Here is a 144,179-nt window from a genome sequence, read left to right as displayed (position 1 = left end):
CAGCTGACAGACGGCAAGATTCCTTTCAAAATGAAGCCGCCTATGTAGTGCAGAATGCTGCACTCTCTTGTGGACAGTTCTTCAATGAACAGAATTTCTGAGTCATTTATCTCATCAGCTTCCACTTCTGCCCTTTCTTTCTTTGCCTGGGAGGGAAGGTCTACCAGATATTCGCGGTCATCGAGATCGTAGCTCGTCGCCCGTGGGGTAAATAAAAACTGTACCACGCTCACAAGCCTTAGAGCGCATTTCACGTCATACGCACTGGGCACAGGTTTTCTCAGTCGAACCACCGAAAAGAGGTTCTCGCGATAATCCCTAGAGAGGGCGCGCGCGCATCGAGGCACTCTAGGTAGGGTTATAGTTACTGTATATGCTACCAAAGGTAGCTCCCTGAGGAAGCATATACAGGAACTCTAGGTAGGGTTGGGTCGCAGCGCCCCACGCGGCTCGAGGAGCAACGAGCCGTCAAGAATCCACCCTATTGTTACCTCGCCGGGCGCGCAGGCCGTAAGGAAGAGCGCGCGCGTCACCCCTCTTGCCCGGCCATGGTCCAACAGAAAGAGGGTAGCCAGAGCGCTACCCGCCTAGACGACGGCCGAAAGGTTTTGCGTCGCGGCTTCGGCGGCGTTGCGCGGGTGCGCGGGCACGAAGAAAGCTTTTTTTTTTCTCCGTCGTGAGATGCACACGTCTTACACCCCGAAAAGCGCCCGCTGCCAAGGAACAGAGAGCGGATCACGGTTTTATTTCAGTTGGCAAAGTACGCGGTGTTCCAGCCAAACGAGTCTCTGACTGAGTTTTGTGTTTGCACATTAGAAGAAAAGCGCAACCAATCGGCCAAGCAGACCACTTATTATGAAGACCAATTTCACAAGTTCCGGGGAACCATTCCTATATTGACAAAAGTTCATTATCTACTTAGATATCTTCAATTTCGCTGACTCGCCAGAATAATTTGAGTGCATTGCGCATTTCTGTACCTTGCTATATTCGTATCCACTAGTACGCGCCGTACGCGCGATGTTTTCGCTCGCGAGATCACGTCGTTTTTTCCACGATAAGAGGCAAACAAACCAAAGCCAAGGAGTCGACAGACGACTTTCACCAGATCGCTCTTCAGAGCCCGCTGCCGGCCGCGCCGCTGTTTTTTTATTTTTTTTTCATGCGGGAGAGAAAAAAAGACACTGACGTAGTCTCGTGGGAGCAGTGAGTGCCTACCCAAACTGGTTTGCCGGTGTCCGCCGCCTAATTCGATTCGAACATAACTCCGTTGTGGCCGCGGTTTCCGTCGTCGCCGTGCCGTAGAGGAGGTCGACTGTGAGAATGAGGCCTAATAATCCCCATCGGGTGCTGTAGGTACTTGTAATAGATAAAATAAAAAAAGCGTTGATGTTCGCCTTTGAGGTGCTCGTTTTGGTGGTGCCCGGGAAACATGGCCTTAGTGGTGTCAGGGTCTCGGATTACTTAAATGTGCGGAAGTTTCACCAAAGTAAAACCAAACCTTTAACGGCCGCCGCTGTGGCTCAGTGGTTATGGTGCTCGGCTGCTGACCCAAAAGATGCGGGTTCGATCCCGGCCGCGGCGGCTAGAATTTCTTTGGAGGAGAAATTCTAGAGGCCCGTGTACTGTGCGATGCCAGTGCACGTTAAAGAACCCCAGGTGGTCGAAATTTACGGAGCCCTTGACTACGGCGTCTCTCATAGCCTTAGTTGCTTTGGGACGTTAAACCCCATAAACCAACGAACCAAACCTTTAACGTCGCAGTGTCAGACATGTTATTTTTATATATATCTGCTGTGAACGCTATGAAAGATCGCCGCCTTCTCTGCATCTCAGTAGAGGGAAAGTAGTTCGAGCACGTCATGTAAAAATTGTTAGTCCCAAATGATATCCGTTTCGTGGGGGAACGCCTGAATCTGGCTGCAACCAACTGAAACATTTAAATATACAAATTTTGTTGAGTCATGTTTGTTCTGGCACTCGGAACTGCTAAACACCTGTAGTCAAAATTTCCAAATCATGGGTCATCAGGTAGCAAGGAACGTCGGGCCACAACAAAGTTTTCAGTCATAGTCATTTTCGTTTACTTTAGCTGTCCTGTTGATTCAGTTAAGAGATACGCTGAACTGAAATTACGCAATGCATGTTGAGAACCGCTAAACATAAATTTGCACACTCATAGAGGTGTGACTTTATTCCTTTAACGAAGCCAGCGTGATGTGAATGGAAGAAAAAAAGAGCTCGCGGTTATAACTGCACAAGCAGAGAGCAAGGCCAGTGCATATCAGGGTTCTCGAAATCGACGGCCGCGTGATTAGCGACGAGTAGCCTTCTTCTAAAGCCGAGCGAAGAAGCCAAAGATAACACCGGTCTAAGATTATCGTCGAGGCTTGCTAGCCAGGGAAAATAGCACGCCGGCTCCGAACTGTCCGCCGCAGTCAGTGCAACACGTCACCAGCAGATGTGACATTTGCACTAGACTTTTGGCGCTCTTCGAGCGCTCAGTTTCGGTTTAGTGCGGAAAAAGCACGAGATTTTTCCGCGCTGTACGGCTAAAGTTTTTTTCGCTTTAAAAACTGATGCATCGTTGTCTCCTCCGTGGCCAAACTACGTTAATTACAAGGCAATTCAAATAATTCGCTAGCTAATTAGCACTATTTTTGCAATTACTAATGTCCGTCGCAGTGATGCAAAATGAAGGCATTTACATCTAGCGCCTTCTCTCGTGCGTTCACCGTCAAAAAGATCCTATCTCTCGCCTTAGTGTGGCGTTCCCGGTGATGAATTTCGCCAAGCGTCACCGCAACTCCAACATGTGCTGTGGTGTAGCTCGCCACTACGACTCAGGCTTTCCTTTCATCTTCCCTCAAAGCACAGGTCTGGTCTCGCAACGATAACTTTTCCCGCCTGCGCGCACTATATCAGTATTCCAACTTCACCTGCGCCACTCGGTTACTTCTTTCTTGGTCTGGTTTTCATTATTTCATTTGCTCTCGCTATTTGACACCGTTAGCCCTACGGAGAACTGTAGAACAGTTTGCATGCGGGAGTATTTTGAGTGAGCTAAAAGCAATGTGACATCAGTGCGCGTTAACGAACCCGAGGGGACCGGAAATATTCAGAGCTCTGCACTACAACGAATACTTCTTTCCCCTTTCTTTCCTTCCCACGCTTGATCATGCACCCTATACTTATCATTTTTAGCTACGCTCACCACACGCCACCATCATCCCGGTTCACGTACCCCGTACTTTGCTAGAACTGACACATTTAACTTTTCGTTTTTCCCGCGTACCATAAGCGAGTGGAAATCACCGACACGATGACTGTCACCGCACTGTCATTCTGCATGCTTTTTATTTGTTCTTTTTACTTGTTGTCTTGGATCTGTAATATCTACATATGTATTTATTCTCCTTGGATCTGTAACATGATCTGCAGTATAAAATAAATAAAACAAACAATGGAGTGAGGCAGTTACTGTCTGTATTACTGATAATTTCTGTCACTGTTTTCGCCCTTCATATCTGGTTTTCTAGTTACCATGCACCAACTGGCCTAACAAGCTACACTTCAATTTATATCAAACCTTGCCGTCTGTTTGGTCAGGGCCTGAATGATTGCTTCGAATAACGTTACCAGTCTCTTTTGGTGTCCCTCTTATGCAAGTTTTGGAGGATATGCCGAAGTCGAACTTCGAAACCGGCTTATGTTTTACACTTCAACATCGTGTCGCGCTCGCAGAACTCTGCAGTAGCACGATCTTCCAATGTGTTCGAGCGATAACGAGCTTATTGTAGTACCACATGATTTGAATCATTCTTGATCTTTTCGCGATTTCACCGCAGAAAAAAAAACTCAGCGGTCAGTTTTCATTGCCGGCGTCGATTATAACCACTCTCCCCTATGGCAGGCACGTATCCAGGAAGGGAGGGGAGAATGGGCCCGCCCCCACCCTCAAATCAGGTTCAACACCCCCCTCCCCCCCTGTTATTTTGGCAGCGCTCAGCCAGCTGTCAGCACTCCTTCACCGCTGGGTCCCTCCCGAAAAAATTCCTGACTCCATGCCTGGTTTATGGTTGACAGAATCTGGGCGTCTATTCACAAGTCGACTTCTGCCAACTTGTCTGGAGCACAACTGCATTCTCTAACACGCACAAAATATTTCATATGCAAAAACAATATCTACGCCACGTGTACAATGCTGGTTATAATGCAACCACTGCAGATTTTTTTCAGTACTCATGTTATTACAGCTCACAAGCTATACCGCTGCCGTTTCAGTGCTCGGTTTAAATTTGGAAAGAAAAAATTTTCATGGTCTAGATGCCTTGGCACATTTAGCAAGTAATGAGAAATGCTATGCTACTAAACGTGAACAAAACTGGAAGGTAGCTGTAGCACGCTTGAATTCTGGTATGGAGAGTTTGTGGTATTCTCTGCCATCACTTTTAAACTATTATCAGTCACTAAATTTCTATTTATTTAGTGGTCACACTGCTAAACGTAGACACATGTTTGCCGATTGGCTACACTCACTTCATTTATTCTGGTGTTTGTTTTGTCTGACTGAAGTCTTTTTCTTTTGTTCTGCGTTGATCAAGTTTCTTGATTTGTTTATCGCGTGTTAATTCTTTGGTGCTGTCTAGACGTTTTTTCCCCCCGTAGCCCTCCATCTATAGCACATGGTGGAAATAAAGATTTGATTAAGTTTGCGCTTATGCGGCAATTTTTACTGTTCTACTTCTCATACAAATGTTTTAGCTGAAGGAATCTTGCGATTCAAATATGAGTAGGAATTCAGCACGTTTGAATGAGCATCAGTAAAAGTAATCAGGTTAGCTGAATGCGCCTTCATTCGACAGCAGTGAGGAGATTGTAACGCCGGTCAGGTTACTAATTCCCAATGCATTGCCGTTTCTGTTCTTATCTCGTCTGGCAGTCGTCTTCAGCACATTTGGGAGCCGGTGTGCGGGCGCTGTTTCCGAACGCAGCCTCTAATCAGAATTCTCCGCCTCGGAAATGGACGTACTGGACCGCCCCACCGCCACTTAGGGTGCCGAACATTGATTCTTACAGTGGTGCTGACGATCGCGGCGAGATTGATTACTGCTCGGAATATAGAAGGGATTACTACGACTACGTGTTCGCAAAAGAGGTAAGCACCATGCCTTGCGCTTTCAAACAGGCGCTTCTTAACGCGGCGTTGTGAGCCCAAGAACCACGCACTGTAAAAAACACAGGGAGAAAAATTCTCCTGTGGTACCGCCTTACTGCGATTTGCAACTGCCTTATGTTAATGCTATCGGCATTAGTGCTCTGCACTCCAGTGTAGTCAACCCTTTCTTGTCTGAATGCCCTTGTTTCATGATGGTGGTGCACCGGAAAAAGATAGCTGATAGGTTATCTTAAAAGAATACTAAACTGAAATACTAAGGCCGGCTGGACTCATAGGGCAGGCTTACTTGATAACGAATGTCATTTTTACCGAAAATAACTCCTTTATGCAGGTTTCGTCAAACTTTTTTTTGTTGTTCTGGCAACACTATGATTTAGCCCCAGAGCACTTCGTGTTTGAAGATAAGCATAGAAAGCTTTTGGGCCCCCTGCAATGCCGCCTTATCAAACACTGCGCTGTCTTATCAAAACCAGCCTTACACACGTCATCTGCATCAGCACTGCGCGCCACGCGCCCTTTGCACCCGCGCAAGAACTTTTTTAGCTTTAAAACTTTGTTAAATCCCCTTTAACCCTGAACCCCTATAAAACTGGAACCAACTTAAGGATTACTTGTGCTCTCAAGTTCTGCCATTGTGAACTGAAAAATCGATGCTATCAGTTTGTGCTTGAATCCATTCTTTATCATGCCGCTTCACTCCAGGAGAAACGGCGCGTCCAACCTTTTTTCATGGCCCTGCAAGATGCGGTGAAACCCGGGTTACGTTCCCGATGTGTTGAAGAGCTTATAAAGCTCCACGGCGCGATGAACTTCATGCCCCAGACGCTCTTTCGGGCTGTTTCGATCATGGACCACTACATGCAGGTTAGTGAGGCTACTACCCTTACGCCACCGCGGTGGCTCAGCGGTTATGGTGCTCGGCTGCTGACACAAAAGACGCGGGTTCGATCCCGGCCGCGGCGGCTAGAATTTCTTTGGAGGAGAAATTCTAGAGGCCCGTGTACTGTGCGATGTCAGTGCACGTTAAAGAACCCCAGGTGGTCGAAATTTCCGGAGCCCTCCACTACGGCGTCTCTCAGAGCCTTAGTCGCTTTGGGACGTTAAACCCCATAAACCAAACCAAACCAAGCTACTACCCTTACACGTGAACCTTGTTGTCACAAAGCAGCGCCCAAAGCGAAACTGAACCTGTTATAAAATAGAACGCTGGGATCAACGTGAACGAGCTTTCAATTAAAATCATGCGACAATTGCGTTGACATGGGTAAATTTGCCGTCTTGTTTCGAGGTACTAATGAGCCATCCCTCACTAAATACGTGAGCAGTTCCTTTTATTAGAGAAGGTGATATATATGTAATGTAGAACTCGAGGCGGTTTCTTCGCGTGTTCTAGACGAGCGTGTTTGGCAGTTCAGTTGAACCTCTTTACAACGAAATGAACGTGCCCCGTGATTACTTCGTTATAACCGTAGCTTCCTTATAGCCCATGCATGTTGAGTTTACAAGGAGAATCATCATTCCTTCGTTATAGCCAATATTTCTTTATAAACCGTTTCGTTGTAACGAGGTTTGGTTGTGGTGGGTTTTTACTGTGGAAACAAGCTTCAGTTTCACTCGCATGTTTAATAATTCAAATGCTTGGAAAACATAACACTTTCAAAACGAAGAGAAGCTGTCGCCAATATATGAATTTTGCTTTTACTTCGTTGCGGCAGCTTGTTTGGCCTTTAGCTTTGCTGTGGTGAAGCGCTTACTGCGATAAAGCATGATCGACCAAATTTTTGTCTATCAATCACTGCTATCTCAAAATATGACTATTGGGACAAGCCCCAACTGCATATTTCAACACTTCTTGCTTTCCAGGCGCAAACTACCGAGTGAATTATTATAATTTATCACAACTATACTGCTTCCTTACCGCTTTGGCGTATGCCATATTACTTCTTCAATGCTGTAGGGAGCACAGCAACAGTCAGCGGACTGTCTTCACGATCCAAGCTGCAGCTTTTACCAGTGGCTCGTAATGGCAGCGTCGGCTCTGTGTTGCGGTTGCTGTGACAGCAATATTTCTCTTGCGGTTGATGCACTGCACTTTCCTATTGATTTCGAGATTGCCTGCGAAGTAGCTTGTTGTCCCAAATGCATACTTATATTATTTAGATGAAAATCGAACATTCTATTCAAGCGCAAACTCTCGCTTACATCTCAACCTTTATCCTTTCCAATCGCCGAGCTTTTGTGAGCATGTTGAGTTGGGTATCATGGCGCATAGACAACTGAGGCCATTATGCACCAAACGCAAGGTTAATCTCGTTAGCGCCCCAATTTTCTTGCCATAGAACTGTGTCTTGGAGCAAATGTCAGCGAGCGCATCAGCAAGTTTTTCAGGCACTGAAGGTTTAATGTCAAACTCTTACTTGGGCTGCGTTAGAGTTTTGCGTCGTTCATTAACTGTGACGGTAGACGACATTTGCGCCTGCAAGCTATGCAGGAAGGTACTACTATTGAGGGCTGTCTCGTGGGTGTTCTGGGTGCCCGCCCGTCCTGCATTTCCCTGTGCAGGAAACCGTCGTATTCAAGCACAAGATGGAGCCTCTGTGGAAAGCTTCGCTCTACGTGGCGGCCAAGTTTGAAGAATACCGTAAGCCTTCTGAATGGTGTCCTGACTACATCGGCAATATTAACGGCCTGCGAGGGATCAAGCCTGCGGAACTATTGGACATGGAGGAGGACATTCTCCGGACGCTGAACTGGTCCCTGTCGTGGCCCTTGTCCCTGAGCTTCCTGCGCAGAAACTGCAAGGCTGGTCAGGTTTGTCCATGGCAGGGCCAGTGGGGAATGATGCACATAATCCTTGTAAGCGTCGTCTTTCGTGAACACTGCGCTCAGTCCAGAGGGGAAGGAACTCAATAACGAAGAGCATGCCCAAAGAACTCGTTTCTAGATCCAAGACCAGGCAAGGTCACATCCTTCAATTCAGCTTTTAAGAGAACTTCGTTGGCTGCCGTGCACCTATTCGGAGTGAGCCGCGTCCAATAAAGTTCGCAACTCGCCGTAAAATTAAAATCTGAAGCAGTTTGTGTACTTCGCATATCACGCACAGCTCGGAAATGAACGATTATGCGCAGATACGCAGCTCTTAGTTACGTAATGAGCGTCGCAGACGCGCCGCAGCGTTTGAAGGAGGGTCACCGATCTCTTTCTTCGCTGTGAAGGAATCTGAACTACATGCGGCTCTCCGGTTTCAGCGAAGCGCTGCTGCCACGGATCACTATCCAAGCTTTGCATCTGGAATCGAGAGGAACCCAACCAGCGACCTCCTTCAGTCGTTGCGCCGGTTTCTCGACCGGTTCGAGGAACGCTAACGAGCGTATCTGAGCAACCTATGGCGCGTTATAGTCGCGTACAACTCAAGAACGAAGCGGCTTTTGCCCGTCGAAGGACCCATTTCGCTCCCTTCATTGTCACACTATAGCAGGATCACGAGAATCGGCCGACGCCATTGGCTGGAAGGGGGTCTTTTGACGGGGAAAAGCCGCTCCGTTGTTGAGCTGTATTAGACTATAGCACAAAGCACTGCGTGCGACGCCTCAGCCGCAACAAGTTGCTGCAATGACTGAAATAGCAGGTCGAACAGAGAAATCAATTGGGACCAGACGTCAGTGCTATTGGTTCTTGGATTTGTTTCCAAACATTACGCGCGGCAAAAAAAAATCAGTTATTGCATAGTTGTTCCGGCATTTAAAAAAAAAAAAGTGGGGGCGCCTGCTGGCATCAATATCGCTATCGGCATAATGTACGCCAAAAGAAAGGTGTGATCGAATTACGTGTCATAGAAAAGAAACTGTACTTTTTTGAAGCTAAAATAGGAGATGCAATCGGTATGCGAGTAAATGCGGTTTCCCGTGTTCACCAAAAGAGCAGAACTTTTTCCTTAAAAAATCGAACGTGGTCGACTGCCACGTCTGGGATGTTTTGGATGAAATAATCTTTTCTTACTTTTCTGTAAACTGTTGCTTGACACCAATCGCAAAAATATTCGTCCTTATTGACGAGAGTTAAGGCAGTTTGTTTCCATTTCACAAATGAGCTTTGGCAAAGACTGTGACGAACTGTGACCTTTTTTTTTTGATGGCACGCATTTAGAATTAGATGTTGGCTCCTTAGAGACAAGGCTAGAACAATGGTTACCACTTTAACTGCTACAGATCTTTGGAATAATAATTCCTTGGCTGCCATTTCTTTTCTTGTTGTGCACAGGCAAGCCCGGAGGAAGAGATCACGGCCATGTACTTACTGGAAGTTTGTCTCCTCGATTACTGCATGGCATGGGTTAAACCCTCTAAGCAGGCTGCCGCCGCTCTCTACTGCGCGTTCCGGCTTCTTGGAAGGCCATACAACTGGTATGAATCTGAGTTCCTTCACAAAGTTGGAATGCCTGACTCTGTTTATTTTCCATTTTAAAGACCAGAGAGAAAAAAGAGGCAGTCAGTGGTAAAGTGCCTAATAAAACACGTTCAGTCGCTAGTTGATGTAGCATTGTTTCTGGAAGCTGCCCGTGTGCTCGTCGGAAATAAGTAGCGCTCAATCACGCTTCCAGAAGCAATGCAAAGGTAGTATGCTTGCATATTTTGAGGTAAAAAAAGCCCAAGGTAATGTAACAAATGCTTGTTGCTGTTTTTCGTGGCTGCTGTACATCCTTTGTAATCGATATAACTAATAGCCTTGCATGTGCCAAACGCGGGCCTCCATCATTTAGAACAGCCACACAGATGCGATCGGCCCGCATTGCCACTTGCTTGCGCGTTTCACTCGATATTGGGGAGTTTTCGAAATACGGGGACCATATCGGTTAGAACGATAGGCTCCAGTGCACATGTATAAAAATAACTCGAGGGGTGTTATTGTTCCGTGCTTTTGGACTTGCGCCTTGCTTTTCCCCTACCCTCTTACCATATAGGATCCCCCTTATCTCTAATTCGTTGCCTCTAACTGCACTTCACATGGAATACTAAGACTGTGCATCGCCGTTATTGAGAATCCAATAGGACAAATCTCGACATTTTCTCTGTAAAGAAAAGACAAAGGAAGACATCGCTGTAACGACATGGCATGCCGTATTTGTGTCATGCCAAGTGTGTTAAGTGTGAGCGAGAGCATGGCAGCGGGCGGCAGAGAGACAGGTGGGTGATTGAGAAAAACTTCGCGGGAATGACCGCAGCTGATACGCAAAAAGGTTTGATTCCAGGGATCTGAGAGAGGCAGTTGTCCACTAGTGTGCATAGCAGGCCTGGTAATGAGGGTTGAGTATGAATAAACGTTATGCTGATGTTAGGGTGGAGTGACAATACTTGTGTTCGTAAAGAGATAGGCTTGTAAGCCTCGTTATCCGTTTCAAACTGAACCGCGGAAAACAGTGGAGTTCCTTTATAAAAATAAAGGTGAATGGTAGCAATTAACGCGCTAAACTTTTTACGAACAAAATAAAACAAAGGCACATTACGAACGTTGGCGCGTTGATGCAATCATCACCAACCAGCTTGGACCAATTCTCGAGCTTTCATTAAGGACCGGTACATATTTCGGTATGATACGAATTCGTTAAATTTCTGGGTCGAAATTCATCGCGCAAGATGTGAAACATTTGGTTTGTTCCGAATATTCCTCCGTGACCATAGGGCTAATATGAACCCAAGAGTATGTGGCATGCACCAGCAGCACAGTGCCCATTTCCCAAACAGCACAGGCAGTTGGCCCAATATTGGGAACATGTTGTCAAAGGCAGGTCCTGCAGAGTGCCAGAGTGAAGCCATCCATTTGCCATACTGGGCCGATTACCTGTGCAGCTTCGCGCGGCACGCGTCTCGAAGACTAGTTAGCCGTTCGGCCGGAAATATTCCCATTAATGCATTTTTCCCCGCTTCAGCACGCAGAGTTCGTTTCTCTAAGATTTTTATTGCGTAAGCAATACGGCGCCAGGTTTCGAGCCGTAGCGTAGCTCCGAGCGTTGGCCGAGGTCAAACAGAGCGGAGCGCCGTTGCCATAGAAACCGTTTCAGCCGCGCTCCACCGGGCGGCAGGACCGTCGCTGCGCCCTGCCGCGCGCCTAGTCGCGCGCTCTCGACGCATGTGTCGGAATGTGGAGAGAGGAGAGAGGAAGCGGGAGGGAAACAGGGAATAAATACGCGCGTTCGCCTCGGGTAAAACAGCTGCTGCTTGCTTATGCAACTTGTCCTGTTTAACCAGAGCTGAACCACAGCTAATTTTTAAGTGTTGTCGACATTTTTATTTTTTGCACGGTATTTGTATCGGCGAGATTGCGTTTTGTTATCAGTGTGGTCTCAGAGGGGTTTTAATCAGGGCATCAATGTGGTCTAATAAGAAACCCCAAATATGTTCGCATTCAGCGCCTTCAATTCAAATGAAGGCTCGTATTGACTCGGTGTCAATGCCCAGTTTGTGGCAGATAAGCAAAGAAGGTTGCTTATCTGCCACGGATACGAACACAACCAGCATTGCTAACCCAGATATGTATTCCCAGAAGTGCCTCTGTTGTATGTGACTAAAACTTATTTCTATCAGATGTTCCACACTAGAGTGGCGATCATTATCAGGGTAGGGCATCAGTATTCGGATATGCATTATCAATAAAGTAGTACATAAAACCTCCTGCCGAGGTCCAGATTTGAAATTTTCCGAAACGTCATTATTGGCACTCTCGCTGAAATTGCTTTTCAGAGCTCGTAAATTACTGTTTAGCAGCTGATGTCAGCACCGGGTACATTGTTTTATATTTGCAGCTGGAACCGCCAGATGGAATACCACAGTGGTTATTCACTAATGATCTTCCGGCCACTAATGATACGGATGGCCAAGCTCGCCCTTCAGGCAAGCGACGATTGCCCGGTTTGTATGGTTTTTAAGTTTCTTGAGCGCACAAACGTAACAATGCATTGTTCATTGGCAAGAGTACAAGTCCCCTTTCCATTTCAAGCCGCCGTGGTGGCTCAGTGGTTACGGCGCTCGGCTGCTGGCCCGAAAGACGCGGGTTCGATACCGGCCGCGGCGGCCGGATATCGATGGAGGCGAAATTCTAGAGGCCCATGTACTCTGCGATGTCAATGCACGTTAAAGAATCGCAGGTGGTCGAAATTTCCGGAACCCTTCACTACGGCGTCTCTCAGCCTGAGTCGCTTTGGGACGTTAAGCCCCATAAACCATAAATTTTAATAATCAGTCTATAATAATTATTTATCTTTTCTCTGTATATTAATTTGGCCTAATGTTAAAAACCGACGCCTCCATAGTGCGGCAGTACGAGGTCTGTTAGAAAAGTATCCGACTTTATTTTTTTTTTTGCGAACACCTGATGGATATGAAACAAGCGCGCTTGCATCAGCCGACCTTGAACCTTTTTTTCCCGCCTGCCGATAGCATTAGTCGCTGGGACGAAGCGTTTCAGTGCGGCAGTGCGCAGTGCTCTCGTCGGTTTTTTATTGCAAGGAAGATGGCGGAGCGTCAGAAGCTGCGCTACTGCATCAAATTTTGCCAGAAACTGGGCGACAGCCAAGTGGAAACCATACAGAATATTCAGACGGCTTTCGGTGACGATGCTATGAGCAGCACACAGATTAAGCAGTGGTACAGTTGGTTTAAAGACGGCCGCACATTGGTGGAGAGAGAGCCACGCTCCAGTCGGCCATCAACATGCCGAAATGACCAGGTCATTGCCGAAGTGAACACTGTGGTGACGCGGGACCGTCGTGTGACTATCCGAGAAATTGCGGAAGAGGTGGACATCAGCAATATTTTGCACATTCCATTATCACCAAAGATGTGGCCATGGAGAGAGTTGCGGCGAAATTCGTGCCGAAGCTGCTCAGGGTGGAGCAAAAGCAGCTTCGTGTTGAAGTCTCACAGGACATGCTGGATTCCACAAACAGTGACCCCGTCTTCATCAACACCATAATCACTGGTGACGAGTCTTGGGTGTACGGGTACGACCCGGAAACCAAATCCCAGTCGTCACAATGGAGGCATTCCACGTCACCAAGACCAAAGAAGGCCCGCCAAGTCCGCAGCAATGTCAAAGTGATGCTGACTGCTTTCTTTGACTCCCTCTGTGTGGCACACCACGAGTACGCGCCACACAGGGTCAAACAATGATAAGAGTACTGCAGGGATTACCTCCGTCGCCTACGTGGTGCTGTGCGGCGCAAGAGACCGGAGTTGAGGTCAACAGGAAATTGGCGCATCCATCACGACACTGCTCCTGCACATTCCTCGCACTTTATTCGGACTTTTCTAGCGGAAAACCAGACTCCTGTAGTTCAACGGACTCCTTACTCTCCTGATATGGCCTCCTGCGACTTCTGTCTGTTTCCCAAAATCAAGAGGCCATTGAAAGGAGCGGGATTCCAGATAAGAGAGGACATTATGGCTGCAACGACAGCTGTGCTAAACTCCATTCCGAAAGGGGCCTTTTCGGAATACTTCCAACAATGGCAGCACCGCGGGGAGAAGTGTGTGGAGTCAGAAGGAGACTACTTTGAAGGTGATTAGGTTTCCAACGCTCCGGTTATGCCAGTTTTTTCCTACGGCCAAAGGTCGGATACTTTTCTAACAGACCTCGTATATGCATGCTGCTAACTAGCAAGAACTGATGTCGATTCCATAAGGTAGGGGAAGGAGCAGCTCGTTACGATAAGACCATTCCCCGCAACTTGTTTTTTTGACACGAAAATGACTATCATGGTACTTCTTGGTGTGAAATTCGCGCAGCTATTTCGTGTTCGTCACTTGTTGCAGCTTATGGTAAACATGTGATATTTTCTCTTGCAGGTTCCGTACCTGAAGTACAGGTCGCTTAGCTTCAAGGGTGGAAGCGCCTTCTCGCGCACGAAGGCAGCGAAGCTTCTCCACCTGACGACCGCAATCTCCTGACGTGCAAGTTCTGCCTTCCTTCCATTCTCTGAAAACACTGGGGGTTGTCATAACGCCGCTATTAATCCCCTTTCACGGAGGCACTTGTCGTTCACCTGCGATTTCAAGTTGTACTTGCGGGCAACTTTGTGTGGTAATGCAGCGGAGGCTGGGCAGGAAGTGGAAGGAGACGGCCCCTTGTCTCCGTGTCGTGACGAGTCCCGTGTGGTGTTGGTGAACCCGAACAACCCACATCCCCTGGCGCGGGAAAAAATGGACATCTTCCCTTTCCTGCCTAACCTGCCTAGTATCTGCTCCATTTCAGCCGCGACGTCCTCAGAACCGGTCGACGCCATTGGCTGGAGGGCCTCCTTTGAAGGACATTCGCCGCTGCCTTCTTGACCTGTCCTTCTTAGCTAGTCCTGCGCCTTATCTATTTCGAGGCCGCCGTGGTGACTCAGTGGTTCCGGCGTTCGGCTACTGACCCGAAAGACGCGGGTCCGATCCCGGTCGCGGTGCTCGCATTTCTATGGAGGCGAAGTGCTAGAGGCCCGTGTTAGGCCTCGTTATATCCGAGATTCACTCGCGAAACTTCGTTATTATCAGAGGTAACACGCGAATTATCGGTATATCCGAAGTTTAAACCCGAAATTTTGTTATACTCGAGGTTAACGCACAAAAGTTCATTATATCCGGGGTGGAACTCTTAGGTTGGGTATATCCGAGGTTAAAACACTATAGTAGGATACAACTTAAAAAAAAAAAAACAGCAGTTGCTAACACTGGGCCGCGGTCCGCGGCGTTCTGTATTACTCCGCTGGCCAATCGCAACTGTAACCGAAATCATCTTTTTAATGTTTACTGTATAAAACAATTCCTGTAGCAAAATTCTACAGCTCATAATCTTATTCTTGTCACAAGCTTCTTGTTTAGATAACAAACGTTTCAGCAGCGGGCTACTTTTTCCTCGAGGAAGAATTCTGTGCGCGGAGGCTGAATGTGGGCGGAGCTTCACTGCAGACTTAAGTTGTATCTGACTATAAATTTCGTTATATCCAGGGTAGCATTGTAAAGGTTAGTTCACTTCCTGGGATATAACGAAGTTCGGGTACGTAATATGCGAACTTCGTTCGGAGCCTTTCCAATGGATACTGACAGACGGCGGTCGCCAATTCCGCTCACGCAGACCCTTCTAACGCTAACAAATTAAATATAAAATCGTTGGACTGCTACCATCTACCACACGAATTTCAGTGACAGCTCTGGCGGCACAGAGTGCCGAATGTTCACGACTAAATCATTTTGCCTTGATGTCGATTGACAGATACGTTTGAATCTTAGGATTTTCGATATTTCGTCACCTTTACAAAATTTTTTAGACAATCCATACACTGTCACTAGACTTCTAACTTCTATAGACACTCTATAGACAAATCCTAGAGAACAGTCTATAGGTAATACAAACGCAATAGAGATACAGTCTATAGGTATATAGATTTATCTATAGATACCCTTTTAGTAGACTTTTGTCCATAGGAAGTCTGTACACAGTGAATACACAAAGAAATATCTATAGCAAAGCAATAGTCTGTAAGTACTCTATAGACTGTCTATAGACCATTTTTTATAAGGGCTGCAGCATGTGCTCATACATCGTTCTAAGCGCGGGTTGATATTCTTTTTCACCCGCAGCCCGGCTGTAGGTTCGGCCCGCAGCTGACGTGGAGCATTACGAGCATGGCTCTTTCCTGGCTCCATTCTTGGCCAAGCATCCTTGGCTCCAACCTTGGCATTCATTCTCACTCTCTTCTTCCTGGCTTCGGAGGCGCCATGAGCTGGGTCTTCGTGGATTCTGCCCTGCCGCTCGCGATCTTGGACCCGCCGCTGAGCATGGGCGTCCACAAGGCCTGGTGTCACCGTTTCGTCTGGAGAAATCCCTCAATGGTTTCCACTCAGTGGCGAAGACAAAGACGATAATGCTCCCGTTGGCATGCGCCCATTCCTCTCCCCACGCGCACAATTTCTCGCGCTTTCCCCATCTCAGCGTCTATAGCCTGCACACATTCCATTGCCTACTAGACCTTGCAAGTGCTGCTATGACTGCTGAAAACTTTTCACTTTTACTTTTTACTTTTAATTCTTCATTTTCACTTTCACTTTTCAATTTTAACTTTCCATGTGCACTTTGTCACGTGCACTTTGTCACGTGCACTTTTCGATTTTAACTTTTTCATATGCACTTTGTCATGTGCACTTCTTGATTTTAACTTTTTCATATGCACTTTTTCGTATGCACTTTTTCATGCGCACTTTCATTTTTAATATGCATTTCAGCGACGAATTCAGCAGCACGTACCACTGAATACGAGGGCCTACATCGTTTCGACCCAGTACTAGAGCCAGGTGCACAGTTTGTAAAGAATGACTAGGCATCATTGCGGTAGATGGCAATGGCTGCTGCCCCGCATCGGGCGCTGCAATCGCAAGTGCCAATCGCCAATCGCGAAAGTAAGACGCCGCCGAGAAAGCGGTCATCGCTCCCCCTTCCACGCTTTCTTGGATATAAAAGACGTGAAAAAGTTGGTGCTGCCTCTACCTTTCTTTTTACACACGATTCGGGTTAGTGGCGCAATGCAAGACAACAAACTGGCAACGAACCCAAGAATACAGGGAACGCAAAACACAGTGGAACCAGCGAACAAGACACGTGAAATGGGGCTCTGCTGCTGTCGAGCCCCGTAAAAGGAGCCTCGCCGCTGGTAGCAACATCTTTGGACAAAGATCAAAATGGCAAGAAATAAAGCCAAGTGCTTGGGACGTGCAAGGCAGGTATCACTTCACACCAGTTCTCTCCCACTGGGTGCTCTTCTAGAGGCATTGCTAGTTTCTCGTGTAAGTCCTGGGGCGGATGAGAGATGCTTCATAAACAATTTGCCCAACGGTGCTGCAAGTTATGAAGCACATGAATGACAGGCATTTGACGCAGCTGAACTCAATACCTTATACAAGAGGCCACTTTTGCTTTTTCAGTGTCATTTTTCAACAATAAAGGCCACTTCGCACTTGGCGTGAACGCTGCCCAACTGAAAGTTTCCATAACGCGAGTCCGATAATTTCATATATTTCCATATGAATTATATGGAGTGGGGATGGAGCATGTGGAGTCCGTATGGACATTATAGAAAACGCGTATGGTATCTTATGGACTTCTTACGACGTCATGTATTCTTTATAGACGTTGTATAGATATTTTATAGAAAGCTTATGGACTCCATACAGAAATCGTATGGATGTCTATACACTATTCATATATATGGACTCCGTATTCCCATAATTCCATACGAGATACTCGTATGGAACGTTTCAGTAGGGTGGGGCCATTTATTTACATGACATCTTTGACACTGAATGGTACTGTGTCCCCTTCGTGCTGAAAACTTGCAGAGGGCGATGATGCGTTCGGCACAGGTGTTTGAATTGAAAACTGGTGTCATTTTTCTGTGGTTCATAATAAAGATATTCCATGCATAGTGTCTATGTGAGTATGCCTATAAAAATTCCGTCTGAGTGAAAGCTCATTATAATGCTGTGGTTGTGGCAAGCGAAGACTGCTGTAAGAACTGAAAATTCAAATATAATGTTAATGTGTAAGTCCACTCGAAGTGATGGCATAAGGCATGGGGAGCAGCTCCGGTGACGGTCTAAAGCCTGTGGCCACATTACAGCCAATAGCTATGTTGATCACCTTATCTGTGAGTGTGGTTAAGTTTTTTATTTAATATACGCTCCAGTGTAGAACGCCGCACAGCTGCCATATCTTGTGCTTCTTTCGTGCTTTTGGGCTTTTTCCGGCACAACTCGAACATTGCCAAACTTTCTGCTGTTGCATACTGAGCCTTAAGGAGGCGCAAACTAAAAAAGTGACAGCAGTGCAAGAAGCCGTATCAGAAGAACAATGTCGAATGCAGACGTATTGCTACAGTATGTCCCTATCATGGGGACACTGAAGCATCAGTGTCTTGTTACGAGAGCGTGCAAATCAACTTAAAGGAATTCACGACGACCTTCTCAGCTAGTTCACTGCAGAGCCTATGTGGCTTATTCAGTGCGTAGTAGGCTGAAGCAGCAAGTGCGGCTGAGAATGAACGTTAAACCTATGCTGTGCAGGAAAGAGTAGAGAAGGCATATAGGGAATAGTGCTTCTGACAGCTGACTGGTACATGCGTCTAGATTTGTATTCAACAGCACGAAAATCGGACATCCTGATTATCCAAAAAGTGCTTATTGCATACAAGACTTACACACTGGGCTCACAAAACAACTTTAATAAGGTGTAGGTTTCATTAAAGATAGATCGGTGCAAAATGATATCTCCTTCTATCATGTGCCGTGAAACACACGAAGAACTAATCCATGTGTCGGCTTTCTTGTGGATGGCCCTTGTCCAACCAACTCCATTTGACAGCTGTTTTGTGGTTGAGAGCCTGCAGTGCAGCTGCAAATTTAGTGGTTTATATTTATTGTTAACGAGGTGATCAGGCGACAACTTTTGAAAACTTGCTTTGACGACCTGTTCTCGACTTTTCCTTGGATACGCTTTAGCCACAGCGCCACCTATTTAGCAAAATTACTTTATCACGTAAAAGCAGTCGAAAGGGGTGTGTGCAATGACATGGGATTACGTTGAATGTAGCAGTCAAGATGAAGATCTTCAACCTCTAAAAGCTTCAAAAGTACTTTAGCTTTAAGTCTCAAAATTATCAAAATACTCCACTCCTTGTACATGAGTGCATTTGCATCCGCTATGCACCCTGGCCAGTCCCCCGCCGTGGGTATGTGCCATTAAGCCTGAGGACATCATCATCATCATTAGCTTCGCTATTCAGAGGCACATTCCACCTCTTAAGGTCGCGTAGCAATGGTTCACGTTTATATAAAAGACAGTTAATCATCGAGCCAGTAGGCAGGCCCGTGCAATTTCCTTTTCATCCTTCTCTCAGTCACAACAACAACAACAACAACAGTGCTCTATTTACTGAACTACATTTCCGTTTGATATACAGTGTTGCAGTGTACAAGAAGAAGGAACGAAGAAATAGAAGAGGTCGTCCTCCGCTTCAACATGGTGAGTGCTACCGCCTCTGACCGAGCAGGTTCCTTCGTGGTCTCTACTTAGCTATAGTTCACTCTGTAGCTCCTAACGTCATGTTACGTCTGCCTGCGCCCACCACAGACACCCTTTTTTTTTCGAAACAATGTTCTGCTTCGCCGACACTTATATGCTTCTGAAGCCTCCACATATACAGCCTCTCTTACTTCAGGGTATCTGTGCTGCATCGACATGGGCTGCAACTTGATCCAATTATATTCAGTTATTTTGATTCGTCATATCGCGCAATCGAACGAATCCAATCCAACCATGCAATGTTTTCTGATTACAAAAATCTCGGCAGTGTTCTGCGAATAGAAACAAAATATGGATGAAACTCCATTCACGTATATAGACTGCTGAGTCTCCCACACGCGCTCGAACAGGCCGCAGCTCGAGTATACGGGGTGTAGTGTTTGCAGCTGCCAGTGGTTTCGAGGGGATTAATATGCCTGACGCTGAGGTCATCATCATCATCATCAGCCTCACTACGCCCTCTGGAGAGCAAAGGCCTCTCCCGTGTCTCTCTAATTAACCCTCTCCTTCGCCAGTTGCGGCCACCGTATGCCCGCAAACTTCTTAGTCTCATCCGCGCACCCAACTTTCTGCCGCCCCTTGCTACGCTTGCCTTCTCTTGGAATTCACTCCGTTACCCTTAAGGACCAGTGGTTATCTTGCCTTCGCATTACATGCCCTGCCCAAGCCCACTTCTTCCTCTTGATTTCGACTAGGATGTCATCAACCTGCGTTTGTTCCCTCACCCACTCTGCCCGCTTCCGGTCTCTTATTTATTTATTTATTCATTTATTATACCCTCAGGGCCATTACGGCATTACAGAGGGGAGTGGTTACAAAAAATGAAATTTAACAAACAGGAGTTAATTAAACAGGCAAAGTACAAACATGACTACTACACATACATTGTTAGCTAAGGCTTTCAGGGAAAAAAAACAATAACACAGTATAAAATACATCCTAGTTAAATAATGTTAGCTATGACATTCTTGAATAAATGATGATCGGTGATGGTGACCGTCGAAGAAGGAAGGTGATTCCACTCATTCGATGTGCGTGGTAGGAATGACTGAAAAAAAGTTTTTGTTCTGCAGAAAGGGATGCCAACCTTATGAATGTGATCTAGTCTTGATACGTACTGAGGGGGTGAGATAAGTTCGGTACGAAACTGCGGGTGATAGAATAACTTGTGAAAAAGGGAAAGGCGAAAAATTTTGCAACGTGATGATAAGGATGGTAAGTTAAGGCTAGATTTCATGGCACTGGTGCTTGCTGTTCTGGTATAGTTAGAAAGAATGAAGCGAGTAGAGTTATTCTGAACCATTTCCAAAGCTTGTGTTAGGTTTGTTAGGCCGGGATCCCAAATCGACGCAGCGTATTCGAGTTTGGGCCGTATTAGAGTTTTGTAAAGGAGTAATTTTAAAGAGGATAGTGCTTTAGAAAAATTGCGTCGTAAGTAGCCAAGCATTCGATTAGCATTGGATATTATATGCGCGATGTGAACGGCCCATGTTAGATCAGAGGTGATGTGAAGGCCAAGATACTTGTAAGTAGTTACCGGATCTAAAGGTGCGTTATTAAGAGAATACACAGGAAGTTCATTAGCATTTCTTGACACACGCATAAATTTACACTTGTTAACATTTAATTCCATTAACCATAACTTACACCATGCAGAAACAGCGTTAAGGTCTGATTGTAGTCTGGTTACATCGTCATCACTAGTTATTTCGGTGACAATTACAGTCATCAGCAAAAAGGTGGATGTGGGAGGAGACGCAGGAAGGTAAGTCGTTAATATAAATGAGAAATAAAAGGGGCCCAAGCACAGAGCCTTGAGGTACACCCGAGTGAACTGGACAGTGCTCCGAGGTTACGTCATTAACTGAGACACTGTGAGCGGTTAGTCAGAAAAACCTCAAGCCAGTACAGAATTTTGGTATCAAGGTTTAGTTGATGCAATTTATAGATTAATAAACTATGACACACCTTATCAAATGCTTTGGAAAAATTTAAAATATTAAGTCAGCTGCTGAAGAGTGATCAAGTATTAGGTGCAGTTTATGCGTGAACGAGACTAGTTGGGTTTCACATGAGTATGTTTTGCGAAAGCCGTGCTGAAATTGTGAAAAAAATGAGTTCGCTTCTAAAAAGTCGGCAATCTGAGAAAAGAGGATATGTTCAAAAATTTTGCATGGTATACTGGTTAAGAAAATGGGCGGATAGTTAAGTGGGCAATGTTTCGTACCTGATTTGTGGAGTGGAATAACCTTCCCAACTTTCCATTTAGCAGGCAGTGAGCCTTTGTCAAGTGATTGCTGAAAAATCTTTGAAAGTATAACGGAACAATATGAGTTAGTGTTTTTCAGAAACTTCGGATTAGTTAGGTCACCGCCAGGAGCAGATGAAAGTTTCAGTGATGTGATTACTTTTTCTACGCCGACTGGTTCAATGGTTGAAGGGTACATTACAGCAAAGTCGTAAGAGTGTGTAGTTGGATGAGTGGCATGGGTGGGTTTCGAGAAGTTGCGTGTAAAAACCTCATTAAAGATGGATGCAGAATCGGTAGGTGAGATGGCGTTTTCAGCGTCATCAACAAGGGTTATTATGTCATCATTCTTTGGGTTAATGGTGCGCCAAAACTTTTTCGTGTCAGTAGATAACATAGATGGCAATGTGATTTTTAAAAAGTTATCTCTTGCAGCCCTAAGGGCTATGATGTAGTCGTTAGATGCACGCTTGTAAGCTGCCCATTTTGCAGTGTTAGCAGACGTTTTAGCTGATCTATATAAGTGTTTCTTTGTTAGATAAGCGCTTGATGTGAGTGTTGTACCAGGGAGCGTGACCGTCGGAGGAGACAGTGTACGTAGGGATAAAATTTTCTGTTAATTCAGTGGTTTTATCCATAAACATGTCCCAGTTCGCTTGCACCCTGCGGTCGTCGAAATCTGTGAGGAAGGTGTCAAGAAAAGTGCAGAGCTCTTTGTTAATGGAATCAAAATTTGCTTTCTTGTAGTCGCGAATGATCTTTGTTTTCTTTCTGATTTTTGGCCGTGAAATGTTGATGTTGAAATTAATCAGTGAATGGTCGCTCAGGGGAGGTAAATAACAAATGTTCGAAATAAATTCGGGCCGAGTAGTTAGCAGTAGGTCAAGAGTACTAGCAACGTGTGGTGAGGTTCTGGTAGGCTGTGTTATTACTACACTGAAAGTGAATAATGCACACAAGTCAAGAAAATCTTTTGCTAACGCGGAAAAAGGGCGTATGATAATGGGTTCGTTATTCCATGCAATGTTTGGAATATTGAAATCGCCAAGCAAAAACAGGGGCAAGAAAGGATGGCGTGTTATGACGATGTTGATGGCATCTTGTAATTCGTCAACAAAGGAGGCAGAGTGAGTAGGAGAACGATAACATGCGCCAATTATAATCTTTGGAAGTTTATTTCAATAATTGCCCATACTATCTCCAAGTTCGTAGTAATACTAATATGCTTAGAGGGTAAGTTTTCGTTAATAGCCAGAAGAACACCGCCCCCTTCTTTTTTCGTGCGGTCGCAGCGATAAACAGAGAAGTTATGAGCGGTTAAGAAAATTTCGTGGTCACGAACATGCGCATGCAGCCAAGTTTCAGTAAGTACAATGATATCTGGGTTACAGGTGTCTACTGCAGAAGTGAACGAGTCGTGTTTGTTTTTAATGCTTTGAATGTTAGTGAACAGGACTGATACAGGGGATAAACAACTACCACTGCCCCTCGCGCCTTGCTACGCACTGCCAGGGGATGAAAGGCCCTGTTGCGTATCAACATGTAGTGTTTGTGAGGCGCATTCTGTCACGCTGTCGCTTGCATGGTCGTACATGTAGAGTTTCTTGTTTACTGATAATTTGTTGTAGCGCAGATGAAAGAGGGGTGTTCCTGGCAAATTTTTACCAAAGGCTATCAGTTTACTTCGTACATGACGGGTGGCGGATGAGTAGTCATCAGATATTGCTATGTTTTTTTCTTTTAGTTCACTGCGTACGGAAAACACTTTTTCTTTTATTTTGTAGTGGCTGAATTTTGCAACGATGGGACGGCATTTGTTAGGCGAGTATGAACCGAGACGATGAGCGCGTTCAATTGCCATGTCGGGTAAATTGACGTGAAGGCTTGTTAACATGTTGACGACAAGGGCTTCAGATTCCTCCCATGATTCCCGAGAATCAGGGAAACCGTGAAAAATAACGTTATTTCTTCGTGATCTGTCCTCTAGGTCGGCAAACCGAAATTTCATAGAATCAAGCTCAGCGTTGCGGGCTTCCAAAAATTTTTGGAAATCCGTAACCTGCTCTTCAAAGTAATCAAATCACTTTGTTTTTTCTTCAAGGGCATCAAGTCTTTCTTGGATGAAGCCAATCTTAGATTCAATTTTTTTTTTGGCTAGCTTTGTTTGATTTAACATCGGCCACCAATTCTGTCTGACACTTAGAGGATTGGACAGATCGCAGCTTAATATCCTTGAGCAGTTTTAAGATAGCGGCCATCTGTTCCGAGGGTTCGTCAGGCAAAGTCAGTGTTTCTAGATTGGATTCAGAGCGTGTGTTAGGGCCAAGATTGGATTCGATGTCGCCGCAGCAAAGTAAGAGCACAGACATATGAAAGCACTCGCAAATAATTTCTGAAAGCACTTGTCGGCACGGGAGCAGCAATAAGCAGATATCATCGCTTCTCTTAGCGTACAAGGAAAAAGGCTTACACACCTGCGAAGTGCAGAAAGGTGGAATGTAGAACATGTTGGTGTTGCTACTCCAGTGCCCACTGAAGACGGTGTCGCACGGCCAGGAGTTTAAATAGGCGCTGGGAATTGACGTCATCGTGGGTGACGTATATGCGCCGTACGATGGGCGCATCTGTCCGGGTGAGTGCAGCGGGACGTAGATATCGGGACCGGCGTGGTGGTTGGGTGATGCCACACAATCTGAATGGCTTGGTGAGGGAACGGTAGCAAGCGCTGACCAAAGCATAAAAGGCGCCAGGAACGCCTGCGAAGTGCAGAAAGGTGGAATGTAGAACATGTTGGTGTTGCTACTCCGGTGCCCACTCAACGCCAACTCAACGTTACAACATATCATTTTTCTTTCCATAGCTCGCTGCGTTGTCCTTAATTTAAGCTGAACCCTCTACGTTAGCCTCCCCGTTTCTGCCCCATAGGCGAGTACCGGCAAGATACGGCTGTTGTATACTTTTCGCTTGAAGGATATTGGTAAACTGCCGTTCATGATCCCAGAAAGCCTGCCATATGCGCTCCACCCCATTCTTATTTTTCTAGTTATTTATTAGTTATTCTTCTATTTATTACGCTGAGGTATGTTTTCATAGTCTTCGCGTAGAAATGTATGGCCGTCCAACTTGGGCTTTCTCTACAGTTCCGGTTCATGTCGAAGACCCTGGAGGAGAGCAATGCTGGCCACCTGTGAGTGGGGCGCGTTTACCAGCTGCACGGTACAGTCTCGCTCCGCAAAAGAGCATCTGCATATGTCTAGTACTATGAAATTTTCTAACTGCACAGGTTTATTGTGCAATACAGTTAAGCTGTTAACTAGACCTTTGTTCATGACAGTCTTCCCATAGCGCCAGAGCTAATTAGAGACTCAGAGAAAGAAAGAATGAAAGAATTCAACTATTCACCTCAGCAATACCACCGAAACAAAATAGGCAGGTAAAAAAATTCACAGGGACGCCCAACTACCCAACATGCTGGCATTGCGATAGCATTAAAAGCTGTTGATGACTTCGCCGGAAGTGACGTCACTTCCGGTGAAATCATGACGAGATTCTAATACGATCTGGTGAGGTCACTTTCCTCCAACCAACTGGCGAATTTTATGAACGACGGCACATTTCTTTTTTCCGGATCAGGCCTTTAATGTTGTCGCATTAGAACGCCTCTCAGACGCGCTCAAAGACTAATCACCGCTCAAAGACCAATCAAGATCAATCAAAGACCAATCAATTAGACATACAGTCAGTATCGATGGTAGCGTGAACCGCCTGCAGAAAATTTCCTATAACGCATCTTATAAGGTCTTTGTTACAAAGTCTTATAACGGCGCCTTCTTGAACTCCCCGTATTTTTCATATTTTAAGCGCCTTGTTATAAATTTTCACGGTGATATTTGCACTGAGTCTCGTGCACGTAAGCAGGGTCAGGTCTGCCCATTAAAGCAGATATGAACCACCGCTTTTGCAGGTGACTAGAAACTCCTTGCAGACTGTACTGCCACAGACGATAGAAGTCGTTCCGGAAGATTTTAGTGCGAGAGCAGAGGATAAACCAGATGTACTATATTTAGCTTCTGTCGTTTCCCTGAACTCGAATAGTCCACATCGTTTTCTCTTAACATGCGGCTCTGTGACCACCACCCTTCTTACCAAAAGGATCACCCTTTCCCCATTACCAAGGTCGCAACCTGCAGAATTGCCCACTGCCAGAGTGGAGGAAGGCTGTCGTCGTTTTTCCCTAGGACCGGCTAATATATTGTGCTACGATGATGCTATAGATATGTGAGAGGAGAAGATGATGTTGCTTCTGTGCTCCGCTTGTGAGCAGTACACTTCACCGTCCAACTAATTACACAGTTCTATTCTTCACAGCAGGGCAGTGTGCCCGCTGAGTGAGGTATCTCAGCATGCCTGATATATTTAGGGCTGCCTTAAAGAACTATAGACACCTAATTTTATTGCGTGTTTTCTTCTTTTCAATGATGCGTTAGACATCAGAATATATGAATTACCTCGCGGTATTCGCTTACGACCTCTAAGACATTTACAATTGAATTTCTTCTCTCGTGCTGTTTCGGTTTAATCAACCAAACGATGGCTGTGACGTGCAGTTGGTGTTTAGATGACGTAATTCACTAGAAAAACGGCAATATAATAACTGATATGTAGTTTTAATATACTACAACACTTCGTCCAGCCTTTTTCAACGCCTCGAATGACAAAATACGACTTATCAGCAGTTATATAGCACATTTTTTTATTCTTCACGTGACCTAAACATCAACTATACGTCACAGCCATCGATCGGTAGTTGAAACCGAAACAGCTTCAAGAAGAAATTAATTTATAAATATTTATCGGTCCCAGACTAATACCACAAGGGGCTAAATGTATACCAATATCTAACGCATCTCTTGAAAGAAGAAAACACGCAAGCAAAAATTTGTTGTCTATAGTCCTCAAAAGGAAACGGAAGTGGAGGGTGAACGAGAAATGTCTGACACTTTTTCTCACCCTTAAGCTAATGTGAGAGAGCAAGCACATTACCCTCCCTTACAAAAATTTCTTTAAACAGTTTATAGACTGTCCATAGACTTGTTTATAAAGTCTATAGATCTATAGACTTTGTATAGACAAATTCTATAGAAGCCCCATCGACAGTCTGTAGGCAGTCTGTATATTTATGACTGTACCCTTTTAGCAGATATTTTTCTATAAACAGTCTGTAGACCACGATTAGACGGAGGGAAAATTTATATCTATAGGAATGCAATACTGTCTATAAGAAGTCTATAGACAGTCTATATGCAATTTTTATAAGGGTCCAGCGCCTGTCGTTGCATACACCTCTCTGCTTGTGATGATGACTCAATCAATGGCGGTTTCGACCACGCAGCATGCAGCAGGCGGTGTTCTTCGCGTTGATGACTGCTGTCCTCTACCTGCTCATCATCGCCTACCTCATGCTCCAGACAGGCGGTAGCCTTGCACAATTCTGCTGTATGCCCAAGTGGGTGTTACCCGCCGCGGTGGCTCAGTGGTAAGGCGCCCGTCTACTGAGCCGGAGTACCCGGGTTCGAACCCGACCGCGGCGGCCGCGTTTCGATGCAGGCGAAACGCAAAAGGCGCCCGTGTGCTGTGCGATGTCAGTGCACGCTAAAGAACCCCAGGTGGTCGAAATTTCCGGAGCCCTGCACTACGGCACCTCTTTCTCTTTTTCTTCTTTCACTCCCACCTTCCCTTACGGCGCGGTTCAGGTGTCCGCCGATATATGTGGGACAGATACTGCGCCATTTCCTTTCCTCAAAAACCAATTTACCAATTTTTACCAAGTGGGTGCCAGAGATCAGCAAGTCACTTTGCGAGTCACTGGAGTAGTCTTGGGACGCGTCGTGGGCCTTCTATCGTCAGGTATAACCTAGTAACTTAATAACGCAGCAGCAAATGCCCCTGAAAGGAGATCCACCAGCCAATTCCTTCGACCGATTGTCATGATGCCGTGGTCGACTATAGTTTGGTTTATTGGGGTTTAACGTCCCAAAGCGACTCAGGCTATGAGGGACGCCGTAGTGGAGGGCTCCGGAAATTTCGACCACCTGGGGTTCGTTAACGTGCACTGACATCGCACAGTACACGGGCCTCTAGAATTTCTCCACCATCGAAATTCAGCCGCCACGGCCGGGATCGAACCCGCGTCTTTCGGGTCAGCAGCCGAGCTCCATAACCACTGAGCCACGACGGCAGGGCATGCGGCCAACCATAGGCTCCCGCTAAGGTATATTGCGGGAGCCTGGCGGGTTCAAAAGGATTAACCGTGGATTAACGTGATTAACCGCAACGTCATGACTATCTATCGACGCCATTGACAAGACGGGCCTTTTTTGAGGAGCATGTTCAGCTGCGTTCTTGAGTTGTACCCGATCATTGCTACGAGCTTCTTATGTTTCGAGAGCATTGCAGTGTACTATTTACGGCAGTCGGGAAGGTCGAACGGCTCCGATGAAAACTGTAGTAGGCGATCTACTTCCTGCACAGAGAAACAACTCAGAAGAGGGGATACCAGCCAGTGCCGGGGGTCGAGAACAGGATGGCCATCGCCGTCGGCTGCAATCAATTTAAAGAAGGCTGCAAGTTTTCTGGTCAAGGCTCTTTAAATACTGACAACCATCTAGAGAATCATATGCGTGGGATGACGGCAAATTCAGAGCGTTCTGGTTGCGTCTCGCGTAGCAAGAAAGTTAGGTTAGCACCAAAAAGGCACTATTCGTAGTCTAAGCTACGCACATGAAACAAAAATTAGAAGCAGCAAGTTAGTGCTTGCTTGGAGAAGATACATTTTATTTTATTAATTAACAAAGAATTGAACTTAATAAGCAACATCCGAAAAGTTACTATCACCTAAGCGTGCTAATGAAGCAGTGTAGTTGTTTTCTGTTAGTACATAAAAAATATCTGAAATTCCAGAACATCCCCCTCCCTCAGAACGCCCATGCTTGTGGTATTAAGAAATTTTGCCGCCCCGACGTCTTGAGGCCAGCGATATCAAGAATTACGCATTTCGAAGCCACCCCCTTGAGACGCGATAAGGATAGTGCTGGGGAAGAGGGCGAAGAGGGTATGATATCAGTCAGTTTAACTTTTAATCATCGGGGACCTTTAACTGTCGAAACTAGAGGAACATCTAAAAGCTTCAATTACGATTCAAACGCTTTAGAAAATCGTTCATTTCACTCTCACTCTTCTTATGCTCCGTTTAACACAGACGTGCGAACCCAGAGCGTACACGAATACGGACTGCTCCACGGCGGCCCACGTGAGAAAGGGAAAAAGGGTAAGTGGCACGATTAAAAAAAAAAAAATGTCCTTCGTGCGTCTTTCTGCGTGTCCCTTATCACGCGATAGTCTTAAACTGAACCTATTTGTGCCGTGTGATGTTTTGATCCCATTGGAGCATACTCTTTTTAGCGCGCACTACCCTGTTACGAAGCTGCTATACACAACGCTTTCTTCCGACAATTGTGCAATCTCCTGTGACCAATCTGGAATCCACTCATTTCGTGAGACGGCTCTTACTACGGTCAAAATACAGATGTCTCGCGGGACATACATTTCTGGACCCCTTTCCCAACCTTCTTCATTTTTGACTGTATAGCACATACATCATACAGCTAATCTGTCTACGCATGTATGTCATACGTAACAGTCCGCAGGCTCCCACTTTTAAGGCGAAAGCCTTTAATGCCTCATCGTTGTCGACAGAAGGCTGTCAGCAGACGCTTGTCAGCAGAGGTGTCACGATTTTGACGGGTGTCCACCGAGATATGTGAGGCAGTTACTGCGTAATTTCCTTTCCTCAAATACAAGTTTGCATTTTTTTCATTACGGCCCCTATTTCTCTTTCCTCTTTCACTCCCACTTCCTCCCTTCCTGTACGGTGCGGTACAGGTGTCCATCGAGATGACAGAGAATTACTGCGCCATTTCCTTTCCCCAAAAAGCGTTGCGTTGAAAGGGCAAGGCTTTGCACCGAACGGATTGTGGTGTTCAGTGGACTACCTGGGTAGAGTTACTGTATATGTTACCATGTATGCTACCTTTAGTAGCATATGTAACTCTATACCTGGCAGCGCTGCAACACACTGTCGCGTTCCACTCCTAGGCGAAGCTTAAGCGTCATTAAATAGCAGTTAATGAGTATTTGGTCATTAATCAGTAATTAGACATTAATCAGGAATTGTAATCAGTACTTAATTAGGTGTTACGTCATCCAGTAGTGACGTCACCAGTGCCACAGAGGCAGTCAAAGTGGTGCGGAAAACGCTTTCGCCTCTACGCACTTTAGGCAGTCAAAGTGCCCCTGAATTTTTGTTGCAAAACGACGTGGTTGCAGAGTTTCTCGAACCGTCCTTTGCCAGGAACCAAATTGATTTCCATCCGCAGACACCGGCGGCCACATCGGTGACAACAGCACCACTGCCCCGGTTCCGTACAAGAGCGGCTCGTTCACCGCAACCGCCACTGTTCGGCTGCCGGGCGCCGCTGGAGCCGGACATCTCGCTCCAGCTTCGCACCGTTATGCTGCCGCACCCTGATTACAGGAGTCGATGACCGAAAGGGACTGAATCCAACTTGAAGCGTCTATCTCTCTTCCCAAGACAGTAAAGGATACTTTCAAGCAGCTATCCGCGAACGTACGCTGCAATGATTATAACGCAGTGCTCTACATTTATACCGGGCAAGGGGGACAAATAGCCCTGCTCAAGGGGGCCGACGTCCAAGACATGATTTCTCAGCCGCCCTTCTTTGATTGATTGATTGATTGATTGATCTCTTTCTGATTAGGAATGGGTAATCCAGAGATACAGGCCAATTTATACCGGGCGTTTCAGCGAACACTTTCGAAGATTCCTGAAAATATTGGGTTCAATATAGCAACAAAATAGGTCTAGGATCACATTCTTTGAACCGGCGGACACAATATGCTGCAAAACTCATCCAATTTTCCAAGTAATTAACAAAAACCACTAATTAACTTTTTTAACTTATCGTAGCTGGGTGGTTTGTCTCAATTAGGAGTTTGATGCCGTGAACAAGGCGACGTCATATCAGTTTTTTGAAACGAAGAAAAACTCAATTTCTAGAGCCCTGCAGCGCGAACAAATCCGACGCTTTTTCCCGCACGCGACCGAAACTGAGCGTTGCTGTTATTGCAACTGAAAGGATGCGCGCACCAAGCGTCCGCTGGTGACGTGTCGTAATGAACGCAGCGCCCAGTTCGAAACGCGTGTGCTAACTTTCCTCGCTGGAGAACCTCAGTGCTCAGCTTAGACCGCGGCCGGCGTTATCGACTGCTTCGTCGCTCCGAATAAGGAAAATTAGTCATTGTCAGTTACGAGGACGTCGATTTTGAGAGCCCTGATGGTCGTGTCTGCAGCCGTTTTTTTTGTGTGTGTTTGTGTGTGCATGCGTGCGTGCGTGCGCCACTTCTGGTATGGCTGCCCGACGGGCTCGTTTTTGTGCGTAATCATGAATTCGTTTACTCACTAGGTTGATCATCTGTTTCCTTATGATCGCTGCGCATCAGGAACCACGTCCGAAAAAAAATTGGCGGGGGCTTAGCTTTGGTTAAGCCTGGTAACAGGTTGCGAAAGCAAAAGCGCAGTGCGCGACGACTCAAAGCGTCTTCGGTAATTTTTTTATATTTTGTTTTTGATGTTGTTGCGACTGAGAAAGAAAACAATCTACAGCTGGTATGACGTCACAGCAGCAGTAGTGCCACAGGTGCGCAGCGCGGCAAACACACACTGTTACTACAGCCGGGCTCTCTGAAGGAGCGAGTTGGTCGCCCATAATCTACAGCTGGTATGACGTCACTGCGGCAGTAGCGCCACAGGTGCGCGGCGCGGCGTAACTGCAGCCGGGCTATCTGAAGGAGCGAGTTGGTCGCCCATATTCACTCTGCTAAAGGTCAAACGTAACTGCGGCCGGGTCACGCGAAGGCTTGAAAGTGCGAGTAGTATTGCTTTCGCAATAAAAGAAAAACTTTGTCAGCGTGGCAAGGAGAGCTTGCGCAACAATGGATGTGTGCTATCGGGCAGTTGTTCTTGCGGTTGTGGTAGCGTGTGTTAGCTTCAGTTTCCCAATAGAGCACAGTCGTTTGCATTTCAGGTGCTTGTCTTGGAGGTGCGCGTGTGACAAGGCCATTGCAGTGCCAGTGTTTCAAATCACTTGAATGTGTGGAAGTGCCGCCTTGGATTAAAACGTCGCGCCGCATTGTGTGAATCCTGGGAATGGCCGCGCCAGCGCAACCCCAATACTCCACAACAGCGTGGTCTCCAAGATCGCCCGATTTGTCACCACTGGATACCTTCCTCTGGGGATACGTTAAGAACGAAGTTTTCAATACGGAGCCAGCAAACCTCGAAGACCTGAAGGAGTGTATCAAGATACCAATTGGAAAGATTCCCCGAGAGATGCTAATTTCTGCCGTGAATTCCATCAAAGACCGCATTCTACTGTGCATCGCAATGGACGGCTAACATTTTGAACACGTGATGTGAAAATGGCTTCTTTTCATCCCATATACTAGTTCTTTCCTCTAGTGTCCAAGTGGGGCTGCAACCAACTAAATCCACAAAAGGTACAAATTTCATTCATTCGTGTTTGTTATACGACTAGAAAGCGCTAAACATCTGCAGACAAGGTTTCCCAATTAAGTACTATCACTTCTTACAGCACGGCACGTGTCTCATCCAGCACACGGCAACCGTATTGAGGCAGCCGGTACGGGGCGCCTTTTTGCTAAAATTGCAATGCTTTCAGTTAGAATCTTTTCATCTACGAAGCCATTCTCGTTTAGCATAGCAGTCAAGCCGATACCACATAACAGAAATAGACGCTTGACAGAAATAATACAATGCATGTCGATATGCCGTCACTATTTAACGTTAAACAGTAATCTGCACATTGTCAGAGAAGAGTACCTTTATCCCTTTCACGAAGCTACTGACAAAAAGATTAAACTCTTTCCGGTGTTAACCAGACAGGCAGTGCGCCAGGTGTGCTTATGAGTGTTCCCAAAAGCGACGGCCGCGTAGCAGACGATGCCTATAATTTTCCTTATTCCGAGCGACGAAGCAGTCGATAACATCGGCCGCGGTCTGAGCTGAGCGCCGAGGTTCTCTAGCAAGGAAAGTTAGCACACGGGTTTCGAACTGGGCGCTGTTGTGACCGTACTTCTGACCACGTGGGCCCGATCAAGCAGCTACCGTGAACCATCAACGAGGCCGACAACCTCGCGACGGCGGTGGGAAGTGGGATGCTTGGAATGCCCCTCCGAGCCTCAGCGGATTAGTGTAGCAGGAATGTCAAGGGCCATTGTCAGCAGTAACCGCAGCGAAATTCCTTGAGCGGAGGTGACCACTATAGCGGCGAAGGCCGGAGACGCGCCGGAGGTATTGTCTGAGCGACCACGGCGGAGGCGACGTGCCGGCGCCAGTCACGCTGGCAGTTAATTGAAGACTTCTGTGTTCCCGTCTCGTGTTCTGGACATTCGGCGGGGAAGCAAGTTCATTCACCTGCTGGAAGACTTCGGGAGATTCCTGGGTGAGTCAGCATCTCCCCCCTCCTCTCCCATCGACCCAGCTGCGAGAGAGGGGAACATCCCGCCCCTGCCGTGCCGTGGGTGGTAACACGAACATCCCCTTCGGTCCATCCGATTGGACAGTGCTCGTCGAACATTATTCCCCAGCCAGGGATCTGGGGAATCCGAACGATATTTAACTCGGCCGTGAGTGTGGCCGAGAGAAGCTTGCTAGCTCCAGTCGACTACGGTTGACGAAGACGTTCCCCTTCCTCTGAGAGCAATTCTCAGTCCCGCTCTTGTAAATAATGTAATTAATCATGTAACTATGTAAATACAGTTTTTCCTTCACTTCCCTTACTCCCCGTCTCCGGCCCACGTTTCCTTCCTCCTTCGGCAATGCGGCGGTGATCCTGGACCCGATAACTGGTGGGACACGCTACTAGTACGGCAAAACATATCAACTGGTGGCAGCGGTGGGATCTTCCACTCTTGGTCCTGGCTTCAGCAGTGGTGAGCGCTTGACTTTCTTTAAGAATCTGCCAGGCTTGATAACTCTGGAAATTTATCACTACCTGTAGATTGTTTTTCTGCACGTGCTCGCTTAAGCATTTCACGTAGCAGCTTATTTTGAAAGTCCTCGTTCGGAAGTTGCCATGGATTTGAGCAAACTAAAGAAGCCAGAGTTGATGTTGCTGTGTGAAAAACTGGGTATTGAGGCCAGGAAAAGTCACAGAAAGCCGCAGCTGATTGAGGCTATTAAGGAATGTGGTGCTAAGGAGGAGGGAGACAAAATTTTGGAGACCTGGGAGGTCATTCAGGAGGGAATCAGGAAGGCTAAGGAGGAGGCCGACAGGGTTGAAAAGGAACGCAAGGAGAAGGCCGTCAGGGTTGAAAGAGAACGCAAGGAGGAGGCCGTCAGGGTTGAAAAAGAACGCCTTTACCGCAAGGAAGCCGCTAAGGAGGAGGCTGACAGGGTAGAAAAAGAACGCCTTCGTCTCAAAGAAGCCGATGAAAGGCAACTTGCTCAAATGCGTTTAGAGTTGCAAATTTTACTGGCGAAGCGCGCCGAGAGGAATTCGACATTAAATCAGGAGGTTTCGGCGCGAAGTGAAATTAAAATCGTTAATGAAAACTGCGTGTCTTTGCCCATTGCCCGCGTCGCAAACGAGAGCCCGCTCGGAGTGCGTCTGACCGAGGCAGCCATCTCCCAAAACCTGCCTAAGCAGCATCACTCGATTTTCTGAAATCGCTCGGATATGCTGCCCAAAGAAAAAGGCCTTTGTTTTGGAGATAACGCTGCGCAGGTCCTCACCATTTCGAAGGCTCGTGAATTCGCAGCGCCAGCAGAGCACGTAGTTGAAGAGGGCAAACCTGACAGCGACTGTGGGGCTCCAGGCCAGAGCGCGGCGTTAGCTGAAAAGCGCGATGCCGCACAGATTGTCCTTGCAACCCAGATAGGCGTAGGCGCAGCGCAAAAAGGTAGTCCTCCAGAAAGCAGTCGCGCGCTGAAAGCGGCAACTGCAAGTTCTATTGTAAGCGAGGAATGCGCCTCAGCGCTGCCTCGAAACAATGATCAGTTCAACAATCAGGGAAGGACAGCCGCTCGCGACCAAACACCCGAAATTGAGTTATGCTCCAATGAAACCAGTGTGTCTTTGCCTATTGCCCGCGTCGCGATCGAGAGCCCGCTCGGGGTGCGTCTGACCGAGGCAGCCGTCTCCCAAAACCGGCCTAAGCAGCATCCCTCGATTTTCTCAAATCGCTTGGATATGCTGCCCAAAGAAAAAGGCCTTTGTTTTGGAGATAACGCTGCGCAGGTCCTTACCATTTCGAAGGCTCGTGAGGTCGCGGCGCTAGCAGAGCACGTGGTTGAAGAGGGCAAACCTCAACCTGTAAGCCCGAAGCCTGTAAATTCTCACGGTGATGAGCTAGAGCAGGCTTTGTTACAAACAGACGATGAGACGAACGCCGGCGACTTAAGCTGTGACGGCTCCGCGCTACCTAATGACGAGCCAGCCCAGGACTTACTCACTTCTAGCACAGGGGTAAAGAGCACCGATAGTAGTGCAAGTTATAGTGAGTCTTCCGAATCAGGCGCAAGTGATGAGCTGGAGCTAGGTGAGGAATTGAAAACGAATCTAGTGTTGCCCCACACAGATGGTTTTCTCGAACTCCTTCGTGTGGACAGAGAAACGTTCACCGCTGAGCAAGAGAAAGACCAATCTCTACGCAACTTGAGTCACCAAAGTGACATAGGTGTGTCACGGAAGAAAATACCTTTCCATCTCCGTTCTGGCCTGCTGTACCGCCAGTATACGGATAGGAAAGGTATCCAACACGACCAACTTACTGCCCGTGTCGCGATGGAGAGCCCGCTCGAGCTGCGTCTGACCAAGGCAGCCGTCTCCCAAAACCTGCCTATGCAGAATCCCTCGATTTTCTCAAATCGCTTGGATATGCTGCCCAAAGAAAAGGGCCTTAGTTTTGGAGATAAAGCTGCGCAGGTCCTCACCAGTTCGAAGGCTCCAGAATTCGCAGCGCCAGCAGAGCACGCGAGTGAAGAGGGCAAACGTAGCCCTGTAACCCTTATAAACTCTCACGGTAGTGAGCCAGAGCAGGCTGGATCACAAACTGACAATGAGGCGAACGCCGACGACTTAACCTGTGACGGTTCCGCGAGGGCTAGTGACGCGCCCCCGCAAACCAACAGCGAGGGTTTCCACGGAGCGGCAGCGTATAGAGGTGGCCAAACGGGAAGAGTTAATTAAGGGGAAAGTGCGGCTCTTGTTGAATGCTTGACTAAAATCCGAACCGCGTAGCCACCCCAATTTGGCACCTCGGTGCTCAAGAGTTCGCACCCGCCCCGTGGGAACACAAGCCAAGAGAACGCAACGCGCGAACCCAATCCGAGAGAGACGGATATGCTGGCACGGCATTCGCACTCGTTCGTTCCCTTCTCGCATTCTGCTTTCTGAGCGTCAGCCAAACTTCAGAACCGCGAGACTTGGACGAGGAACAGTTAAGGGTCCCAAGCTGAAATTCCTAGCCTTGTGTCCTGTTGCACCTGCTAGAGCAGCTATCGGACCGCGGCCTTGAAGGGGGCGGCTGAAAAATAGGAACCAGTAAATTCCTTGAGTCGCAACGCTGTTTGTAGACGGATTCGAGGAATAATCCCGTCTTGAGTTGAATGCTTGTTTCTTTTGTTCATTTAACTCTCCTGTACAGAAATGCAAGCTGAAATTCCTAGCATTATGTAATGTCTCATCTGCTAAAGCAGCTGTCGGACCACGGCCGCGCAAGGGGCGGATATGACGCATAAACTCATATTGAGTTTAATGCTTGTTTTTTGTCTTTTGTTCATTACACTCTCCTATGCGAAATGAGAGCGAAATTTCGGAGCTTGGCATTGCGGAACTCAGTTCACATGCGTTGCCGAAGGGTGCGAGTAATGGCAACGCTGATGGCCTCAGCCGAAGCTTTCCCGTGTAATGCCCTTTCCTGACTCCCCGGACGTTAATCCGCTATGCAAATTTGTATTTTGTTTTTTGCTTTAGCGGGAATCATTTTTTTTCTCTGTTTTGTATGTATGTTCAGCAGCTCCACCTTCCCTTTGTGCTCTCACGGGAGGTGGCTTTCTGTGACAAAAACCGTGCTACGGCACCCCCCCAAAATTTTAGGAAATTTTTCCCTTTTGGCTAAGCAAGCTCTGTGTATTCTGGTTTGGTCAAACTTGGAAACTTTCGGAGGACTTTCACGCGACAGCTCATTTTCTCTAAAGAGACTTTGTTGACCGAAGACAGCTTGGCAGGTGTTAAAGTCGGTTTGGCGCTTTCTGCTTGTTGGGCTTTGGACTTTGCTGGTTGAGATCGTTACAGCTGTCAATGAAGCAAGAAGAACCTTTGGGCCCAGCTGTGACCAAAAGCCGAACGGACACAACTCCAGGTCTCTGCGCGCAGCAGCGTTGGCTGCAACCACTACGAGACCTCTTCGGGCGGCGGACGAGCTGTTGTGACCGTACTTCTGACCACGTGGGCCCGATCAAGCAGCTACCGTGAACCATCAACGAGGCCGACAACCTCGCGACGGCGGTGGGAAGTGGGATGCTTGGAATGCCCCTCCGAGCCTCAGCGGATTAGTGTAGCAGGAATGTCAAGGGCCATTGTCAGCAGTAACCCCAGCGAAATTCCTTGAGCGGAGGTGACCACTATAGCGGCGAAGGCCGGAGACGCGCCGGAGGTATTGTCCGAGCGACCACGGCGGAGGCGACGTGCCGGCGCCAGTCACGCTGGCAGTTAATTGAAGACTTCTGTGTTCCCGTCTCGTGTTCTGGACATTCGGCGGGGAAGCAAGTTCATTCACCTGCTGGAAGACTTCGGGAGATTCCTGGATGAGTCAGCATCTCCCCCCTCCTCTCCCATCGACCCAGCTGCGAGAGAGGGGAACATCCCGCCCCTGCCGTGCCGTAGGTGGTAACACGAACATCCCCTTCGGTCCATCCGATTGGACAGTGCTCGTCGAACATTATTCCCCAGCCAGGGATCTGGGGAATCCGAACGATATTTAACTCGCACTGTTAGAAAATTCTGTAAATCTACGGAAAAAGCTGAACGGAACTCGCCCCGCACGCCGGCACTATCGCCAAAGTATAGTTCTTGTTTCGAAACGGGAACTGCTACGCAATTTAGAAATGAGCAACTAAAGTGAAAAAGCCTTCGTATCTGCGTGCTATTATGTTCGGCGCTACGCAGAGCGACTGCACGCTTATTTGAGGCGTCACACACATGCAGGCTGTTCGCAGACGGAAATGGCGTTTTATATTTTTGGGGACATTATTGTCCTGCGGAGTAATACCACCCCTGGAGCCGCTGTGCGCAGCGCGGAGTGCCACAAACGCGGCTGCTCATACGAAGTATAGTAGGGCGCGGAGAGGACATTGTCTGGAGGCGACTGCAAATACAAGCGCGCTGCAACTGTTTAGCAAGCAACGCAGCATCATTTGGCCGGACGACGGAGGTGCCGCTCGTTTTCAAGGTATGTATACATTCATCTCTTATCGGCGGTGCCATTATCGAGACGGCACTTTCACTTTTGGCGGGAAACTCACTGTACGCATTGGCTGCGGCGAAAAGAAAACTAGTGCGCCAAAACCGTCCTCGCGTCGGCTTGTCGGTAACATGGCCAGCTCGGAATATCAAGGCTCTTTAGCGTACAGGCGCGGACAGAAGTAAACGGAGCACGCAACTGTCTTCAAATATTTTTCACGCGTCACCTAATTGAAATTTCCAGCAGTGGTGCGCGCATGCTGGTAGCGGAGGTTGGTGGGCTTTCTTGTAGACACAACGCTTCTTCATTGCCGATGGAGAAAGCGTGATTGCACTTCGAACGCAATAGCGTGCTCCGCTTACTTATGGCCGCGCCTGTACTACATGCGAGGCTCGGGCGCACGTGGTTTCGATTCGCGGCATTGAATTGTTAAGGTGATGGGCAGGTGGTAGACATATATTGTCGTCATGGTTTGTCGTCATGTATTGTCGTCACGGACGACATATATTGTCGTCTTCGCGCCTGGGAGGTAATCTGCTCCCTATCCAGTCTTCGACAGATAAGGCATCATCAACGTATTTTTGTTTTGTCTGTGCTTAATTTCGTGGATCCATCCACAAGTGAAACGAATTGACTAGTGAACTCAGCGAATTGAATGTATGAACATGTCATTAAGTGCATCAAATAGCTGAAGCGAATTCATTATTTCAGTGATAAATTAATGCATTAAGAGAAGCACGTACTCGTCTCGGAGCAAAATGAATGCAAATATTGCCAGTAGCACTGAATTTATTCGCTGAGACTATCTTTCTTGTCTAAGCGCTATTTTTATTGTACTAGCCTAGTACCTTCATTGTACGTTGCGTATTTTTTTATAGCAAGGTGTGATGTGTATGTCATTTGCCTCTTAATCCTGTATGATATGATGTTGCAATAATTTAATATATAGTCGGGTACAACTTAAAAAGGCAGCGGCTTTTCCCCTGTCAAAGAACCCCCCTCCAGCCAATGGCGTCGGCCGATTCTAATGACCCTACTAGGGTGACAATGCAGGGAGGGGTGCCACAATGGAGAGAGGGGTCGAGCCGGGACTATGGATGGAGGGGATTATCCCCTTTCATCTGCCACTCCCTGCATTGTCACGCTAGTAGGACAATGAGCATCGGCCGACGCCATTGGCTGGAAGGGGGTCCTTTGACAGGGAAGAGCAGCTGCGTTCTTAAGTTGTATCCGACTATACACGCGTTCGTGATTACTGGGAAAACCTGTTCAGCATTGTTCTTGTGTATCACTTTGCAACCGCTCACTCCCCTCTCACTGCCTCTGCATGAGCCCCGAGGAAACTTGATAAATAAATTTTCATAGCTAATGCAGATTTTAACGAAATAGTTTAATCTGGTTCTATCTGATTAATTAAAATTAATGAATGAGGGTTGCCACATTTGTGTTACTGATTTATTGCCACTTCAGAATTTCCAAGTGCTCAATTGTTTTGTGTTTGGAGCACTATACACTCAAGTTTCGATGACAGCCTCTACCACTGTTCTCGCCAGCAGAAGAAAACTTTAATGAGTACACATTTGAATTGTGTGTCCTGGACCCAAGTTCTCACTAAACATGTTCAAAACAAGTGGTCATCAGTTTATTTTAGCATGTAGCAGAGGCCCCAAAATGTATCCCCTTTATATGCCTCTTTATATATGATAGCACTGTCTGAACATTTTTGGTAGTGTAATTCTTCTGATGCACAAAGCGCACACCACCATGTTTTTGACATTTATGGTTCTGCAGGTGTAACATCATATTGTTCTTTTGTTTGGCAGATGTTAGTTAAAGTCTGGAGCCAAGATCGCAAAATTAAGAAACTTGTGGCCGTTGAGAGCTTTGAAGATATGAAGGAGAAGGCCACAAAGGAAGGAATATGCCCTGGCGTCCCAAGCAGCAATCTCAAGGCAAGTTTAAGTTTGTCTACTTTTGCTCAAGCATACAGCTTAAATCATAGCAGATAAAAGACGAGAAAAAGCGTATGAAGTGCGGTGTTTCTTATTCGCACATCTAAAATGTGGCCAAACAAACCAGAACAAAAATTTGTATTGCAAGCAACACAGTGAGAATGTAGATGCATTTTGTGGATATCTTGTTTGATTATATTAGGGAAGTTCCATTCTGCATGGGACTGCTGAGAGTGCACTGGCACTTATCACTGGGCCTGCCACTTTCATGTGTCTTTTTGGTTATCTGAACTGATATATTTTCTTCCCTCAGCATGAAGTGTGTATAGAAGGTTCTGCTTAGTTTGAACATAATTTCAGTCCCGTTCAAGGTAAAATTACCGAGAGTAAGCATTGTCTCAGTTCACATGTGGGTGGTTTTTAATGACCTTCCTTGAAATTTGGTTGCATTAGGTGTTATGTACCAGAACTAAAAGATCTTGACTTGCTGACATGCCAAGGTAGCCATATTATTATTTTGATGCACATCATTTTTTCTACTTCTGTAGATCAGCTTGAAGCAAGTTTTTAAACTGGAATGTGGACTAATCTGCATTGAGTATGTTTGAATTAATAGTCTACCTTGCTTCCCTGTTGAGTCTCAGAACAATAACTTTTACTCTCTCTCTCTCTTCAGTCTTGGGATGTGCCTTCTAATGCGTTAGTGAGTTCCAATATGCCCCTGGAGCAAGTTCATGGGGCATTCCTTTAGCCTGTTGCCTACAGAACTCCTGATCTGCTTGGAATGCAACCTGTTTCTGGGACATGGGATTGGTGACGTATAGTAATTCCCTCTCTATATTTTGTGCTATATAAAATACTGCACCCACACTTGTGAAGATATGCAATTGATGGGCTTTAGGAACATTGGTTTCACACTGGGAAAGTGGTTTTAGAAAATATTAGAGCCCATAGCAACAACTGATGGTGTGTTTCAGGCAGGCGTTAAAATGCAGGGTATTACAAAAAAGTAACAACGATATGAAAGATTTGCAGGCTTTATTAATATAAGTGTAGGCTGTACATTAACAATGCATCAGTGTGACATTTTATCGTAAGGCTGTTCTGTAATTTTTCCCCTATGTAGCATAGTTTGTCTTGTTTCATATCTTGTTGGTCACTTTAGAGGCTTGTCTGTTCGGCACATGACTTGTTTTAATGGTAGTTTCAGGAGTTGTCAAATAGCATCGTATTTTTTTCATCTACTCTTGCTATACTTTAACTTTAGACGCTGTCATTGAAATGATGAAAAAGATGCGAAAATTTCAATTTCTCAAAAATGGCATATTCGGGTTCAATATACTTAAAATACCTACCTACCAGGTCTCAAGATCTAATTTGACCTTTGCTAAGATGGGTGGACGGGCTTGTTGGTAGTTCATCATGACAAAACAGCACAGACAAGACAAGACCAGCGCCGACTTTCAGCAACGTTTATTTGAAAGCAAATCAAAATATATACATTGTGCCCTAAAAAAACAATGCACAAAGGATGCTTTGTCACATTCACAACTGGATGTGTTGAAATCAAAACAAAAATTGATTATGAAGCATTTAACAGCACGAACTAATACAGAAGTTGTGCTACCACAATGATTGTAGTTTCTGTGGCCTCTATTATCTCGCGCACCAACTTTTCCCTGTCCGTCTAGCACAATGCAGCGCATGAATCCTGGCAAACAGTGTTCAGGATCTAGCAGATGATAGCAATCATGACAGCGAATTATTAAATTCCCCCCTCACAACTTTGTTCACATGCTCTTTTAACCTCTCACCTGCATACCTGCATGTTTGAGCAATGTAAAAATATCCACATTTCCAGGGGGTTGAGTACACTATACCTTCTGTGCAATCTCCGAAGCGATTCTGATGGTTGATTGTAGAACCTTCGTTGCCTTGGTTATCTCGGCTGACATGCTTACACTGGTGCTGAAGCTTCTGAGGTGCGGGTAAACAACCGTTTTCTTCGGATCACTCGAGGCTGGTGAACAGAGATTGCTAAACTTTGCTTCTAAAATGCCTTGATGAAATCCTGTGTACATGCCATGGCACCCAGTTTTGTCCAGCAAATATTATTAGCTGTTTTTCTACTGCTGGATACTCAGAACCTTTGTTGGTGTCTGTAGCCAAGTGCCTTAAGCACAAGTTGAAACAGGCATGTTACGCCCCCATTGAGACTGTAACTCTCAAAAGGAAGGTTGTGCCTGTCACCTACATCCACAATTTATCGCACCAATTAAATAAAATAGGCAGTTGAGTCGGCATTGATGTTCTTTTCTCCGCACCTCAGAAGCTTCAGCACCTGTGTGTGTCAACCAAGATCGGCAAGACAATGAAGGTTCCACATTCAACCATCAGAATCGCGTTATTGAGTGCACTGAAGGCGTAATGTACTCGATTCCTTTGAAATGTGGCTATATTTACATTGGCAAAACTGGCAGATGAGCCAATGAAAGGTTAAAAGAGCACCCTTACGATGTAAACAAAGCTGTGAGGGGGGAATTTGATGATTAACTGCCGCGATTGCGATCATTTGCTAGATCCTGAATGCTGTGTGCCAGAATTCATGTGCCGCATTGTGCTAGACAGACACTGGGAAAAGGTGGTGCTTGAGGTAATGGATGGCGCATAAATTTATGAAAACCAGAATCGTTGTGTCAGTGCACCATCTGTATCGCTCTCTAAGAAAGAGGTCGTGCTGTTAAATGCTTCATAATGAATTTTCGTTTTGTTTTCAACACACCCAATGTGAATGTGACAAGTCATCCTTTGCTTGTTGTTTTTTTCAGGTCGTGATGTGTATATTTTGACGTGCTTTCCAGTAAACCGTGTCGAAAGTCAGTGCTTGTACCGGCATATTCCTTTCTCATCCTTGTTTTGTCTGCGCTGTGTTGTCATGATAATTTGGCCTCTAGCTATCAAACTAAAAATGATATATTTGATGCCTCCAAAACACTGAAATGGCGATTTCGGAGCAAATTGAGGTAAAACCACATATTCAGTGGCCACCATTTTGCTCTTGTTTGAACATTGGTGCTCTTCCCTAATCTGGGTATTACTCACTATCATGAAGTTCTCCCGGAATTTCTGCATTGCGCCATTTTCTGAGGACTCGGATGGTTGGCATGTGCACACCTCAAATGCTGTTTTCTCCAATCCATGTTTTTTGCCAGTACCCTAGCAGAAGTTTTCATTACTTTTTTATTGGGCAATTTCAATTAAACTTATATTGTTGAGTTCAGAAATAACTGAACCATGGAGCTGTGCTATTTTTTTCTAGCTCGGTCGAACGTATCAAATTCGTGAACAATACTGTCATCTAATAATTATATCGTAATTATGGTGTTTTGACAAAACTGATCATTATTATGCGATGTTGTACTCAATAACAATATATATAGCATAGCTGCGCATGGCAGGTATTTGGCTATAGCTGCACTCCAGTCGGAACCAAGAACTGTTGAGGGAAATTGAACAACCGTAAAAAAATTACCTAGTTAGGCTTCAGTTATTTTTCCATGATATGAGTACTGATTGAGATATACTGAAACTAATTATATTTTTGAAAAGAGAACGAAGTAATACATATCCACATCTAATTTCATTACGTTATTGTATTAAACATTTTCATTTTTAAGACCTACATCTTCCCTGGTGCCTCGAGGTGTTTGTTTAACCAGCTTGCTAGACTATAATGATCCTTGATTTAAAAATTCACATTCTAGAATGTCTTCTCTGTCCTAGGTATTTCTTGAAGACGGCACAGAGGTTGATGAGGAATGCTTTAAGTTCATGCAACAGAACTTTGGTGGCAGTTTGGGCTGCACATTCATACTTGGCTCCAGTTTTTCCACTGCAGATGCTTCCAGTGCAGGTACGATGCTTTCAGTACATTAAATGCGTTGTTGATGTTTAGGCTATTGGTATGCGTGATACATGCTCACCGAAATGCATGGAACACTCCGTCGCTATTCATAAGGAGATGCACCACCTATCTTGTGGCCAATATAAATTTCAAACCCTGATACTCAGAGGATGCCGTAGATGAGGCTGGCAACAACATTTCTAGAGTGTGCATTGAAATGTGTTATAACACAGTGCTTTACATTCATCAGGCTGATATGGCTTGTCATCCCGAAGCTGCACATGGGTTAAAGAAGATGCCATAGTGCAGGGCTCCTAGTTAATTTTAACCATTTGGGATTCTTTAACATGCAGGCACTGGCATCGCACAGCAGACAGGCCTTCTGCATCAGTAGAGTGATGCAAAGTTATGGGTCTGACCTGACTAATGTGCATATGTGCATTCTTATTATAACCTAATGTAGACAAAGAACAGGCATGTCAATTCTGAAGGAATTTAGATTTGCTATCAGTAATTTAAAACTTGAAGCAGGCATTTATTTGCCTGAGCATAAAGTTCAGTCTAGGCTAACGATGGGGTCAAGTGATCAGCTGCATCTGTTAAGTGTGACTACAGTGGCTTGAATATTTACCATACTATACCTACAAAGTGTTCTGCTTTAATAATTCTCTTCTCGTGACTGATAAATCTTGAAGCACACAAGTTGCATGCTAAAGATGCATTGCATTGCTCTATGCATTATTGTAGCCACTGCATGTAGTTATATTGGGTGATAAGATCCATGAGTTTTGATTAACAGTCCTGCTACTGTATTGTGGCACCAGGGCTCCCATGTGATGGTTGTACAGTCATGGACAAAAGTTTGCAGGATGCAGATTGGCCTAAAAAAAAGTTTTCTGCATTAGCTCGCTAGAAAGTCGGATATTCATTCCAGCGAATGGAGCACGCATGTGTCATCATGCATCTGTACTTTTCATTGGCATCCTTTGCCTGACCATGCAGAAATACATTTTTTTCATGAATATGCAACCCACACTCTTTTGTCTATTACTGTACGTGTGAACAAATAGTACAAGCAAAACCACTAAAATTATAACATAGCGCTAAAGTCAGGATATTTTTCTCTGGACCTAGACGTCTCTCGTTAGAAAAGATTTACAGGTGAAAAAAAAAGGAAAGACACTACAGTTTGATATATTGTCATCGGAAACTTGATTGTATCCTTTTTCATTTCGAAGAAATGGAAATGCTGCAGAAATGACTGGAAGGCAGGCCGAATGTAACTAGAAATGCTTGTGTAGTCATGATCTGAAAAAGAGCTGGAGCAACTTCTGTCAACCAAAACTGGTACTCTAGCCGCCGCGGTGGCTCAGCGGTTATGGTGCTCGGCTGCTGTCCCGAAAGACGCGGGTTCGATCCCGGCCGCGGCGGCTAGAATTTTTCCTCCAAAGAAATTCTAGAGGCCCGTGTGCTGTGCGATGTCAGTGCACGTTAAAGAACCCCAGGTGGTCGAAATTTCCGGAGGCCTCCACTACGGCGTCTCTCATAGCCTTAGTCGCTTTGGGACGTTAAACCCCATAAACCAAACCAAACCAAAACAGGTACTAGCACGATATTATTTTGGTGTGGCTGTTGTTATTAGTGTTTTTCAAATGGCTGCACCTACTTGACATAAGACACAGTAAAGCAAAAGCAGCTACAAAAGGTAGAGAAGCCACATCCTTCACATGTTATTGATTTCTGTTGCCACTATGTTGGACGCAGCAAATCGCATGTCCTTGCTGCAGCAGCTGTTCATTACAAATATTTAAAGGCACCAAAATACACACACCCAAGAGAAGACAATGGGACGGAGCGCCACTCACAACTGTGTGAGTGGTTGTGAGTTGAGTGGCACTCCGTCTCATTGTCTTCTCTTGGGTGTGTGTGTGTGTTTTATCCCACCTTTAAATATTTACAATGAACAGCTACCATCTCGCACAACAAGAAGTTCTCATAAGCAGCAGCTGTTGGCTGACAAAAACTCCAGTGTGAACAGTATATTTTTTCTTCAAACCTGCACTGATGTTGCCACCACTATGCACTTCTGGGGTGGCTGCTAACCTCCATTTCATACATGAGGTGCAAGTCTGCATGAGAAAATACAGAGAGGCATGTTATTCGTGCTAGTTTTCTGGTCGAGTGTTCAAAGGCACGAAGAAAGTGATAGCGTATGTCATCAGGAATAATAGCGCATTTGACCGAGCTCATGACAAATGCGTCATGCAATAAGGTTGCAGGCAAAGCATTTATTTTGCGCTCCACGAGGAACGCAGTACTTTTTTATCGCAGTTGCATGCAGTGCAAACAAGACCACTAGCTTTGACAGCGTTGCACCTGATGCATGAAACACAGTATATTGTCGTTTATTTCTATATTCACATTGATTTATGGCTTTTAACAAATTAAATTGTTTGCTAACCCCATCTTGCAGTTTTTTTCTTCACACGTCACTGTCCTATGCAAAAGTCATTTTTCTTTTGTTTACCAATGTAAAAATATATATTACTTGCCGTGGCAGTGCAGTGGCTATAGCATTTTGTTACTGAGAATGAGGTCAGAGGTTTGATTCCTGGCCATAGCTGTCAAATTTGAAAAGGGCAAAATAGAAAACCACCTGTTTACTGGACGATGCCAATAGACATTGAGGTTCCTTAGGTGGTCAGAAATGATGTGAAGCTCTCCACCACAATTTTTCTCATAGTTCAAGTGTAGGTTTGGAACAGTAAGGCCAAAAAGGCAGCATTATGGCTCAAAATAATATTTGCACCACATTAAGGTTAACTTGGCTACACACACAATTCTCAGGGTTATGTTCTGTTAAAATGCACAAATGCATATAGTATTGCTCCCTCTTGGCTAAAAGCATTTTTGTTTAAATTTGCAAGCATAGGTCAGAGTAACCCATCTTGTTCAAAGTGAAACACTTAGACTTGCCCAATTGTACATCCTGCTGCCACCCTGATAAACTGCCCATCTTGTATATGCAGTGCCTCGCAACCATTAGTGTATCAGATCTTGGAAGAACACTATTATCACCTTACTTCATAAGGAAGGGGCTATCAAGGAATTGAAGAATTGCAGACCAATCAGCCTACTATCTGTTTGCAAGGTATTGACTAAGGTCATCACTAATGGAATTAGATCAATCTTAGACCTAAGTCAACCAAAAGACAAAGCTGGTTTTTGTAAATGGTACTCTATAATGGACCATATTAACACTATGAATCAGACAACAGAGAATAGTGTAAAATATAACCAACTCCTATATTTAATCAACAAGAAAGCATTTGACCCAGTCAAAACCTCAGCAGTCATGCAGGCATCAGAGAACCAGCATGTAAGAGAGGCATATAAGCATGCTGAAAAAATCTACAGCGGTTGCACAGCGACCATATTCCTTCACAGAGAAAGTGACAGAACACCATTAGTACGGGTGTGAGGCAGGGAGTGACACGATCTCTCTGGTACCATTCAACATATGTTTACAGATGATATTCAGAGATCCAGACTAAGAATAGCTTAGTGTAGGAGTAACGGAGAATACGTTAGTAACTTGCGATTCGCTGATGACATCGCTTTACTAAGTAAACTCGGGGGTTGAATTACAGAGCATGATCAATGACCTAGACAGGCAAAGCAGAATAGTGTGTATAAAAATTAATATGCAGAATTGTGGCAAGGATTGGAGCTGTAAGGAATACACCCACATGGGACAGGTAATGACTGCAGACCTGGATTACTAGAGTAAAATAACTGTGAGATTAAGAATGGGGTGGAGTGCATTTGGCAGGTGCTCTTAGGTGATGATTGGCAGTCTACAAGTACAGGGATGGCAGTGTACAAGTATATAACAGCTATATCTCTACTCACCTATGGGGAAGAAACATGGAGGCTAACAATAAAGGTTGAACTTATATTGAGAGCAATGCAGCAAGCTATGGAAAGGAAAACGATAGCTGAAACGTTAGGAGACAGAAAGAAAGCAGAGTGGATCTAGGAATAAATGCTAGTTAATGATACTTTAACCTAAATAAAAAAATAATGAGCATGAACAGGACATCTAATGGGAAGGGAAGATAGCTTGCGTTTGTTAAGGGTAATGCTACAAGAGCAAGCATAGCAGGGGACGTCTTAGTCAGGAGGGCGGATGACATTAGGAAGTTTGCAGGGATAAAGTGTCCGCAGATGGCACAAGACAGGGTTAATTGGAGAGATGCGGGAGAGGCCTTTGTCCTGCAGTGGGCGTAGGTAGGCTGATGATGATGCATCATGCTAAAGACTACGTTACTTGATTAAAAATCTGTGGTGGCTCAGTGGATATGGCTCTTGAGTGCTTACCTGAAAGACAAGTTTGATCTCGGCTGCAGTGGTTGAATTTTTATGGAGGTGAAATTATAGAGGCCTATGTACTGTGCAATGTCATTGCACATTGTTCTCAATTTAAGATCAACCTTTATTTTTAGCCTCCATGTTTGTGCCTCATAAGAACTTCTGGTGGTCTAAATTTCTGGAGCCCTTCACTATGGCATCCCTCATAGCCTGAGTGAAGTTGGGACGTTCAAACCCCATAAACCCAAATATATGGGGCACAGGTTTAAATGACTGTAAATGCTATGCAATGAAAGTCATCTCATAATTTTCTCAGCTGCTGTAAGTGCTAGTGTTGTTACCACTTTTCAACTCCTTTGCCAAGCTTGATTGCATTTGAATGTTGTTTACAGAAGAGCCTTCAACGTCGTCCTCCCAGCCATCACTGGAAGATTTTCAGTCATTATTGATTCCATGGAACTCCGTCTCATGAAGCTCTAGCACATCTGAGAGCATCAAACCCACTTGACCGAAGTAAATATCAAGAACTCTTGATGCGTGCCTATGCAGCAATTCAAGTGACTATCAACACCCAAGGCAAGCGAGCTTGTGATGTGCAGAAAGAGTGGCCCTTGCTGTCCACAGCAGCACCTCCTGGCCCATTTCAGAAGGTATGTATGCAACCTTACTTGAAAACTGCATTGTCAGTAAATTGAAAGGCTGTTTGAGGTTTCACGAAAAATAACTGTTACTCAGTGTGCATTAAAGTAATGCTGGCTGCCGTATGTGCAAGGGTAAGCAATGTATTTGATTAAGGCACTTTTAGTGCCATGTTCTATGTCAAAGTTTTACTTCCAACAACACTTAAATAGTATGAAGCCCATGAAATACAGGCCAGTGAACATTTGTTATCTTGTCAAAAAAGTAAGCAAAATTCAAAAATTGGTTCGAAATTTTATTTAATTTGAAACTCATGGCACATTCTGTTGTCAGAACTGGAGCAGAACCAACGAGCAGTGAGGAGCAGAGCAGTAGCACTGCGAGAGTGCAACTGAGTGCTCTCCCATTGAAACCTTCCGTGCTCGCCGAGAGCAGGCGTGAGGGCGAAGGTGTATTGCATGATCGGATCGTTTACCTTCCCAGCATCCTGTGCGGTGAACGCGCTTGCAATGTGCAGCTGGTACGGCGGTCAGAGTTGACGCATTTGACGTTTCCTGCCATAACCAGCCAAAAACTGCACGTATTGGTGCAAAAATAGCCTCTTTAGACATTATACATCGTAAATAACCCCTTTAGACATTACACATCGTTAACGCGATTGTGACATGGCTGAAACGCTGTCATTGCACCTGTCAGCAAGCGTCACTGCTGTTGTCTCACGTACTTCCGCAGTTCAACGAGGTTAGGTTCGTTTAACTAATTTCTGATGACTTAAACTGTTACAGTTAGCGCCTGGTTACAATTAGAGATTTGTAGTTTTCAGAATTTTCAAAACAAGGTTACCCTTCATGCCTTAACTCAAAAAGTTTGGCTATTTTGAGTAGTTATGTGCACTGGAGGGATTGCTTTGCCTGCATGGATTTCAAAAATGCGTGTATTTTGGCACGATGTAGCTAAAATTTGCGGGGCCATAGCATCAGAGTAATCGTGTTTTCGAAACTAGAAATTGATATGGCTATTATTAATGACCGGCCACAAATGTTTAATCGAAACCAGTTGCCTAAACGCCATAGTTATAAAGTTAATTATGAGAAATTATTTAACCGGCTTTTGAGCCGACTTTATTTAACCTGTTTGTGTTGTCTGTACACTGGTATTATTCTGCTGCAGAACCAGTCTCCATAACCCAGAAAGCTCATTTTTCAAAAATTAGTGGCAGACTTCCCTGAAACACATTGTATTTGACCATCAATTTCGCTTTAAGACGGCAGAGCAAAAAGTGAAGTTTCGCGGTAACGTATGGTGCACAGTTGAGAGGGCATACTCTCTAGGTGTTGATGAATTGGTTAGCACTGGATTGTTATTCTGAAAAGGTTAAAAGTCTTGTGCAAGCACACAAATTACCTTTCATTGATTGTTGTGCGTTTGCAGTGATGTCAAGCAGTCTTTACAGCCAAATGTCTAATTTTTCAGGCTAACTGACACGCAGCTGGAAGGATTATTTGTAAATCAAGAAATTGCAGACCTGGAGGTCTTCTACGCATTCCTGCGGCACAGCCTGAAGGGAGACGAGGCACTTCAATGGCTCCTTATGACAGACAAGGCAGCACAGGACATTGGCCGCCCGAAAGCACTGCTCATTGGGTATTCCCATTGCTGTGCATTTTCTTCAAGGAAAAGACAGAGCTCCTTTTTGGTGTTTTTGAGGTGAGATTATTGCGGAAACGGATACTCTGTTAGTAGCCTGTCAGCACTGCCAAAACTTCTGCTTTATGACCGTAGATGAAACTTGCACACTCCAGGGCAGTTGCTCACAGAGATTGTAGCCAGTGGCAAAGAAAAAGTGAATTAATCTACAATTAACATCCGTCAGTGTTTCAGTAAAATTTCCTGGGCACTACCTCAAGGTTTACCGAAATGTAGAAGGCTGTGAACTTTCATTTTTGTAGTCCTGCTGCTGCAGTTCGGTAGATGTTCATTATTCCTGCGATTCTTCAGCACACTTGTTACCTGTGTGCCCTTATACATCTGCTTATGATAACGGCTTCTTACCTCCACAGACATCAGCCTGTGTTGCTGAACTGAATAGCAACCTGCCCCCCACCCCAACGGTGGTTGTACTTGGTAAGATTTTTATGATTTTCTGGATGCTTTGAGCAGTAGTATAACTTTCTAAAAAGCATATTTATAAAATATGAAACCTCATCAATATCAAAGAACTAGAATAACAACAGGAGAAGGGGTTTGAACTACCCTCTAAGTCAGACTCAATGCAGCTCGATGGGGCATGCCCAGCAAGCTAAATTTACCATGCACATGCTGCAGTCTTCTCTTAGAGATGGTAGCTGGCAGCATAATTCGCTGCTTGAACCCTGCTAGTGCAGATGTAGAATTCTGGTTTGGGGCCTATAAAATTAACTTCAGAGTTATACAGTCGCCGACCGTTTTTTCGGACTTGAAGGGACCCGAAAAATGGTCCGAATAATCGAACAGTCCGAAAAATCCGTGAAGCACAAAAAATCACTTTAATCAGAGGAAATCGGCTTAAAAAAGTCGCTGATTTTACCTTGCGGCAAATTTCTTTTGCTGGCGACGATTTGCGCTTGTATTTGCGCCAAAGTTGTCGTTTCGCTGTACACGCTGGACAGCAAGTTCACAGCGTTCGTAATTTGTGCAAGCGATGGCTGTGGTAGGCCGCCCGAGTCGTCGTCGGAGTCCGACTCGTCTTCAGGTTGAAGAACCTGGCGTACAAGTTCGTCGTCCGTGAGTTCCGCACACATATCGAGGCCGTCGTCCACTTCAACAAACTCGCGGAACGTGGAGCCCGTTGGAATGTCCATTCCGTTCCCGCGAAGGTCAACGATGAGGTCTTCGCCACTGTCTGCAGTCAAATCCTCAGAATCGTTGCAGTCTTCTACGTCATCGACTTCATCGGCGGAGAATCCAGCGTGCCTGAAGCAATTAGCAATTGTTTCCGCTCTCACTGCCTTCCACGCGTCAGCCAGCATGCTAACCGCCGCAAAAAGATCCGTGGCGTACTTTTTCCCGTTGTCAAAACAAAGGACTGTGCGCCGCAGAAGACGGGTCCGATAATGCACCTTCAGGTTTTTGATCACCCCCTGGTCCATTGGTTGGAGCACGCTGGTGGTGTTTGGTGGCAGGTATTCGAGCCGAATGGCTTTCAGGTTGTCGATGGTGCCGTGAGCCGCACAGTTATCAACAAAAATAATAACTTGTCGCCCCTGCCGCTCGAAACTTCGGTCGAGTCGACGCACGTAATCTTCAAACAAAGCATGAGTGATCCATGCCTTGGAGTTGGTGCAGTACCACACGGGAAGGTTCTTCGCGCCCTTAAAACACCTAGGATTTTTTGATTTGCCTATCACAAGAAGTGGCAGCTTCTCAGTGCCAGTGGCATTTGCACCTACCATTACTGTTATCCTTTCCTTGCTGTGGCGGCCCCCTGAACAGGAGTCACCCGAAAAAGAGAGGGTGCGGTCAGGCAACATCTTGAAGAAGAGGCCGGTCTCGTCACAGTTGAAGGTGTCCTCCGGGCTGTACTGGCTCAACAAGGGCTTCAACTTCGTCTGACGGTAGTCTGCTACCGTGGCTGGGTTGGCGGCTCCGCTCTCCCCGCACATCTTCTTAAAAGACACACCGTGTCTCTTCTTGAAACCGCGGAGCCATCCGTCCGTGAACTTGAATTTTTCAATTCTCATTCTCACGGCCAGGGTCTCTGCCTTTTCCTTCAACGTGTCGCCCGACACTGGAAGGTTTTTCGCTAAAGCAGCTTTAAGCCAGAGTAACAAGGCCTTCTCCAATTCGGGGTGGTCGCCTTTCCTGTCGTTCTTCTGGCTGCTGCTGTGGGACGCCTCAAAGGCGGAACAAATCTTCTCCTTATTTTTCACGTAATCCGAAATAGTTTGCTTCGACAGTGCGAACTCCTTGGCCACGTCAGCTTGCGTTTGCCCACTCAGCACTAGCTTTATGATCGCTGCCTTTTTCTCAAGGGTCATGGTAGAATAGCTCCCACGCTTCTTTGACGGACCCGGCAGCACCGGCGGGGCCATGTCCACAGCCCGAGTGCGCACCACACCGCTCGTCAAACACGCAAAAATGAGGCACTTTTCGTTCAGAGCGGTGGAACCGCCGGACGCAAGGAACCGCCGGACGCAATCACAAAACGGCCAAAGGATTGACGGCGCGCCACTCGGTTGACGCGGTCGGAGAAACTCGTGTGACAACACGGCGAATGGCGAACGTATGAGACAAAGCACAAAGGGATAGCTACCCGCGTCAGCGTTGGCGACAAAAGCAGGTTGACGGCGATGACAATCCGACTGCCACCTCGAAGTGGCAGAAATTGCAGGGACCTCTACTGGCAAAAATGGGGCACCGAAACCATGTCAAGCCAATCCACCTCAATCCAAGATGGCGCCTGTTGTGCCGGCGAAAAGCCGATAAGATGGCAGATTTTGGCCTGCAGGCGACTGAAATTAGTCCGAAAAATCGAACTTTCGGACTTTTAAAGTCCGAAATATCCGTCGCGAATATGTATGCGCTTCTATGGGGTGGCTGACGGTGCCTCACTGAAGTCCGAAATATCCTACAAGTCCGAATTATTGGAGTCCGAATTACCCGTCGGCTACTGTATTTAGAAAATATCACATGCATTGCCATTCATTCATCTGCTCTTGTCCATTACTTTATAAATAGCTTGAGCATCTACCGTTAGCATGCTACATATAGAGGTGCTGACAATGTTTTTTGTGAGCTGTGCTGACATGACTAGCTATGTGCAAAAAATTTGTATGCCTCATGTTCATATTATAATGCCAAAAATTATTCTTCCGAGCTGTAGCATTTAAAACAAAATTGCTCCACAATTGTTAACATCTATAATCTGAACTCAGTTTTTGGCACTAAAGGAGATTTCTTTTCAGGCACAAGCATCTTTGATCTTACATGCATTGTGACGCTCGATGGAGCGAGGTGCTTTGAAGGCCTGAGCTTTCTGGCTGCCATGGAGATCCTTTTTGCTGCATACTTTTGTCTCAACATCAAATACAGTCAAGAAGTGCAAGCCACATTGGAATTCATTCAGAGGTAAGCACATAAATTTTTCTCTTGTGTATCGCAAGTTTTTACCATATCTATCTCTCTGACTGTTGCAGTAGCCTTATACTCAGTGCGACGTGAGAAAAAGCTGCATGCAAACTCCATAAGCCTGGCATCTCTCCCACAACATCTGACATTGTTACGATTAAATGTGCATGTGCATTTTGTGCGCGGTTTGACAACCTTAATAATACTAACTGATGGGCGAGTAGGTCGAACATTACGGTAAAACAGCGCTGTGGCACATGGACAAAGAAAGGACGCAACTACTTATCTCAACTATGTGGCTCAAGCATGTGTGAAGCTGCTAGGAGGTGGATGGCTTGTGTCAGAAATTGGGAGTCCGCTGTGCTTTCCAGTGCATGCAACCATGGCTTTCATTCTTTTGTTACAGTTTCTTTATGCCATTCTCGGGTGGCAACTGCTGTTGTATCAAAGAAATAAGAAATATGAACGCATGAAATGCAAGAAATCCTTGGTGAACCCTGCAGTTTCAGGGAAGGCCAAGAAAATAGTAGGCAGGATTTAATTAAGCTTCCATTCTAGCAAGGCAGCTAGTAAAGAATATTTATTTTCATATGCTAAACATCCTTGAGCCCTCCTCTAGAGATGAGTTGCAATTGAATGTGCTGTAGTTGCAAAGTAAACCCCGTGAAAGATGCTAGTCTCTTTCTATTCTTCAAAACCACGAAGAGTTGTGCTAAAGGACGACATGCACACGTGCGCTCAACCTGTCTGCTTACTGTGTATTGTTCTTTTGGGCTGTTCTTCATGGCTTTATAGAAGTCTTGAAGGCTAGCTTTTATGTGAGTATGGCTCGGTTAATAATTTTCTTCAGCTCTTTCAGTCATTTGGTAGAGTAATAAAATCAGAGCTTGACTGTATTGTCTAGTCATGTGTAAGATCCCTAGTTCACAAAAACCTATGATTTGAGCATTTTTGTGCAATGGTGTGCTAGCAGCCACATTATCTTTTTTTGGACGATAATGTGTCTGTAGAAACCAGTACAATGACAGAACGACAGGAATGTGATTGTTTTTCATGTGAATTTTTAGGAAGGGTACAACCTGGTAATGAACAAAGTTCTGCTGATGCCTTGATATGTTTGCTACTCTTCTGCTCATGCAAGCCAGCACAACAAGTGCTGTGGCTCTGGCAGCAACTCTCGCATATTTGTATGAGAAATTTACAGTACGGGCACCTGCCAAAAGCAGCGCTACCATATATGCATGAATCTAGAACGAGTTTTTTTTTTTTTCAGAATCATATGCTTCAGAAAGCACCTCGCGTTATATTGGAGCCAAGGTACGAATAGAGCGCAATTTTTTTTTCTCACTTTGATACACCCACAGCGAGCTCACACGACAGGCTCATAAGCTGTGAGGAAAAGCGAACTTTTTGATGACCAGAAACGCGGAAAGAAAACCGTGCAGACTACTGAGAAAGAAGAGAAGGGACAGAAAGAGCCTTGAGTACTAGGGAAGCGAAAAAATTCTGAATAAGCACAGAACTGTGCTGTACGGGCCGCGACGCATTAAGACAGGAAGTGATGGCATGCGAGCCATTGCTGTGTGTGAGGCTGTGTACGGGAATGTGTGGGAGCCTTCCTCCAGAATATTGCAGATTCTTCATTTGCAAGTCACAGAATTCAAAATTTTTTGCCAAAATTAGAAGCTGAGGCATATGGTAGTAACTGCACTGTGGCTTATGCCCAAGGCATATCTCTCGGGACAAGAATTGGTTGTATAAAGAATTCCAAATCAGAATGCACTGAGTAACTACAGTGTCTGGAACAAGTTACTGTTGCCTTCCTAATACTGGAGTCATTTGCTCTCTTGGCATCACAGCATGCCTTACCTGGTGTTGCTTGTTTGCTTGGTGTTTGCTTTAATGCTTGGTGTTGCTTTGTTTTGCTTGAAAAGCTGGTATAACCATGTAAATGATGTTGATATGTACCGTTATTTCCATAGAAGTGGCGCTAAGAGAGCATTGGACTGTTGGGAATCAAACTCATCCTAACGGCAGTACTAAAAGAGACAGCTATGCATTTAGACTAGCCCTAAAATTCTGCAGGTCTAAGCAGGATGATCTAGCTTCTAAATGTGTCTTTTTCTTTTCAGGCAATTGGTGGGGATGAACCCAGAGGAAAGGAGCCGGCAGGTGTCCCGGAGGATAACCTCAGTCCACCCAAAAGTGCACAGTGCCCTTCAGCAGCTTGAAAAGTTCAAAAAAAAGTGGCAGGATTGCATGGCTCAGGTTTAGTGTGCTTATTAACTCTGATATCAGAGCTTAGATATTGAATTATTGTGTAGCGCAAAATTGGTGTGTTCATGAACTCTGATATCAGATTAGATATTGGATTTAGTAGCTTTTGGAAATAACTGTTTTATTTATATCATTCAATGTAGATTCTCTGTATAGCTTGCTTTTGCTATTTTTGTACCTCTGTGTTCTTAATTAAAACTTTCTAAAGCTATTTCATTTCTATGCAATATTTATTCTTAGATTGCGTCTCTGCATGAAAATTTTTGAAGGAGATGCAAAAAGTACTGCATATAGACACATGTATATGTACAAATTTTGTGGCGTTTCTAGGTTTGTACACACAGATGTGTTATTGCATCGACTACCAGTGACAGGCTACAGACATGACATATTTACCATGCGTAGCATGCCTCTGACCTGAAAGTGGGCCTGGCCCCGATCAGAAAATACGGGAGTGTAACATTCAAGGAGAGGGCTGAGTCGGGCTGGTTGGTTCATGTTGAATGGTACGGCAAAACAGCGCTGACAGATGGGACGGAAGAAGATGAGACAAACACATGCGCTGACAAACATCAGCGCATGTGTTTGTCTCAACTTCTTCCGTCCCGTCCGTCAGCGCTGTTTTGCCGTACCATTCAAAGTGTAACATTGCGTATTATGTGCCGTAAAGCATTGAACAGCATGTGTTCAGTCAACTTTCAAAACCAGCCATGGGCTGCTGATAAATGCTACGGGACATGCATATGTTAGCACCTTTGCTGTGTAATGTACAGTGCAGCATGAGAACGGAACATGGGGTGTAGTCGTATAAACAGATCATGTCATGTTAATTCAGTTGCAGCACATATGCTGTACATTATTATGACGGTTGATGTAACGTCAGCATAAAAACAGCACATACACCGTGGTATACAGAACATTTGACGTCATAACAGAGTACATAGCATGTGTGCGTTAGCCTTGTTGCCGCTCAATGCACCGCACTACTTCACCACGGGGCACGTGCACAACGGAGTGGTGCAGCACATGTTGCGGCAACAAGGTTAGCGCCCACATGTTACGTACTTTTGCGGGATTTTTTCTTACAGTGCGGCCGTGAGTGTGGCCGAGAGAAGCCTGCTAGCTCCAGTCGACTACGGTTGACGAAGACGTTCCCCTTCCACTGAGAGCAATTCTCAGTCCCGCTCTATGTAAATAATGTGAATACAGTTTTTCCTTCACTTCCCCTACTCCCCGTCTCCGGCCCACGTTTCCTTCCTCCTTCGGCAATGCGGCGGTGCTCTTGGACCCGATGCCTGGTGGGACACGCTACTAGTACGGCAAAACATATCAGCGCTGCATTCATTACGACACGTCACCAGCGGACGCTTCGCTTACACCATACTTCCGGCGCTCTTCGTGAGCTCAGTTTCGGTCACGTGCGAGAGAAAGAGTCGGATTTCTTCGCGCTGCAGGGCTACAGAAATTGAGTTTTCCTTCGTTTCAAAAAACTTATATGACGTCGCCTTGTTCACGGCATCAAACTCCTAATTGAGACTAACCACCCAGCTACGATAATTAAAAAGTTAATTAGTGGGTTTTTGTTCATTACATGGAAAGTTAGAGAAGTTTTGTAGCATATTGTGTCCGTCGCGGCAAAGAGAGTGATCCTACAACAATTTTTTTGCTATATTGAACCCAATTTTTCAGGAATTTTTTAGTGTTCGCTGAAGCACCCGGTTTATGTCCTCAGTATCCCTTTAACCAGGTTAAATGACTGCCGTAAAGTGTGTTCTGCTTCAAAATGTGCCATTACAAAGGAGAAGGCAACTTTACGCATTACATCTTTATTGCTGCTTTACCGAAAAAAAAATTAAGGAAAACAAAAATAGCCTCCTTTTATTCTCGGAGAGCACACTTCAAGCAAAACGTACTCCTTGATGTGCTTCTAGGCAACAGAGGCCGAGGCACACAGGAGCGAGCAGGATGCTTTCTCCGCTACACAATAGGCTGTTTTTGTGCCTACAATGTTCAGCCTGAATATACGTCGGCACATAACAGAAGCATCAGCTGGTTTTGGTTGTTGGCAGGCTGGTTATCACCGAGAGAGGTCACAAATATTTGCATAAAAGATGGCAGAAGGGAACATTGTGTTCCGATTTTACTTTGCTGAAGCGACGTTACGCTTCAGTTCGCACATGCTCTTCTCCACCAACAGACGAGAACCACATAGGACAAAAAATTGGCTGTGGTTTAGCTCTGGTTAAACCTGGGGTGACGCGGGAGCTCCGCAGAGCCGCCCACTTATACAGCTGCGACACTTCTCCCCTTCTCCACTCACCCCCCCCCCCCCTCTACACGGCGCATGCGCACAGCTGTGGCAGCTTGGTTCCGCCGGCGCTCCGCGCCGCCGGCGGCAGCAGCTGCTCCGCACCACGTGACCAACCGGCTCAAGGCCACGGAGCTCAAGGGGTTTCACGCTGAAGGCTCGGAAGAGCTGGCGTAGGGCAGCTCTCGCTACAAAAGAGGATGGGAATCGAAATGAAGCACTAAAACATGCCATGCAAAGCGGGTGCCATTCCCCAGTGCCATAAGCAGAACAGAGTAATCGCTCGTGATGACGAGCTCGACGTGGGGTACACGGCCCAAACAGCCGTGTCAAACAGTGCCTTCGAACGAGATAAACAGTGTATACCAGCGCTCTGAGACAGGCTAGAGACGTGTCTGCTCGTCGTTATAGCTTTCATCTCGTTGCGCTCGTACTGACTCACCGCGTTCAACATGAACATGTTGTCGTGCTGCCCGCTGGCGGCGCTGCAGTCTGTGGCCGTTATATCACAGATTGTTAATCAACCATGACCAGTGAAATACTTTTTCTCCCAGGAAGCTGAGAAGCCGTCTTCTCCGTCACCCTTCGTATTATTTCAGGGACGAATGCTCATCGCGGTCTCATCCTAATGCCTATAGCTGTTAGCCTTCCTCTAGTTCAGCTGTGACTCCAGGCCCTTTAGTGTGTAATGAGGAGGTAAGATGCACATCTCACCAATTCTTCAGATTTAGAACCATATAGCTGCGCAATAGATATACAAGCACTCTGAAAACGTACAGCCTTTGTCAGAAGTTTAGAGCCCATGGGGATTGCTTCTGGGCTGCATTGCTTTGCTCGTAATGCGACCTCAGCTTCCCAAATCTCCTGAAGGTAAGAAGATTTTTGGTCCTGCTCCCTCCGATGCGTAGGACTTCCACGAGTGCTGCAGGAGCGCCACAATAGTGCTTAGAACCAAACCCCCTGGCCTCTAAACTTTTGACAAAGGCTGTACTAGATTAAGCGCTCCTCAAAGCGATCACCAAAATTTTCGGCCTTTATGCAGTTCAGCAGCTCCACAGAACACTATTTCTGTGGATACTTGTCTCCTTGGCGAAGAATGCACAACACGTACGCACTACGCGACACTACTACGCACTACAGTACACTAGCTCTCACACTTGTGTATCACGTCAACGCATGCGCTCAGCTCGCCACGTACAGACTGGATCATCCATATGTGCCGCCGCGGTGGCTCAGCGGTTATGGTGCTCGGCTGCTGCCCCAAAAGACGCGGGTTCGATCCCGGCCGCGGCGGCTAGAATTTCTTTGGAGGAGAAATTCTAGAGGCCCGTGTACTGTGCGATGTCAGTGCACGTAAAAGAACCCCAGGTGGTCGAAATTTCCGGAGCCCTCCACTACTGCGTCTCTCATAGCCTTAGTCGCTTTGGGACGTTAAACCCCATAAACCAAACCAAACCAAACCATCCAGATGTGCAGAAACAGGAACGACTTGTCATTGGCAGTCCTCAGTTTATGCGACACCTGAAGCATCAGCAACGGATTCAGTGTCGCAGTAACCGCACATCAGGGAAAATCCTATGCGCTTCCATCTTATCCATCGGCTTAACTCGCTTCCTTCAAAGCGTTACCGTCTGAGAAAGATAATGTGTCTAGAGGAGCCCAAGATATGAGCCAGAATTCAAGATCGTCGAGTGACGATTACACGAAGGGCGCACACTGAAACGACTGCGCGAAATACAATCAGAAATAAAAAGCGCGTAAAAATTTTAGTTGCACTCGCTGTCCGCATTCAGGCTAATCACACACAAAATTCGAGAAAGCACTATGTCAAGCCACGAAGCACAGTGATATGACGTCACAGAAACGAGGTGAGAAAGTTTATCGCGCATGGAAAGCATGAGGTGCCGTCGCGACCACCATAGTCTTCTGCGCAGGTTGAAGCCATCGCATACAGCAAGCTCCGCGGAACTAGAATCTTCTTATTCAAGATATTGAAAGAAATCTTGTAAGGGGTTTTATATAGGAACAAAGGGTCTTGCTCCAGAAGACCTCATATCAGTTCGGCCAGCATCCCTGCGGTGGTTGAGGCGACATGGGCCGCATTTTCGCCAGGTGTCGCCGATGCAGGTTCAACGGGCGGGTGGACCATGCGGGCGAGGGTTGTAGGGTCGGAGGGCACCGTGAGAGACGGTGGCGCCGCACCGCTGCCTCCGGTAGAGTTCCTGTATATATACAGTAACTCTAGCCTCCGGCAGCCGCCGATGTGGCTTTATCACCTGTCGGCGGCTGCGGCAACGGCTGGTCTGGCTCCGAGAGGTTGTTCATGCCTCGCAGCCGTAGGAAGCGCAGGTACTCGTGGCGCTCGTCGGGGTCCTTGGGGCCCCAGTCGTGCGAAGGCAAGAGCGCCTTCTGCAGCACCTGTGTAGGCGAAGGTGTAAGCAAAGAATTTTAGGTGCCATCAGATAAGTTGCCGTGCAGTTGCGCCGGGGTCCGTCGGGCAGCACACAACCAGAAGGCGTTACCTCGGTCATCCTTGGTTTTGATTTCATTGTTTTGTCAGGGCCCCTCGAACAGCCCCTAACCAGGCGCCGTTCGTGAGGATTTGTGTTGAAACACACGCGGTAAACTGCAGGAACGACTGTTGGCCTACTGCGAGGAGCAAAAGCAGGCGTTCATGCCGGAAAGCGAGGCCGACACGCGGACCCCTGGGGTTCGGAGAAGGGAGTGAAAAGTAGGGTTCGATAGGAAGCCCAGTGAGGAGAAACGGCCGTCCCAGAGAGGGGCGGCGAGCGATGGGAGAGGGGCTAAAGCAGTGCACGTGTTCGCTTTTCTGCTGTTTTCGCTGTTTTTTTTTGCTTTTGTGTCTGTGTGCCAGAACTGCAACAGCGCAAACTTCGTAGGCTTCGACTACGCGCAGAAATCGCGCGATGCTAGCGGCTAACCGCCTCGCGGGCGCCCCAGTGCCATTGGTTATTTCGTTTTTGAAGAAACACGTCCAACCGGGTGTTGCAAGCTCGTCTCCGATTTACGAAACAAACTGTAGACAGAATGCTGCGATAAGTGATTTAAGGGGCGGCATTTACGGCGCCAAGGGCGAGACGGGATATACTCGGGGAAGCTCGGGGAAAATCTACATGGGGGACATCGAAGCGAGAAACTTCGCTTAGGTGAACTTGAACAGAAAAAAAAATCTTGATTTCGCACAAAAGTGAGAAGGGAGGGTGGAGAAAAAGATGTTTGAACACAGCTTGCATATTTCACGTTTCAAGATTACACAAAAACCTATAAAGAGTTAAACGCTGCGTGAAAGACTACAAGTTTCAAAATTGCGAACTAACAAAGGTACAAGGTAAAGGACAGTAATTGTTTACAGAAAAAAAAGTAATATAAAAAAATGAAGATTGGACAAATATACGTGGAAGAGAGTCATACAGACGCAGCGCACTAGCCTAAAGCGAAAACACTAATAATTACAATGAAGCGAAAACTTATCCACAATGATTATTTCTATTGGCATCACAAATGTTCACTGTGACATAAGAATATCTGAAAAATGCGGTTGTCTTCAAGCCTTTCCACATTCATGCTTTCCCAGTGGAAGCGGTTAAGGATTCCTGTTAACGTGTGCGCTATTCTTTGTTGGAAATAGTATGTACGCGAAAAAAAAATGTTCTAGGGTACCCGATGACAAAATGGGTAGACGCTGTGTATGTTCTCTAAGTTTGCCTGTATTAGGAATTAGGAACGACTGTTGGCCTACTGCGAGGAGCAAAAGCAGGCGTTCATGCCGGAAAGCGAGGCCGACACGCGGACCCCTGGGGTTCGGAGAAGGGAGTGAAATATAGGGTTGTTGTTGTTGAAAGCATTTATTGAGAAAAGTAAAAGAAAGTAAGAAAATCAAAGGTTACAGAACGGGTGGTGTCCCCATTTCAGGACCCCAGTGGCTATCGCTGCCGCCCGGGCTTTTTTGATCAGCTGTTGCTGAATGGCAAGGTCCGAGCTGAGCAGAGTGGCCTCCCACTGCTCCATTGTTCTAGGGATTTTAGTTCCAATGGTTTTGGCCCAACGCACCCACTTGTAATGTGGTATGTTCTGGGATGTTCTTCGCACCACGGGCAGGAGCCTTCGTAACGGCCCGGGAAAATAATGTGGTACTTATATGGATTAGGAAAGGTGTCGGTCTGGAGTTGCCTCCATTCGCGCGCCTCCTGAGCATTTAGCCTTTTATGCGGTGGGGGGTATTGCTGACGAAGCGTTCTAAAGTATTGGAGCCGTGCACTGTAGGCAGTGGGGATTTCGGGGGTGGTGTTGTCCTGGTCGGGGGTGTCTGTCGCTCGGTTGGTGTGCCCTCGAGCTGACAGGTCCGCGGCCTCGTTTCCCTCGAGCCCCTAGTGCCCCGGAGCCCATGTGATTTCGTGTCGGAGTTCGGAATTGTGTACAGGGGAAGTCATTGAAAATATGGTCAACTTTTTGGGGATTCTTCCTGCGAGAAGAAGTCGACATGCCGACTGGGAGTCCGACACAATCTTCACTTCTTTGCCGTGCGCATCTCCGTACTGGACGGCGAGCGCTATCGCGGCCGTTTCAGCTTCGGTGACCGTGCAGTGCCTCAGGGAAACGCTGGCCACTTCTTGAAATGTCGAGTCCACGCCACTACCGTGGCGCGCGTGGCGTCTCTGTGTAGGGCGGCGTGTACGTATAGAGTCTTGGAGCTGCGGGCGACTGTGCGCTTTAAGAAGTCGATCCGAGCGTTGCGTCGGCCCTCGATGTGCGAGCGTGACATGTTCTTGGGTAGTGGATTGACGTGGACTCTATTGCGGTACTTGGGTGAAAGGTTTTCCGTCGACTCGATGACTTAGAGATCGGCCGGGAAGCCGATTTTAATGAGTATCTGCCTGCCGGTTTCCGTGCGAAGGAGTCGCTCTCGCTCTGCGAGGAGGAGAGAGTCTCTGATTTCGTCGAAGGTGTTGTGAAGTCCCAGTGCTTCGAGTTTGGTGTTGGTCGTATACGGGGGTAGTCCGAGGGCGTGTTTGTATGCCGTGCGGATCAGCGCGTCCGCCTTCTTGAAGTCTTGTCTGAGAAGAGCGTGATACGGAAGACCGTAAGAGATGCGGCTGAGGACAAGCGCCTGCACCAGTCTTATTGTGTCTTCTTCTCGCATGCCCTTTCTGTTCCTGGCCACCCGGCGTATCATTCGGGCGATTTTCTGGGTGGCGTGGGACAGTGGCTTGAAGGTGTGTGTGGCTTTGCGGTCGCTTTGTATCCAGAGACCGAGTTTGCGGACTGGAGAAGTTTCCTTAACCTGGGTACCATGAAGTAGGACGTTGATCGGGGTGTCTTGGGATTTGTACGCAAACCCCTTGACTCTGATTATTTTTGATTTTTCAGGGGCACATCACAGGCCGCGGCATATCGCTTCTCTTTCGACGCATCTCGCCGCCACTTGTAGCGCTTGTTCCTTGTCCGCCAAAGAGCCTTTGGTGGTCCAGATGGTGATATCGTCCGCGTACAGAGTGAATCCAATGTCGGGAACTTCTTGCAGGGCCTTTGCCACTCCAATCATGGCGACATTAAATAGGAGAGGGGAGATGATGGATCCCTGAGGCGTGCCCTGAAAGGTAGGGTTCGACAGGAAGCCCAGTGAGGAGAAACAGCCGTCCCAGAAAGGGGCGGCGAACGATGGGAGAGGGGCTAGAGCAGTGCACGTGTTCGCTTTTCTGCTGTTTTCGCTGTTTTTTTTTTGCTTTTGTGTCTGTGTGCCTAACTGCAACAGCACAAACTTCGTAGGCTTCGACTACGCGCAGAAATCGCGCGATGCTTGCGGCTAACGGCCTCGCGGGCGCCCCAGTGCCATTGGTTATTTCGTTTTTGAAGAAACACGTTCAACTGGGTGTTGCAAGCTCGTCTCCGATTTACGAAACAAACTGTAGACAGAATGCTGCGATAAGTGATTTAAGGGGCGGCATTTACGGCGCCAAGGGCGAGACGGGATTTACTCGGGGAAGCTCGGGGAAAATCTACATGGGGGACATCGGCGCGAGAAACTTCGCTTAGGTGAACTTGAACAGAAAAAGAAATCTTGATTTCGCACAAAAGTGAGAAGGGAGGGTGGAGAAAAAGATGTTTGAACACAGCTTGCATATTTCACTTTTCAAGATTACACAAAAACCTATAAAGAGTTAAATGGTGCATGAAAGACTACAAGCTTCAAAGTTGCGAACTAACAAAGGTACAAGGTAAAGGACAGTAATTGTTTACAGAAAAAAAAAGTAATATAAAAAAATGAAGATTGGATAAATATACGTGGAAGAGAGTCATACAGACGCAGCGCACTAGTCTAAAGCAAAAACACTAATAATTACAATGAAGCGAAAACTTATCCACAGTGATTATTTCTATTGGCATCACAAATGTTCACTGTGACATAAGAATATCTGAAAAATGCGGTTGTTTTCAAGCCTTTCCACATTCATGCTTTCCCAGTGGAAGCGGTTAAGGATTCCTGGTAACGTGTGCGCTATTCTTTGTTGGAAATAGTATGTACGCGAAAAAAAAATGTTTTAGGGTACCCGATGATAAAAGAGGTAGACGCTGTGTATGTTCTCTAAGTTTGCCTGTATTAGGAATGTGTCAAGTTTCCCTTTAATTGCGCGCTTGTAGCACCTAATTAACTTGTAGCTATATACATCAGTAGCTTTTAATATATTGTTTTTGAGTAAAAGTGGTTGAGTGTGTTAGTAAGAAATATTCTCAATTTCTCATATTGCTTTCTCCTGCAATAGAATTAAGCTCTGTATATTATTTAATGTCGTGTTCCCCCAAATCAGTGAGCAATAATTAAGCTGCGAATGAATAAAAAAATTGCAAAGAAGTTTTTTTTTTTTTTTACACCAGTTGGAAACATGTGACGGCAAGTATTTGAAATACCAACAGCTTTTTGCACTTTTGCGCAAAGAATCTTGACATGTTTGTTCCAAGTGATGTCATCTGAGAAGGTCACCCATGTGTTTTCACACTTTTATCGCAAGATGTACTAAATGGTCCGATTCTTATAGCATCTGTCATTTTGCCGAAAGTCCCTCGAGCTCTCAAAAGAACGCATTTTGTTTTTGCTTCGTTGATTAGCAGGTTGTTTCTTTGCGACCATTCTTGACGCGTATTGCAAACGGAGCTTGCTTCGCGAAGAATACATGATAAAACTTAACGGGAGAGCCAGCGCTTGTGACATAAAGAGATGTAAGTGCCACTGTGGCCTAGAGTAACTGTTCGACCCGTGATAATGTAATCAAGCGCACATAATGTCCGAAGTAGTTTAGTTCTTTCCTGCGACATGTCGCCGGATCACAGAACCATCAGGAAACTTTATCACCGACATCGATCGTAAAGAACCTATCCCTCTCTCACCTGAAGTTAACTGCAGCGTCCTTCATGTATTGAACTAGCGAGTACGTCTTCAGGTGAAAATCGTTATTATGGCGAGAGTCTGAACGCTCCGTTCTCCGTCGCGTGCTCCCTGTAAACTGCAGTATGAACGAACCTCTCCATTTTAGTTGTTTTGAGCATGCCAGCCACAAACTTTCACCGATAAGTATTACATTAAAAAGGAAAGAAGACGAAAAGCAGTAAGAACAAAACGGCATCCTCCTGACTGATTCATTTTTTTTTCGTGTCCTCTCTGACAATATGAAATCACAATTATCATAAAGCAAAACTAGCGCAGGAAGAAGCATTGTTGGCCTTTAGGTTTGGTGCTGCCGAAATTTGTGACAAATGTACGCAAAAGAAGCAATATATTCTCAAATAAAAAGTGTTTATAACCGTAAGACATCTACACACAATGCCGCCCCACCCAGACGCAATAGCTCGTTCTTCCTCGCTCAACACTGGGCAGGCGGCTGCGTTTAGGGCAGAATGTACGCCTAGCCAGGGCGTCGTGTGGAGAGGTACTGACCAGGGTACAGTCGTAACATCGCAACTCTTTTCTGCCGCTATCTGTCTCGTCACTACGCCGTCATCCCTGTCAGCTGTGCTTGCTCCTTAGATCCGTGGGATACTCAAGCAGTGGATCATGCAAACTGCAGCATTGGTACAACGAAAGGAGCGCGTCCTTAACCACTCATGCGTCCGCAGGTGTGCCAGTGGTAGAGGGCGAACACTGCGATGATCTTCATGGCGATGAGCACCGAGCAGGTGCCGACCACGTCAACCCACGTGGGAAACGTGTAGTCCCCCAGCGTGAGTGTCTCGCCGTACATGAACACGTCCGCCACCACGATCCACTGCGAGGATCGCAGTTTTTGAGACCATTTTTGTCAAGCGTGAGAACGAAGGAAGGAAAGAAGCAAGGTAGACAGGAAAGAAGGAAAGGTAGCGAAGGAAAGGAACGAAAAGAACGAGAGAAAGGGAACGCAAGAAGGAAAAGAAGGGAAAAGGAAGAAAAAGGAAAGAAGCAGAAATAAAGAAGAAAAAAGAGAAAGAGTGGAAGAAAGTCACAAGCTGGATTCGCTGCCTGTAAATTCGGGTTAAATTCGTGGTTCAAACGTTCTGTATATATCAGCAGACGCTTGATGTTTGTCACTACCTTCTTCGTTTGTGCGTCCCCTCCCTGTAGCATCACTGAGGTTTCCACACCTCACTGTCCCTCGTGACTAACCAAAGCACGTAAGCTGCGATTACAGACACAGCAACTTTACGGGCATCCTCCTGAGAGGGACCAAGATCTCTTTGGGGCTGCCAATAAAGCTAGCTTGTGATAAAAGAGGCCTTCTTCTCCCATATCCGCCCCCCCCCCCCCCCCCCGTTTTCTTTCAGCTGTTCCAAATAGCTCCATAAGAAGCAAGGAGGCGCTCATCTTGTTTTGCAAGCCCGATGCGCTTGTGCCCTAACATGCTTGAAGCTCAGAGTTGGCGACAGCGGAGAGGTTACAAGACGCCGACTCGCCGTGAGACAGACGGGGCAGCATAAGGCCCAGCAGATCTTCAGCGCCAGGCTGGGAGGGTGACCGGACATGAACTCGATGTCGGCGCAGAACCGCTTCAGCCCTGCGGGAAATCGACATAGAGTGATGCACAGAGATTGTCGCAACCAGTGCTGACAAAAAAGACAACGATTAGGACGAGATAGTGCTTGTCATGTTCACTTTTGAAGTCCCTGTCTCTACAGTCGGACAAAACTCGAGAACCAAGTGGCTTTTTCTTGTCAAAAGACCCCCTTCCAACCATGGCGCCGGCCGATTCTCATGAACCTGCTAGCGAGACAATGCAGGGATTGACCGACGAAAGGGGATAGTCACCTCCTTCAATGGTGGGGGTAGTGCCCTCCCTTCATTGTAACACTGGGAGGCTCATGCGAATCGGCCGGTGCCATTGGCTAGAAAGGGGTCCTTTGATAAGAAAAAGCCGCTTTGTTCTTGAGTTGTATCCGTCTACAGCATGCTGTCAACTCCCTGTAATGGCAACAAAGCTGAAGACTCTACTGCTTATCCAATAATAGGGAGCCCCACCGTAACCGAGGACGACAACCAGGAGCTCGGCGAGGCCTATCCATGGCAGCAGGTAGCCGCCCAGATAGGTGTCCATCACGGTGAGGATGTAGAGGCCCCCGCGGCTGGCCATGGGCATGCCGCACACGCACATGAGCGCGCACACCGCGAAAGACAGCAGGGGCCCGTACTTGCGCAGCGCAGGATACTGGTCCTTGAACGGGGTCAGCAGGCATTCGACCGACGAGAACTGGCCGCGCGAGGACAGGAAAGAGGACCTGTTCTTGGACACATGTTCAGGAGGAAGATTATGGCGCAAAGAAGGGCTTAAACTCAGATGACGTATAACGAGACACATGACAGGAAGAGGGGTGTGCAGGGTGCGTTACATGAAGTCGTCTGCATTCAAAGCACTGCAGCCGCACTTGAAGTGCCTTACTTTTTCTCCCAGGTGCACTGTTTTTGCGACGGCCGTTCTGTGTACTACAGCTCACATGCATTCTAAAAGTAATGTTAGCTACACATATGCCACGTCCGTTACATCCGGGCACTATATGTGTGTATTGAGTGTTCGTGGGAAAGGCGAGAAAAAAAACGGTACGCAGCCCCGAATTCTATAACCGACCGAAAAGAGACCGCGATGCATCGCTGATAGCACGGTGGTGAGCCAGCCTGGTGCAGGGATGGTGAGGCGTTAGCCTGTCAGCCATTATGGGCCAGCCGAAATAAACTGCACGAAGCCATTCCTGGCTGCAGTAATATATCAGCATCACCCACCTCAGTAAAACTTCGGTTGGGGCTAGTTGGTACACGATATTCTTTTCATAATGTTTGCGCCTATTGTTCGCGCTCACCGTTCTTAATAAGAACACCCACCTCGGCGTCTATGGCGAGAAAAAAGAGCATCGCGTAGAAGGCGGCCGACCAGAGCTGTGGGTAGGTGATCATGCTCAGCGCCTGAGGGTACGCGATGAACGCCAGCCCAATACCTGCACGCAGAGAGATGGGTAATTGTCAGTGAAGAAGCCATAAAGCGCGTGACGTAGACTCTTGAGTACCACTCCCTTTCTAGAGCTTTGATCCTTAACGATAGCGACGACAGAAGCAGCCTCTCATAAAGAAAGGCCTACGATAAAGGACGATATTTAAGGCGTAACGTGTTAGTAATTCAGATGCGCTGTAGCAGTGATCAACGATAATTACTAATTACGAGTGATCAGCGCTAATTACAAGTAACAGTGTAATTAATCATGGTAAAACAAAGCAGTGTATAAAATGGGCATACAAGTTCCTAAGGGCAGCCCTTGATACCGGCGTCGTAGTGTGTGCGGTTTAAATTGGGGGAGATAAACACGTTCTCCCCGCTTAAGCGCAGCTGACTCAGTTCAAAACCGCGCGGACCCCACCCCGTGGTCGCGTACGCTACTGAGCGCACGCCGACCACGGCGGGCCGTGCTCTACGGGAACAAAGGAACGACACACTGGCTGACACAAACAAGGTATTTATTGCTATAACAACAATAACGCCAGCTAGCAACAAAATACACTGAGGAATCGAGGAAGTCCGACTCACCAGCACGGCTACGAGCGAACGTTCGCCCAGGCTAGGGCAAAGGGAATATCTCCGAGGCCGGACGGGACGAGCTGAGGGGAACTCGTTTCCACACGAGGACGCCCGCCGACGAAGAACGAAGCTGCGAGCGAAACGTCCGTTCGCTTCCCGGTGCCGAGCCGAAGAGACCAGATTTTCCCCCGCGCGCGCGCAGCAAAACGCCATCCGTGGCGCTGGTGTCGCTGCGACGCGAGCGCCCTCCCCTGTTAGTGGAAAGTCACCGAACCGAGAGGAGTGCTTTGCGGAGGAGCTAACCACAGGGAACTAGCGCGTTGAGGGAAAGCGAACGCAGGGGACGAAAGCGTCCCCACAAGTGACCACGTCTACCGACAGCCCTCTCAACGTGCACCAGAGTGTAAAAATGCCAAACCCGAGGTCTCACTCACCCGACGAGACGACGTCGTCGACGGGCAATTCCAGGCTGTACGCCATGTTTCCGAGCACCGAGAACACAACCAGGCCCCCGAGGACGCTGACGACGAAGTCAGCCGCCGCAACCACGAGCACGTCCCTGAGTGGATCACAGGAGACGAGAATTCAGTGGCTAAGTCTGCGGAGTAACACCTTCTCTTCCTTCGTTGTGCACATCGTCCACAAGCGCAGCTTACATCTGTATTGCCAAGTCACAAACTATAGAACCAGTTCCTCTTCGCAGAGCAGAGAACAAGTTGTTGTAACGGGCAACCTCCGCAGCTTGTTGGTGTACGCCGCACCCTTTATCCTGACTTGTGTCCACCGGTTTATTCGTTCACTTTGTCCCAAGTTGCGAGCGCACCAGGCGGCGATTTTGCACGTTTCGCCAAGCCTGTACACCATGCGTTACTGTGCAATATACAGTCAAGGATAGTGTCTATACGCCATGATATTACTCTACATTATAATACCTCGTTAAAAGACGTGAAACGAGCGGCAAAAAAGCCCATGTCAATCTCCTTTCATTTTTTTTGCCGTTAATTCATTGAGGCGTGTGAGCTGCAACTGCCTACCCTTGAAGCCGGTTCCTGAATTCGTTGAAGCCACCGAAGCAGATGATCATGCCCTCGGCGAGGCTTAGCGAGTACAAGATCTGCTCAGCAGTGCTTTTCCACACCTGCGTGATGGCAGAAAAACTACTGATCAGTCCAGATGCTCATTCTGTTCCCGCTTGTTTCGAAGCTTGCGTCGTTGCCAGCATGCGATATATTAACGGTGCAAGAGGGGGCCACGCTTCTCCTGGCTTCAGTACACATTGTCTGTGTCTGTGGTTTCCTGAGCAGACTTCCTGTTGAGCAACGATTTTGAGACTTCAGCGTGCCATCTTCGCACTGCACCAGCTGGCATCAAGCAGCTAACTGACCTCAACAGACCCTGGAACGCACCAGTCAGCGTTCCAAGCTCTTTGTGATTTTTATGAAAGCAGAAACATACACATGTTCGGCTATGATAACGGTAATGATCACCCAGAATTTGCGCTGCTTAAATAAGCGCTCAATACTAGATAGACGCACGGATTCATGTGAACGCAACATATGTGTTCCCGACAAACTCAAAGGACATTCTATGATCACTATTCAAGCACTTTCTGGAGCTGCGTTTTGCAAAGGGTAGCTATCATGTCCGGTGTTAAATTAGAGTTGGTCGAGAAGCCCGCGCCACTCCGCCAAGTGTTTCATGAAATAAAGACTAACAGCAACGAGGAGCACCTGGATGGATACCGTCCCGCGGACATTGCGGCTAAAGATTCGGCCAGCTGTACGTATTCTGACCAACGACTCATCTCTGCATCGCAACGTATCATCGGGTAACGAACTCTAGCAGCTAGGACAATCACTACGACACCAAATATCAGCAATGGCCGACAGCTGTGAAGCTATATAAATCCCTGTTCTACTTCTGAACCACATACTTCAATCTCCGTTGCATTCCATATGGCTTCCGCCATGACAGGCGGCAGTTCCGTGTAGAATGTTCCCCCGTAAGTGAGCAGACGGAGACGGACCTTTGCGCGAAAGATGCTGGACCAGTCGGGGACCAGGTAGAAGCGAATGCCATCCGCAGCGCCGGGCAGCGTGATGCCACGCAGGAACATCATGATCAGTATGAAGAGTGGAGCCAATGACGTCACGTAGACCACCTGATATGAATAAGAGGTTAGTCGTGGTGCGCAGTGCAGAGTAACGGCCACTACGCCACACTAAGCCGTAGCTACCGCTTCCTGGTTTGCTACATTTTAGTGTGCCTTTCCTCGTTACGTATTACAGGAACTGTGGCTACGACATCCATAATATTCCAACTTGTTGCGCACAAGACATTTAAAAAAAAATGCGACTTCGGTCGCTGCTCTCGTCCCAGGATATCATTCCGTTCTTAATATTTTTGCTCCTAGAATTAGCCGATGCGTGCAAAATTGGTATGAAAAGGAGGCCCCTCCAACAATTTGCGTAGACCTATCGTTATGAAGTCGCGGTCAACTGTCTTGTACTTGCTTGCGTGCACTTCTCCGAAAGAGTCGATCTTCCTTGTACGCCTTTCAACTACGCGTTTTTCAGCGGAAGCCAATGTGCGACACGCTGATGGTTATCGCTTATGTCCTTGTTTCGGCTATCTGCCGCGGACCACCTCAATCGCGCACCTTTCCCGAAGTCTTGATGCCCTTGAAGATGCAAAGGAAGACGCATGTCCAGGACACCACCAGGGATGCGACCAGCGGAGGCTGCAGCGAGCCCAGGTCCTCGATTCCGCTGCTCAGGCCCAGCACGTGACGGCTGAGAGGGTGCGGGAGCAGTGTCAGCGCGAGAACTCAATTTTTTGAATTCACAAGAAGGTAATCAAGTGCTTTTTGTCTTTTCACGTTAGCGCTACCAAGACGGTTCTGCTGTGTTTTTGACATAGCTGCCCGTTCTCAACGGAATGTGTCACCACCGCTAGTCCTGTGACGTCATCTCTTCAATGTATCGGTGTGGGACAGGAGAGAGATTGTTTTATTGTAACCCGGTCTTTCAAAGCACATACTTAAAGACCCAGGTGGACCCGGGACACCAAACCAGTTAGCCAGAAATGGGATTTTTATAAACCAGCAGGTCGAATTGCAAACTCAGGTGGGGATCGTGTGATTCTGTAGTGGCGACAGGGTCAGTTTTTCTGTTATACTGAGATATTACGGCCGCCTCTACCATGAACGCTACAACAGGGAGGCGGTACAGTTATCGCTTCGCTTCTTCTATCGGCGGCGGGAGGTGTAAAGGCAGGGAGTTAACGCTGGCCACAGTGCAGTCTTTTGTGTTCTCCCCTGTCCCGATCATTTAGCTGAGAGCTCCAGCTAATTTTTTATGGTAGGTGTACATGAAACTTTCGCCGTCGGCGCCACTTTCACCTTAGCTGAGCCATAAGAACCATGTGGGCCTGGGTGGGGTTGTTCTTGACGTTCTTGAATGTGCGCCTTTTGTGGTAATTGGATCGAAGGTGGGACAGCCCCATGTGAAACAATGAGCGGGCGCTTTTCTGCGGCATGCGATGCAGCCGTGGTGTTCGCCTCTTACCCTGAGGAACGGCTAAATTTCTGGAGGACAAATTCCCAAGACAAACCAAAACCAATGTGTCGCCACAAGTATAGTTCAAAGTGTGCATCATTGCAAAATCCAGCGCTACTTATACATCCTCCAGGGAGAGTGGGGACGCATTGTGCCACGTGTTGTTAAGGAAATATTCGTATGGTACTGTCAAACTTTCGGTTATTCCTCACAGTGGGCTCCGAGTGTAGACTGATCGTAATGAAGAAAGACTATCAGCCCGGTCATTAGTGTATCGTGGGCAGGCGCAAAAGAAAACCAGCGGGTTGTAAAGTAAATCGGCCTAGTGCCGCAAGGACAAAATTTATAAATATAAAAGATGAAATCGGTTTGGGGATGAGGGGTTAAAAAGAGGAAAAGAAACCGAGAAATAAGTCTACGTCATTAGCGGTTCCCGAGCCAAGGAAGTAGGCCCGACTTCAGGGGCGTTTAGAAAGCGTTCTCCCGAGAAAATCAGCAGCCACGGATGTTGGAGTCGATGATGATGATTGTGGTTCGTAGTGTGTAACAAAGAATGCGAAATAGGAGCTGAAGTCAGCCAGCAGTAGCATACGCTTTCCCGGGAGACCGTGGTTGCCCATATTTGCAAGGCCGGTGAAAAACAGGGTTTACTGCACCCTACAGAGATACCAGAAGAAAAAAATGTATAGCGTTGCATCCCGCATGTAGCATAAAGTTTATCGCTACCACTTCCAATGACGGCTAAGTTTATCGCTACCACTTCCAATGACGGCTCTACACGAAAATTCATTCAGTGATCCGCAAACGAGAACACAGATCGGCATTACAGTGTTCCTCTGTGCATATTACGATCACAGTGAAAGGTTTCAAAAACGACTGCGATAATTTTCGTATATTTTCACCATGGCACAATGGAAGCCATATGAAACATACGGAGTCAAATGAAAAACGCGCACGAAAGAGTCTAAATTCATGCGGACTCCGTGTGACGCCATGCATCTCATGTGGAAATCTTGTCGAAACTATTTAGATAATATGGTTTGTTTTAAAAGCATATTGTCGGTGCTGGCTTTCTGTTGGTGATTATGTCGTCCCGCAGCCGTGAATATCGCTCTCGTCTAAATTATCATTAATTTTGTACTATCTTGTTGCTGTTTTCTTTGCGTTTAATAAACTCACTCCCCTCTGTAATGCTCTTGGGCGCTGAAGGTAAATAAATAAATATAACAGGAACCGTACAAAACACACATGGAAAGCATCTGGATTTCCATAATCTTTTGCGTGTCAAATGAATTCCGTATTTGGTTCCATATGCGCGGCTCATATGCGACGTTTTACTAGGGATGCAGCTTAAAATAGACCATAAAACGCATGCATAGGGTGGAGAGAAACATAGCGGCAGAGAAAAGTGTCCACCCACTAGAAGAACTGCTCGGGCGCCGTCTGGGTGGCCGGCGTGCAGGCGTTGGCCAGGCGTTCGTACACCTCGAGGGGCACGAGCACCACGTCGGATCCCCGCGTGATGACGTGCGCGTCGGGTCCCGAGTAGTTGTCGCCCGCGTAGCGGTTCAGCAGGCGCCGCTCAACCGTCCAGCACGGAACCTGCGCGCGAACACATTTCGTACTGTACGGCCGACTTTTGCGAACGACCGTCGGAAAGTTACAGGGTTAACTGCTCGTGAACGCCCATCGACAACTGCTTACACCGGTATTTTCTTTTCACGACGCTGATGGTACTCGATCGGGAAGAGCGAAGAAGTTCACAGAGGAACCTCTTCCCAGGCCGTCGTTTAAGACACTTGCAGCGACAGGGATCGCCTAAGGCACAACACTGGCTCGTCCAGAGCGTTAGCTGTCAAAGTCACTCGAGCATCACAGTATCCCCCCGTCTGGGCTCTTATGTGCTGAACCCCGTCCGGGCTCTTGTATTGAGCAGTGCTGCGACCTTATGTGCTGAACTTCTTTGCTGTGAGCCGGCGCTGTGGCTCAGTGGTTATGGAACTCGGCTGATGACCCGAAAGATGCGGGGTCGATTCCGGCTGAGGCGGCTGAATTTCGATGATGGCGAAATTCTAGAGGCCTCTGTACTGTGCGATGTCAATGCACGTTAAAAAACCCCAGGCGGTCGAAATTTCCGGAGCCCTTCACTACGGCGTCCCTCGTAGCCTGAGACACTTTGGGACGTTAAATCCCCATAAACGCATAAACCATAAACATTTAGTGTGAGTGACCGCACATGGCCTTTTTTGAAAATTCAGAAGGCGGTATATTAAATTATACTTTAGGTTATATGATGGAGGCAAACAAACCGATCCCGAACATTGGCCGGATGTTTACTCTAGTGGTAATGCGTTATTTCAGCGACAGCTTTAGGGTGCTGCGAAATGCCGATATCGCGTTTTGTCAACGCCATTTATACTGTATGGGTGGTTTTGGTTTAGGTCGCTTCACTCGCTTTAGTACGACGGGTAAGCTCTAGTTAATGTCTCCTGCTGAGAATATTGGAGAATTCTGGTGTAGTATCAAGCCATGTGTTGTGGTGGTAGTGGTGTCTATATAGTCGGATACAACTCAAGAACGAAGCGGCTTTTCCCCGTCAGAGGACCCCCCTTCCAGCCACTGGCGTCGGTCGATTAGCCTGCTAGTGTGACAATAGAGGGAACGGCGTGACAAAGTAGGGAACGGACTATCACCGACCATAGAGGGAGAGGAATGTCCCCTTTCTTCTGACACTCCCTGCATTGTCACGCTAGCAGGCTTATGAGAATCAGCCGATGCCATTGGCTGGAAGGGGGTCCTTTGACGGGGAAAAGCCGCTTCGTTCTTGAGTTGGATCCATAGAAAGTTTGCATCACGCGTGCTACCATTGGACATGAACGGTTTTATGGGCGATCGCTCATATATCCATATAAGGCCGGCGTCCGACGTGACACGCGCAGCGAGAGAAATGGTCGAGACGGAGAATTGGGAGAGAGAGGTTTAGGGGGAGCGTGGACGGCGCCGATGGCAACATGATTTCCCCCCACGTACAATATACAACTCTTGCTGTATTACATAGCGTAATGATGATGTACTTTAACTTTATTAGTGAGACAGCAGACAGTGTTTGTGGCATGCCCCAGGTATGTCACCGATTTAGTAAGATTAGTTGGGCGTTCTCTTGTCGGGCCTCCCCTGGAGGTTGTCTGCTGGCAAAGCCCCAAAGAGAAAGAGGCGCCCAGGATGCAGCCATGGCAAGTGAGCTTCCCAACATCGTCCTTGACTGGGACAAACCAGTGTCTAAGATACTGTCCCGCGGGGTCCAGGTGCTCAACTACCATCCCGGATATGGAATTGATGCCGCCATCAGAATGACTCCAATGTGTCACCAACCTGATCGCTAAAGCAGTATTTTGTATTCCATTGCGGTGTTAACCCTAAATTCGCCACATCCTTTCAGGTTGTAGATCCCGAATCTTACTGTCGGCTCTACATGCCAATGAAGTGACTGTATGGGAATACCATCCAGATATGTCTCAAAATATATCTGGATGATCCATTCTGAGACAGCTTAGAAAAATTTACCATAGAAGCGCACGAAGTCATGTCCAAGCAAACTTCGAGAAGCTTCGTGGTCCACCTGAACGAGTGTTGGGGGCGATCTGTGCAAACGCGAGCGTTGAAGACGAGTCGACCGTTTGCTTACGACACGAGACACCAACGCGCCAATGAGATGAACAGATGATGGATTTTTATGGCACAAGGGCAGCTTTGGCCAAACAGCTCCATGGCACAAGGTAGTTTTCATTGCACAAGGTGGGATCAAAGGCCCATTCATTTCACTCTAAATAAGCCCTAAAGAAGCCGAGCACCGTAAAGAACCCTAAAGAAGCCGAGCACCAGGCAAGGGAAAGCTTGTACCCACTCTCATCCCGCATGCGAGGCGGATGCTTAAACGACCAGGCCATCGAAGGTAGGCCACCGAGAAGCTGCTCTGGGTATCAAGTGAAATAACATCACTGGAATTTACAGCACAGTTTTATTTTCTTATCAAAAATAAACGTCGGGTCATTTAGGCACGACTTGGCCAGTTCAGCGTCCATCGCTGAACTAATTACTCACTCCGACTCCACATATCGATCGCCTCGGTGCGCGAAACCGCGTCCATATGCGCGGCGTGGAAGCCCGCTTACGACCCCTGGCGTCGGGTTGTAGCAGTTGTGGTCGGCCCACGTGGCTAGTCGCAGCTGGTCCACGGCACCGTCTCCCGGAACGAGTAGACGAGGTAGAGCAACGCGTAGCCCAGGATCACGTTGTAGTACAGGCTGATGTAGTACAGGTTGATGTAGTACAGTACACGTTGTAGTACAGGCCCTCAGAGCGTTAACACAAAGCACTAAGCAGGTTCCAAACACACGAACCGTGACTGGCGTTTATTTCTGAAAAAGCACATGGTTGCTTTCAGCACAGTGGTTGTTGCAATATTAACGAAGGCTGTGTCGCAAACAGAAATTCTAACGCGCATGAGATCTTCCTTTCATACGGACTATAGGGTACAGGTCATCCATTTAACATTCTCCTTTATTACAAGGACAAAAAGCCTCGTTCCGTAGCAGAGGTAGAAGAAAACATTGTTACAGTGGAGGTGCTGGGTATCGATCTCAGTACCTCTCCCATGCTAAGCGAGCCCTCTACCATCCCCAACACCCCCGTACGAGGAACGCAATGAACTAGAGGGAAATATGAAGCGGTATAAGGGATGTAACAGGAGAGAAAAACCATGCTCTAAATCGTTCTGTTCGATATCGGCAAAGCCATTGTTCTCCCGCACAATAACGAGTACACGTGCAAGTAACGTAAAAGCATTTCACGTGTATGTAATTTAGAGTAGATTGTCTTGCATTTGTGGCGTGAATTCGTTACTGGGCTCCTGGTTACGCGTCCAGCAGTCAGCACTGACATGAGGCACGAGGTATTTTCCTTTATTCAATAGACGGAAGAGTGTTATTAAAATTATTTCCACATGTACAGTGTGGTGAGAATCAGGGGCGTCTTCATTTAGCTTCTCCAGCTTCTCAGGGATAGTGATTCAACAGATGCACGGCGAAGGGAGATGAAGTTTTTATGTGAAGCATATTAACGTAGGTTTCGGGCCTTCGCGCGACGCCCGGCGGTGGCCACCATTGACCCTGAAGTGGGGTCACGTGACATGACGTCACGTGATGACGTCACACCGGCTGCAGATGGGGCCTCATATCGCACCGTCGGTCGCCTCCCAGCGGTGGCCACCATTGACCTTGAAGTGAGATCACATGATGTGACGTCACGTGATGACGTCACACCGGCTGCAGATGGGGCCTCATATCCCGCCGTCGGACGTCGCCCGGCGGAGAACTCCACGCTTCGGTTCGCGCCGTCGCGCGCGACGCGGCGGCGGCGCCACCATCGCTGCATCACGTGATAGGTGACGTCACGCCAGGGATGAAGCGGCGCGCGCCCGCCGTCGCGTCAGTCTCTGTGCCCGCAACCGCGCCAGCGTCTTTGCGCCGGGCGTGTATGCGGTCAAGATGCCTCCAAACGCTAAGGACGTTAATAATAGGAATGCAAAACGAAGGCTGCAGCGTGCTACGGAAACCGATGAAGAACGCGAAGAATAAGTGACGTGCAAACCAAGAGTCATGCATTTACGGACCATAAGAGTGTGTTTGTCGGGCTGCAAAGAATAAAGTACGACGATTAACCTAAAACCACGTCTCCGAACCCCATCCACACTGAGGCAGCTGCTTAACATGCTTCGCATCCACTGGGCTTAACCTTGATAAGCCGCCAATTTTTTGAGCTTATATTTAGAAAATGCAGGTTGTTTCAGTGATTCCATGCAGATATGAAGAAACCGCTAGGACAGATTACGGAAGGGCGAAAATGCAGGTTTGGAGGTTGGCGTCCTTCTGAAGCTGCGATAATAAAAAAGGAGAGCTGGTATTGATGTCTCTCCTGACAACTTCTAAAATATTTAAAAAAAGTAACCAGTGGAGGTGCTGGGTATCGATCCCAGTACCTCTCGCATGCTAAGCGAGCGCTCTACCATCTGAGCTACACCCCCGGACGAGGAACACGGCCGATTCTAAGGAAGTTTAAAGCGGTAAATGGGATCAAACGGGAGAGGGAAGTGAAACGCTCGCCTCTTCGACACCATTTCTGTAAACTCGGCTGCTGTCCGCTGCCCTGCCTGCGTGACCTCACGTGTACGACGTGGCAAGCGGACAGCAACTAAAGAATGTGTTTTCCGGGGTCTGACAAAAAGTCGACACAATTTGTCGTGATCATCACGTTTGTGCTGGTCCGAAGATCAAAATCCAAAACCGTCGCTGTCACTGCAGCGAGACTGGGAAGCACAGCCTGCTGAATTAAGAGCTAATTAGCTCTTAATTCAGCAAGCTGTGAAAAACCTTCATTGCTTTTTTCTGCACCTGTAGGTGTGTGCACAGGTGGGCATTATTTGCAGTTATTTTGTAATCTACAACGTCTGCTGAATGACACAAGTTGATCTGTTTGGTCACTGACAGCATGTCTTCGTGTATTCAGTGCAGCCTGGCAAGACACTATTGTCATAGTTGGCTGGTCCATTTTTTGTCGTAACGATGCGGCGTGCATCGATTAAAGAAATATTGCAGTATATAAATTGCTCTCATTGACAGCATAGTGCCCGTCATACTGGCGACTATGAGAACGAGCACAGCGGAAAGCTGCGTGTTAACACTTCGCTGATCCGAAGCTGCTTCAATGCGCACCGACGGGAACATTGGAGTGGGAACGACGTGGGTCACCATCATGGCGACCACGACATCACCGCGCAACGCATCTACAGGTGACAAAATATTGACCATCGACGTTTCCTCAATATGTTTGGCGAGCGCATTCTATCCTTATTACATAAAAAAAATCGGCCACCCACAAGATATCATCATCATGAGCCTAACTGCATCCACTGCCAGGCGTTGGCCTGTGCCATATATCCCTGTAATTAACCCTATCCTGTGTTAGCTGCAGGTACCTTATCTAAGCAAAACTCGTAATCTCCTCCGCCCACCTTCTGCGCTTGCCGTCTCTGAAATACTTTCCTTTTTTTTCTCCGTGGCTGCGGTTAGACTTAACTGTCTTTAGTTTCGTGTAACCAGGCCGATATGTCATGCTTGCACGGAAGGCCAAACTTTTTGCGCTGCAGTTTTTGTTACATGCAGTTTCAAGTAACCACTGTTTGAACGACGCCTCCGTTCAATCTAACAAAAAGCCCGAACTGCGAATCTTGGTGCTGTTCTGCAATTCACGCCATCGTCCAATACCACATCATCATCATCTACATGACTACGCCCACTGCAGGACAAAGGCCTCTTCCATGTCTCTCCAATTGACCCTGTCCTTTGCCAGGTGCGGCCACCATATGTAAAGTGAGGGGTTTAACGTCCCGAATCAACACATCATGTAGGAGTTCCGAATTAATTTGGATCACTCGGGGTTCTTTAACGTGCGCTGATATCACACAGCATATGCATGGGAGACTGCATTTCATCGGAATCTGAATGCGGCCGTCGTGGCCGGGGTTCCATCCCGCGACCTTGGTACCAGCAACCGAACACCGAAGCTACTGAGCCTCTGCGGCGAGTGCACCACTGAAGTGTAGTGAAAAGATCCAGCCAGTATAGAGGTTTCCCCAGGAATTGGAAATAGGGGTGGGGGGGGGTCCAGATTTCTAAGGGGAGGGTTGCAGCAGCGGTGTTGAAAATAGAAGAGAAACTGTCGTCATTTTTAATGTTTTATTTGAGTCGTTGATGTCTTGTGTAAATGTATTAACGTTTAAGGCTTCCAAGTGTCATTACACAGATGACAGAAATTTCCTGTCGTTTGTGAAAAGACAATGTTTCCAATTAAGGAAACGCCTGCAGAAAACCAAGGGTGTGCGTTTACACCCCGGCCCTAGGGTGTGTGTAGAGAATTTACTGGCCAGTACTATCAGTTGACCCCACCACATTAGGCATCTGTACGAACAAAGCACAGCTAGGCATCGGGCAATAAAAAAATGCTGTCTTAAGTCAAAAAACAACACATTAAATATGTGGAAGCACAAAAATTGGCAGTGGCTTACCTCAGCTTTGTCAGGATTTATGTCAGGACATGTTATCAGGCATGCGACACAGCTGGCGAAGCGAGCGGAGGCGAGCGCAACGACGATGATGATGGGGATGATATCAACTTTATTTTCCGCCAGATAAGGAGGCCCCCTACTCCTTGTCCCCGGCACGCAGGCCTTGGTGACGAGGGCCGGGACCTCCGCGATTAGAAGCAGGCGAAGAGGTCTTGACTCCTCGCGGCTTCTTCCGCAGGCGGATGGCTTGTTGCTGTGGAGCAGGGGCCTCGCTCCGCAGCAGGGCTTCCCAGGTTTCTCTGCAATTTACATTTGCTTTAGCCCCTGGGGAGCTAGTGCATTCCCAGATTATGTGGTCGAGGGTCCCTCTCGCCCCACAGTGCTTGCACCTATCGTTTTCTTTCTCATCTCTCTCAACATGATATGCCCACACCGGGTTCACGAAGTTCCCAGCTTGGAGATGCCGCTATGCGATTGCCTCCCTATTGTTTAGACTTTTACCCGGTGGTGGCACCAGCCTCCTCTGTAACCTATAATTTTCGACAATTTCCGTATAATTTTGCAGACGCTCGTCCATGTTCCGGAAGTCGGGCGGCTCCATAGCTACCCGGAAGTAGAGAGCTCGGGCTAACTCGTGGGCCGCGTCGTTGCCAGGAATGGACGTGTGTGAGGGAGTCCAAATTAGGCTAATTTTTCTGTTTGGCCGTCTACTGGCCAGAATCCTTGCCGCTTCCGGCGAGATCCTACCCTTCCCAAAATTATAGATGGCTGTTTTGCTTTCGCTAATTATAAAATTGGCTTCCGTTCAAACGCAAGCCAGCGCTATCGAAACTTCTTCAGCTGTTTCCGAGTTGCGGCTTCTAATGGTGGCTTCCGATATGGGGGCGCGGCGGCCGTCGACCACTGAGGCGACCGCCGCACCCGACCTGCCACTTGCCGCGTCCACGTACGCAACTGACTTGCTGCCCATCGGATCGAAGCGTCTGATTAGTGCTTCTGCTCTCTTCTCCCTCCTTTCACTGATATGGGATGCATGTTACGAGGGAGTGGGGGAATGATTAGATTTTCTCGGTAGTCCTGCGGAATGCTCGATTTGGCTCGTAGTCCCCTATCTGTTTGCAGGCCTGCCATTTCAAGGATGGCTCTGCCCGTGGTTGTTCGGCTTAATCTTTCGAGCTGTGAAATTCTGACAGCCTCCGCTATTTCGTCCCAGGTTTTGTACTCCCACAGAGAGCGGCTTCTCTGTGGAGGTGCTAATCGGTAAGCCCAGGGCCCTCTTTATGCACCGTCGAATGAGCGATTCTAGTTTCTTCCTCTCCTCGGCACTAATGGTTAAGAAAGGTGTGGCATAACTCACGCGGCTGATTACATATGCTTGGGTTAGTTTAAGCAAGCTTCGTTCCTTCAGGCCTCGTATTTTCAGCGCGACCCTTCTAAATATGCCAAGGGCTTGCGTGGCAAATCACTCGAGCCTTTTGATTGCCCGATCGTTATATCCCTTACCCTGAATAAATAGCTCCAAGATGCTGATTTGATCTACCTTTGGAACTGTTTTCCCCTCTACTTTAATGTCAAATTTCCATTTGTGCTTGCATCGGAGTGACTTCGGGTTGTAGACGAATAATTCTGATTTTTGCGGACAGCATGAGAGACCCCTGCTGGCAGCACAGTCCATGACAGTGTCCGCCGCAGCCTGCAGGCGTTCCTCGATGCTCGCATCGCTACCCTGGTTAATTCAGAGGTTGATGTAATCCGCGTACAAACTGAAATTTAGCCCCTCTATGCTCCGCAGAGCTTCGGGGAGAGCCCTCATTGCCACGTTGAAGAGGAACGGGGGAGAGAACCGAGCCCTGCGGCATGCCCCTGCTCCCTAACTTCAGTGTGCGAGACTCGATGTCTTGAAACTTCATGCAAGCAGTTCTGCCTGACAGAAAGTCCTTGATGTAATCGTATGTTCGCGCGCCTACCCCGATGTCATGGAGGCCACGGAGGATTGCTTCGTGGTTGACATTATCAAAAGCCTTTGTCAAGCCTAGGCCGAGAATTAGTTTGGTGTCTCTAGAACGCAAGTCGATTATGTCATGTTTCAATCGGAGCATAACGTCCTGCGTGCACAAGCCCGGTCGGAAGCCGGCCATCTCCTGCGGCCACAGATCGTTTTGCTCCATAAAGCTCGTCAGTCTGGTCTGGACTACGCGCTCCATCAATTTCCCCATGCATGAAGGCTAGGAAAGTTTATTTATTTATTTATTTATTTATTTATTTATTTATTTATTATTGATACCCTCAGGGCCAAAGGCATTTCAGAGGGGAGTGGTTACAAATTACAGAAAGAGAACAAAAACAAAAATTCAACATACAAGCGTCATGTTCCTGGTTATACAATTCCGTAAAAGAAGTAAGCATAATATGTAAGGGCAAGGTAAGAGAACAAACAAAGGAAACAAAAGTGAACAAAGGAAATGGAGAATGATAAGTACATTTGTTGTGAGCCTTAGTATACAATGTTAGCTAAATTGTTACGGAAGCGCAGGATGTCTTGAATGCAGGCTGTCGATCCGGGAAGGTGGTTCCAATCTGCTGATGTACGGGGAATGAACGACTGAGGACAAGCTTTTGTTTTGTGCGACGTTATACCGACCTTGTGAACGTGATCTAGCCGTGGAGAGATGAAAGACGGAGGAGATATCAATTCATCGCGTAGATTGGGACCGTTGTAAAAAATTTTATGAAATAAACATAACAGTGAAAATTTTCGATGGGAGGCTAAGGGTGGGAGGTTGAGCGTATTTTTCATGGAGGTGACACTTGCAGTACGATTGAAGTTAAGTAGGATGAAAGGGGCGGCGTTATTTTGTACAAGATCGAGTGCATTAATTGAATTTGCGTAGCTGGGGTCCCAAATTGCAGATGCGTATTCTAGTTTACTACGGACAAGGGTTTTATATAACATGACTTTTAGGGAGGTAGGGGAATTGGGAGAAATTCCGGCGTAGGTAGCCTAGCATGCTGTTAGCGTTGTTAATTATGACGCTAATATGGAGCGACCAATTTAGAGAGGAAGATATATGAACTCCGAGGTAGCGATATGACGTGACGGCCTCCAGTATGGCATTATTTAGACAATATGCACCTGTAGTAGATGATGTGCGGGAGACACGTAAAACTTTGCATTTAGAAGAATTAACCCATTAGGGACCAAGAAAAATCTAACAGAGGGATTTTCTTCATTTTTAGCACATAATACTCTCATATAAAGTAAAAGAGTTTGCTGAAATTTCATCACGATTGCTTTATGTCTTCCAGGAGTTACAGAGGTGTACTTTTTATAGTACACTGGGTCTCCCCCATAGCACATGTGGCTACTTCACTGCATTCCTATTGGTGGCGTGAATTTTGTTTCTATGTCTGCGATTTTTACACAGGGTGATATAACACTTCTTGCAGGCCCTCATGAATATTTTCTGGCTATACTGGCACCGCAGTTATCCTACTTTTCACGGAAAGCTTTCTCCTTTTCAAAGAAGCATCAGATAAGATTGAGCCAAAGTGTCTGCGAACCGCTGGTTACTGCATGTCAAGGTGTAGATAATAATCAGTAACGTCCTTACCAAAGCAAAAATAGTCAGCAGGCTCGTCTCTAGCAATTTGACAGATTGTTCAGGCTTTCACAATTGCTAAGTTGAGCTTTGGTGTCAACAAGCACTATCACCTTTTGTCCCTGATGCTGATATACTGGCAGTAGATGGCTTGATGCGAAAGGTCAACACCTGCCATACCACTGTTGTAAAAGGAAAGGAGTTTTGGCTTTAAAAGATCTGTTTTTCGTGTGCTATAGGCAACCACCACTCTACAAAACACGTAGGCTCACTGCTGTTATAGTTGCAAGCCATAGTTACTATACTGTTGATTGTAGACTTCAATAAAAGCATGTAACCTATACTACTGAAGCAAGAATCGATGTTTCATGGCTGCTTCTATTACATCGTTTTCTTTGGCCCGAGTGGACACTTCCTAAACCCGTTTTGGCCAACGGTTCCTCTGGCCCTAAATTCCTCCCAGTGGAGCGTTACAAGAATGTCTCGAGAGGTAAAAAAATTACAAAAAAAACTGAAATGATCACTAAGCGTTGAGATCACCTCAGGTGACGACAGGACAACACGCGCTTCCAAAAATTTCATTTCTGAACTCAAGTACTTTCCGCAGACGCTGTGAAAGGCATAACAGTAACTGTCTGCTCTGCAGAATGTCCAGTTCTTATAACCAAACTTTATTACAACCAATTAAAATCATACCATCATCATACTCAAGACGGCTAGCGGCAAGTACAGCCGCCTCCAAGGCCTTGTGAGTAGACAAAGTGATTTTTTCCGAAAAATTGGAAGGAACCATAAGATCTATGAACTGGAATAAATAGGCGCCGTTGTGCACACCGGAAGACCCAGTGTACTATAAAAAGTACAGCAGTATATAAATTATCACAGAGCAAAAAACGCCAAAGGTGCGGGACATTCAAAGCATCCTTTGTTTACTTTATTCTTTCGTGCTGCTCTATACTTGAAACTAGCGTAATATGTACATAAATGCGGCCGCGAGAAAATTATAAGCAAGCGACTACCGGTGCAGTTCGTGGGAAACAAACATCCTGAAGTTTCACTCCGGAAAGCTGACATACTGAGCAGAGGAAGTGCGCCAAATTAGTTAACGGTGGTTAGCTAATCCCCTGTTGACAAAAGCATGCCCTACTTGAAAAGAAAATTCTATTCTTTGGTGATGAAATCACAAAAAATTTAACTGTACTTTTAAAAGTACGCTGGGCGCTAATGGGTAAAGTTGCATTAACCATAAGTTGCACCATGCAGATATAGCAGATAGATCATTCTGTAGAGCGCATACGTCGTTAGTGTCGTTAAAGGGACACTGAGGAGAGCTCTATTAATATTTGTTGTATAGCAAAATCCGACAGTTCGGCATTTCATGGCTTTGTTGCCACTTGGCCGGCAGCGAAAGATGCATTTATTTCTAAGAAATTTGGATTCGAAGTTGAAAAAGTTTTTCCCGCCGCTCTGATTCAAACTTCGGATTCTCCTATGACGACAAAGGACGAAGTGACGTGAAACATGACGTGCACATGACGTAACGCAGACTCCGTGATTTCTGGCGGCCAGCAGTGCGGTCCAGCAGCAGCCGAAAAGAAACCTACCACCGGCCGCACGTTGAAGGCATCTATCGGCTATTGCGGCCGTCGCTTCGTTTACGTTTGCACCGGCGTTTAGCCAGCGTTACAATGGGACCCGTTCTCGACGTCGTCAACGAAGTTCTCGCAAATAGACACCTTTAGCATACCGTGTACCTTGTTACCGTTAGCGGAATACCGGGAGCCCGCATACCGCTGTCAGCAGGCGTTGATTGGTCCCGGCGCTGCAGGAGCGCGCGTAGCTGTCGGGTACGTGGCGCCATCTGGCGACGTCAAGGAGATTTGCGCATGCATTTTCTCCGCCTCAGTGATTTGTGACTTCTCGTGTCCTAGTGTTGCTAGAACTATTGGTTCTAGCAACACTGTTTTGTCCTATGACGTCATGAATCTTGTACTTGGTAGTTTGGCCTGTGGCGGCGATACCTGTATTTTGGTTCTTGCTCTTTTCTACGTTACAAGAGCTTTGTTGTCAGTATGAATGGCGTTTTTGTAATCAGGAGCTGGTATTCTGTCGATGCAAGTCAACTTCAATTTTTCCTCAGTGTCCCTTAATTCCGCGAAAAATTACGCAGTCATCAGCGAATAAGTGTATGTTCGAGGTTACGCAAGAAGGTAGGTCATTAATGTAAATAAGAAATAAAAGAGGGCCTAAGACGGATCCCTGTGGCACTCCAGAATGGACGGGGGTTGATGGAGAGGTGGCATTGTTAGCAGTTACAAACTGAGTACGGTTGCAAAGGAAATATTCGAGCCAGGAAAAAAGCCTCGGATCAAGGTTTAGTTTGCTTAGCTTAAAAAGTAGTAATTTGTGGCATACCTTTTCGAAGGCTTTTGCGAAGTCGAGGAAGACGCAGTCAGCTATTGAGCGGCGATCAAGGATGAGATTAAGTTTATGCGTAAATGATGCTAACTGAGTTTCGCAAGACAGTCGCTTACGAAAACCGTGCTGCATGTCTGTAAAAAATGACTCCAGGAACTTCGCGATACCTGTGTATAATATGTGCTCCAATACTTTACATGGAATACTTGTCAAAGATATGGGACGGTAGTTAAGAGGTGAATTCTTGTTACCTGATTTATGGATTGGGACCACCTTCCCGACCGTCCAGTCAGCAGGCAGAGCACCGGTGTCAAGGGACTGTTGAAATATCTTACAAAGCAGCAATGAACAGTAAGTTTGAGAACCCTTAAAGGTGCACTGAAGAGGATTCTGAACTTGTCTTTTTGCCGCGGCAAATCGATCTACACGTTCCTAGCATTCTTTAAAAATGCAACGTATTGCCTTGTATGGCCGATTTCCCTAATTAAATCGAATTAACGTCCGGCTCCCGCCCTTTTTTTGAATTCTGCCTCGTACGATGGGCGGAGTCGACCAACGCGTGAAGTTCCTTTCAGCCAGCTCCGTGGAGGCTTTGCTTTTGCATTATTTTGTTTTTTAGGCTTCCATGAACAAATAGTTTCATTCGCAGATAATATAGCCGCAAAATAAGCCGGCAGAAATAAAAATACGCGCGGACTATTTGCTACTACGGACTACTACGTATTACTCCGCCGATGGCAGAGCGGGAAGCCGCCACGGGACTGGGTGAAAGGCACTCCACGCGTTGGTCGACTCCGCCCACCGTACGAGGCAGAATTCAAAAAAAAAGGGCGGGAGTCGACCGTTAATTCGATTTAATTTGGGAAATCGGCCATACAGGGCAATAAGTCGCAGTTTCTAAGAATGCTAGGAACGCGTAGATCGAGTTCCCGCGGCAAAAAGACAAGTTCAGAGTAAAGATCAGGTTCTTCTTCTACTTCTTCTTTGCACCATAGGTGCCCCGCCAGAGACGGGTGGTTTCAACTTGAAGACTTGAAGACACAGGGATAACAAAAAGGGATACTTGAAGTTTTATATACAAATATTTACAGCGTATAGAAGTTTAGACACTCGAGACAAATTAACGGCACAAGGACAAACAACAAAAAGGGCGGAACTGGCTAATACTAGGGGAGGCCCCTACTCGGCGTTGCCGAAGATGCGTTGCATCTCACCTTAGCCCAGAACCCTGCTTCCAGCTCCGGGGCCCGGTTTTAAAGCCCTAAAGGCCCGGCCCACATTTCGTAGCTTCCAATCATATTGTGCTCTCAACATGATTGGTTCTTCAAGAGCCTGGCCAGCCCTCCAGCTGCCGCAAAGTAGAGCACTCTCTCCACCACAAAATAAAAACAAACACAAATAGACATCCGTGCCAGCACGTGTGCGAATCAGTATCGCGGGTGGGGGGACACCCGTATACCTGCCGGCGCGTTCGCGAGCGGCCGCGTTCCAAGAAAGGAGACGCTTCGCTTTGAGCACCCCCAGCCGCGTTCCGATGACCCCCGCGAACGCTACCGAACCCTTACATTCAGATTCCTCTTCAGTGCACCTTTAAGAAATTTCGCATTGATTAAGTCAGTACCTGGACTGGAGCGTGGTTTAAGGGATTCAATAATCTTCTGAATACCACAAGCTTCGATGCAAATGGGATTCATAGTTATGTACTTGTAAGTCTGCGCTTGTGGAAAAATGGTGTTAGTACAATGAACAAAGTTATTACAGAATGTGGAGTTCAATACCACTGGGCATTCTGCATCTGGCATGGCAAGACCATTCTTGTCTAATAAGTTAATGGTATCGCTGTGGCTGGGGTTGACAATGTGCCAGTACTTTTTAGGATCAGTGGAAAGAATGCTAGAAAGTGTGTTGTGAAGAAAATGATTTTTTGTGCTTTTAAGTGCAGTTACGTAAACGTCGTTAGCTTCGCGGTATGCCTCCCATTTTGCGTTACTACCAGACCTTTTCGCAACTCGGTAAAAACGTTTTTTTCAGTTGGATAATCGTTTAAGATAGGAGTTGTACCACGGGGCTCTCGAGTGGGAACAGATTGTCCGTAATGGTATGTATGTATCTGTTAGTTCTTTAACCTTGGTAACGAATAGATTCCAGTTAGTATCGACAGAGCGGTCATCAAACCCGTTGCAATAATAATCGAGAAAGTCGGCGAGTTCCCTGTTAATGGCCTGAAAATCAGCTTTTTTATAGTCGCGGATGTGTTTAGAAATCTTCTCAGCTGGGGGAGTAACGATGCAAATGTCAAATGAGAGCGATAGATGGTCGCTGAGACCAGGTAAGTAAGTGATTTCTGAGGCCATATCGGGATGGGTAGTCAGTATTAAGTCCAGCGTGTTTGCAGTGGTATTAGTAATTCTTGTCGGTTGAGAGACTAGTTGGGAAAAGGAAAAAGTGGAACAAAGGTTTAAGAAATCGGTGCTTAGTGCCGCCGCGGTGGCCCAGCGGTTATGGTGCTCGGCTGCTGACCCAAAAGACGCGGGTTCGATCCCGGCCGCGGCGGCTGGAATTTCTTTGGAGGAGAAATTCTAGAGGCCCGTGTACTGTGCGATGTCAGTGCACGTTAAAGAACCCCAGGTGGTCGAAATTTCCGGAGCCCTCCACTACGGCGTCTCTCATTGCCTTAGTCGCTTTGGGACGTTAAACCCCATAAACCAAACCAAACCAAATCGGTGCTTAAGTTAGAAGAAGGGTTCTGAACTGGGGTATCAAAAGACCAAGATATGTTAGGAAGATTGAAGTCGCCAAGTAAGAAAACGGGCTCCAGGGGGTGTCGTGTGCAAACAGCATTTATGGCATCGTGCAGATCATCGAGGAAGTTAGAAGAGTGACTGGGAGGACGGTAGCATACCCCGAAAACAATTTTTAAGTGCCCAAGTTCCACGCATGCCCAGACAATTTCTAGATCTGTTGTGATGTTAATAGCATAAGATCGGAGTGTTTTACAAATGGCAAGTAATACGCCACCACCCTGACGTGATGTGCGGTCGCAGCGATAAAAAGTGTATCGGGATGAGTTGTGGAAAATTTCGGTGTTACGAACGTTAGAATGAAGCCATGTTTCAGTAAGTGCAATAATACCATGCGTTACACGTGTCAGCTACGGAATGAAATGCATCACGTTTGTTTAGGATACTTCTTACGTTAGCGAAAAGAACAGATGCGCGTGGTGAAGGCGACGACTGCCCACGTCCCCTCTCGTGATGCTACAGGGCGTTTTCGGTGTTTTGGGCATTTCAATTTCAATTTCAATTTATTTCCCAGAAGGTTCTGCTCGGCTGACTGGGGCTAAAAGCTGAGCTGTGACATTTGATGGTGGCGACCGCGGTGTGTCCTCTTCGGGTACTTCGGTGGGAAATTCCTTTATCAGTTCGACGTTGTTTGTCACGCTGGCGTACATGTAGCACTTATTGTTAACGTAGAGTTTGTTGTGACGAAGCTGGAACTTTGGTGACTGATGAAGGCTTTTAGCGAAATTAGTAAGTTGCTGGCGCGCGTTACGGGTTGCTGGCGAAAAATCCTCTGATACATAAATGTTGTTAGTTTTAAGTTTAGCTCGACATGCTAGTATTCTGCCACGATCTTTAAATGAGCCGAACCGGATAACTACAGGCCGACATTTCTCATGTGAAACGTACCTATCCTGTGGGCGCGCTCGATGACCGGTTGATCAAAATCAATGCCTAAGGAAGTTGAAAATGCAGTGATAACTTTTAGAGCGCAGCTCTTTGGCGTCCGTTCCTGGGTTTCGCGTCGTCGTCGGCGTTGTCGTCGGCCTCGTAACCAGCTCCGCCCCCCTTTCATCCCCCCAGCGCTAGCAGCGACCGACTGATACCGCTGGATGCCGCTGACGCCGCTAGAGAGTCAAGATAACGTGACTGCATAGAACACCGTCGCCGCCATGCAGAAAGAGGAGGAAAGGGTCCCCCCCCCCCCCCCTGTTCTTGTGTGGCGGATAGGGTGCTCTTCAGTTGCCGACGCGCCGGTTATTTCACGTAGGCCCCGGCACGTCGACGAATACGTGACCACCTTCCCACGGCTAGACCTGGTTCTTAGCGCTGCGGAAGCGAGGGTATCATATTGTTTGTGTCGGCATCGGCGGCGTTGTCCCTGAAACCAACTCCGCAGCTGGGTTTGACTCACTATCGAAAAGGTGAAACAGCTTATTTGCTGCGCTCAAATTTCGCATTAGGAAGTAACGTAATCGTCGGTAATTTTTTGTTCAGTCTGTTCCCAGGTTTCACGTGCGTCAGGTATACCGCGTAAGATTAAATTGTTCCGCCGTGAACGGTCTTCAAGATCATCTATACGAGCCTGCAATTCATACTGTCGCGAAGTCAGCTATTCGACAGTATCTTGAGTTGCAGCGACGTGGAGTTCTAGGGTTTCCAGAGTTTTGCATCTGCTTTCAATCAGTTCCAAACGGTTGAACACAACAAGCAACTTAGTTTCAAGTACTACCTGGCTTGATTTGATTGTGTTAACGTCTGCACTCAGTTTAGTTTGGCCAGTCGTGAGTTCAGACGTATTTTTGTCAATGTCTTTAAGTAGTTTAATTATCTCATTCATTTGCTGAGAATCGCGTTCCGGATCAGTGGAGGTAGAGGCGGTACGTGTGTTGGGACCAGGGTTGGACTCAACGTAGCCGCAGCATAGCAACAGATATGCAGAGTCAAAGCAATCGCGGGCAACAGCACAAATCACCCTTGGGCAAGGGAGCGAAATAAGGAATCTGTTATCGTTTTTCTTAGCGAAAAGAGAGTGCCGGTTACACACCTGGGGTGCGAATAACAGATGCGTGTTAGCCATGCTGGCGATGGTGACGGGCTGCAGGGCCTTTAAGTGCTCAGGCTGCTGCGGTGTCTCTGTGGCAGCGAAGAGCCTGATATCTGGTACGATGACAGGAGATTGTTCCGCGATGTAGGCGCATGCGTGGCAACAGCGATCGGTCGCATCAGCATCGGGTAGACAGCCAGCTTCATGAAGTGTGACTGGCTGCGAAGCAAGCAGGCAACACGTCGCCAGGGACAGGAACGCCTGGGGTGCGAAGAACAGATGCGTGTTAGCCATGCTGGCGCAATGGCTGCTCCCTTGCCCACTGAAGATGGTGACGGGCTGCAGAGCCTTTAAGTGCTCAGGCTGCTGCGGTGTCTCTGTGGTAGCGAAGAGCCTGATATCTGGTACGATGACAGGAGATTGTTCCGCGATGTAGGCGCATGCGTGGCAACAGCGATCGGTCGCATCGGCATCGGGTAGACAGCCAGCTTCATGAAGTGTGACTGGCTGCGAAGCAAGCAGGAAACACGTCGCCAGGGGCAGGAACGCCTGGGGTGCGAAGAACAGATGCGTGTTAGCCATGCTGGCGCAATGGCTGCTCCCTTGCCCACTGAAGGTCTTAATTAATAGGTCTTAATAGGTCTTCATTTTTCTAGTTTCTAGGTCTTTATAGGTCTTAATTTTTCTAGTTTCCGGGGTTTACCCGGCTTTGTCATAAGAACTACATTTGCCGACTGCCACTGTCGAGGCAGGTGGCCTTTAGTCCAAATTTCATGCATGTACTCTGTCAGAGCGCTGATGGAGTCGTCGTCCAGGTTTCTTAAAATTTTGTTAGTTATCCCGTCAGGGCCCGGGGCCGATTTCGTGTTTAGTCCCATTATTTCTGCCCTGACCTTTGCCTCCATGATGGGTGCGTCGATCTCCTCGTTGGGAGCTCCGTCGTATTCTGGGAGGGTGGTACTATGGGCATCGCCAATGTACATGTTGATTAGTTTGTCCATGAATTCCTCATCTGTTCCCTCAAATGTGCGCCTGGCTTCTGATAATCTAATGGCCGATTGGGTTTTTGAATTGGTCAGATCTAATAGGTGTCTCAGCAGACCTCACGTTTTGGAAAGGCCCATGCCCCCTTCCATCTCGTCACATCTCTTGCATCAGTTTTGTACGCATAATTTGATCGCATAATTTTCAGTTTCCTTGTTATGTCTAACGACCCTCCTTCTTAGATTACGGTTCCAGGCAAGCGATGTGACGTCATACCAAACGGCGGCGGCTCCGCGGCGAGGCGCGCAGAGTGACGTCATGCCAGATGGCGCACCGAGCGCCAGCTCCGGTGGTTGCTAGGCAACAGCTCAGGTCGGTCTCTGTGCCTCCTCGGAGCACCGTCCAGCGAAACCGCAAGTTCATGGCCAATGTAGCTTTCCATACGAAAAAAAAAAAGATAAGCGTGTTACTGGCGGCAGAGCCCGACTGCAAGGACAACAAAGCGGAGTAATAGCTCCGCTGACGACAGTAAAAAAAGAAACAGCGTCACCGTGGAGGTGCTGGGTATCGATCCCAGTACCTCTCGCATGATCAGCGAGCGCTCTACCATCTCCGGACGAGTAGCGTAAGCGGATGAAAACATCATTCTGTAATTGGGATCGAACGGGCAAGAGGCCTGACTTCCTTACTGCGTCGACCACGTTACACAATACTTGGTCAGCCGCCACCTGGTCTGCGCGGCATCAGGCGTCGGGCGTCCTCCAATGAGAAACCGGCCCTACCGCATTTTAATATTTGTTTTTGAAGTGGAATTTTACTTTCGTCAGCGCTGACTCATTTTTAACTCAAAGTGCTATGCAGTTGAATTAGGTAATTGGAACTCGAAAGGAATGCGAAACTTTTTTCGATTAATTTCGAGTTAGAACTTTGGAAATTCTGATCGGGCTGCCCTTCGTACACGTGACGTCAACGGAACCAAAGCGCCAATCCGAATAACCCGAAATAACCGGAACTTCGAAGCAACGAGGTTAGGCTGTACCGGTCAAATGCTTCGCTAAGATTCTGCATTTCTCTGTTACACACGCGGCTTGTAGCAGCGTCATACTGGCCTTCATATTGTCGAGCTGTAGGAAGTGTGGAGATATGCACCTTTATCAAATCATCTTATAGCCCTAAGCGCTGTAAATGCCCGGTAGAAGCTTCGTGTGGTCCACTATCATGGAGCCCTTGCATAATGTCATGTGTTAGGTCTTCTAGTGAACCCGGAGGGTGTCAGTGGTTTTAGTGGCGTTTTAGTCTCTTTCCCAAGGCGCCACATTCCATCTGCGTATTCCAGCCGCTCCGGTTGAAAGGCTTCAAACGCTCGCCAACGCCGGACATTTTTTTCGACATAGGGGTATTAAGGCTCTCGCGTGAAAAATACGGAACATCATCCACTTGCAGCCACCTTCTAATTGACAGTGCAGAAGTAAGTATCGTCGTAAGCTGTAGCAAAACACTGTAGCAACAAACGGTAAGCAAATTACGTAAAGTATATACGTACGATTAAATGAAAAGTACATGCAATACATAACAGAAACAGTGAAAGCATATCGCTATTTCAAGGCACGCAATCATATCTGAATCGATCATTAGTAGAAGTTCGCCTTTTTTTTAAGTTTCCCAGAGATGACGATGCTTCGACCCATGCAGTGTTGCGAGGTACGGGCTGTAGACTCGGTAAAGGTTAGGAAATGGGTCTTTATTAAGAGATTTTGACCCAAAAGAAAAGAGGGTTCCAGGCCCTTGGAAGGTACAGACTGGCTCCCCGAGCAGCTGCTCTCTTCCGCTGATGGAGGGAGACTCCCTTCGTTGACTGCCTCCGCTCCCTCGAACGCCGTGCCCACGTGACCAAGATGCGCGTTCTCTGAAAAAAGCTTCCCTGGGCGCTGAAGGTCGCGCTCTCGAACGCCGTGTCCACGCCGCCAAGCCGAGCGTCCTCGGAAGGAAGCGTCCTTGGGCATCGACGGTAGCGTTTTCGAACGCCGAACATGAGCCCCGCGTCCGCGATGAGGCCGGCACCCTGTGACGCCGAGTATAGGTCGGAACGCTCGTGGCACAAACAGTTTCCGGAGCTCGCGGGTCCACAGGCCAGCAGTGTCTTGCCACGCAACACCAGGTTGCTCATTCCGAGCAACCTATCGCGAGCAATAATTAATTCATCATCCACGTGCCACGCTAGTCAGTTTGCTCACAATCCGGTAGGCAGATTGTGATGACATCACAAGGTCACGTGACTTAGGTAGCCCACCTAGGTTGCTTATCCGGGGATTTTTCGCTCAAAACGACGACAACGCCAGATTTTTCTGCAGAACAGGGGCGTTAACGCTCTCGATTTAAAGCTCTGCGACTCCGTCATTATTTACCCGTCGCCTCGTGTATGCAGAAAGGGGTGGACAAGCACACAGAGCATATAGTATTTTAGAGATCACCAGGGAACGTGTCAGAAGTGGAAAAACAGAACCTGTTTTAAATTTGCATACTTTGTTTGAAGATAAAGCTCCGGGATGGCTAGGTGTTCGCATTGTTTGGCTGCACAGTTCAAGGTCGTGGAATGGATTGCCGTCGCGGAGGCCAGCCTGCGATGGAAACGAAAGGCAAAAACTTCAGTGGACTGAGATTCTGATTCATTTGAAACAACTCCAGGCGGCAAAGACTAATCAGGACCTCTGCACTGCGATATATCTCATAGCCCATTGCGTTGTTTTTGCGCTTTATAAATCACCTAGTCTCAAATATTGTTTCCTTTTTGACGTTGCGGCGCTTTAAAAGAGGCAAAAAAAGTGGCCTTCATGGAGGTGCTTGGTATCGACCCCAGTACCTTCCGCCTTCTAAGCGAACGCTCTACCATCTGAGCTACACCCCCTTACAGGATACGGTGTGAATACAAGCTAAATTTAAAGCGGTGATTGAGATCATGGGGGAAATGTCGCGAGGACCTTCCTCTGTTGATACAATTCCTCAAAACTTCCGGCAGCGCAACACCGCAAAGCCTACCTTGAGGGATGGGGGCCGACTCCTCTATGCCCAGAGTATTGGCTGTTTAATGAGAGGAAGAGGTTGAGGGAAGTTGACGTGATCTGCTTTGCTAATCATGGTTATTCCCACTGAAAAGCGCGGTGGACAGTGTAGCGTTCCACAGGCATCTATGCGGCAACGAACTGCAGTGGAAGCCCTTCTTCTGCGTTGTTTGTTGTTTGCCCAGTTGAAACAGGTCACAGTCCCACGTGGTCGAACCGACGCATGCAGCAGAAAGATGGCGCACTGGCCTGACTGGATGCAATTGCTTCTCCATATGTGTTAGCGGAACAGTCGGAAAGACGACGCAGGATTGAACATGTATAGTTCGCCATGAATCGTATACGTCTGTACAAACTATCAATGTCGAGAAGAAACACGACATAATTATGGCGCAGGGATAACGGGACGCCATTTTATCTCTAGCGGCGTGTTGTGATTGACTCTTGAACCTATTTGCCTTGCGCAACAACAAAAACGCTGAGAGCAGAGGGGATGGTTAATCCCTGCACGCCCCTGAGCTAACGCGCATCATTCAAGTGACGCCAGGAATTCGTATAAGGAAGAATGCGTTAAAAGAATCGTCCTGCACTTGTCACAACGGATGCCACGGCGCCAGCAACAGCTGCACTGCAAACGAGGAATGCCTGAAGCCCCAATCAATTCTGTCGCAAAGCCTGTACAAGTTTTTATTTAACTGGTGATTTATGTTTAAAATGAAAGAATGCTACTGTAAAAAATGAAACAATCGTGGGGGTGCTGGGTATCGATCCCAGTACCTCTCACATGCTAATCGAGCGCTCTTCCATCTGAGCTACGCCCCCGGACGGCCGACCGAGGAACACTGCGAAGTTCGAACTCGGGCAACATTTAAAGCAGTAAAGGAACTCGAACAGCGAGGAGATTGGTTTACTTTGGTTTATGGGGGTTTAACGTCCCAAAGTGACTCAGGCTGTGGGGGACGCCGTAGCGAAGGGCTCCGGAAATTTCGACCATCTGGGGTTCTTTAACGTGCATTGACATCGCACAGTACACGGGCCTCTAGAATTTTGCCTCCATCGAAATTCGACCGCCATGGTCGGGTTGAAACCCGCGTCATTCGGATCAGCAGCCGAGCGCCATAACCACTAAGCCATCGCGGTGGCACTAACAGGCGAGGAGAATAACGGTGTCTGTAGACAGTATTTACGAAGACAAGAGCAAGACGCTGTTCGCCTGCACACTGACAAACGTACGGGTTAAGAACACAAAGGCATTTCACGTGTACCCCCTTAGAAGTACAACAGACCGGTATGGGATGTGTGCGTGCCATGGTCAGGCCTAATGTCATCATTAGAGGCCGGATTTTTAGGCACTAAAAAACACGTTTTAGGCGCCATAAATAGGCGGCTAAAATTGCATTTTAGGCACCTAACGCAGAAAAATAGGCACTATAAACTTTATCAAAAGTGCCCACAGCTCCGAGCTTCAGCGCCCAATATCTGCCGTAAAATAAAACAAAAACACAGCAGGAATTATTTGGGACCTTAGGCAAGGTGCGAACATTAGAAGCCATTTATTTGTTTGAGTCATTTGCTCTATGGTCTGAGTGTACGAATGCGTTTTCGTATGCACGCACGGCTTCCAGCTGTCTAGTGTGGCCTGCTCCACCAAGATTACCGCCAAATGCCATTTTATGAAGATGGCATGCGGCCGGGGCACAAGGAACGAAAATAAGGCAGGTTACCCAGGTGGAAATTTTAATCTGGTTAACTGTTTCCAGCAGGTTTATGGAACATTTTACAGTGGGTTTCAATTGGAACCAATGGGAATTATTTGGACGAACCTATAACTTAATCCGTATACTTTCCAAAATATGGTGCCATCTGGTCAACTACCACTTTACCAGCCAAAGTCATCAACAAGCTGCCACGATAAAATGGCAGAAAATAGGAAAAAGGTTGCTGAGATATTTTCGGCTGACGTGGTTGGTATTGTGTACACAGCGGGCGTAGGTGCAGTGTTCACCACAGACAACTGACGAGGTCATCTAATGTTGCCATGTGTGTGTTCTACTCAGAACCGAAATGGATTCGAAAGCAAACATAATCTAAAAGCAAAACCACGGCGTATTTCAGGCCCCTTTTCTGTAAAATAGGGCATTTTTAGGCACCGACGTCGGAAATAGGCATTTATAGGCACTGACACCCAAAATAGGCATTTATAGGCACTATAAAAAGAGTATTAAACATATTGTCAACAGCTAATTCATGCTCATATGTAAAAATGGTGCGCCTATGAAGCGTTGAAAAATAGGCATTTGCCTAAAATCCGATCTCTAGTCATCATCTATATACAGCAGAAAGTATTGGGGAGAATGCGATAGATGAACCAACCGACACAAAATTTTCTTCTCAGTGCATATCGTGGTTACAATTTGAGGAGGCCTGCTTTGTACTTCTGCAGTTTATCGAGGTAGTTAAATTATAGAAAAATGGTGAAGAAAGTTTGTTGGCTTTAAAAATCTAGAGACTTACAGTCATTCACAATCGCTTTGAATAAAACGCATAGAGACGCCATGTTAACTGCGAAGAAACACCCTGTTCTCACGCTGTTCTTGACGTCCTTCAGAAGCAGTAGTAAGGATAAAAGCAGCCGACTCCGAAGTCCGTTCTGAAGACTGAACACAGTAGCCATGCAAAAAAGAAAAAATAATGTCGTCACAGTGGAGGTGCTGGGTATCGATCCCAGTACCTCTCGCATGCTAAGCGAGCGCTCTACCATCTGAGCTACACCCCCGGACAGGAGCCACAGTGAAGTCGAACGACATTTAAACCAGAAAATGAGATCGAACGGGAGAGAGTGGCTACGCCCTTTCTTCGTCGACACCGTTTCGGAAAAGTTGGCCGCGAGCCACCTGGCTTGGCCGGCCGGTGCGACTCCGAAGGACGGGTGTTGTATGCGTCACTGGCTCTGGCATACATGCCGCTACACACCTGAGTGACAGGAGCAGACAGAATTTGACATCTAGCCTCCATCTGTAACTCCTTTGACTCCAAGTGGTCGTGTGAGTGGTCCACCGGCCTACAAACCATTACGAGGTAGACCAGAGAGCGGAGTGTTTCACTGGCGTCGCTCTGGCAGCGATATACAGAAACCGAAGAGGCCTCTTGTGGGGTATTTAGCTCATGATTGTATCTCCGCCGGGCGCATGAATAGGATAAAAACTTGCGCACCCCTATGGTTGCACACGGCCGACTGCAGCTGGTTGTTCATTAAAGTGGCAGAGGCAGACTTAAACAGGACGCTTGACTGAGCCTGTAGATGGTCAGTTTTATTTGACCACTGGTTGTGTCCGCGTGTACAGCCTCTCATGATCAACAGTAAACGCGCTATAAAAGTGTATAAAGTGGGTCGGCGAGGCCCCAGTTTACTGTCTTTGCTGTGTGGCGCTTCTGTAGACGTTATTCGGGTTTGCGATGCTACGAAAACACAGGGAGCAGAAACGGTCGGCCATAGCGGCCTGACTGTCCTTAGAGCTTAACCCACAGCTATGTCCTTGGTACCTCCTCCCGTCAAAAGTATACGGCCCAACGGGTTTGCTTGTGAGCCCTGCAGCATGTCTCGTTATGCATCCTCAGCGACCGCAATATCCCGAAAGAGGAATTGCTTCATGTCCTCAATCCTCCCAAGCTTCGGACTGCTAGATGTGCTAGGGTGTCCCGCTAAACAGCTTCGAAGCAAACTCCTTGGGCTGTATACTTTTGACGGGCGCAGTACATGGTCTTAAATACAGGAACTGATGAGACCGTTCACCGTTGAAAAGATATAAAAAGACCTATGTTTGGTAAAAACAGTTGAAATGGCGACATCTCAAATTCCGATTAGATATTCCTTGATACCTTTATATCTACCCTTCAGCATGACATTCTTCTGCCACCGTGGTAGCTCAGTGGCTGTTGAATTTTACCGATGAGTCCAAAGCCAAATTGTCCAAGCCGAGTTTCGATGGAGGTGAAATGAGAAAACGCCTGTGTGTTGTGTCAGGTAAGTGAATGTTAAAGAACCCTAAGTTATAGAAATTAATCGGGGGCCCTTCACTGCGGCCTCTCGATAGCCCACCCACTAGCTTTGGGGCTTCGAACCCCACACTCTTTATATACACTTTTCTTAACACCGCCCCGAAACGAAGCTCGCACAACGAAAAAAAATGGTCGTGGAGGTGCTGAGTATCGATCCCCGTACCTCTCGCATGCTAAGCTAGCGCTGTACCATCCGAGCTACACCCCCGGACGTGGCACGCTCTCGCTAGGGTGATTCTTTAGGGCGATTTCGTCACATCTGTTTTCGTTGTAGTCGACCTCGAATGAATCCGGGTGCGCGCTCGCTTCAAGGAATACGTAACCCAATGCATTGTGAATGATAACTTCTGTCTTAACTTGTTATCAATCCCTTGCCTTTCTTGCTCCCGTTTCCTTCTTCTCCTAACGCATGACCACCCTTGATCACTATAATCACGGATAGCAGAAGTGCACACGTGCTTCAGTCGCTGTCTCGGAAGGAAGCTTATTGAGCAGTGGACCTCTTAACTGATAATAAGTGGTAAGAAGTGGCAGATAAAAGGGAATAGTCGCCCCCCCCCCCCGCTTCCATGGTCGGGGATAGTCCCCTCCTTGCATTCACGCTAAAGGCTCATGACAATCGGCCAGCGCTATTGGCTAGAAAGCAGTTCTTTGACTGGAAAAACTGCCTTGTTCTTGAGTTGTATCCCACTATAGTACCATCTGTCGGCCGCCAGTAGCAGACACTGCGCTTCTCATTGGAAATACTTTTATTTGTCTTCGATAGGAGACTAAATATTGGTATCAGCTGATTCGCGAAGATCTTCAAACTCATGGCCCACTCTTCCTTCGCGCTGCAGAATCTCACTTATCAAATGCTTCCTGCGTTCACATGGACTAGTCCTGACGGTCAGAGGTAATCAATGGTAATCAACCCTACAAATACAGGCCGACTTCAATTTGTCCTCAGCGTCCCTTTTAATCAAGCGGGGGAAAAAAACAAAGTCTGCAGAGACACTTAACACTGCTTACCTCCTGCCCGCTCACTTTGGGAAAGCAGTCGCCGCGCACTGCAGCGTGATGCAACCGGATTTTACGCAGCTAGTAATTCTACCTCGGCATGATACGTAGCCGCCTCACCCTTTCTGATATGCGCGCTAACTTCCTGATGGCAGTCGCCGCCGTAATGCCCATATTTGCAGAATCGGCCTTTCTCTACTTAAAATTCATTAACATTCACCACTTCCCTGGGATGGGATAGCAGGTGCTACCACCGGTTGAATTTATGTGATTCAGTTTGCGAGTGCTGGGTTTAGCGCCACTGCAACCTTCCGTCGTTTTCTGGTTCATAACATTACCCGGCGCCATCGAGCGAAAGTCCCGAGCAATGGCTGAAGTACTGAGGTACGAGGTGAGGGCGGATTTCGGCAGGAAAGGCATGCAGCAGAGTACAGACTTCCTACGGCGATTAATGAACTGGCCTGATTAATTATGGTCCTCGCAGATTGATGACCATCACTTGTCAAGAACCACACGCCATAGGCTAAAAATGCGCCGGACGGCATGGGCGGGGCATGCCGTCTTGTTTCGTGTCGTCTTGACGTCCTAGCTGCAGTGATTGTTCCATGCGACGGCCATCGAAGACATTGGGGCCGCGTCTTCGTGTCGTTACTCCGTCAGTACTCCGGACGGGGTGAGCTAGAGCGACAGGTCGGATCGGGCTGGGCCGGTGCCTAGCGGCGGGATCCAGGAGCCTCGGACGACATTGAAAGCGTCGATGCTGCCCGGCTCAAATGAGGATGAACAACAGCGCACCCACAAAGATGTAGTAATGGGGGGGGGGGGGGGGGGGGGGGGCATGATTACATGATTATATATAATTAATTGTTGCAGGTCTAGCGAGAGTACTCCGTCCCGGGCCACTTCCCGCTTCACACTCCTCTGCTCTGCAACAATATCTGATCACCAGATGTCTTCGTAACCTTAAACGAGAGCTCTATAAAGTACTCAAATCTGCCAAGCTTCAGTGCAGTAGAGCAAGATAGGCCTCGCTACATCCTTCGGAAACCTGAGTGGTTTCGTTAACAGCGAGCAAGTCCACAACGCTTGCTACACTGTGGCTTGCGGATATTCCTATTCGCTCTTATCGCAGTGCACGGATTTTTGCGATGGCTATGGATGCGGAGCCCCGCGCGTGGCTATGCGGGGCCGGGGAGTTTCCACGGTCGACGTGTCAGGCCTTGGTAGACCGCTCGCTAAGCGACAACTCCCAAGTTGTCCCACGCCACGCACTCGCACCCCCGTGGCACAAGTTTCCCCAAGCGCTCAACCTGGCATCCCGTCTGCTGAGTCCTCGTAGGCCTTTCCCTTTATCATTATCATCATCACCATCATCATCAACAACAACAGCAGCAGCAGTGTCTTGACTAGGCCCACTGCAGGAAAGGGCCTCTCTGATATAACTCCAATAAACCCTGTCCTAAGTCGCTGCAACCAACTTAACCCCTCCAACTTCCTAGTGTCATTCGCACCTTACTCTCTGCTATCCTCTGCTACGCCCGCATGCCTTCTCTTAGAATCCAGTCCACTCTTTCACAATTCATGCCCCGATCATGAACAATTTTTACTGAAACAGCGAGAGATATCATTAGAGAAAAAAAAAGGGTGCGCTCATAGCTTGCTTTTTCTCGGTGGGGAAAAAGAAATAGTGGATATTTTCGTAAAAGAATTTTGGCGCCAAACCGACCGCACAGTAAGAGAGACGGGACAAGCCCAACACTGTGTGTTGTCTGTTTTGGTGCTAAATCCTTTTAAGAAAATATGCACTGACTAGTTCCCCAGCAAGTATTACTAAATTCTGGCTAGTTTCGACGTTCAGCGTGATACTGAACTCGAGGAGAAGTGAAGAGCAAACAGAGAGCGCTATCAAAACGTTTCTCAGGTAGCCAGATCTCTTTGTGTCTTCTGTCGCCCGCGTGTCGAACTGAGCTGATATTTAATATGTAAGTGTGGCAAATTCTGAGCCATTTGCCTGTAATCTCTGTAGTAACAGGATTTTCCGCCTATAAAAAGAAGAAATGATTAACTTGATGAAACGTTCATTTATTACTTGGAAACCGCATAACAGAAAGCGTAGAAGAAAAACAGTGATAGGCGATGTGTAACGGTTAAGAGTAAAAAAAAGAGCGAGAAAAGAACGCACGACAAACGAGGCAACACACACAACTCAAGTGCTTACCACCAAGTTAACAAGTCACGCTGTAATTATTTAAACGATGCGAGGTTGCTGCAGTAGACAAGAGGAAACGTATGGACGTGTCCATGGGCAGAGTACAAACTGTCGCAGTTTGCGTATCAAGAGCGCGAGAGTGCTTGGAACAGCTCAGGTTCTTCGTACTGCGACAAGGGAAACCTTCTGACACATATGAAGGTGGGGCATAGATTCTTTTTCTATGATACGATGGCTATATGTAACACCCAATCGATCAATGACATACCGCGCGATAAACAAGAAATGTGCCACAGTGAGAAAACACGAATAGTCAGCATGTAATGAGCACAATACACTCAAGATGCTGTTTGCTGCAACACTATATATTAGGTCTGAGGTGAAATAAATCCTCTCACTTAACACGGGTGCCTACCAAGTGCGCGGATAGAAGTGTGCTTCTCAAGGCCGAGATATCTTCAAAGGCATCTGAACATGACCCATGACATACACAATATATCTGGTATAGTATTATAAGGAACGGTTTCTAGAGGATTCTCACTGACATCAATCCATCTATTGCAAAAATCGATGGGAATGAAAAAGTTTTATTTTGCTCTTTGCAGCGTAAGTAAGTGCGGTTTTTCTGCATTAGCAGCAAGTATTAGGCGCAAGTAGCCACAACCGCATAATTTCCTTCTGTTATTTCAGCTTGTATTTGCCAGAAGACGGCACAGTGCGGTGGTACGGCGCGCCAACAAGTTTCCTGTGATTGGCGACTCCTCGTACGTACTGCAAACACCGGTTGATAAAAGGACTGCTGCGCTTCTACCCGCAAATTTTGACGGCCACGGGAAGTTATTAGCAGGTTCCAAAGAGTTTTAAAATTCATAATCCTGTTTTTGTTCTTAAATGCAAACCGGGAAATAGTGCCAACTGCGTAAACTGTTTTTGTGTTCTAGTAGTACGTTACAGTTTCCACTTTCAAGGGTAAAAGTGCAGGCTAGTTGCTTTTTCATGAAGCAACGCTAACGGCATGGGCAAATGCGCATGGTCGGGACACAGCGCTGTTTGCGTCCCGTTTGTGTCTCCGTTCCTGACCTTTCCGCAGTGTTAAACCTTCACTCCTAGTTCATCTGAAACTTTGATCTTAGCGTGTTCCTACATTCCAGTGCTCAAAGAGTTATAAAGCACAGCCTCTAAAAATACATGACGACGACAACAACCTTATTCCGGAACTCGAATGTAGCCACGCTCTTAATAAATTTTTTTCTTAGTTTTTACAAAAGAATCTGACGGTGACTTACCAGATTTCTGAGCTCTCGACCCTCCCATCTATGCCACAGATTACATTTGATGCTAATGGAATCATGAAACTCATTGAATCATTGAAACTTACATCTTCATCTGGTGTTGACGGCATAAATTCTAAAATCCTAAAAATACTGAAAACACTGTAAGTGCAATATTGTGCCACCTCTTTCAGCAGTCCATATCAACAGGTGTCCTTCCACAAGATTGGAAAGTTGGTAAGATCATTCCAGTCCCCAAAAAGAGGTCACCTGTTTCAATCAAAAATTACCGCCCCATTTGCCTTACAAGCGTCTGTTCGAAACTAATGGAACATATTATTTATTCGCACATAGTCAAATTCCTTGTTTCCGTAAAATTTTTCCATACTAACGAGCATGGCTTTTTGAAAGGCCGTTCATGTGACTCCCAATTGGCTCTCTTTATTAATGACCTAAGCTGCAACCGTGACCTAAGCCTTCCTACTGACACTCTCTTCCTTGATTTCGAAAAAGCTTTCGATAAAGTACCGCCTAAAAGACTGCTACTAAAGATATCGTGTCTAAATCTTAATTCGTTAGTATTGGAACGGCTCTGTAACTTTTTGACTAACAGAGAGCAATTTGTCTATGCTAACAATCATTCTTCTCCACGTACCCGGTCATTTCAGGTGTTCCCCAAGGTACAATCCTAGGTCCTTTGCTTTTCCTCATATATATTAACGATCTTCCTTCCAGTATTTCCTCTAGCATCCGCTTCTTTTCTGACAATTGTGTAATTTACCGCCCAATCACTAACAGTACTGACGCTGGCATTCTTCAACAAGATCTTAACCGAATCCAAACTTGGTGCGAGCGTTGGTTAATGTCTCTCAATATTTCCAAAACATGTGTGATTTCGTTCCATCGTCGGCAGGTGCATACTCCTTCTAAATACACTCTTTTCGGTTCAGAAGTGTCATCCGTTTCTTCATGTAACTTGTACTTGGGTATTATAGTGTAACGCAAAACCTAACATGGTCATACCATATCATGAACATCGTTAACGAGGCTAATCGTACCCTTGGTTTCATACGGCGTAATCTATGATTTGCCACCCCTTCCATCAAATCATTAGCATACATAACTTTTGTCCGTCCTAAACTAGAATATGCTTCAGCAATATGGGATCGTCACCAGACTAACCTCTCTTTAACCTTAGAAAAAATACAAAATCGGGCTATCCGCTTCATTTATTGCGATTATTCGTGCTACACTAGTGTGTCTGCTTTAAAATCTATAACTAACTTACCCAGCCTTGAAACGCGACGAAAAATTTCTCGATTGTGTCTCTTTCATATGTTTTATCATTCATCTTTTGGAGAATCGGTCACATCACCTGCTTATCGCCTCTCAAGCCGTATTAACCACCATAAGGCCGTCTACGCCCCCACCGCAAGAACTACCGCTCATTCTCGATCTTTTTTCGTCACGTCATCCCGGGACTGGAATGATCTACCACAGGACGCCGTGCATCACATCAACGCCATCCATTTTAAAAACGCTATCAAGACCATTGTCGTTTAACTGCCATGCCTGTGCCTCATGTAAAGCCCCATATCAGGGGCCTTCGAGGTATCGAATAAAAAAAAATTGCAAATTCACGTCACCAAAATGCTACTTCAAAATCAGTTAATAAAATCTTGGCATTTCAGGCGCTGCCAAGTTTACACTCATCACAGCTATTGCATCAGCCTGAACAGCTATAACTTCTACAAATCATTTTGCGCCAACAGCGCAATCCTGTTGCAGGCAGCAGGAGAAACGACTACCAAGCACTGATAGCCGACGCTCATTCCACGTCTCCCGCACACGCGCTAAAGACTGTTTTCCAGCAAAGCATAGAACCTAGTCAGAACAATGCTTAGGCTCTCAATACAAAGGCGAGTGCAATGCGCGAACCCGGGCTCGCGCAGCGGGAATCCCAAGGCAAGTCCACAATACGTGCCGACCGTCTCACTTAAGGGGTGATGGGATGGGAACAAACGGATTGGATAGATACGTGGACACCATAATACACAATACTTTGATTGCCATAGAAATGAGGTAAGTTTAAAGAGAAATGCTCACAACATGGTTCTATAAGAAATAGTCGGGCGCACTCGATAAGCGTGTTTGAATTCAACGATTTGTGCCTAGGTAATATGAAAAAGTGTATTAGGTCCCACTGCATGTAAAATTAACGTTTTGAGTGACTGCCAGTTTTCCTAGCTGAGCGTTTGTAAACCAAATCTCTGGCTCCTGTTCGTGAGCTTAACTAACGAATCACAGTTTCCTGAATTGCGAGATAACTAATGACCCACCTCAATTCGTGTAATCCCCTGCACTACCACCGACCCACCGTATGAGCACTCAGTACGGGACTAGGCAGCGCTGAACTTCATCTGCTTTCTCTAAAGCCGAATGGTATTCGCTGCCGTTACATGAAGCTAAAGGCGGCGTTACAAGCAGTTTCAATTCACGATCAGGAAGTGCGTGGGACGTCGGAAAATGTCAGGACGGCATCACTATATATCCAGTAGCGCCATGGGAATGACTTCTGCATGGGCCACATACACCAGCAGATACTCGGAGGGATTAACAAAAATCTGTATCAGTGCAACACCACCAGCTGGCATGTTGAGCAGATATCTGTAGGCCTGGACTCAGTAATAGGGTTCGAGCTTCCAGCAATAGCGAAAAGTAGCATTGATGGAGCAGGCAAATTAAAGAGTACCGGGTGCTTTCTTCAGGGTCTTAAGTACCATTCGACAATGCGTGAAGACATCAACTTGGTCATACCAGGATTTCCAAATAGAGCTGCAGTAACGCCGGTGATGACTTGCAGTGCCAGGTTAGGAAAGTGTGAAGCTGGATGGTGTAAACTATGCGACCCTTTTTTTTTGTGGGGGGGGGGGGGGGGGGGGGGGGGGGGGGGGGGGGGGGGGGGGTGTGTTTGCAACGATGAGTCGTCAGTTTCTTCGTCACTTATTGGACAAGATCCGTGGCATCGTTTCTAAGGGTGAGTCTGTATTCTCGGGCGGCGAGCACCGCTGCAAAAAAAGCCTTTCAGATCCGCCACCTTCGCAGTGAAGCCGATACCACAGGAGCTCACACAGCAATGCCGCGGCCGACGCCGCGCAGCCCAGCGCGTAGACGAAGAGGTACACGTGGAAAGGCTGCGGCGCAGCGCTGGTGTCCCTGGGGTCCACAGCCTTCGGCTTCTGATGGCGAGTGGCCAGTGCGGCTTCAATAACCGCCCGCAGTGTGCGGCGGTGCAGGTACCTGCGAGAGAGATTGTGGACGTTAAATAACACCATGGCTTACCGAAAAAGCGCACAAGTGAAGAATGTCGTACGCCCTTGCGCTCGGGATCTCTTTGCACTGCAGTTAGTGTCATTTTAGTGGGGGATGGAACAAACGCGGGTTAATCACATCCTAGTCGAAGTCAAGAGGAATAAATGGGCTTGGGCAGGGCATATAATGATAACCGCTGGTCCTTAAGAGTAACGGAGTGGATTCTAAGAAAAGGCAAATGTAGCAGGGGGTGGCAGAAAGTTAGGTGGGCGGATGAGATTATGAAGTTTGTGGGGATACGGTGGCCGCAAAAAGAAGCAAAGTTGCCGGACGTGGTCAAAGCTGTTGATAATGTTTTTAGTCGATTTATTATCAAGATTTAAATGCGGCTTTATAAAAGTCGCTGTGATTCGCACCAGTCGTGAAGTCCGATGAAGGTGGATCAAAAGAAATGTTATAGAATGGCGCCAAGATACGTTTGGTAGTTAACTAACTGCTTTCCTTCGCGGTCTCAGCCTAACGGACACCGCATAAAACTAGCGGGATTGCATGTCCGATTCGATATGTTTGCACATACAACCCCGAGGAAGGTGTAAACCGTACGCTTACCTATGCGGGTTGGTGTCGTAAAGGGCGATACCCCGATGCTCCATTAAGAAGTTCTCTCCAGGTACAAGATTCCACCACGACGCTTCTGCGACCATGTCATCGCTACACACGGACGGAACAGCGTGAGCGCCTTCGCTGTCCAAGCGGAAACAATGGTCAATCGCTCGATTTCCTTGAATGCAGTCTGGGTAACAGTTCTGGAATATTTTCATGATCGCTTCCATATCGGGCGACATTTCTCCTCCATAACTGACCACGTCCCTCACTCCTAACCAATGGTTCGTTGCGCAGGGCAGTACTAAACCGTTCTCGATCAGAAGCTTCAATTCTGCTATAGTTCCGATTCCTTTTGAAATTCTTGGGACGCTTTGTATCGCAGTGATCGCTGTTTGACTATAGTTACCTAAGAAAAACATGCCGAAGGACCATGAATCAAGAATTAGACTGCATTCCGCCAGCATACATGGTGGGCTCTGATTTAACAGGCCACCAACTAGGAATAGGCAAACGTCAGACAGGGAGAAGGAGTGTTTCCTCGGAATAAGCTTAACGGTCATCCACAGGCCCAGGCAGAGGAAAGCGCCGAGAGCCGCTGAAGTGCTATCAACCAGGTGAACGAAATCCATGAGTCAATAAAGGTTATTTACATGACAGTACCACGTTGAGTAAAGAAACAAAGCACTGCTGGAGAAAATTGGGTGTCTTTAAACATGTGTGGAAATTGAAAGTAGGAGCCGGTGTAAGGTAGTATTATAAACTCTACCACTGAATAAAATTGTACGTCATTCCTGGCTCTGATGAGGTGCACACTGTTATTCAGTGTTCTGTATGCGTCCAGAAGGGCTGGAGCTTCTGGCATCATCAGAGCGATTTCAATGAAATCCGTTCCTATCAAGAACTCCTTTCCTTTCGGAAAGGAGTTGTCCGGTCCATCTTCAATAAAAAAAATTTCAAGAGCTTCGACAATCTTTCGCTGATGGCATCTTCTGAATCGGCTTGTGGGAGCATTGATGGTAGCGGTAGTGACACTCGTAACCTGGCAGAGGCCGCTGCGAAGCTGCGTGAGAACCTCCTCGTGTGAATCTGTAGAAATAAACCAACGCATATACGTCAGCTGTTGAATGCAAACTACGGTTACGTTCTGCAATTCGCGGCTTTGGTTCCAGGGCCAGGGCGCAAATACAAGCCGCTTCTGTACGGAGAACAAGAGAGAATTTTTCCGCGGCACAGAACAGCTTCCTCCTTCAGCGGCATAAGGCACAAATTCGCACAATACGTCTTCGAGCGAGTCCTTCACGAATTTCAGTGGTACCGGCAGGTCGTTAAAGTGTCCCTCTAACTCTGGTAACTTCTGGGGTGAGTAGAGGAGGACAGATCTCTCGGGGGATGCCTTCGAGGCTTCGATAATGCTAAGCATTGTTGAACTTAGTCCAGCCGACAGAGCGCTGGTATCAATGACGGAAAGGAGACAGCAAATCCGCAAGAAAGTCGCCCTCGAAGATAGCTTACTACGCATCACGTATAGCGAGACGATGGTCTTATAATCACCGATATCAACTTTCAGAGGCTTCGCATTTGCACGCTGCCGCGCTTTGCGTCAACAATTGTTCAGACTTTAAAACACTACTTTAAAGCCACATTTCGCGGTAACGCTTTCAAATAAGGCACCGTCTATCGTCTTCTATCACCAATTACGGTGCAGTATGTTCACAGAACAAGAAATTTCATTTTTGTAACGAACAACGTGAAAGACTCAGAAACATCAACCGCAGTAACTTCACGTGAGCTGTGTAAAGTTGTGAACTCGAGTGCGGTGGTTATACTGAACTGGGCCCATTAGGAAGTTCTTTAGAAATAAAAAAAAGCGGGAGAAAAAGCACGCAAGTGAACTGCACCGAACAGCGCAGTGTTTTTCTCACTTCTTGGGCTGCGTTCGACCGCCGCGTAGGAAAGCGCTTCACAGTTCCAGAAGGCACAGAGTCGTTCGCGTCCACTCAAACTTGTGGGGCTTGTGTACCGAAAAGAATTACTCGAGAAAAACTTTCGCATTGCTGAAGGAGGCCGATAAGAAAGTACTTTTGAGCAACCGCTGGATTGCATTGAAAAAGCGATTCCATTGAGCTGTATGTTTGCGTTGAAAAAAACTTCGGAAAACGGCGATCACTCCTGGGACAACGAAAAATAATGCTGAGGTGCAAGATTCATCTCTCTCCGGGAGAGATAAAAGCAGCTTGACCAAAGCCCTTCTTATGTTTTTGTACAAGCGTACCGATAGCAGACGCGAGTGCCTTTGTTCTGAGAGAACAAACAGCCATTGCGTGTTACGTAGAATCGAAACTCGCTTCAAACACGTGCTCTGCCGGGACCATTAATGCATATGTTATCGATCTCCCCCCCCCCCCTCCTTATGTAATACCCCACTTAGGGGCCTTAAGGGATAACAAATGATCATGATACGGGCTTAGCGTGAAAAGCGTTAAAATCTAAGAATACTCACGGTCACCCAGTGTTTGTTCATGTCTCAAAACTTTGTAACTGTAAGAGAAAACGTGGGCAACTGCTTACGGCGGCTAAATGAGAAGAAGGACATCGGAGCATCACCTGAAGATATCAGTGCTGTTGCTAATGGTGAAGTTTGTGTTTCTAGATCATAGTCACCACCCTGCGCACCTGCTTGCGCACGGGTAGCGCGGATGCATCGTCCATCGTAGAGGTAGTACACGCGCGAGGTGCGAGCATGTGCGCGACCACAGATCAAAACAAACAAATAAGGCGCAGTCAAGGCAAGCTGTCAAGCAAGCGCCTAGCTCGAGAGTACAGTGCTGCCACCAAAATTAAACATAACTAACCGAGCTGTAGTGCTTGTTTTATGATATAATAACTAATATAGTCACTATAAAAGTGTATTTATTGAAGATAAAGGTTGTTGGCATACTCGGAAGTAAAGCGCACTGCAAGCGAGAGTACTCCCTTCGCCCTTCGAGGGAGATGACCGATCTCCTTTCGCGAGGAACTTCTTTGAACTTCCTTCCCTTAAGGACTGCCGTGTGACACGGCACGCATCTCCCTCGAGATAAAGACTACCTTGGCTGAAGGGAGTTGAAAGGAGTTCAAACGTGCCCGTATGACAGGGGTATTATGCGACGTGGTGGCCGGGAGGTGTGAACGAGGCAACTTTTCGGCGGCGACGGATCTCGCTCGCTCTCGCCGTCGAATGCCCAAGTGTGACAGAGCCGCACCGCTGCGGAATCTGAACGCAAATTCTTCCTCTGAGGCTTTGGACACGAACGACTCAATCGAAGAGGTGCAATTCGCCGGCTGGCAGCGGCCGTACCGCGTCAATCGCGACGGCAGCGGATGGGACATCCAAAGAGCTGATCAATACGACCCGCTGTCGGACACGGTGCTCGAGGGAGAGCGAATTCGTAGCATGTACGTGCGTGTCGAAGCCTGTGCTGAAATAATCCGCTCTTTTAGGCAGCTAAGCATGCTCCACCACCTGTCAACCCTGGCGGTGACCCAGGGAGGCAGTAAGTACACCATTACAGCCGAGCAGGCTGAAATTCTCGCTCAGTTCTTGAAGGAGACAAAGTCGGTGAACGAGGTGGAAATAAAGTTCTCCGCAAAGGCCGCGCAGTCCCGCGTGCTTCTCGATGCACTCAGGCAGAACACGAGCATCAGGGTCCTCGTCATTGAGCGCTGGTGTCGGTTTGGACGAGACGCAGGACTTCTCGTCGATGTAGTCTGTTCCAGCAAGAGGCTTCGCGCTCTCACGTACACGCTGGAAAAATGCGGAAAGACGTCTTGGGTGTTCTTCTGCAAGCTCGCCAAGGCCATCCAGGCCAACTACACCATCCTTTCGGTGAAGGCGTCCGCGTTGCATGCAGCTAGCAGACACTTGGACCGCATTCAGGAAATTCTGGCCCGCAACAATGCGCTGCCGTTCCGAGCCGCATGGTTTGTTACTGGTCGCACTGTCGCCAAAAGGGGCGCAGAGGCTCTCGAATTTCTCGGTTCGGACCCCGCGGTAGTCTCCAAAGTTCGAGAGATGTCGTCGGTCGGTGAAAACGAAGCCGAGGACGCGATCAAAAGAAAGCTCCACAGTCTGGACGACATGAACGCCTTCACGAGAGCCGCCGGCGTTGTCCGAGAACGCGTCGTCTGCGACGAGAGCCCCGACGGTCGTCCCGGCCTCGATGCGCTGCCGTTTTACTGCTGGCTGCACTTGCGCCAATATCTGCGCCTGGCGGATGCCGTAGACCAGCCTGAATTGTGCTAGAAAGCTACTTCCTCATCCTCAACTAGATCATCACGCGCGTGTCACCTGTACATACGTTAATATGTACACTCGTTAATATGTAAATATGTAAATATATGTAAATATATGTAAATATTATATGTAAATATGTATTGCCCAGTGTACCTCTCCCCCTATCCTTTCTAACTGTCCTCTCACCTATTTCATTTCACTTCTACACACTGCCTGCTATTCTTTATTTCCGCTGCCCCAGCTCAAATGCTTCCCACAGCGATGGCAGATGCCGGGGCTGGCAAAAATCTTTTCCTTCCATTTATCATGTTTTATTAAACCACTTTCTATCGACACCAGTACCGACTATTTTTCCACGCTTTCAATTTCGCGAGGTTGGTGGATAAATCATTCGCCTTTCCTCCCCTTGCTCCCGTGAATGAGCGGGTTGCAGAAACGCAGTGCGATGTGCCCGCTCTTCACTGAGCCTTTATTGGCCTTATGTGTAACTTTTGTATAGTTTTAGCGTCACAGCTACTTCTGTTGTTCTTTTTTTTCGCTGATAATTTTATTTTTCATAGCAGCTGAGCACTGGAGTTCCGACGTTACTTCGGGTGCCTCTCGTTTCTCTCAATAACACGTATTTTGTCTATTTTTTATCGCGTGGTGGTGTTTTGTGTTTCCCCTATACGTTTCGTGCGCTCCTGCTTTGAACCCAACGGGTGGCGCCACCTGTGAAACGCGGCGGAAGTTTCCCGTCATCTCGGAGCAGCCGGTCTCAGTGCAGTCAGCATGGCGTCTCGGTCGGACGGCACCGAATCTCGCGCAAAAAAAAGGTGGTACCGTTTATTGCTGCGTCTATGGTTGCCACAATAGCTACAGAAATGTTGTGGGAAAGCTCCCGAAGGTTAAATTCTATGGCTTTCCATGGAAACACTACGAGAAAGAGCGACGGGAGCGCTGGATCAAAGCAGTACGACGAGCAAGGTAAACAATTGCCCATTTCATATTTTTGACTTTGCTTTGGCCAACGTTACTAGAATAAGCTTGTTTTGGCTTGCTCCAGTGTTACAGTTGCAAGTAATACTGCGTTTTTTTTCTTTATTAGTGCGGACGGAGGTCAGTGGCATCCCATTAAGGGCCATACACGCATATGTAGCGCCCACTTCGTGGGGGGTAACGAGAGAAGTTCTTTTGCCCACCATCCAGCCTACATCCCAACAATATTCCCGTCCTGCTACCGAAAAGACCATGGCGTTGGGCCTGCAACGAAGCTAGGGAGATACGAGCGGTAAGTTCTGATACGATACAGTGCTTTATATTGATGACGCGGTCCGAACAAACCCAAATCAAGTTGCGCAGTTTTCGGTTCTTTGGAACAATCATGCGTTTTTTCTTTCTTAGGTTTCAACGGCGCGTATCAGCGGGTGCGGCACAGACATCTGCCGATTCAGCCACTGTACCAGGCGTTCCGTGTCTCAATGGTCAGGCCCTTGGTGCCGATGAGGGGCAATGGGAAGCTCCAGAAGAAAGCGTTACATTTGCGTCCATGGTAAACCCTTCACATTTAGAATAACCTTAAATAATAACGCGCGCTGTACGTAGGGTGTTCTTATGCGCGGTGGCGTAATTCTACAGTATGCATTTTTAACGATCCTAAACTACTGGGGAAACGCACTACTAAGAGGGGGATACAATAAAATTGCGCACTAGTCGTTCTAGTTTTCATTTCGGCTTCTACTTTACCTCTTTGCATGAATGAAAAGTAACTTGCGTATGTAGTTTCCTGACCCTGGCTCTTCTGAGTGAACAGACTTGTTTAGGTTTGAAAAAGAAAATAAAGACAGCCACAGCTGCTGCGTCCTAAATAGTGCAGCTGTGCGCAACCATGGCAGTCCTGTCAGTAATGTTAACTTCCCTTGAGAGTATCTTAATGTGCTTGGTGTTATGCATGTGTGTCCTCAACAGCACTCATATTCTGTTCTAACTAGTCGTGGTAATTTCTTCATATAGCTTCACAACAAAATTATTTGTGCTGAATAACAAAAGGCTGCTTGTACATGTGTAACACTTTCCAGGGGACTCAAACAGATGCTGAGGAACCCGGAGGCCACTGCTGCATTTTTCTCTCGGTGACATCAAACGGTTCAGCCTCTGCACAAGTGTCACACACAAGCGCAACAAGCGTTGCTGTGCGGGCAGTTGCACCCACAAGGTCCACAACCACTGGAACAGATGAGAGAAGCTGTGTCTTTCTTGGCTATGATTCGCTGAATGAGAGGCAAGATTCATTCAGAGAATTGTGCGGCGTCAGCACGAACGTCTTTGCATTGCTGACGTTTGCCCTTTCACCCATAGTCGTAAGGCGAATTGATGTGCCGACTCCCGCTATCTCCAACCGATGTCTTACGTACGTTCCCGTTACGTACGCTATTTATAGAATTTAGCGTGCGTGCTCTTGCGTACGCCAGGAAAAATAGCGTTGTCACCATGGCGGCGCCCACGTCGCCCGCTTCGGAGAGAAAATGTTATATTATTGGGTTTTTAGGTACATTCATTGCCTTTAAATTGAACATGTGATATTCGCTTTGCCTCCTCTCGCCGACAGCAGAACGAATGAGTGATAAACTTGTCCTGTTTTGGATTCTGTGTAACGATTCCGCCGTTCCTAACCCTAACAAAACACCGCCGACTGTGGATTGGCTTGATTTGGATTTTTATGCCAAGGTAGTCATAGCCTTGCCAAAAGTAGCCGTTTCGGCCGTTTCGGCTGTAGGGCAGTAGGGGTCAGAAAGAATACTACTACGTACGATGACGTTCTTAAAAAACCTTGCTCGGTTCGGTTACCTAAAAAAATTTTAAAAAGAAGCTGGGCCCTGCCTTGACTGCGCAGTGCGCGACTCACCGGGACGCCAAGCAACCGGCTATCTATGTGATACGACTTGTATCAGCTTGGCCAATGCCTCGGCTAAGCACGAAAAATACGACACAAAATGTTTTTACATTGTAACACCAGATGGCGCCACTGCGGCCTTAGCTATCGTTGCGTTCGGGCGGTTGTACGGTAAACTGAAAGTGCTCTTGCGACTTTTACAGTAACCTCCCGCTAAATGCTTGCGTATAGCGTTCGTAAGCGCTCATACGCCATAATAAAACTCTCTAATAGGAGTGATTTCACGGTCCTTCAAACGTTTTACTACAGTAGGAAAACTCCCTGCTTCCATGCTCTGTCAGCATTACTGCCAGCAGAAAAACAATGTAGCGATATTTAGCGGCTCATCTATCTCGCTAAGCACGCAAACGCCATGTAACAGCACTCTACAGGATATATTTTTGCAGAAAAACTGTAACAACTTGGGTGATTGAGACTGCGAAGCAGTCGCACCGGCGCAAACAACGTGGTTCCTCTCGCGCCGATCCTCTTAAGATTAGTTTGCGGCCCCACCGCAGCGTGGCGTCTATTTCATGAATATCGCCAATCAAGAGATCGCCGATGCTCGGTTTGACCGTGAATACTAACGGCCTTTGGCGACGCTCCTTACTTTCTTCTTCTACTCCTTCTCGTTCTCCTTCCTCCTTTGCTTCTACTCTTTTTTTTGTTCGGTGATGTAACGAAGCGACTGATAACACACTGGTTTGTCCCTAATAGCTGCTTGCTGTAAGAAAAAGAAATAGTGCGCTCACAATCAAGCAGCTGCGGGCCCACTTAGAGCACATCAGCCAGAATCTGTTCACGATTCCACGACAAAGAGAAAGATGAAGTGAGCTCTTTTCAGCCTAGCTCGGCCAGCACACATTTTTCGCTCGACTAGCGCCGAGTGCGACTCGATGACGCTTGATGCTGTTGTTGTTGTTGTTAGCCTTTGTGCCATTCTTTCAAAGGCTAACAACAACAACAACAGCATCAAGCGTCATCGACTCGCGCTCGGCGATAGTCGAGCTAAAAATGTGTGCTGGCCGCAGACAGTTTTCGAGCCCCCGGAGCATGCACCGCATTGCTGCTGCACTATGCTTGAAGTCATCGGTGAAGTCGTCCCTCGCTGCCCCCAACTCGGGAAACGGGGCACGTTCCAATGCTCTCCTGAACCAGTACTGCCGGCAGCGGCGGTGTCCACAGACGGCAACGCCGGCCCTTGGCGCTGCTGCGGAGCTGTTCTTCAAGCCTGGTGCGGCACGGGAGCCGGCGGTGACACCCGAACGCGAGGCGGACCTGCTCCAGTGGGAGCTGCTGCTGTGTGCCCTGCTGGGATGAAGGTGCACCATCCATACAGGTTCGAGTTGGATGATCCACAGCCACGGTGGAAGCACCACTTCGTGATTCAAGGCTGGCTGCCAGAATCTGAGCGCCCACTTGTCAAGGGAGGTGTGTGTACTCTTGGTGCAGTTGTGGCCAGCGTTCTTCTCACCGCTACAGCTAACATTCGGCTCTTCGTCGAGTCTTCGAAGCGCCGTCGCGATTTTGCGCAGACCAACCTTCGCGAAATTCTCCATCAGTGCGAGGTGCCTGCAACTGACGACGCTCTGGTCAACGTGGAAGCCGCAGCTGCAGTCGACGCCAGGCACGCCGCGGTCGGCACGTTCCGCACCGCCATCGCGGCGAAGATTACCACCACGTGCTTCTCGTTCGCGGTCACGCTGCATCTAGCGACCATCGTCTTGCGAGAGACCCCGGCCTCCACGTGCCCGAAGAAGCGGAGACCTCGTCGACCGAGGCCTCCTTCTGTTCCATGCTGGCGCTCGACCACGCCACCAGCGCCGCCTGCTGCGCTGGTGGTAGCTGGCCTCTATGTCGTCCTGCCACATGTTGGGCAGGATGCACCCGGCGAAGTGGAAGGCTACCATGACGGTTGGAGTCACCTGGGGGTGAGTGTAGAAGGCCTCAAAGGTGGCAGAGATCGAACGCCAGTGAGGGGCTCCTGTTCGCCGTCCTCAGAGCGAATGAGTGAGCCGGTCGTAACAGTGACTTAGATGAGGAAAGCACTGGCGTTCAAGCTCAGTGGCAACTACGTGCGCGCCGGTGGCTTCAGTGTCCAGTCGAACTGCTAGCCCCATTATGTACTTGAAGCTGAAGGTGTGTCTTCCCATCAGCACTTCAAGCATGAACATTTTCGGACGTGGCAGGACACCTGCCCATGGTCGAACTCCTGTACTTGGTGTCATTCACAATCATTGAACTTTACTTGTGTGCTTTAGGTTCATGGACTGTTTTATTTTTTACGCTCTGAACGTGTAAATATTATCTTAGTTTCCCAAATCTCTTGCGTAAATTTCTTCACCCTCTTATTACCTGACGTTTTTCTTCAATGTGTTGCTAATATTTTCTGAAATACTGTTTTTCAATTAAATAGAGGATTTGTACAGAAACAAGGTTCACTGAATAATAGTTAATGCGGGAATTGAGCCAATATTGCAATGGTGGCCTGGGGCTTAGCTAGTGTTGCATGACATGAGTAAGCGAAAGAAAGCATCGAACAAAGAAGGAAGAAAGGTACACACACGAGCTACGATGCACTTTGTATTCGTGCATCAATCTCCTGTGTGTCCGACGTCTTTCAGTGCTTTATTCATAGCAGTACCAACCATCGTGTCGCTTCAACTGGGAGACGCTAAGCCTTCTAAAGCACTGATGCGTGTTAGCGCTATGGTGTTGATAATTTTGCCCTCAAAACACTCAGAAAAGCACGAATACAAAATAAAAAAGAAATCACCACTTCGACATCTGATGCTACCTGCTGTCAGGAAAACTTTGTGACGCCCATCTGGAGGCAGTGTCACTGATACTTAGCAAGAAATGCATTGGGGAAATATATTCGCACTGAAATTTACTAGCAGCAGTCAATGAGGTGAATTTAAATCGAACTGCGCAATAATCTCTCATATCACAAAGCAATTCCTAGTACAAAAGGGAACAAGGAAGGGGAATGAGGGGCTCGTTGTAAATATGACAGAAGCCAACAGCCACAGAAACCAAGGGGCACAGGGGATTTTTTTTAATTAATTTAGTTATTTTGTGGTATTGATCAATTTAGAATATTACTGAATATGTCATCGCTTAAACATAATTGATTAGAAAAGCAAAAGAAAAAACAACCACATGCCGCCGGGGGGATCCGAACCCACGACCTCCGAATTACGCGTCCGGTGCTCTACCTCTGAGCTACGGCGACGGCTGTCAAACCTTCTGCTTTCGGGGGTATTTATGTTTACAAGTAACCTAACATTGAGAGTGTTCATCAGCGCCACCCACGTTCATAAGCGGCGGACGTAGAACGTCCTGATTTACCGCTGATGTGACGTAGAACGTCATCGAACGGAGAGGGTAGAAGCTTTGTGAGAACCCTCTTATGCTTCCTATGGCATCAAGGCTGCCAGAATCGAGGCCCTAGCTGAGCAATTAAGCAAACAAGGAAGGGGAATGAGGGGCTCGTTGTAAATATGACAGAAGCCAACAGCCACAGAAACCAAGGGGCACAGGGGATTGTTTTAATTAGTTTATTTATTTTGTGGGGTTGATCAATTTAGAATATTACTGAATATGTCATCGCTTAAAGATAATTGATTAGAAAAGCAGAAGAAAAAACAACCACATGCCGCCGGTGGGTCCGAACCCACGACCTCCGAATTACGCGTCCGGTGCTCTACCTCTGAGCTAAGGCGACGGCTGTCAAACCTTCTGCTTTCGGGGGTATTTATGTTTACAAGTAACCTAACATTGAGATTGTTCATCAGCGCCACCCACGTTCATAAGCGGCGGACGTAGAACGTCCTGATTTACCGCAGGTGTGACGTAGAACGTCATCGAACGGAGAGGGTGGAAGCTGTGTGAGAATCCTCTTATGCTTCCTATGGCATCAAGGCTGCCAGAATCGAGGCCCTAGCTAAGCAATTAAGCAAACAAGGAAGGGGATTGAGGGGCTCGTTGTAAATATGACAGAAGCCAACAGCCACAGAAACCAAGGGGCACAGGGGATTTTTTTAAATTAATTTATTTATTTTGTGGTGTTGATCAATTTAGAATATTACTGAATATGTCATCGCTTAAAGATAATTGATTAGGAAAGCAGAAGAAAAAACAACCACATGCCGCCGGTGGGATCCGAACCCACGACCTCCGAATTACGCGTCCGGTGCTCTACCTCTGAGCTACGGCGACGGCTGTCAAACCTTCTGCTTTCGGGGGTATTTATGTTTACAAGTAACCTAACATTGAGAGTGTTCATCAGCGCCACCCACGTTCATAAGCGGCGTACGTAGAACGTCCTGATTTACCGCAGGTGTGACGTAGAACGTCATCGAACGGAGAGGGTGGAAGCTGTGTGAGAACCGAGAGAAACCCAGAAGGTTTGACAGCCGTCGCCGTAGCTCAGAGGTAGAGCACCGGACGCGTAATTCGGAGGTCGTGGGTTCGGATCCCACCGGCGGCATGTGGTTGTTTTTCTTCTGCTTTTCTAATCAATTATCTTTAAGCGATGACATATTCAGTAATATTCTAAATTGATCAACACCACAAAATAAATAAATGAATTTAAAAAAAAATCCCCTGTGGCCCTTGGTTTCTGTGACTGTTGGCTTCTGTCACAATTCCTAGTACAGTTGCTTTTGAGAAATATTTTTTTCTGTGTTCTAGTGTAAACAATGTAATGCCGCACTTGACTGTGCATTATTCCTGCACATCCGCCCTGCCATATTCAAGATATTCGAGAAGATAACCTCAGTTTGGTTGGGGAAAGCTCGTAGACTGCGAACGCTGCACTCTAAGAACTGCTACTCCTCCATTAAGAGTAAAAGAGCCTCGCTACTCCAGCAGGTCTCAATCTACTCTCTCTACAAACGAGAAAGAGTGAAAGGTCCTGTTCACTCCTCTTGACTAAAGAGTAAAATGGCATTTCCACTCCTGCATACCCCAAGGGAGTTCAGTGCTTGTTTTACTCCTCCGCCAAAGGAATTAACAAACAAATGATAACGTTCATGCGGCTCCACAGGCTGCACAATAGATATCATTGCTCATCGTAGCAAGCAACTCGTATTATTTTCTTATGCCGCAAAGAATAATCTACAGCGAGGACGCGTTGTTCATTTTGCTAAGAGCGCTCGCCATGCATTCCTTCAAACTTGCGTTTAACTGTATTTTCGCGGAAGCACTTACTATATACGTATACGTGAACTACGTATACGTACGTATACGTGAACTACGTGAACTAAGGGACTCGCTACTGCAAACGGGCATTGAATGCCCATTAACACTTGCAAGTAGCAAAGGGCATGCGACCAGCAGTCGCTTGCGACCAGGCAGCAGCTCCACGACACCGTTCCTCACACCTACAATGGTGACCTGCGGTTCGCCTGCTCGTTTGATTCTCACGTGAAATAAGGTCTCGGGAATGACGTCAGTCACGCGCTTTGGCCCAGCTGGCTCCTGCGCCCTCGCGCTCGGTCTTTTAAAGTGGTCTGGTTCCTCGTTATTAGCAGTGTGCTGCTACAACCTGAGCAAAGAGGAGAATATCGTGGCGGTTTTGATGTGCGCCACGGCCATACAATCGTAAGGGCGCGCTAGCTTCTCGGGGCCGGCCTGCAGCCTGGATGCCGGCTGCCGGCGTCCGAAAAATGCACTGGTATTGTTTGTTCACGACCAAAGCTCTGGGATAGAGTATCATTAGCCAATGTCGAGTTGCTGGTAGAAGCGATAACAGCCATACAAATTTCCTCCCATAGCCGCTTTGCTGCTGCTCTGGAGTTCGCCTGGCCTCTGCTATAGCTCCGCTCCTGAAGGGGTCGCGGAAACCGAGCATATATTTATTTCCCTATGACGCGGGGTTCAGAGTAAAACGGTGCCGAGGGTAGCACCTAAGTGCTGGCCAGTTTCGAAGCGCATTCAGCTACATCATCTATGTGAAATCGGCTAGGTTTAGCGACGACAAGGGCAGCCAGCGAGCAGCGCACAGTTCGTCGCCCGGCGCGACCGCGGGCGGCGTCGTTGCCGAAAGCTCGGCTCGCTCAATGATTCGCTCCGTAGCTTGCGAATCGCGCACGCAAGGCTGGAAAATCGAGCAGCGACTGGCCTGCGATTGAGCGAGCCTTTATGCCCACGTTTGCAGCACAGGTGAACAAATTTAGCACACATGTATGCATGGAATATCGGCTGCGTTGCGGCGATTCTTAAGCTCGTCCTCGACGCCATCATCACCGTTCGGGTCGACCCGAGCATATCTTTATTTCACTACGAGACATAGTTCACAATAAAACGTACTTACAATGCAAAGAGTAGCACCTCAGTGCTAGCCAGTTTCGAAGCGCTCTCAGCTCTGGCATCGAAGTGAAACCCCCTAGGCTTAGCTACGAATACGGCAGCCAGGGAGCAGGCCGAAGCTCGTCGCGCGGCGTGCTCGCGAGCAGCGTTATTGCTGAAAGCTCGGCTCGCTCACAGATTGGCTCAGAAACTTGCGAATTGTACTCGCAAGGCTGGTAAATCGAGCAGCTAGCGGCTGGCCTGCGACTGAGCGCACGTTCGCAGTACAGGTGAACAACAATTAGCGCACGAATGCTTGGGATACCGGCTGCGTTGCGGCCACGTTAAGGCGATTCTTAAGCTCGTCCTCGACGCCATCGTCACCGTACGTGACACACAGGCTGAGAACTTGAATTCGAGTACGTGCTAAAGTAAGCTGCTCGTATTTCTCGGAACAATCTGAACTCGAAAAGACAGTTGCTTCTGTCGGCTTCTATGCATGTGGGCTCTTGCTAGTGAAAGTACACTCGAACAGGATGCGGCGAGTGCGGGCCGCTGTTGCATATAAGCTAAACTGTGAAGCAAGTATCGTCGTAGTTCCGTAACGCAGTTGATATCACAGTAATCCGCTTGTACGGGTCACATTTAAGCTCTGTTTCATGTAGATCTCCGTCGAGCATGCCAGTGTCGCGTTGAGTAATGCATCGCAGCTGCTCTTTGTCCGACCGCTCGCGTCAAACATATCCTTGATATGGACCAGTTTGCGATACCGTGCGTTTCTTTGCCTTTTTTGTCGCATTTAAGGGATTTTCGCTGCCGTCAATCGAAATTGCATTCCGTCAACAGCGCAGGGTTGCCAGATCGCTCCGACCTCAGGTAGCCAAATTGACCTCAGTAGTAGCCCAAACGTAGCCAATAGCGAAATTTTTGCGTAGCCCAAAAGTAGCCAAAAATATTTTTGTGACATTTCTTAGGCATACTAAATAAATTTTTGGCAAGAACATTTGCATATTACATTTTTTTCCAGCACATGGTGTCTGAGGTGGTCCACACGGCATGTTCTTTCCGTTGTTACGTTTCGCCTCCGTCATGCGCGCTAACCAGTGCGGCTAACCAGGTCCTGAAGATGGGGCCGCAGTTCCACTTTGCAGGCGCGGCAATAGGCCATATCACCTGAGGCTGACGACGACAGCCAGTCTTTATGCGCAAAAGAACGGCGGCGCGATATAACGCAATCGCAGCTTTAATTTAGAAATATTTCGCCTTTTAAATGTTCGTACGCAGATTAGGCATATCGACAGTGAAAATGCCTTGCTGTATACTTACGCAGCCTCACATTTCAATTTTAAGCATTAAGAGAAAAGTTCTCATTGAGGGCGCCACCTCAAACATCTAGCATGCGCCATCTTGAAGCTACATTCGGTGATATGCATGAGCTCAGAATAAATCAAGGATATATGCCATTATCTGATAATCTATGTCAATTTTATCTTCAGTCTAACAGCACGTTCGCAATAATGAGAAAAACATATTACCCTTGGATTCCGGCTCCTTTTTCCATTCCTTCTTGTAGTTCGGGATGTACTTCGCCAACTTGCCCATTCTGATTAAAGTTCTCGTAGCGACGGATCTAATGCCATGTTATGCCACTAACTTCCGCCGTCCTCATTAGGTACAGTGGGTTCTGCGCCGCGCTGAAGGATGGCGCCATGGCTGCCATGGCTCCGCATGAGTGCACGCGGATTACGCGACGGACACGGCGCTCTCGCGTAGCTCGCAATGAATCTCGAGGGCTGCACGTGTGCCGCTTGAGGCTGCAGAAAACAGCGTAGGCTCTTGCGAGTGGCGCGCTTGCTGTGTCCACCATGAGAATAGGAAGAGAGAGAAAAAGACTTTATTAATGCGTACGCATTACTTGCCTCATGCGTATCTTGAGCAGAATGTGTCCGCAGAGCCAGGATAAAAAATGCAAGAAAAAGACATGCCTGCTGGTGGGTTTCCAACCAGCCACCTACCGCAGCCGAAGCGGGCGCCCAAACCACTAGGCCACGCTTACGGTTTGTGAGCATCACGAAACCACGGAACAGAAGCGAAACAGTAGCATTTAATGCTTAAGCATTCGCACCACGTGGGGAGACTTAAGTTCTTTTTGTGTTTTCCCTCTATTCTGGCGCCAAGGTCACCCGCGCTGCGCCTTCAATGGGAGAACGCTCACATGTGCAGACGGCAAGAGTCTATGTTCGGTGGCGCGCGCGCGCGGGTGGCGTTAGTGCGCGGATTAAGTGGAGCCTATAGGCCCTAAAGTGTTTCCTCGGGGCAACTTTCACGTAGTGTCCACTCTATAAAATAAATCAAAAGGTCGTGATCCTTGACTGCCTGACGCATATAAGTTTTCTCGAACACAGCGTTTTCAAATTGTCATTTTGTAGCAGACGCGCTCAATTACTTTTATTTCTGTCCCTGAGTAATTGTAACAGAGCACATTATAACTGCTTTAACTTTTTTTTCACGCATGAAAAAGATGTAGCCCAAAAGTAGCCACATAGCCAAAACGAAATTTCTGACGCCAACTCGGATAAAAAGTAGCCCAATTTGGCTATTAATAGCCCAATCTGGCAACCCTGCAACAGCGTCGTCTGCGCCGTCGTCTGCTAGGACACCCGGGGATGGGATCACAGGATCGCAGCTTCTACAAACGACATGTCAGCAAAAGTATCTAAAAGCGCTTTGGTATTCGCATTAAATAAAGAAATAAAATGAAAAAATATAATTTGTTTTTGTTGCGAACACAATTCAAATGTTAGTAATAAAAAAAGCGCATTTGTAGGTTTTTTCAACGAAGCAAAACTGCAGCCGTCGTCACGTTTTGTGTTATTTGGGTTTTCGTAGCATTGTTTGAGTGCTCGTGCGGTGGACGTGTATGAAGAACACAAGTGTGTTTTGGAAACCAACGACGAGAATTACGCCCTGTCAACACTGGTGATTTTGAACGGGTAAAGCCGTGAAGAAAGGTAGCGCTACGACTTCTTGTCATCTGGAGAGGCAACGAAGAAGAATGTGCGGTTTTGCTAAGCCTTGATGAGCCGTCTGAACGGTGAGTCCCGTGTACGTTTCTTTACTTCTGATCTCTATTCGCACGCGTTATTAGTGTGCGCCTATATAGGGATGGCAGTGCAGGCAGTCTGCGTGCGGTTGCCTCAGCTATAATGCGTTAAGGCCGATTCACAGACGGTCCGTTCGCCCGCGGCCCGCGCACTACGTATTCAGGCGCGCTGTCGGCCGCGGCCACCAGTTATCACAACAGAGTTATGCGGTCGCTTGCTAGCGCTGCGAAAAACAACAGACAATGTTTACTACATTCCAATAGCATAGATTTGTGCTACGTAGGAGAGGATGATGAGCGTGCAGTGCCACGTTAGAGAGCGCTCTTGCTAGGCCAGCTGCGGACAGACAAGGGAACTGACAACGGTCGAGTTGCCTCGCGGCTGGTGCCCGTCGGATTGATTTGTGCTACTTAGAAGATGACGATGAGCGGCAGTGCCGCGCGACAGAGCACTCGCGCTGGGCCAGCTGCCAACAGACAGTGCTCAGTGTGTGTACTCGTCGGATTAGTGCTTACGCCTTAATATTTGTCATACAATTTTTTCGGGGACAATGATCGCGTGTAAAAGGCTGGGGCATATCCCTTGCCTAGTCATTTGTAAATTTTTATCTGTGCTTCCCCATGGAACAGAATTTGACACAGTATTATGTGAAAGTTAGATCGTTCTTGCGTCTGCCCTGAGGTGTAGGTGTCGATGCTTCCTCGCCTTCAGATTTTGAGAACTGTTTGGGATGCAACTGCGCACTTATTTAGGATTTCAAGCTTTTTGCTATATCCCTCGTTTGTGCGGCCCGCTTTCAAGTCGTTCGCTATATCGGTGATGGTTTGTTATTGATTTTCACTTTCTCTTATTTATTCTTGGTTGACTGCCACCAGCTGTGCTGGCGGCGATTCTCCGTGCTCGGAACTATTCTCAGGCACGAGACCCTACCCACAGACCTCCCTGCACCACACTCACCAGTTTTCTTCGGTATTTTTTTCCCTTGCTCTTACTTGCATTGCCACTAGGCAGTTTTTATTTCTGTGCAGATTTGTTAAATGCAATACCAATTTTCGTTTCATGCTGTGATGTGAGATGTTGTGCTTCTTGCTAATGAATGCATGCCTTTTCCATCTTCTCGTCATTTGTGCAAAGCAGACGGGTCTACTGGTCGCTACGTTCAATTTAAAAATACCTTCGGTGCTGCTCCAAAGCACCCTAGTAGTAATAATTAAATCCTGTGCATGCTATATTCGAATAGTTACGCTCTTTTCATCATGCATAAAAATAGTGGTATTCCAGCCTGCTCATCTTTCTATGCGGTTGTGACAGTCATGTAAATCTACTGAAAAAATGTATATCGGTGCATCACATACAATCTGTTCATTTCTTTTGTCATGGGCCATCTCATTGCTTTATGTGTTCCTATGTTAATACCTTATTCTAATTTATGAAGCAGTAGACAATTTCTTCTCTTGTCATTCATGACATTGTTACGGCCACTGACAACAGTTGCTCTGACATATTTATTTGCAGTTGCCAGCTGCCAGTATCTACTGGGCCATTCGTGCTTCCAGCTTTTGGCTGTGCTATCTCTCCTCAGCTGTTTGTGGTAGGTATTGTTTTCCAGTGATGCATACCTTACCTGCCTATTTAGAAAAATTTCGTAGACATAGGCTCACAGCCGGGTTTAGAAATGCATGCAGAGCTCTACGTGCACTTAGCAGCAGTACCTCCCTGTATAATCACATGAATCTGATCCTGAATTACATAATGTAATTGCATGAAATAGTCGCTCATGAAGCTTTTGACTGCTGCTGTTAACATAATGGAGTTTACACTGCTTCAGGTGCAGTGACTATTTCACACATGTTGCCTCTTATGCATATGTGCCCTCTGAAAGGGCGAACATATTCCTTTATCCCTTTAAAAAACATTGTGTTCTATCATGATGCTTTACCGGTATTTCTGGTGTATAGACCAAAATGTCACTCAGTATTGTAACATGAAGCGGGAACTCAGTTTGTCCAATGTTTTAGAGGTAACATGAAGCGGGAACTGAGTTTGTCCAATGTTTTATGGGGTCCTAAAACATTGGACCAACACAGTTCCCACTCGAGTTATTGATCACTTCGCTCTCGCCCTACCATAAGCTTGCCGTCCAGGTTGGACAAATTGGTAGAGCGACTGCTCCAGTGAAGTGGTGGTTCTGAGTTCGAACACCGGACCAGGACGAATCTTTCTTTAACTACGAAGTTTCTGTGAAAGCTGTATAGCTTTCCTTTGTAGCCATTTGGCTGTGCTCGAGTGGATGTCAGTGAGTAATTACTCCTTATTACAGATCTTTTGTCAACGCCAAACTGATTCAGTAGCAACAAATATTAGAAGGGTAAAAGCATGCTGCTCCCAAAAATTCGTTAAGCATGTTATAAAATGTATGCTGTATTGTTTTAACTGCTGCAAAGAAATAACGGTGATGTTAGATGCCCAGCCCCTATTAGGTAAACATAGGTCGCAATTAACACAGTGGATGGAAAAGAAATATGGTCTTCAACCCTCACGACGACCCTCACCCCAGTAAAACAAAAAGTGCCAGTGTTGCCATACTTGAGAGCTTTGCTCTTTAAAAGTGCAGTAGACTGCTACTCAAAGTTGACAAAAAATGCGTCTCGTTTTCTGCATGTGCATTCCACAGTGCTGGTGCCATTTTCACTGGTCATTGATATTCAGTCGCATGATGTGCACCCCGCTCCTCGAGTTGATTTTGTTTGTCTTGTGAACCTGCCGTCAAAATCAGTGCAGGATAATGCTTCCCCAGTTGATCTGCAGTTAACCTTGTCATTTGCCAGCTGCTGTCACCCTTTCTCCACAGAGAAGGGCGGTGGGAGTCCAAGCCAGGTGGAGTTGAAATATTTGACTAGTAGTGGACAGGGATCCTGCGGTTTGTTGAGGACACAGGCAAATTGGAGACTTATGGAAGAATTTTTTTACCCGCCAAGGAACACGCATAAACAAGAGAGAACCACAGAGGACTACGGCTTTTACCAGCCCTTGTCCTGTGCGGTTCTCTCTTGTGTATGCGTGTTCCTTGGCGGGTAAAAAAATTCCTCCGTAAGTCTCCAATTTGCCGGTTTCCTCCACAGATTGGAGGATCCTTGTCTGTTACTAGTCAAATTTCACTACTCCACCTAGATTGGACTCCCACTGCCCTTCTCAAACTTTTGAAATCCTGTTGCCCTAGCAGATCAGCAGCTGTCGGTTGTATTACTTTTGCTTCAGTGAAATTTGACATGTAGCGGACAGGGATCCTAGAATTTGTGGAGTACACAGGCAAACTGGAGACTTATAGAAGAATTTTTTTACCAGCCAAGGAAGACGCATACACAAGATTCGTTGTCTGTGTTTCACAACTGAAAGTGCTAAATGCGTGCGAAAGTGTATCGTGCATTCGCACGTATTTTGAAAGCTCCATTTTTGCAGCGTTAGGTTTTCGGAATTGGAGCTGTAGCATTGCCGCCACAGAATCCCGCTCGTTAACAAAGCGCACACTTATTTGCTAGGTATATATTCGGTATACCGCAACCAGTACACGTCACTGTTTGGAAGGTTCTGTCGCGAAATTTCTTATTGTGCAAGGTAGCTTTTCTTTTAAATTCAAGCGCTCTGTATTTGCTTTTTCTTGTGCATATTCATCGGTCGTTTCAATTCGGAAGCGTTGGTGCTACAAGACGTGCATACGGAAGCTACGTTTGTGCACAAAGCTCCTGAATTTTTGAAAGCGCAGCTCTGACAGTTCTCGTTGTCATAAATAAGTACAAAGCAGCCTAATCTTTTTGGACACACCATTTCATGCTCTTAGCTGTTTCTGAGAAACAGGCTGCCTTTTTTTCTGTTTTTGGTGTGAAACATTCCTAACAACTTCTTTCTTTCTCCATGCACAGATAGCCTATGCATACACGGGCAGCTTGATTGCAATATTTAGGGCAATATTTATAACAGGTGCAGTGAGCCTTGGTGCATGTGGACAGAAATTAAGCTAGGGTGGGGTGGGGTATTTTCGCACAGGGTAATGTTATGCGGAGGGTCTGGCGTATTGAAACCGAGTCTTTCTGAGCTCTTATTAGACGTCCCAGCACCAGGACAGTAGTTGAGGCTTTTCTTCTTTGTTGTCCAGTCAATGGTTTCCATCACATAAAATAGCCTTAATTCTAGCTATCCCGTGGCCGTCTAACAGAACGATGCAGATATACTGAAGTGATCAGTGTTGCATAAAAGTAGTGAGAACATTGCAAATGCAAGACAACTTCATTGGTTTGCAGTTCACTAACGTGGCAGTCATAGAGAATTACACATTACATTTGCAAATCTAAATTGTGCATAATAGTATGGATTGGCACATAATGTGCGAAGTAATCACAGTTATCTCGTTCATGCCAAATGCTAGTGTCAAACATTGTCAGTATTGCATATTTATAAAGAGCAGACATGCTGCGCCTAACTTGTCGTTGGATAGATTTTATTACTATGAAAGCAAAAAGTTTACACATGGCTGTCGTGTTCTTGCGTGGGAAGTAGTATTACCTTAAATGAGTATAAACACCAAATTTTTGGGTATGTGTGTTCTTTGTAGCGACGTGCTGGGCATTCGTATATATAGAATTGTTGCATAGTATTCGTCTCCAATCGCTAAATAATTACAACCAGATTTCTTTTCTTCCCTGTAGCATAGCAATTGCTATGACATCAATGTTCAGTATAGGTTATGGAAGGCACAAAAAGCTACGATATCGCTACTTCATCATTTTAATTAGTTACAATGCTAAAGCCAGCCTGCCTTAAGAGTCGGAATCACAATGAATGACAAAGCCGCAATTATGTTGCAGTTTTCCTCATGCCTCCCCTGGCTTATACTGACTTTTGATGCCATTGCCATTGCTCAGTTTTTAAAAGTGAAGCAGGAGAGAGAAGATATTTAATTACAAATTTTTTAGCAGTCATAGGCGAATACTGTGTGGTTATCCGTGAATAGTAATGCCTTATGCATCATTAAAAACAAAAAAAAAATGTGCAACTGAAATTTGCTCGGCTGCTGACCCAAAAGACGCGGGTTCGACCCGGCCGCGGCGGCTGGAATTTCTTTGGAGGAGAAATTCCAGAGGCCCGTGTACTGTGCGATGTCAGTGCACGTTAAAGAACCCCAGGTGGTCGAAATTTCCGGAGCCCTTCACTAAGGCGTCTCTCATAGCCTGGGTCGCTTTGGGACGTTAAACCCCATAAACCAAACTGAAATTTGTTGTCTGCCTCTTTGAGATGAAAAATTTTGAATTTTTCTTTCACTATTTTAGAGCATGAAATTAAGTTAATGGTATCTGAGAAACAGGAATTGCAACAGCCATTTCTCTTCAGCAAGAAAACTGTCATTGGTTTAAGTGTTTTCCCGATTCAAGGTTACCTTATATTTTAAACTGCACAATGTATTATGTGACAAGAAACCGTCAAGCACAATAGATGTGGTTTTAGAAATGACTGGAAGTGATAAGGGAATACATTTACTTAGAGCAGGTAGTGACCGCTGATCCGGATCATGAAGGGTAATAACTAGACGAATATGAATGGGGTGGAGTGCATATGGCAGGTTCTCTCAGATCATGAATGGCAGTTTTTCAATACCCCTCAAGTGAAAAGTATACAACAGCTGTATCCTACCGGTATTCACCTATGGGGAAGAAACGTGGAGGCTAACGAAAAGGGTTCAGCTTAAGTTAAGGACAACGCAACGAGCTATGGAAATAAAAAAGATAGGCGTAACGTTAAGAGATCGGAAGCGGGCGGAGTGGGTGAGGGAACAAACGCGGGTTGAAGACATCCTAGTCGAAATCAGGAGAAAAAAGGGTGCTTGCGTAGGGCATGTAAGACGAAGGCAAGATAATCGCTGGTCCTTAAGGGTAACGGAGTGGATTCCAAGAGAAGGCAAGCGTAGCAGGAAGCAGCAAAAAGTTCCATGGGTGGAGGTTTGCAGGAACACGGTGGACATAGCTGGCGAAGGACAGGGTTAATTGGAGAACATGAGAGAGGCCTTTGCCTTGCAGTGGGCGTAGTCAGGCTGATCATGATACTTGCAGAAGAGCTTGCTCATGTTAAAATTTTCATTTGGTAAATATGTGCTTGTTTTACATGCACACAGCTTTTGAAAGGACTAGCATAGTGATAATTGTATTGGACTTCATAAAATTGTAGCTCTGAATGAAGGTTTGCAATGAAAGGTGTCTGCACTTGGTCACAATATAGGTACATACTAGTGGCGACATGACACACACGATCAGTACATTCTAGTTGTATTCTTTTTTTTTTCCATGGGGTTATATGCAGGATAGTATGAAAAGGGCATTGGAATTGACTCTTACTTGCATTATTTTCATTCATGTTTGCAGGCACCCGGAGAAATGCACGCATAGCCAAAGCTCCTTCACTCAGCCGAGCAAGCTACGGCATCATCCAGCATCTTAGTTTCTTTTGAGCGCTTACAGCTCACTGCGGTGGATTTGGTAGATGGGTTTACTTTGCTTTTGGCAGTGTTCTTGGCATTTAATGTCAAGTACACCCCAAAACAAAGCTGGCTTGTATGCTGCTTGAGACACTAATGGGGCTTGATCCTAGCGAGCGCCTCCCGAGCGTGATTTGGGCAGCCACAGCAATCACAGCAATGACTTGTGAAATAAAAGTTATCAGTGTTGTACATTTGTGTCATTATTTCTTGAACCATTGTTATTCCCAACGCAGACAGAGCACCATACTAATGTGCAAACTGTAGTGTAGCCATAAAGTAGTTGTATGAGCAAAAATTATTCTACTCAAAGATTATAATCCCTTTTGCTCATTACTCTTTTGTAGATGTAGCGCAGGTGGATCCTGCAAAACATATGACCAACTTGCTCTGAAGAATATGTGAAATAAGAAAATTAGTAGAATACATTGAAAACACGTGAAACTGCTTTTGAAGGAGTAAAATCAGATCTGGGCTGATACTCCTTGAAGGAGTATAGTCACTCTAACAAACGGAGTCCTGGAACTCTACCTGAAAGAGTAGTAGGATGCTGTTTCAATGTGGTAGCTTTACTCCCTCGGAGGAGTGCCTGTACTCTATTGCAGGAGTAGTACAGTACTCCTTGAGTAGGTGTTGGATCACTCTTTGTCCAGAGGGAGTAATTTTATTCTGGAAAAAGGAGTGGAATATGGGACAAGCGAATACTCCTTCAAAGTGTGTTCTGGGCACTCCTCTGCACTCCTTTAGTTCTAAGAGTGTGGCGTTGGACGTGACACTTAACTGCTTGCAATCGCTCCATTTGTGGAGGACACAAATATATTTTTTCATCCAGCGATCAAAGCTCAGCGCAAATGTAAATCGAGATGTAAGAAGCTGAGAGCAGTACGGAATGAGAGACAGGGTAATTCAACGTTGCAATCCAAGTTTTTGGCCTTTTCTGTTACGCATCGAAAATGAGTGAATGAATGACTGGGATGGTGGGTGGATGAGTGAGTGAGTGAGCAAACTTTAATAGAAGATTATGGTGGCTGGTGCGCATGTGGATGGGCCCTCAGTCCAGGGCTCTGGATTGTGCCGACCTCTTAACGACGAGGAGAGTTGCCTGGTCGTCGAGTCGTGCTGTGGTTAGCTTCACCTCCCACAGCTCCAGTGCCGCATTACGCGGCCTTTGACAGCGGGGTCCCTGGGGACATGTCCATGCGACATCGACGCCTTCACACCAGCAAGCACAGTGTGTGGCTCCTGATTTATCGAACTCAAAGGCGGTTCTGTGTGCCACACCTTTGCATACTTTCTTGCCGCTTTTTTGGGGCGCTTATTCACCAGCTCGGGCGTGGAAATGGGAAGTGGTCCAAGCACACGGCCGGAGCCAGGACAAGCAAGGAAGCAATTTATTCATGCGAAGCCTCGAAGCAGACGATATATAATTTTGACTTAAGCAGTCTCCCCTGACCTTTAATTTCCAAATACCTACACCACAAAACAAATAGAGCAAAGGTGTGGGAGCAGAGAGTAGGAGTCGTTTAGAAGATAGCGCTTGTCTTTAAGGCAATTTGGAGGCATTTTCATCAGTAAATCGGAGGTTACTACAGTATTCTCCAGGATCTGTTATCCCCAACATTTCCCAATTAGGCTCTGTGAGTACTTTCTGTAAACACGCGGTGAACAGTGCTGAAGAGGTCGTACCTACCTTCCCGACACTATTCCAGACTGGTATATTTAACTTTCCCTGTGGAGTACTCTGTCCAGCCGGTATAGATATTTTCCACTGCCTTTACATACGATTCTTCTACACCTCGGTTGCGCAATGCTTGCGTGACTGCTGAGGTTTCGAGTCAGTCGAATCAATCCTTGTAATCTGTAGAGGCTAGCTCACTCAGATGTTAGGTATAACTTGAACGTTTGTCTATCACCTATCCATATTGGTAATGAAATTTCCCTCTTCCTGCGTGCGTCTGGCGTTTGTCCTTGCCCAATTTCTTTCTAACCGCTTATAGGCAACCCCCGGTTTATACAGCATGTTTCATCTTATCCATATTTTACACAATTATGCCGTCTACCTTGCGCCTATTCACTAGCCCTCTCTACCTTACTTAGCGTCCTAATTCAGGACGACGTCGCCACCCGCAGCGCTGTAGCAACCGAGCATTCCGATTTTAAATCGGCCTTCGATGATGACCATGACGATCCCGATATTTACAGTGGGCCTGTAGTGTTTCATGACAGGCCCTTAAATAAACTAAAGGGTTAATGACAACCCAAGTCGAAATCAATGAGAAGAAATGGGCTTGGGCAGAGCATCTAAAGTGAAGGCACGAAAACCAATAGTCACTATGAGTAATGGACTGCATTGCAAGAGAAGGCAAGCGTAGCAGGGGGTGGCAGAAAGTTAGTTGGGCGGATGAAGTTTGCTCCGATAGGGTGACCGCAGCTGGGACAGGACATGGTTAATTGCAGAGACGTGGGAGAGGCCTTTGTCCTGCAGAGGGCGTTGCCGGGCTGATGATGAGTCTTTGTTGCTTCCCACCTAACAATGCTGTTCAAGGCCATGTGACAGGATCTTTCTATTGGAGCGCTACAACCAGCAGTATACAGAGGACGTAAGCGTCACTTGTGGGAAATTTTTTACCTCGGCGACGTTTAAAATCAGTATCTGCGTGCTTGGAATGTGAGGCTGCGGCAGCGTTCACTCTGGCAACATGCTTAAGGGCACATTGCTAATCTAAATCTGCAAGGGCGATCGATGGCCTTCTTCAGTCGCCGCGATTATTCGTTTTTCACTATTTTAAAAACATAGCGCGCAATTTAACAGACTAACATGCCTTAATATCATTGTGTTTAGGCAAAACTACTTTTCTATATTATGTTTTGCGTTGGTGACTGTTATTGTGGCAGAATATATTCAAGCAGGAAAAGTTTCTAAGATTTTATTGCGATATTCTGCTGCAATGTGCTGAATATAAAAAATGCACAAATAACTTCCGAATGCAAACACGGTATATTTTACCAATGAAAAATTCAAAATCAAGAGAGCACGCCATTTTAGTGGGCGTAAAATATGGCAGTCATATCATCATCATCATCATCATTATTATTATCATCATCATCAGACTGACTATAACGCCCACTGCAGGGCGAAGGCCTCTTCCATATCTCTCTAATTAGACCTGTCGTTTGCCAGCTGCGATTACCGCATCCCTTAATATTATCCCTTAGTGTTAAGTTCTTAATTTTATCCGCGCATCTAGCTTTCTGCCACCGCCTGCTATGCTTGCCTTCTCTTAGCCCCGTATTCACAAATGTTCCTTTCCTTGAAGCGTTATTAAGCGGGCCTTCGTCAAGGACGGCCTGAGTTAAAGTGTAAGAAAAGTCTAAGGTCCGCTTCAAAAACCAACCTTACGCGGTTTTAAGGGCGCCTTACGAAAAGGGGCTCCTATCCGAATATGTTTGTGATATGGGAGCGAGGCTACTCGCGTTTTTATGTTTGAATGATCCGAACATACACGTATAATTTATTCCTACAACAAAAAATTAATAAACATTTCTCCTAGAACACTGACAAGTAAGCTTCACAGAATTTAGGCAAACAATTTTCCAATTTTCCAATTCTGACGTTTTTTCTTTTTTGGCAGGCCACCATGCAGTGTAGCCGTCACATTAACGTGCTTGTTGATTTCACGTCACCCGCCTCTTTTGCGTGTATTTGCTTTTTGACGTCGGTTCGCTCTTTCTCTCTTCTGGACTTTTCCTACTTTTCCTACGTCACTGCCATGGGAGCAGTGGGGGCGGATGTTCAACGTGTACTTGCTGGCATCCGGAGCCGCCGCATTCAAGCCGGAGCAACGCAAGGCTATTCTTTTGCATTGTTTGGGGGCGGATGGCCAGCGTGTTTATCATACGCTACACGCAGGGACCAGCGCCGCAGCACTGGCAACGCGAAGTCCCGTAGCACCCAGAACACCCGCAGCCGCAGCACTCGCCGATGACAAGTCTGTCGTGGCCCCTCCTGACGAATACGGCTCTGCCCTCGCCGCATTACGGCGCCAGTTTTCGACGTAGTGCAACGTTGTCGTCGAGTGCCATCGTTTTCACCGCTGCAGCCAAAACACAGGCGAGTCCGTTCATGACTTCGTTGCCGCTCCACGGGAGCTAGCGTCACATTGTTCTTTTGCTTCTGAAGATGAGGCTCTGCGGGATCAATTCGTTGCCGGCGTAGCTTCCAATCGCGTACGTGAGCGGTTACTGCTCGAGGGTTCGACACTGTCATTCCAGGATTCAGTTAGAACTGCACTTGTTTGAGCAGGCGGCTGAAGAGCTAAAGGAGCTTCCTGCTTCGGTCGAGGCAATTTCATTGCGGCAGCGTCGTAAACAATTCTCGCATCTTTCGCAAGAAAGAAATGCGCAGCCGGCAGCCCCCTTTTAGCTGAGTTCACCGAGGAGCGCGGGCGGCTCGCGAGCGCCGCAGCGGAACCGCGCCTCTGAGCGGAACCGAGAACGGAGCAGCCGATCCGGTTCACATTGCTTCCGATGCGGCTCGCGGGACCACTTCGCATCAGCGCCGCAGTGCCCGGCTCATGGCAAGACTTGTTCGTTTTGCGGTCACAAGGGCCATTTTCAAAAAGTATGCAGCCACAAACGAACTCAAATGCGAGGCCGAGTCCGTGAGGTTGAATTTCATGAAGATCCTTCGTCATCCAGCAGTGCTGAGCAAGTCTTGACTGTGCAACGTTCCGCGCGTAGCGGAATTCATATTCAAGTGCAAGTCGCGAATGTCACTTTGACATTCCTTGTCGATTCAGGGTCATCTGTTTCAATCCTGTCGGAGCAAGATTTCAGTCGATATTTTCAGAGCGTTCCGCTCCTGCCAGCTCCGCATGTCACTCTGTTTGACTACTCGCAATGGCCGATTTCCGTGCTAGGTTGTTTCCAGGCAGACGTTCGGTTTAAAGGCCACACAGCGTCCTACGTTTTTATGTTGTTCACCGAGGAACTTGTCTGATCGGTCTTGACGGTATTCAGGCCTTGAATCTTCGCATTGAGGGTTCTGCTCTAAAATGCTTACACACGTCCGTTGCTCCGCGGCCGACTGTGACTGACCCACTATCCCGTTCCATTTCCACAGCGTCAAGCGCGCAGCCCGGTAACAAGGTTCTTCCGCCAGCCTTAGCACAAGAGTTCAGTTCGCTTTTCAGTCCCGAGTTGGGTCTTGCTAAGGGGTTCTCACATCGCATCAAGACGCGGCAAAGCGTGCAGCCTGTAGCCTCCAAGCTTCGCCGTCTACCGTATTCTCTCCGGTCACCAGTATCAAATGAGCTTCAGAGGTTGCTGAGCCTTGACATCATCGAGCGCATCGATGCTTCTGAATCGGTGTCCCCCATTGTTGTTGTTCACAAGAAAGATGGTAGCATCTGGATATATGTAGACCTTCGAGAGCCGAACAAAGCTATTGTTCCCGACAGTTTCCCATTGCCCCATACAGAGGAGCTGCTCCATGCTTTGGTAGGCGCTGCACACTGGAAGACGCCCACTCCGAATCGCACACTGGAGTGCACGACTGCTTTGCTACAATTTCACTGTTGAATACGGCAAGGGGTCCACAAACACTGTAGCAGATGCACTTTCTCGGCTGCCAGCACCTACCTCGGAAGCAGAGATTGCTAAGGAGGAAGAAACTGTGCCGTTCATTGAGCCAGCCTGCGTGACAATGGAGGAGTTCAGGCAGGCCGCCCTCGACGATGGATGTTTGGAAACCATCAAGTCATTCGTGCTGAGTTCCTGGCCACCAAAGAAGTCCATACCAGAAGAGGCGAAACCATTCTCCCCTATTCGGGAAGCTTCCTGTTGTTGATGGCCTGCTGCTGCGTGCAGAGCGCCTCGTTGTTCCGTCCTCCCTCACGGCTCAGATCATTGGCACAGCGCACGAGACACATGCGGGTACCATGCGCACGTAGGCGCGACTGCGTGAGCGGTTCTGGTGGCCACGAATGGACCAGCAAATGGAAATGGCAATAAAAAAAATGCCACATCTGCCGAGAGGCAGATAATTCCGCCAGCACATCACCAGCACCGTTGCGACCGGTTAAATAGCCTGAGCGACCGTGGCACAAGCTTGGATTAGACATTGTTGATCTCTTTGGCGCATGCAGCTTACAACAGCAGATTTGCTGTAACGCTTGTCGACTACCATTCTAAATGGCCAGAGGTACATTTTAAGGCGGAAGCCTTTAATGTCTCATCGTTGTAAGCAGCAGTTGTTGACAGAAATGTCACGCTTTTCAATTGGTCGAAACAGTCGTGACGTCACAGTGCGCTAATTTCAAACGAGGCCAATTGTACTTTGGCTAGTCACCACGCAACCAATTGAAGGGATCGTATAGTGATGGTCCAAGTAAGTGGGACTGAGCTTAATTAATTGCTTAATTATCCTAATTAACTTTCCTAGTCAGGCCAATAAACAAACAAAACCGAGTAGAAAATTGGTCGAGCTCGGGAATCGAACCCCCGTATTCGGAGTGAGAGACGAGCATGCTGTCCACTCCGCCATGCCAGCTCGATGGTTTCGAATGAAAAAAGGCGCGTCAAGTTAATACGGTGTATTCGCTCACTCCCATCCTCCTCCCTTCCCTTCCGGCGAGGTTTAGATATCCACCGAGATATGAGAGACCGATAAATTTCCTTTCCTCAAAAAACAATTTACCGACGAGCGAGGTGTAGAACCGAATGGGCGATGGCGTTCTTTAGACTCCCTGGCAGCGTTGTAAGACGCTGTCGCGTTTCACTCTTAGAGGCGAAGCTTAACATCTTAACCACACATCAGTGACCGCACTTTAGGTCAAAAAAGTGCCCGACTGAAATATGACGGGTATCCACCGAGATATGTGAGACAGTTACTGCGTAATTTCCTTTCCTCAAATACAATTTTCATTTTCTTCATTACGGGCCCTCTTTGTCTTTCTTCTTTCACTCCCACTTCCTCCCTTCCTGCACGGTGCGATTCAGGTGTCCACCGAGATGACAGAGAATTACTGCGCCATTTCCTTTCCTCAAAAAGCGTTGCGTTCAAAGGGCAAGGCATCGCACCGAACGTGTGGTGGCGTTCTGTTCCGTGGACTCCCTGGCAGCGCTACAACACGCCGTCGCGTTCCGCTCCTAAAGGCGAAGCTTAAGCGTCATTAATTAGCCGTTAATTAGCATTCAGACATTACTCAGTAAATAACCGTTAATTAGTGATTCGTCATCACTTAATATTTAGTACTTAATTATATGTGACGCCACCAGTGCCCCAGAAGCAGTCAAAGTGGTGCGGAAAAGGCTTTCGCCTCTACGCACTTTAGACAGTCAAAGTGCCCCCTGAATTTTTTGCAGTGAAGTGTCCACGAGTACCGTGAAAGACTTAACTATAGTTGTGTTTTTGCCCGTGAAGGCTATCCAGACGAGATCGTTTGTGACAATGGACCTCAGTTCACTTCGCGTGAATTCATCGCCTTCCTGCAAAACAGAGGCATCCATCTATTACATTCTTCAGTATACTACCCCCCAAGCGAATGGACAAATAGAGCGGTTCAATCGCACATTGCAAAACTTTATTCAAGTCTCACTCCTCGAAAGACGACCACTCCGGCAAGCAGTCACACAATACCTTGCCATTTACAGATTTACTCCGCAAGCCACCACAGGCGTCGCCCCAGCAGTTCTGCTGCATGGTAGAATGCCCCGAACCAGGCTGCATGTCGCGGGTTTCTCAGCCCCAGCATTTACGGAAGACCCAGCCAAGGAGATGGCTCGACTCCGTCGAAGGGTCCGGCGTCAACAGCAGAGCAGCAGACACTACACGGACAAAAGGAGAGCTGCCAAGAAGACGAAGATAGCCGTAGGCGACTTTGTTCGCACCAAGAAACCGTCCGTTCGGTTCAAGGAAGACTGCGCCTTTTCTTCACCAACTAAAGTGGTCGAGTGGAGGGCTAAAGAATGCAGCGCGAAAAGACAAGGACAAACAAAGAAGTGGACGGGACTGGCGCTGTGGAGGGGACCAGCCTCTTTCCGACTTGGAGACGGCCGTACGTGGAACGCCTCCAAGACCGGCCTGGCTCAAAGACTATCACACCTATTAGTTGTCGGTCTGATATGCACATAGTCTGTAAATATATGTAAATATATGTAAATGTGTGTGTGCGTGTGTGCGTGTGCGTGTGTGCGTGTGTGTGCGTGTGCGTGTGTGTGTGTGCGTGCGTGTGTGCGTGCGTGCGTGTGTGCGTGTGTGTGTGTGTGTGTAAGGTGTCAGGCAGGGAGACACGATCTCGCCTATGTTATTTACTGCCTGTTTACAGGAAGTATTCCGGGGCCTGAAATGGGAACAGCAAGGATAAGAGTTAATGGAGAATACCTAAGTAATGCGCGATTCGCTGATGATATTGCCTTGCTTCGTCACTCAAGACATGAACTACAAAGCATGATCAATGAATTAGACAGGCAGAGCAGAACGGTTGGGTTAAAAATTAACATGCAGAAACTCAAAGTAATGTTCAATAGCCTAGCAAGGGAACAGCAGTTCGCAATTGGTAGCCAGGAGCTGGAAGTAGTAAGAGAATATGTCTATTTAGGGCAGATAGTGACAGCTGATCCAGATCATGAGAAGGACTCAACTAGAAGAATAAAAATGGGGTGGAGCGCATATGGCAGGTTATCTCAGATCATGAATGGCAGTTTACCAATATCTCTCAAGAGAAAAGTATACAGCAGGTGTATCTTACCGGTACTCACCTATGGGGCAGAAACGTGGAGGCTAACAAAGAGGGTTCGGCTTAAGTTAAGGACAACGCAGCGAGGTATGGAAAGAAAAATGATAGGTGTGACGTTAAGAGATCGAAAGCGGGCGGAGTGGGTGAGAGAACAAACGCGCGTTAATGATATCCTAATTGAAATCAAAAGAAAAAGGTGGCCTTGGGCAGGAAATGTAATGCGAAGGCAAGATAACTGCTGGTCCTTGAGGGTAACGTAATGGATTGCAAGAGAAGGCAAGCGTGGTAGGGGGCGGCAGAAAATTAGGTGGGCGGATGAGATTAAGAAGTTTGCGGGAATATGGTGACAGCGGCTGGCGAAGGAGAAGGTTAATTGGAGAGACGTGGGAGAGGCCTTTGCCCTGCAATGAGCGTAGTCAGGCTGATGATGATGATGTGTAAATAGTACAGTGTGCATGCCTTGGGGTTTCCTATTAATACTTACTAACAACTAATCACTAAAAATAAGGGCGGGAGTATGTTGCATTCAGTTTCGGTATTGTTTTCATTTCTTTATTCCCCAGGGGGCGCTTCTGTTGGTTTATATATATATATATATATATATATATATGCTTGTATGTTAGAATAAACGTGTTGTGTGCATTGGGACGGCTGGAGTCTGACTTCCACCTTCGAAAATATAATAGTACTCAGGAGGTCCGATGGTTAAAAAACTGTCAGGGAGATCTATCACAAAGTAGGCAGTTTAAACAAATACTAAGACAGTGGTTAGTGGTTACAAACAACGATAAAAGACAATAATAAAATCGCGTATATGCAAACGAAAGCAAGAAGCATTAAATAACAAAAGTAGATAATAAAACTAAAAAAATATATCAGGGTGCACAGTTTGTCCATAATTTGCCATTCTAATAATATTTTAATACGATGCAAACAAATGAATCTGTTGCGTGATGATTTAACTTCGCGTGGCAAAGCGTTCCATATTGTTATACCAGCGAAAATTGCGGAAAATTTTCCGTAATTAGTTAGAACTTTCGGAAGGAGAAGGTTAACACATTCAGAAAACGTAGTTTCATTAGCATTGTAAAAAATAGTTGTTGGGGAAGATTTCAAGTTGTAAGTCACGATAGATAATTCCATGAACAATAACTGATAATTTGAATTTATGTAATTGGTTAAGTGGTAGATTATGTAGTCTGGAGTAAAACGGCTATGAATGACAGCAAAATGGTCTATATGTCATTAATCGAAATGCTTGATTTTGGGGACGTTGGAGAGGATACAGATGAGTTGAGTATGTGTTGCCCCATGAATAAATATAATAAGAAATGTGGCTATGGATGTAGGCATAGCAGAGTGAACGTAAGATGTGGAGCTTAAAATATGGGCAGTATTGATTAAATCATGAATGCCTCATGATATCTTTCGGAGAAGAGACTGCCCATGAAGCTGAAATTTAAAGTGTCTATCTAACACTACACAAAGAAAATTAACGCTGTCTGAAAATGGCATTAAGTGGTTACCGATTTTAACTGACGAAGACGCATTAATGCTACTTTGTGGGGAGTGGAATATTGTGCACGTTGTTTTCAACGGATTTATGCGCAGTAGGGTACTAGTGCACCGTGCTTGAACATTTTTTATATCAGTATTAAGTTGGTTGTGAAGTGCGTCAACAGATTTATGTGATGTAAATATTGTAGTGTCATTCGCATATAAGAGGCAGAGAGAATTGAGAAGCACTTGAGGTAAATCATTAATAAACAACCAGAAAAGTAAGGAGCCTAAAATAGATTTTTGAACAACGCCCGCATTAACAGTTTTAGTGGATGAATGGCTAGAGTTCACTTCTACTTGCGAACGGTTAGACAAATAGCCAAGGTACATGTACTATGGTAGCGTAGGCTGCATAGAAGCCCATACGTTCAAAATATGGCGGCTCATGGTGCGCAGCCAGCGCCGTCTTCGAAATGCGTGGACAACTAAAAAGTGACGTCATAATTAAAACAAAAACGAGACGTTGAAGTCAAGCGTTTAGTAACGTCATATTCCTGACGTCAACGTCACGTGCTGCTTGGCCGGAAAAATAAACTGCTGAACGCCGTGACGCTTCAGCGCGACACCCGACACGAGAACGAAGAAAGAAGACACGACGAGTGGCGACCACCAACGCTATTTTTAGGTAGTCAGTACTCGTTGTGCCTTTTTCCTTCGTCCTCGCCTCAGGTGTCGCGCTGAATGTCGCAGGTGTAGCGCTGAAGCGATGAAATGTGACGCTGCCAGACAGGTTATCGCTCGCACATCGTGCAACCGCACACCTCTTTTTTGCGTACGTGGTCCCCATGGCCACAGACGATGCCCTTTTGGGGCAAAAGCGACAGAACCGCACCCAACCGAACGAAACTACACAGAAGCGCTGGCAAAAGGGAAAAGCGGAAACTGTACACGAACGATGCACACCAAGAACTCGAGCAACAAGCAACGAGGAAAAAGTAGTGCTAGCAGAATCGAGTTTCAAACAAAAGCAAGCAGAATGGTCAAAAGATATGACTAGGGTACGACATGAGAGCACCGTCAACCTTGGCATCGTCCCGCTGCCATTGCCGCTGCTCTGAGCGAACGCTGTCATAAAAATTTTTTAAACGCAAGCGCTATACTTTCTAACAAAATGCACACAACTAAAAAATTTTAAAATGAATCACTGCAATTGTTTTCGAATGCTTTTGAAACACAAAATATGTCCTAATTATTTTCCTCTTCTAGTCGTGTTTGTCCACTCATTTCATTTTGGCGCTTTAGTTCCACCACTAATTTGATGTCGCTAGCACTTGGTTCTGGACCGCATTCAGGCTCCGGCTTCGCGACCTATTTCAATTGACCGTGAAATAGCTGCGAATGAATTCAAGAGCAAGACCACACATCCCATACACGTTTAATTTAGCTAAAAGAAGGGTGTGGTTAATAGAGTGAAATGCTTTTGTGAGATCAACAAATATAGGTCCGAAAAATGTACCTTGGTCGATGGCTTTTTTAGTTTCTTCGGTGAAAGTTAGAAGCGCAAGTTCAGTTGAATGACCCAGTCGGAAAGTAAACTGATGAGGCGAAACTGTTTTAAATTTTGTGAGATAGGTAAACAAGCGCGTAAAAAAAGAGTTTTTCAATAATTTTGCTCATAAATGAAGGGACAAAAATGGGACGATAAATATTAATCGAATTCCGGTCACCTTTCTTAAACACGGGAACTACCTTAGCAATTTTTAGGTTTATTTAGAGAGAAACTCTGGGCTGTAAAGCCTGAGAGATCATTGCCAGGCCTGATGGACAGCACTGGGGAAGACGATGATGAGAAACAGTTCAAACTAAAGTGTTTGCAGTGCTCCTGTGGGATTCAATTTTCCTATTGAAATAAAAAACAAAAATAGGTCCAGCTGGCTGATAGCTCGTGTAGCTAACCGCACCCATCGTTCCCAAAGCAGTGTTCCGATATGCATTCCCCACTGCTGGCCTAGAGGCACGTGGCTGTCGGTCCTGTCCGTAGCGTTTGCGCAGTCTC

The 144,179-nt window shown here is 47.0% G+C and overlaps 1 long non-coding RNA gene, 2 other non-coding genes and 4 pseudogenes across 4 annotated transcripts; 4 read left to right on the top strand and 3 right to left on the bottom strand.

Annotated features, from left to right (window-relative positions):
• Positions 1–43,902: 43,902 nt before the first annotated feature.
• Positions 43,903–56,402, top strand: LOC149357036 (uncharacterized; annotated as a pseudogene). The gene is made up of 6 exons (XR_016289859.1): positions 43,903–44,021; positions 48,933–49,033; positions 50,496–50,720; positions 51,083–51,146; positions 53,966–54,128; positions 56,261–56,402. The product of XR_016289859.1 is annotated as an uncharacterized LOC149357036 (transcript).
• A 4,361-nt stretch (positions 56,403–60,763) lies between these two features.
• Positions 60,764–108,878, bottom strand: LOC149357033 (sodium- and chloride-dependent glycine transporter 1-like; annotated as a pseudogene).
• TRNAA-AGC (transfer RNA alanine (anticodon AGC)) lies at positions 79,325–79,397 on the bottom strand. Its single transcript has one exon. It is a non-coding gene; the product is annotated as a tRNA-Ala (tRNA).
• Positions 99,028–99,100, bottom strand: TRNAA-AGC (transfer RNA alanine (anticodon AGC)). Its single transcript has one exon. It is a non-coding gene; the product is annotated as a tRNA-Ala (tRNA).
• Positions 108,879–113,824: 4,946 nt separating the features above from the next.
• Positions 113,825–117,284, top strand: LOC149357032 (uncharacterized; annotated as a pseudogene).
• An 8,943-nt stretch (positions 117,285–126,227) lies between these two features.
• LOC149357031 (uncharacterized) lies at positions 126,228–131,907 on the top strand. The gene is made up of 3 exons (XR_016289858.1): positions 126,228–126,331; positions 126,878–126,953; positions 131,773–131,907. It is a non-coding gene; the product is annotated as an uncharacterized LOC149357031 (long non-coding RNA).
• Positions 131,908–135,647: 3,740 nt separating this feature from the next.
• LOC149357030 (uncharacterized) lies at positions 135,648–137,733 on the top strand (annotated as a pseudogene).
• The last annotated feature ends 6,446 nt before the right edge of the window (positions 137,734–144,179 follow it).

The sequence above is a fragment of the Amblyomma mixtum genome, chromosome 3 (genome assembly GCF_055824585.1).
Source record: "Amblyomma mixtum isolate Tamu chromosome 3, ASM5582458v1, whole genome shotgun sequence".
Classification (NCBI taxonomy): Eukaryota; Metazoa; Arthropoda; class Arachnida; order Ixodida; family Ixodidae; genus Amblyomma; species Amblyomma mixtum.
The sequence above is the reverse complement of the archived record's forward strand: the minus strand, read 5'-3'. Positions and strand labels throughout refer to the sequence as shown.